Source organism: Perognathus longimembris, chromosome 5, assembly GCF_023159225.1.
Source record: "Perognathus longimembris pacificus isolate PPM17 chromosome 5, ASM2315922v1, whole genome shotgun sequence".
Classification (NCBI taxonomy): Eukaryota; Metazoa; Chordata; class Mammalia; order Rodentia; family Heteromyidae; genus Perognathus; species Perognathus longimembris.
In genome coordinates, this window is record NC_063165.1 from 45,678,227 (window position 1) to 45,806,105 (window position 127,879).

At 40.1% G+C, this 127,879-nt stretch overlaps 1 protein-coding gene and 1 long non-coding RNA gene across 3 annotated transcripts; one reads left to right on the top strand and one right to left on the bottom strand.

Moving 5' to 3' along the window:
* Positions 1–399: 399 nt before the first annotated feature.
* Igsf11 (immunoglobulin superfamily member 11) lies at positions 400–106,695 on the bottom strand. 2 transcript variants are annotated; one of them, XM_048346684.1, is made up of 7 exons: positions 106,536–106,695; positions 18,624–18,787; positions 16,370–16,577; positions 13,429–13,584; positions 4,758–4,880; positions 3,421–3,571; positions 400–1,208 (listed from the first exon to the last, which is right to left on the bottom strand). In XM_048346684.1, the coding sequence occupies exons 1-7, from the start codon at positions 106,585–106,587 to the stop codon at positions 767–769; spliced, it is 1,296 nt and encodes a 431-aa protein (XP_048202641.1). In that variant the 5' UTR covers positions 106,588–106,695; the 3' UTR covers positions 400–766. The 2 variants fall into 2 exon arrangements, with proteins under 2 accessions (XP_048202641.1, XP_048202642.1); XM_048346685.1 differs by lacking the exon at positions 106,536–106,695 and adding an exon at positions 65,768–66,194.
* Positions 86,141–95,264, top strand: LOC125351721. The gene is made up of 3 exons (XR_007211005.1): positions 86,141–86,308; positions 91,165–91,172; positions 95,253–95,264. It is a non-coding gene; the product is annotated as an uncharacterized LOC125351721 (long non-coding RNA).
* Positions 106,696–127,879: the final 21,184 nt, after the last annotated feature.

The window sequence follows — 127,879 nt, forward strand, 5'->3', positions numbered from 1 at the left end:
CTAACAGCGATTGCTGATCAGGGGGTTAAGTTTTCCCTATAAAAAAAAAGAAGAAAATACACCCAATAGTTTGCTGAAGACATTTTCCAGACGTAATAAACAGGGTTTGTTGTAGGCCTGCAACAGATCCTGGAATAACACAGACAGGCAAGGATCTGTCAATATAGCAACATTCCAAATGTGAAAGCCATGGTTTCCTCTTCCAGGAAGAGATACAAGGGGAGGGGCTGCTTAGAGATGTTTCCTTTGTTTTCTCCAATGTCTCACCAAATGCTGTGTAAAGTTTTGGTTCTATGAGGAGAGCCAGCCCTGGTGGAACAGGCAGAAACCATTTCTGCCATGAAGCCATCTGCATGAGGGACTTGAGATGCCCAGCACATCACAGCGCCACTCGCCATGAAGACACCTATGCTTTTGTTTAGATGATCTCATTATTGAAACTCCATCTGGCACTTTAGTTTCTTGAAAATTATTGTTAGGCAAGAATTAAAGATCAGGCCTGACTGGACTGCAGCGTGGGTTTTTTTGCAGTTGGTCTTCTGCTCCTTCATTTTCTCCGTGGCTTGGCACATCTTAGAGGTGCAGCTTTCAAACAGAATCGCAGGACACCTGAGGAGGGGAACCAATGCTTCAAGAAGCTTCATGGAGCATGAAGTCCCATCACACAGGACTTCAGCCAGGTAACCCCAGGCAAGGAGGGTCTTTCCAGCCCTCGCCTGCCCCGCCTAGCCTTGGCATTTTCTCTCCGGAACACAGTGTATCTGTCCTATACCAAGGACCCTGCCCGGCTCTGGGCTGGCACCATGACAGGCACTGCACCTATCCGCTCCAGTGTGGCCTGGCTGACGGTGTAGGAATGCGTGTGCTGAGGCTGGGGCTTCCTGCACACTGAGCCATTGCTCCGGGGCACCACTTGGGGTGAGGGCCCTCGGCTGGCTGTCACTACCAGAGTCTTATGTGGACCTGGGACCAGAGGGTTCCCGTTGGCATAGATGGATGGCATACGGACACTGCCTGAGTGGAGCGAGGAAGACTGGCGCAAGTCCCTGAATTGGCTGAGGGAGCCTGGGTTTCTGTGACCCTCTGGATTGTTGTTCCAGTATCGACTGTTGTAGGTGTTAGAAGAAGTCAGTGTGTTGTTCTCCGATGAGGAGATCTCTGTGTGAAAGGCTTTGGCCGAAGAGCACTTAGGTGGGAGGTCATCCTCTCTAAACACGAACAAAAATGAAGTTGCCATTAGAATCTGAGATTTAGTCTACCCTCTTTCTTTCCATGGAAATGCAACTACATCTAAAACACAAATCCCCCATCATGAACCAATAACATAACTGTGAACGGACTCATTTTTGTTATCAAATCCCCAGAGATAAACTGTTCTTCGCTTCACAGCAGTCTCACAGGACCAACTATCTAAAAAAAAAAAAAAAAAAAAAAAAAACTGCTTTTCTTAATCTAACTGAAAAAAACACGTGTAAACATATATTTATGTGTAACAAATATCCCAGACACATACACACCTTTAACTGTAAATAGCAAAATAAGTTATGAAGAAATCAAGTGAATTACTTGCCATTAAAAGGCTAGGAAATCTCGTTATGGTTATGAAAATTTTCAAGACATTTGTAGAGGCCTTGACTTCATTACCTGTGGGGGTTTGTAAAGTGACTGTAGTGTGCTGACTGAGAGGTCTCCTCCCCGATCTGATACGTAGATTGACTCTAGCCCTATGTGGCCCCAAACCCTTAGGAATTAAAAGAGGCTAACAGAAGTCAATGATTTAAAATGTTCCCTCATTTCTTTAACACTTATTGAGTACACTCTAAGAGATGCTTCATGCAGAAGTGCACATAAGAAGCTCACTATAAGTGGATACAAAGACTTGTGAGTCTGAAGGGCTGGGCAAGGGACTAACAATACCCATAGAAGGAGGTGACACCTGCTCTAGTCTTGGTTAGTGAAGGGGCTTTAGTGAAGGGACGGAAGAAAGAAGTGCAAGCCTGGTGGCAGGGAAGAAGGAAACCAGGAAAACGGTGAAGGGCCAGGTCCTGAAAGGCTGCGTGTGTCACGCTCAGGAGACTGGAGGCACTGAAACACTTCAACAAGATGTGAACCTGAGGTTGGGCTGGAGCTTTCAAATCTCCACAACGGTCATTTTTCCTTATAGATCATCCTTGCCATTGTTTTTCTGGAAGCATTCAGATTCTTGTCTAAACTATCTACTATGGCTTTTATACAGTTCACTTCTTGCCCAGCAAGATTGAAATTTAACGTGCTGAAATTTGATTGCCATTGTGAGTTAGAGAGTGAACATTTCATTGAATGTGGTAGTTAAAGGTAGGGATCTGGGGGTGATTAGAATTAGATGAAGTTATCAGAGTGTATCCTCCCTGACTGAATCTTGGCAGCTCTATAAGAGAGGGTGCCCAGATGTCACACACATGACCTCCCCATCTCTTTGCCAAGAGGCTTGAGGTTGCTGTTAGCAAGACCACCAACAGGTGCGGGCCCTTCTTATGGTTAAAATGAAACATCTTCCCACAGATTAATGTGTTGAAATATCCTGGGTTTCAGGATAGTGGTACTCTTTTGGAAGATTCTGGAAATTTTAGGCAGTGGTACCTAACTGAAGGAAGTAGGTCACCAGGAAAACCTTCCTGTATACTTCCTGTCTACCTGAAGCAAAGGGCTCTCCTCTACCACACACGCTGGCTGCCATGATGTTCTGTTCAAGTACATGGAGCCAAGCAAACACAGACCAAACCCTCTGAAACCATGAACCAAAAGAAATCCTACCTCCTGCAAGTTTTCCCTCAGATATTTTGTTCACTGCTATCCAAAAATAACATACAGATAAGACCTGACTCTTCTAGCACTATGAGTCAGAATAAACCTATTTTGGAAATAAAGTAGCTGGCATCAGGTAATTTGTTAAAGTACTGAAAAATAAACTGAAACACTTTTGCATTAAGCCATACTGCTGAGCCTACCTATATGTATAGGAACTGGTATGTTCTTAAGATGCTCCTTTGTCTTAATGCTCCCATGTATCAGAAAGGGCAATGTTAAAGGAATATTGTAAACTAATATACTGCTGAGCCTACCTATATGTATAGGAACTGGTATGTTCTTAAGATGCTCCTTTGTCTTAATGCTCCCATGTATCAGAAAGGGCAATGTTAAAGGAATATTGTAAACTAATATATCTATTGTGAATATCACTGAACATGCTGGAGATATGAAGGAGTAGGGGAACTCTTAATGAATACAGCTGGATAGTGCTGTGAGAAAAAGAGTACGGGAAAATATCAGGCAGCCACTCGAATTCCCATAGCCATCAGTTATAAGAGTAGCATAGCAATTTTCACTGCCCCAATGAAGACATACACAGTAGCTAGTCAGGACAGACTAGGACATACAAACCTTATTTCATTAGGAATTTCTTCTTCCTCCTCCTCTTTATTTTTGCTTCTCCAGTAAAAGAATGCCCCTAGTATTAGTGCAATGCAAACAATGATGACAACTGCACCAGTGCCAATGGCTCCAGCTATTAGTCCAGTGCTTCTGGGATGGGCTGTGAAATATATTTAAAGAGGAGAGAGGGAAACAGCATATATCTCTGCAACTGTGTACGCAGGCCTCTTTCAGATGTATAGATCTGTCTAAAGGGCCACATTCATATAGAGGTCAAACCTAGTGAACATTCTACTTCCCCCAATGGTAAGGAAGGCTCTCAATACCTGCAGAATGAACGGCCCATTTATCAACCCACAACACATCAGGAGAGTACAGCTGGAGCAGGCCAGGAGAAGCAGGCATCCATCCACCCTGCCTAAGGGCCCCAGTGTGCGCTGGGACCTGCTGGGATACTTCCTAGCCCCACCCCAGATGCATCACTCCCTTTTAAAATACATAATACATAACTTATATAATATATACAATATATAATATATATTATATATTATATGTAATAAATATATATAATCTCATTATTATTAAGGTATTGGACAAAGGGGTTATCATTTTCATAAGTCAGGTAATGAGTACATTTCTTTTTTTGGACAATGTCACCCCTTCCTTTGCTGTCCCGTTTTTCCCTTCCCATCCCTGACCACGAGTTACATAGGTCATTTTCCACTTAGTGTATACAGAATAGCATGGCTGCATTTGCTCACCCTTCTACCTCCCTATCTTTGCCCCCTTCTGCTCTCATTTAAAAAAAAAAAAAAGCAAAAACAAACACCACCACCAACAACAACCAAAAAACCCATGTTTCCATTTCCTGGAATTCATTTAGATAGCATCACTCCCTTTTGCAACCAGAACCAAACAGCCCAGAATTCTCAACTATTGACAAATGCTGCATTTACAACCAGATAACTCCTAATCAGGCAAGCATCAGGGATTAAGAAAACACCCAAGAAGGTCTTGCCATGGCTCTAAGACCATTACAGTATCATGTTTACAGCACTATGAAATAAGAACTAGTTTGATTCTAAATGATAAGGAGAGATACTTTGTCACAAAGGTTACAAATGTGTGGCTCCAACCATGAGCTAGAGTGTAATACCCTGAGTTCAATTCCCAGTACTAGCACAAAAAAAGTATACTTAGAATACTGACAACATGTTTAACAATGATTAACAACAGATTGGTTTCTAGGTAATGTTCCAATGACCTCACAACAAGGAGAACCCTTAGTTTTTCTAGTCTAACAAGGTTTTATACCTCAATGTGGCAACGTAACTTGCTGTACTTACGGGAAATAACCTGAAGATCCAAAAGACAGGTGCTGGTTCCGATGGCATTAGAGGCCACACACTGGTACAAACCTGAAGACAAGGCGCTAATGTTCCGGATCGTGACTGTTCCCTGTACCTGGTCTGTCACAAAAATAATAAGTAAGGATCTCGCATAGTGAATAAGAAAGAAACAAAGTAATCAAAGATGAGACTGTAACAATGGATATATGGAAGTTACCAATTTTCCTCATTTTTCAGTGGAGGTGGGAAGACATTTTTTGGTTCCTAAATGCTGAAGACTAAAACCACTGCAGCATGTTCAGGCCTGGAACTATTGAGGCCTGCCCCAAATAAGGACACTCTCAAAACTCAACCTGCAATAACCCAAATGCGAGTGGCTAAGGTTTGTCCTAGAACATGTATGATCAGGACACCACATTTTAATTATGAGTCATTGTGATAACATGAAGATCAAGTGAGCATCTACAACAATCCAATCCTCACTTTGTGGAGAACCCATCAGCTTTGTGCTCTGTAACTATAACAATTGTGATCATTCCAGTTCTACAAAGAGCTAACTATGAGGTTTTATTGAGGGAAACAGCAATAAAAGAAATGAGAAAGAAACTGGAGAAGGCCGGGAGAGCCTCTGACTTCTATGAAAGCCTGACATCTGTGAAGGTGGAGGGGAAGGAGTCGTCTGTGTAGGAAGGGTCTCAGACAGTTTCACATGGGCAGTCTTTGAGCCAGTCTTTCAGTAAGGGCTTCCCATGTCCTGCAGGAGTGGGACTGCATTAGTAGCTCCATCATGGGCCAGGAGCATCCCTGGGGAAGGCTGGCCTTGATCTGACACAGTGCTAGAGGCAAGGGAAAAGCAGCCAGGGCCCAGTGTTTCTCCCTACATCAAGAGGTCTGAGAATTACCTCGCCAGTTTGCATCTGAGTAACCCATCAATACATCATAGTTTATTTACTCCTGTAATAATAAAGATCAAACCGTTAATGAAGATGTGCCAGGCACTGAGTAGATGTTTATGTGTATTATCTTATATGTATTATCTGAGCCTTTATCTAAATGACTCCCTTTAGGTATTTTTATTATTAACCCCATTGGACAGCAAAGACACTGAAGCTGTAGTTAAAAAATAAGATTACAGAGTCAGTCATTAGAAATTAGAATTGGGTAGATATCTGTCTTAGCTTCTAAGTTCTAGGCTTTATTTCCCTGACTTTTGAAGCAGGAAACATTATACATTCTTTCCTCTCAGCCATTCAAAATTGCCACAAACTACTGAGTGGAAAAACTTCCTGACAGCACAAGGAATTCTAGCATAAAGCCCAAGTGTGCCTGGGGCCACACAGGGAGCTCCTCTGCCCTGGGATATTTACATGGAGCTAAGATTTAGCTACATGGCATTTCCTGACTACTTGCATTCTTATCTCAATCATAGACAGAAGCAAATGACCACAGCATACCTGCTTTTAACAGTTTCTTCATTTACCTAAATACTTGGGCTGGGGAATACTGAGAACTGATGAATAGGACAGATCTTCACAAGATAAGAAGGCAAGCATTTCCAATAAATGGGTTCCATGCTAGCCAAGGCTACATTATGACAGGTACTAGGGGATGTCTCATGGGAGCCTGCAAAATCAACAGAACATGGAACAGGAAAGGACTACTGCCCCACACTGGCCCATGTGTCAGAAGGAATTCACTGAATGACCCCCACACCAGTGCTGTCAAGTTGTCCTTAAACCTCTAACATAGTACACCAGACAGTAGCAAGGAATGACTCCACATCATCACATATATACTTGAATTCTCTCTGACATACTGGCCAGGGAAACAAGGCACTCCAGGTTTGCCTTTTTTTTCTGAAAAGTTAAATCCATACTGTACAGGTATTTTACAAATGGATGACAGGACACAATGCATGATAATCCTGGGTATTTGGATTATATGATGCATACAAGGTCAATAATACTTAATGTTTTCTTGGTTTGTCCTTATGTATTATTTCCTTTTCTTTAAAACCAAAAGCCAGCTTCCCCCTCCCAACAAAAGAAACCCCACAAAATCCTGAGAGCTATCTATGTTAGGAAGGCTAGAAGGCGGGGTTCAGTGAACTCTCTGGGTCCTGTGGCAGACTTCAGGCAGGGATCTCCTCTTCCCTGCATTTTGACTTCTCACACCTCATTTGTAGCTGTCCCCATATGTCTCCCTAGCATTTTGTCTTCTCTAGCTCTGGCAGGCACCATGTAATTTATTGTAACTGCTTATCTTCTTATCATGTTAAGATAACAACTGGATTTATTATCTCAGTTTATTCACAACCTCAGAAACCAGTCTGCAAACTGAAAGGCACTCAATAAATGATCAACAAATTGATAAAAGTGCTACCTTCTTTCTAGTACCACATACACTGTACTAAGTCTTTAATGTACCTTATTTCATGGTTACCACATGCTTATGTGCTATTTCCCTATGAGTAGCCATGTGATTGGCTTAAGATCACAGAGACACACGGGTAGCAGCACTCTATAAAGTCAGCTCTCTACAAGAGTCAGCTCATACTCATATACCTGGCTTTCCAGAAAGGCATTTAAAACTCTATCATTCTGCAATATGCATGCTCACCATGCCATCTTCCAGAGCAGTTAGAATTAGGAACAGACCCATGTGCCTAACTCCTTCTTCAACAGACATCATGCAATAAAAGCATGAACTCTGGGCAACCAAGCCACAATTCCACATGCCCCTTTCTCCTTAAACTTTGAAACTCTAGAAAATTTGATCAGTTCATAGCAAGCCAATAATTTTGTGAACATTTGCAGAAAGATTAGTTAGGAAATTTTACAACAGTTACTCTAAGCAACATTTGGACATAATGTTCAAAAAAGTAAACTAACGATGATTGCTATAAAAACTTATTTTTATAAGATGAAGTCATTGTCTTCCCCTAATTTCCTGATTCAGACACAATGAACTACAAGAATATGTGATAAAGTGATGCTGACATACCATGGTACAGAGATGGCTCAGAGCTAATCAGGGAAGGAGAAAGACACACTGATAAGACAGGATTAACCAGAAACAAAACAGACTGTTTGTGGAGATGGACACCAGGCTGCTTACAGACCCTTCTCAAACTCAGGGGGCAATTCCTCATTCTGCCACTTTACTGCTCCCACAGAAGACATTTGGTGAAATGACTTCTGAAAACAAATGGTAGAGGATAAAGGATCTTTTTGATCTTCTTTCAAATGGGGGAGGCACATCTGCATGGAACTCCACTGTTTGGAAAGTTCAAGGGACATCAAATCCACTGTTTCAATCCACAGTAGCATTGTACAGTTACCTGGACTACAAGTCTCTTCAGAGTTAGAAACAAGCCTGAGTGTATAGTTCCAGTTCCAGTCTTTTTCCTGGGGTCCAGAACTCTGCTTCTGGCTGCCTAGTCCACAGTGCCAGTGAAAGTAATGTGGCCAAGAACTGCACAGCCTCTGACCAGCCAGCCAGTACTCAGGATGAGCTGTTTTCCATGTCTGCCTTAGCTTCCTCATTTGTAGCATGGAGCTACAAAAAAAAAAAAAAAAGTGCCTCTCCACCAGAGGACACTGAGGATTAAGTGAGATGATGTATGCTAATGAGATCAGTATGGTATCTAGTTATGTTTCCATGGAGGAATTTCCCCTTGAGAGTTCTTGAGAAATTTATGTGTTTTCCGGAGCCATATGAAAATATCTGTCCAAGAATTTGTAAATTTTCTTCTAGCCCCAAATTTCCCATAAATAGTAATCTTGTTGATTTGCAAATGAGAGACAATAATTCCAAAATCATGAATTATACTGTATTTTAATTATTTATGTTTTAAATAATAAATAACATGTTTTAAATAATAAATTTGTATATTCTGAGTAATAAATAATAAACAGTGAATCATTTCTATTTAGTGTCAAAAATACTCTGTTAAAAAGAGAAAACAACAAAAATGAATGGATTAGTATTATTTGGGCTAGCATTATAACAAAATTGCAATTTTAATAATACATAAAAGTGAACTTAACCTGAAAGATACCTGATAATTTTTTAAAACTTGTAAAAAAAGAAAAGAAAATGCAATAAAAACCTATTTAAAATTGTGTGGGGGTTAGGAAGGCTCAATCTCACAGCCTCACACTCCCCTTTGATTCCTTGCCCAAGGCTAGTGCTCTGCCACTTGAGCATGCCCCCGTACTCTGCCTGTTAGTTGGGGATAGGATCTTAGGAGCTTTCTGCCTTGGCTGGTTTTGAACTTCAATCTTCCAGGTTTTAGCCTCTTTAACAACCATCAGTGCCCAGCTGAAACTTAACCATGATACTTTACCTTCCGGATACATGCTGTTTCTATTAGCTCCATTTCTTTATTCAACTTTGTCTTATTGCTCTGATTTTGGTTTTGTCATTGAAATAGCTATTGCTTTTGCCAACTTGGATTTTTTAATGTTTCTAATTTCATGTCCATATAATACACAGCATTATTATTCACTTTTTAAAAAATATTTACCATTAAAGTGTTTGCAATGAACTGAAGCAAATTTTTATGATATGTGAAATAATCCCTAATACAGACTTACATTGAAAGAATCGGGTTATTGGTGTCTTAATTACCATTTCCTGAATGGGAAATAGGAAATGTTTTTCTTTTCCTCTACTTATCCATACGTTAACCTTTTTATACTAAAAAGGAACCCTTGCTAAGACTTTCTAAGAAGAGGTAGAGGAGGAAGAGGAACAAGAAGCAGAGGAGGAGTAAGAGGAGAAGGAGAGGGGAGGAGGAGGAAGAAGACGACAAGGTGGCAATGTTTGGGGCAGCGGCACCACCAGGTTACAAGATAGTTTTACATTAAAAAAAATCACTCAAGGGACTGGGAATGTGGCTTAGTGGTAGAGTGCTTACCTAGCATGCACAAAGCCCTAGGTTCAAATCCTCAGTACTATATAAACTGAAAAGTCTGGAAGTGGTGCTGTGGCTCAAGAGGTAGAGTGCTAGCCTTGTGCAAAAAGAAGCCAGGGACAGTGCTCAGGCCCTGAGTTCAAGCACTAGGACTGGCAAAAAAAAAATCATTCAAAAGAAGAAGTATGTTGCTACACAGTCAAAAGACTAGAGAATAAAACAAGTGTTCACATATCTATCTTGCAGTGAGCATTTCTCAGAAGTATGTAAAATCAGTCTTTTCCACTACCAAGAAGTAACTCATATGACATCATTTATTTAGTGCCTTAACCTACATTCTGGTTACTAGACATTTTCTACTTCTGTAATGTTTAAGTTTTAATGATCATGAATAACTTTGAATCATAAAATTCTGCTAGGTCTAACTTCAGATTGAGACAATGTGGTAGCCTACTCATGTGCAATGCTTTCTAGCTACAAAAATGAGATAAAGTATACTCAGTGACCATTTCAAATACCCTATCAAGCTTTTTTTATAGGAAAGAGTAGAGGTATCCCACAGAAGCCAGAGAAGAGGAGAAGGAAAAGAGGCCGAAGCTGGATTCAGGACCTCAGATGGAGATTTCGTCTACAGTCCATGGGACAAGGCAGAGCCCTCTTAACAGCCAGGACCTAGAACAGGCCACTCTATCAGTGATAGGGAGAGAAGAATTCCATCAGCATGCTCAGGTATCAGGAATCACTGACACATCTAGGATCTACTGAGTGAAAATCCCCGGGGGGCTATCCACAGACAGGGCAGCCATGCAAGTGGGGAGCTACAGGAGGAAAGGGATACAGTGAAAGGGAGCTAGCCACAACAAACAGGACTGGCATGCAGAAAGCATGAGATACAGAAGTTACGCGAAAGTGACTACAACACGATTACGCTAGCCACTAAACACCCTATGAAAGGTAACAACTGAGATCATAAAAGCCAAAGGGAACTTTCAGAAATAAAAATTGTCATCAAATTTTTAAAATAAAATAGGTGAGGACAGCAATCACAGCAGAGAAGAGATGGTATTCTGGTTTTTAAAAACAAGACCAGAAACTATGCCCATTTCTTGGTTTATAAATGGCATCCTCTTGTTATGCCCTTGCAAGATAGTTCTCTAGGTAGCCTTGAGCTGATTCAGGAACCCTGCCTCCTGCTTTCTCCCTAGTACAGCTACTCTTCAGAGTAACTGTAGAGTATACTGGGAATGCAGAATCTTGAGATAAGAAAGAAGAAACTGACGGGAACTCTCAAGGATCTGTTCTAGGCCGCTTTTCAACGCTTTAGCCCTGAGTGTCACACCCTGGTACAAAGCCCAGGGAAGAATGCTCTCTCAGCCTCCACCACAGATGGGCAAATGACACTCCATGTAGAGTAGGCAGGTCTCCTGAGCCTCGCAGAACTGGCTGAAAGTCCAAGATCCAGCCACCCCAGTGATTGGGCAGAACAGGTAGGTAGAAAAGAGTTCACTGCTAAACAAAAGGGGGCATACAACTACTCACTCTCAGGAGACCTCGAGGTTCCCCAAAACCTTCCTAAATCTCTTTGAAAGGCACACCTTTAAATAATCTAAGGATCTTCTACTATGCCCTACCTCTTAAAGGTCCCGCCATCAGAGTGAGTACAGAGAGGACCAGGCCTCTAACACATTGACTTCTGAAGAACACAGTCAAACTAAATACAAACCACAGCAGTCCCTTCATAACTATTTGCCTGACATTTCATTATTAGATTCTGGTTGTTTTTCACAAGAATGCAGCAGAAATATTACTGTATCCTTAGTACTCAAATTAAAAATCTGACTCTAATGTGTATTTTTAAAATAAATAATGTAACTCTGATAGTCCGAAGTTCAAATTAAAAAAGGTAAAAGGTTTTATTTTTGGCATTCAAGTTCACCTTTGTACATACATAACGTAACAAGAATATTCAAGTTACAAAGAAGATACACCAAGTTATTTGAGGGACACACATGCCAGAAACAAAGAGACAGAGGGCTCTTTCTATGAGTATTTCTCAGTTTACTACAAATAGCCATTGTCAATGTCCATTTGTAATTCTAACATGTATCCAATACTGCACCAAAGTTGCACAATGAAGGCATGGAATAATGCTGCCACAGAGGCCCTGGAAGATGACATTGTAGACCCTTTTATTTTACAAAAACTGACATCGGAACTTTATAGTTAAGAAACAGATACTGGAAAACCTGGGATTTGAACATAGTTTCAGCATTTTAAGACAGGGCCATTATACACACACACACACACACACACACACACACACACACACACACACACACACACACAAAATTAAGCCAGAGTATGGCTGAAACTTTCAGCAAGAAAAAAAATCAGCATTTCAAAATACTGTAGTACTCATTATCAGAGTAACCTAAACATTATTGTGTTGAAAGGAAGGTTTTTAAAATAATGAATTTGGGGCTATTTGAATTAAGAGAGGACAGGAAGGTCCATTCGTCTTCCTTTGGGATTCTTAAGGAAACTGACAGGGCCCTGCACCTCATCTTTACTGTCTAACATCAGCTGACCGCTTGGGTTTTTACCTTGCCATGGCAGATAGGCAGGCAAAAGCTCTCAACATGATTCAAAGTTAAGAACAAGGAAGGCTATTTGGGGCCTCCCCCTTAATTGTCACCTCTTCATGCTCTCTGTCTCTCTTTCTCTCTTTCTCTCTCTCTTTCTCGCTCTGTCTCTCTCTCTTTCTCGCTCTCTTTGTCTCTCTCTCTGTGTGTGTGTGTGTGTGTGTGTGTGTGTGTGTGTGTGTGTGTGTGTGATTTTTGGTTGATGTTTATTGCTGGTGTTGGGACTAGAACTCAGGCCTAGTGCTCAGTTGGCTTGAGCCTGGCTTTTCTCTGGTTGTATTTTGTTTTGTTCTTTGGTTGGTTATTTGGGAGATGGAGTCTTGAGGACTTTGCGGCCCAGGCTGGCTTTAAACTGTAATCCTCTGGATCTCAGTCTCCTGTGTACTTAGGATTATAGGTATGAGAGCTTTATATTTAAATTAAGATTTGTGAATCTGCTCTAAGAGTGCAATAAGGAACGTTCTCTATAATAGAGATGATATAACATTCAATACTGCTAAGTTGAAACAGATGAAATGATAGGATCCTATCATTTTCCCTCATTTTATTTCATAAAACTTTTTCAAATTTTCAAGGACGTTTCCCTTAAAATCAAATAATCCAAATACTGGTAAGAAACCATCCATCCTCAGGTCCCTCCATCTTTATCCTGTCTTGTGTGAGCAATCCTTAGGTTTCCTGGTCATGAGGCCTTTCCTGTTCTCTTTCCCATCTTCCTTCTCAAAGCAGACCTTTGAGGCTCATATAGAAGCATTAGCCCTCTCATGACTACAGATATCTCCCATACTAAAATAAATCCTATACATCTAAGCAGGAAGTGGGATCTCAGGAAGAAACCTCAAGGGCTGCCTTAGAGCTAATACAAACACAGATACTATTTAGATATCTTAAATATCCATTGTGATAGAACTCCCATAGACCATTATCCCTGTGTATGGAAAGTCAACATACAAAAGGGAAAGAAAACATTTTGTGTTAGACACACAGAAACATCTAGAAGAAAAGACAGAGGTATTTTTTTCAAAATATATTAAAGTTCATAACTATGAAAATCTCAGAACTTTGCATGAAGAAGGAATGAAATAGGTTAAGGGACACTGTTACCTACCCTGAGTGGCTGTTGGAGGTAGCTTGAGGGTATTATCCAACTTCTCCCAAAGGTAAGTCGGCCGAGGAATGCCCTCCTCTGAGCTACAGAGCAGGATGACATCGCTACCGATATCCTGGGATCCTTGGATTTGGCAGTGTGGGGCAGACGGGGGAACTAAATAGGGAGAGTAAGCAAAGGGGTACATGGTTACTGTGAGCCAAGGGACAAGGAAGCAAACACCACCATTCAGTGTTCACCTCAGGGAACACTGCTCTTTGATTACATACCAGGAAAAAACCTCCAGGCAGAGGCAAAAGATAGCCAAGCGCTAATTAACAGGAGCTTGTTGCAGGGGCAGAGCCTGCAATTCCAGCAGGCAAGGGACAAATCTGTAGCAAGAGCTGCGCCTTTTTGATGCTTCAAAGTATCTTATCATCTTGATTTGACTCTGCTTTCTCTAAATAATTCTTAAAATTCTTTATTTCAGTGGATTACCATCAAAAACACTGCTGAAAAACTCAAGTTCCTAGCAGCACCAACTCACCCTACCAGCTCTCCTCTGACTAAGACTACCTGTGCAAGGGAATTAGTTACTTTATAAACAAAAAAAGACAAAATATAACAAATTCTGCTTTGTGGTGGGGAAGTTAGAGTAGGACTCAAATTAAAAGAGAATTGGTAATAAAACAGTTGGCATTTTGCAATCATTAAGATAAAAAGAACACAAAGGGTAAGGAAAAAATTACCTAAAAAAAATAAAGAAGGAAGTAATGATTTGTACTAGCAAAAACCAAGGATTTTTTTTAAATAAAACTTACGGCTTGGGCTGGGGATATAGCCTAGTGGCAAGAGTGCCTGCCTCAGATACACGAGGCCCTAGGTTCGATTCCCCAGCACCACATATACAGAAAACGGCCAGAAGCGGCGCTGTGGCTCAAGTGGCAGAGTGCTAGCCTTGAGCGGGAAGAAGCCAGGGACAGTGCTCAGGCCCTGAGTCCAAGGCCCAGGACTGGCCAAAAAAAAAAAAAAAACTTACGGCTTGAGGACTCATGACGGGAATTGTAGATACCAAGAATGTAAGGATAAGTAATAATACATTTTCTAATCTTAATAAACTTTTCAGTAAATGTGTTCACTAGTTCAAAAATAAGTAGCCAAATGTCAAATGGATGTAGAGCATGTAGAGCAGTGAGGAGGGAGAGTGGGTGAGGGAGAGGGAATAACAAAAGAGTATATTTAGGAAAGGCAAGGAGAGTGAGAATCTCACCAAACCCTGAGAGCTATGATGGGGTGCACCCTCTTGGATTTACACCTGTGACACTGACGCTGCTGGGAAGGAAAACCCAAAATAATTTATTGGAGGTAGTACTAACTGAAAAAGATGAAGGCTTTTTCTCCTTAAAAACTGAAAAATAAATAAATCACGGGGGAAGCCAGTTACCCAATGACGGATTATAAGAATGAGATTTAAGTCTACTCTTAAAACTCATTTTTGTTTTGTTGTATATAGCAGAGTGAACAGTATTTTGACAATAGAAACCTGGTCCTTAGTTTTTTAATTCTCTTTGAAGACAGAGAAGATGGCACCAAGGATGTCCTTGCCCAGTAAGGGAAAAGGGCAAGGATCCCCAATATCATATCCTCAAATAACTGCACAATGGAAGGAGAAAAGGGGTGAGTTTACAGAGGAGGGCACAGGCCGGTTTTGAGACATGAGTAGGATAGAGTCACAATGGACTTCTCCCTACATGAAATGAACACAGCCACCTCTGTCTACTACAAGCATCCATTTGGAAAGAAGACAGGAGTGCTGGAGAATCTAGCATGTTTAGAATTTAGTGTGACAGAGTCTTAACAGCACAGCTTGATGGAAAGAGTGCTAGTCTGAGTTTGGAGATCAAAATTTTTACATGTACTATTCATTGTCTTAGGACCTAAGGCTCCAAATCTGTTTGGTCTTTGGTGTATGAAGATGATAGTCTCTATCATTCAAGCAAGGATAGCTATGAGAATAAAAGAAAGAAATTATTAAAATTACTCAGGACAGACTGAGCACCTGTGGCTCATGCCTAAAGGCATCCTCGCTACTCAAAAGGGTGAGATCTAGGGCTGGGGATATAGCCTAGTGGCAAGAGTGCCTGCCTCGGATACACGAGGCCCTAGGTTCGATTCCCCAGCACCACATATACAGAAAACGGCCAGAAGCGGCGCTGTGGCTCAAGTGGCAGAGTGCTAGCCTTGAGCGGGAAGAAGCCAGGGACAGTGCTCAGGCCCTGAGTCCAAGGCCCAGGACTGGCCAAAAAAAAAAAAAAAAAAAAAAGGGTGAGATCTAAGGATCATGGTTCTAAACCAGCCCAGGCAGTAAATTCTGTAAGTCTTATCTCCCACTAACCAGCAGAAAAGTGCTGTGTCCCAAGTGGTAGAATGTTCACCTTCTGTAATTTAAAAAATAAAGCTCAGAGACAGGGCTAAGGCCCTGAATTCAAGCCCAGGACTGACACATGTGTGCACACACATATGCACAAACACACACACACACACACACACACACACACTCAGGACAATAGGTCCAAACTGAGTTGGTGGGACTGTACTCTGTTTCAGAGGAAGTACAGCATGCTCACACATGTTGAAAGCACTGCTCTGCACTCAAAAGTAATTAATCATGACTTAATTTGTTCTCAACAAAAGCATCTGTCCTGTAAAAGCTTAAAAAAGAGAGGCTCATTTCTGAAAGTAATTTTCACCATCAGAAAATGTGATGAAATGTGTGAGGACAGACCACCTAAAATTGAGAAATGAGTGGGGAGACTGTGTACATAATACAGAGATGTAGAGAGGGTGGGAGGGCAGGAAAGGAACATAACCAGACTAAGGCTGTGGAAGGAAGGGCAAAAGCAAGCATGCTAGAGAGCAGATTTCTAAGTGGTCCAAGAGGCAGGGAAGTTTCATTACTCACCTAGCACTGTGAGGCCAGTGACCCCAATGTTCCGACCCCCTCGGTCGGGAAGGTTGTTGACCAAACACTGGTAAGTGCCTGTATCTGAGAGCTGAGTGTTATTAATGAAGATAGAGACATTGGTGGCTGGCATCGTGCCTGTAAATCCTACCCTACCATGGAACCGGGGGGCACCGTCAAACATCTGTCCACCCTGATACAGAATGACCTGCAAAAGAGAACAAAATAAACCGGTCACTGCATCTCTGCCCCCAGATGCATAAACTAGCCAGTAGACAAGCCAAATATTCCTGCATGAAATGTTAGGAAATGTATTTCTAATGATGGTTGTCCCCAGCCTTTTGTTATTGCACCTATCCAACAGGTGTCTTTAAGAGAACATATTTTCCTTATGTAACTCATCAGAACATAGAAAATGTCTTTAATGCAACCCTGCTACCAACTTATCAAAAATAGTTTATTAGCTCAAAATATTAATTCCAAAATAAAAATAAAATGAAAAGTTAGCACTGCCATTCTCATATTTCCTAGACAACAAAATAATTAATCATGACTAAATATCAATAAATGTCAGAAAAGGAAAGAAGAGTGGCAAGTCCACGACTATGTGTGTAAAGAACTGCAGGCTAAGTTCTGTTCTTACGTCCTCTCCATCACTGAACAAAAAAAAAATGAGGTGGAACAAAATAATCTCAAAGGCATAGACTAACTACAATATTATGTGGCTTCAAGAAACAAACTAGGTTTCCACTAAATTTGACATTAGAAAATTCAGTTTTGCAAATATGTTAGGTAGTAATAAGCTCACTGAAGCAGAAAAGCTTCATGGAATTGTTGCCTCTGCAAAAAGCAGTGTGGCCTTTATCACAACTCATTAATTTTCTGAGCATTATTTTCTACAGTGGTTATCATAAATGATGACTCTTTTTCCCTTTCATTTATTCTGTTTATTGAGAACAGCTTCTATTTCCATGTCCACTCTTTGGTGTGACAAATTGTAATTTATGAGAGACTCTGCTGGCTAGTAAACCTAGTTTTTTTTAGATACTTAGGAAACTAAGTCAGCAAATCAAGTACTAATATCTAATGTCACTTGTCACGACTTTTAAAAAGTACAGTCACTCACTTTTGTCAATGCCAGACTCTTCTTTTTTTTTCTCAAGTTTTTATTATCAAACTGATGTACAGAGAGGTTACAGTTTCATATGTTAGGCAATGGATACATTTCTTGTACTGTTTGTTGCTTTGTCCCTCATACCCCCCTCCCCCCTCCCCCTTACCCTTTCCCCCCCTGAGGTGTTCAGTTCACTTACACCAAACTGTTTTGCAAGTATTGCTTTTGTAGTTGTTTCTCTTTTTTCACCCTGTGGCCAGACTCTTCTTGATAGAATAGACAATGCATAAACCAAGTGCCAATGGTTCATGCCTATAATCCCAGCTACTCAGAAAGCTGAGACCTGGAAGATCACAGCTCAACGCCAACCAAAGCAGAAAAGTCTCTGAGATGCCATGCCCCAAATAACCAGCAAAGCAGGTGAATGTAGTCATGGCTCAAATGGTAGAGTTCCAGCCATGAGCAAGAAAGTCAAGTTAGCATGAGGCCTTGAGTTCAAGCCCGACTATGGCCAAAACAAACAACAACCAAATAAAGACCTGGCCTTTTCTGTCTTGATATTTTCCTATTTTTGCCTTTAAAATTTCTTCTTAAATTTTTTTCTTTTTAATTCTAGGTCCTAGTTTCAGATCTATTATGATTCTTAATCTTAATAATAATAATAATAGGGGCTGGGATATGGCCTAGTGGCAAGAGAGCTTGCCTCGTATACATGAGGCCCTGGGTTCGATTCCCCAGCACCACATATACAGAAAACAGCCAGAAGTGGCGCTGTGGCTCAAGTGGCAGAGTGCTAGCCTTGAGCAAAAGGAAGCCAGGGACAGTGCTCAAGCCCTGAGTCCAAGGCCCAGGACTGGCCAAAAAAAAAAAAAAAGAAGAAGAAGATGATGATGATGATGATGATGATGGTGATGGTGATGATGGTGATGATGGTGATGATGATGATTACAACCTTTTGAAAAGAGGATAGCCTTTCCTGATAGTTGGTTAACAATGCATGGGGGGAGGACCTAACACAGCACAGCACACTGAAAATGCTACCTTCTTCCAGAAATCAAATTTTCACTCAAGATGCTCTCCCACCCACCTATTTGGTAAATATTTATGTTTGACAGGAAGCACAACATGGAACTGAGATACCTGCTCAGGCTGGTTAGCATTCGAGAGAGGAATGACCATCCAAATGACATTAAGGTTAATAAGGGCAGCACTGGTGGAGAACGTGCAGGGCAGGACTGCGGTCTGACCCCGGGCCACCTGGATACTCCCAGGGCTCTCCGACACTTCCAGGGACACTGCAACACCTACAGAGAAAGGGAAGCGAGGTTAGCAGGTCCCTTCCCTGACACTCAAAACCCCTCAGGAAGACCAGCTTGTTTTATCACACTTGCATTGAGAATGTGATCGGAAAATATGACAGTCTTAGTCAATGACTGCTGACCAGTCACTTGGTAAAAAATAATTAAAATAGATCATCCCTTTGCCTCTACAGGTGGAAAACATTTGAGTTTCTCTTTTCTAACATTAACCTTAGTATTTGACCAAATTCAAGTAAAATGCAGAAGAATTTCCACCGGTGGGATGTGAGCAAAAGTTGTAAATGAAAAATGAGAAATAAAGTTAATTTTTAGAAAAGCAGCATTAGCAGCATTGAGCATCACTCAACAGTAAGCTAGAAAATTTACAAATACATAAATCAAACAAAATACGTAAGAAACATATACGATAAAACCTGCATATAGCTGGGAATATGTTCTAGTGATAGACTGCTTGCCTCACATACGTGAAGCCCTGGGTTCGATTTCTCAGCACACATATACAGAAAAGGCCAGAAATGGCGCTGTGGCTCAAGTAGTAGAGTGCTGACCTTGAGCAAAAAGAAGCCAGGGACAGTACCCAGGCCCTGAGTTCAAGCCCCAGGACTGGCCAAAAAAAAAAAAAAGAACTGCATTCAGAACACTAATGAAAGAAATCTATCTGTAAGACTAAATAAGTGAAAGATACACAGAAGACTCAATCTTGTCAAGATGTCAGTTGTCCTCAATTTGATCTCAGAGAAATTTCATTCAAAATTCCTCTTGACTTTTGCAGACATGAAGAACATGAATGACCAAAAGATAATTGAAAACTACTAACAAAGATGAGTGAAACAGCACTATGTGATTACAAATTTGCTGTAAACCTACATTAATCAGGACAGTTCAGTACTAACATAAGGAGAGACTGAAGAATCAAATGGCACAGGAATGAGAATGTGGAAACAAACCCTCATACTTATGGCTAAATGCTTTTCAACCAAGGTACAAGACACTTAAATGGAGAAAAGACTAGAAATTTTGCTTTTCAACAAATGTTGCTAGGAAAATTTAATGCAGCATAGAGAACAAGACAATTTGAACCCAGAATATACAAAATCAAATTACCGTGTTCATAAACCTAAATAAAGATAAACCTATACAATTTCTACAAATAAACAGAAGGAAATCTAGTTGCTTTGGACCGGTCAAAGGTATGTCACATCATAAACCATACAAGAAAACAAGTTAGTAAATATGACCTCCTTAAAGTAAACATCTGTGTGCTTCAAAAGATGTAAGAAAATACAGTCATATTATAAATCATATACAAAGGATTTATATATCCAGAATACATAAAGAAGTCAACAACTCAATTAAAAAGACCATCTGCTTTTAAAGAGACATCCACACTAAAACCACAATAAGATACCAATACACATCCACTGGGCTGGTTACAATCAAAACAACACCAAGTCCTAATGAGGATTTAGAGAAATTAGCATTTTACACATTGCTGATGGGAAAGTAAAATAGTACGACTACTGTGGAGAATAGTTTGTTTCTTAAAAATTTATGTGTGTGTATATGTATATGTGTGTATATATACACATATATTTGTGTGTATGTACTATTACAACTCAGTGATACAACTGCTTAGGAATATACACAAGTAAAATGAAATGTATTTCTACACAAAGACTTATTCATGAGTATTTGTAGTGGAAGTATTCATATCAAATATAGTGAAATAGAAATGATGTGAAATAGAAATATCCATCTACTGGTAAATGGATGAACAAAATGAGGTACAACCATATAACAAAAAAATGCTATTCAGATATAAAGAGCATCAAAAACTACTGATATATGATGGAGCCTCTCAAAAATAGTCTGCTCTTCAGGGCGCTGATGGCTCATGCCTCTAATCCTAGATACTCAGAAGGCTGAGAATTGAGGATCACAATTTGCAGCCAGCCCAGGCAAGAAAGTCTGTGAGACTCTTATCTTCAGTCCTATCAAAAAGCCAGAAGTCACCTGTGGCTCAAGTAGTAGAGTGCTAGCCTTGAGAAAGAAAAAAAAAAAGCTCAAGGACAGCACCTAGGTCCAAAACTAGCAAGAAAAGAATACACACACACACACACACACACACACACACACACGCACGCACGCACGCACACACACACACACTATATAAATTCTGCTAAATGATAATGAACCCCATCAAAAATGTTTAAGAGAGGGCTGGGGATATGGCCTAGTGGCAAGAGCGCTTGCCTCCTATACTTGAAGCCCTGGGTTCGATTCCCCAGTACCACATATACAGAAAATGGCCAGAAGTGGCGCTGTGACTCAAGTGGCAGAGTGCTAGCCTTGAGCAAAAAGAAGCCAGGGACAGTGCTCAGGCCCTGAGTCCAAGGCCCAGGACTGGCAAAAAAAAAAAAAAAATGTTTAAGAGAGGAAAGAGAGAGGCTATATAATATATACAGGTTGAGTTTGTTCCAAATATATTATATGCGTACTGTAGATATCACAGTGCAGTCTGTGTGATTTTTTTTTTTTTGGTCAGTCCTGGGGCTTGGACTCGGCCTGAGCACTGTCCCTGGCTTCTTTTTGCTCAAGGCTAGCACTCTGCCACTTGAGCCACAGCACCACTTCTGGCCGTTTTCTATATATGTAGTGCTGGGAAATCAAACCCAGGGCTTCCTGTATACAAGGCAAGCACTCTTGCCACTAGGCCATATTCCCAGCCCTCTCTTTGTGCAATTTTTTAAAACGTAATTTACCCCTTTAGATTTGGAATTAAAAATATTTTTGCTAAATGAACAAAACCATATCTAACAACTTATGACTGAACAACATATGTGTGTGTACATCTACGGTGTAGAAAGGCAAAAGTAGAAGAGGGGAGGCAGACTACTGTTTGCCTTGGCTGCTGGGGAAGGAGTCAGCCTAATACAAACAGGCTTGATGAGACTTTTTTTTTTTTTTTTTTTTGGCCAGTCCTGGGCATGGACTCAGAGCCTGAGCACTGTCCCTGGTTTCTTCCCGCTCAAGGCTAGCACTCTGCCACTTGAGCCACAGCGCCGCTTCTGGCCGTTTTCTGTATATGTGGTGCTGGGGAATTGAACCTAGGGCCTCGAGTATCCGAGGCAGGCACTCTTGCCACTAGGCTATATCCCCAGCCCTTGATGAGACATTTTTAAGGTGATGGAAAACTTCTAAAAGTAGATACTTATAATGTTTGTACAACTCATGAATTTAGCAGATAAATGGGTAAGCTTTGAGGAATGTAAATTAATATCTCAACGAGACTATTAAAATTCAAAGAAGGAAAACAGTGACTCATCAGGCTAACTCTTGGGAAGTCAAAATACTGCTTATCACTAGGGCAGAGATGGGCTGTGCCCCTGCAATGGTGAAAGGGCATAGAAATAAGAAATCACTAAAAGGGATCAAGGGAGAGCCTACCAAGAAGCTATTCTATTCGTGTATATCATAAAAAATACACAAAGTCCAAGGCATTAACTTGTTTTATTTCAAATGATAATATCTCAATTATCCCCAAATGTAGCATGACAACATACTGTTATGATTACAGCTAATCTTTTTCATCAACGTACATAACATCTTCCATCTATAGAACTTCATGTTCTTCACAGTCTGATCATATTCTCAGGAGTTAATTTTGCAGGGTAAAATACTTCACAAAGGGAGCCATCTGTGATAGAATATAAAGAACTTGATAAGGTCAGAAAAGGTCTGTTTCTAGACAAAGTCCTTTAAGTTTTAAAAAGAAAGTTGAAAGGATCTCAGGATTTAGAGAAAGAGAAGATGACTGGGTTATGCAACAGTCGATGAATGCAAGAATGAGCTATTTCATCAGAGTACAAACTGACTATGGAAGTAGACAACCTAAAATATAGCACAGCAAACTTAAGACAGAGGCTTTAGGATAAGTGTGAGGTTGAGTATGGTGGTACCTGCCTATAACTCCCAAACTCAGAAGGCTGAGACAAGATATAGCCTGGGCTACAGAGAGGGCGCCTACTTTATAAACAAACAGATAAATGAATGAATAAATAAATAAATGATAAGTTTGGAAGCCAAGATGGTAACAGTATCACTGCATTCTTCAGAGGATACACCAAACCAAATGGTATGCCTGTTACCTCTTATCCTCCCCTCCTAACCAGCCACTTCGCTGTTCACTAACTTCAAGTGGAACTCACACAACTTTCATACACATCTTAAAAAGAAAAAATAATAACCAATATAAACCAGTAAACCAATAAGTTAAAGAGAAAGGTATATAGCTGGAAATTACCAAACTAGGGTAAACAGGGGGACAAGACCCAAAGGGGAGAGGTGGGAGCTGCTGAGGCAGAGGTGTCCTTGTCCTGCTGGCGGAGAGCCAGGCTCTGGGACAGGAGAGGCCATGAAAGAACAGCTGTGTCTACTTCTCACTTTGTATACACTTAACCCTGAAATCTCAGGTTTTGCCAAAGAAATACCCTAGACAGGCTTCTTTGAGAACTTACCAAGATGGGAGTGAAACTGTGCAAAACAGGACAAGGTTGAAAGAGTCTCTTGCATCTAATTAGCTAGGTGCCTTCTCCAGAAGTCAGTTATCTGTAAGTCTGGGCCCTTATCTCTCACAGAGGTACTCCCCTGCTATCATCTTATCATCAAAGGGGTCTGCTGCTGATGAGGGCAGCGCCAGATGTGGAGAATGACCTCAACTACAACTACAATCATTCTGGCTAACATCTGGGTATGCTGACCACACACACCAAGTCACACCAAGCATTACACAAATCTGCTCTTTGCATCCCATAGGGCATCTGCTGATGGGATCCCTCTCTCAGGAAAACTGGAGGCCCAGAGAAAATCTTAAAACCAACCCCAAGGTCATGTAATCTACAACACAGAAAGAAAGCCGTTGTGCCTGCATTCGAACCCAAACAGCTTCTTTTAGTATACACAACTCAACACAAAGAAATCATTCCACAAATAGCATTACCACATTGTACAATCAACACAAAAAACTGGAAACCAGAATGAACTTTCACATAAGAACCATTACAAACTATTGTATAAGATCTTTTATTTCCTGTGTGGAAACCTAGAAATCAGGTTCGATCTGTCCCATCTCCACTCTCTCTGCCATTAGATGAGAGGTTGTCTACCCCTCATGTGAGCTTTGAATTCCATCCTTGAGCCCTTTTAGTAACCTTTTTTTCTTAATGGTCCTTCTCTTGTAGTTTTAGGCTCTCCGCACTGGAACCTCTGGAGGGCCTTTAAATATGCTTAAATTTTTCCATTGAAAACATAGTTTTTACTTCCCTCCTTTCTATAGTCCTCTCCAGGGTCTGCCCTCTTTCCCTCTCTTATTCGTCATGCTAATCTTTTGAAAGAATTGTTTGTATTCACCCTTCTGGACTCTGCTCCCAGTCTACAATCTATTCTTTGCCAACCACTTCTGAAAAAAAGCTCTCTCTTGGATTTTCCTTATATCTCCTAGTGGATGCATAACCCTTGAAATAATAGATTCTCTGGAGCATCTACCAGAGATGAGCACCCCCATGCCCCTGCTTGAAACACACTTTCTCTTCAGCTCCAGTGACAGAGTTCACCGCTGGGTTTCTTCCCATCTCCACAGATACTTCTCAGTCCCCTTCGCTGTCTCACTTCTCTCCGCCTGATTTTAAAGGTTGGTACTATCAAAGACTGCTTTTCTGAGCTTTACCTTCAGAACCTCATCTACTATCATGAATTCAACTCTCATTTGAACACCAATGGCTTTCCCAAGTTTCTCCCTCTAGCCCAAACCTCTTTTCCTATATCCAGCAGCCCCTTGGACACCTCCACAGAGCTATCTCAAAAGCACTTCAAGTCAACTCCTTGAGGATCAAAGCCTTTCCCCTCTATACACCTGGCTCCCTTCAGGTGTTGCCTATGGTAGGGAATGGTTCAAGCAGGACTAATTAGGACAAACTCAACATCTAGAAATCTTTAACTCCTTTGACTTCATCTGCTAAACTTCATCTGCTAAACCCAATACATGATCTAACCTGATTTACTGACTCAACTTACTGAATTAGGGGCTTTGCTCTATCCTAAAACTTTTCTGTCTGACTCCTGTTGCTCTTAACTCCAACTCTTTTATTTAGAAACCCACTTGTGATGGTTAATTTTGATAGTCAACCAACCTAGGTCAAGAGCTGCCTCACAGTAGTAAAGCACACAGCTCTGTGTGTGTATGTGTGAGGACATTTCCAGGGAAGACTGACATGGGAAACAGTAACTGAGCAGTTAACTCTCTGCTGACATCAACTGTGGACATCAGATTCCAGCCTCTTCAGCCATTCAGTGTGGACTCCCAGCAGTGACTAACCAAGGAGATTTCAGATCTGCAGCCTTGGACTGGGGTACATCATTGGTTGTTCTGAGGCTTTTAGCAGCTTAGACTGAGCAGCTACCAAGTTCTATGGATCTTCTACAGTGTGGACTGCCATTGACTACCCAACAACCTCCCATTATGTAAGCCAACCTAATAAATTAATAAGCCTTCTTTTATGGTTCTGCTCCCCTACAGTACCCTGACACACTACTGATCCTTCTTTATTCAAATGTTCTTCTTACAGAAAAGTTTCCCCTGATATCGGTCCAAATCAAGCTCTCACATGATGGGGTCAGAACACTACCACAAACAGAGCCATGCTTTCATCAGTGATTATTTATCAGATCATCATCCATGTACTGTTAAGTCTAAGATAGTGCACAATAAAGCCAATAAACATGTCATGAAATGATTCAGTCTAATCTCTCAATTTCCCCACAAATTCTACCACACCAAACTCTTCCAAAGATCATGTCACAGAAAGCAAATGAGGATAATACTATCGTCTATAATATTATGCATAGGGAGATATTTATGAATAGGATCATACTGAGCAATAAAAAATGTGCCGGGCTGGGAATATGGCCTAGTGGCAAGAGAGCTTGCCTCGAATACATGAAGCCCTGGGTTTGATTCCCCAGCACCACATATATAGAAAACGGCCAGAAGTGGCGCTGTGGCTCAAGTGACAGAGTGCTAGCCTTGAGCAAAAGGAAGCCAGGGACAGTGCTCAGGCCCTGAGTTCCAGGCCCAGGACTGGCAACAACAACAACAAAAAAAAATTTGCCAATATACCTGGCTCTATTCTTTTTCTAATGGATTAGAAACATTTGACCGGAACAGACTGTTTTCCCACTTATCAGAAATTCTGACAAATTCCATTTAATCAGAGTTCTCTATGGAAAAGAACTTTGAAAAATCAGCTAAGACCTTAAGATATACACAAGACACTCTCCATTATCCTGGGGAATCTGCACAATGAAGATGGCTGAAAACAGAATGTATAATAGAAGGCTATACCAGGAATAATGACTATGGGTAAAAACCTCTAATGAGGCTGCATAGACAGAATTGTTAAACTAGAGCTGAAGTACACTCCAAGACTCATTCCACTGCCACCATAATAGAGGGCTGACATTCCCAAAATGTATTATGATCATATGTAAGGACATGTCAGAGCTGGTAACAGGCTATCTCAGGTTCTGCTCAAGACATAATCAATGGGTTCAATGGAAAGAAGCTGCTGAGAGCCCTGAATTCCTAGATGGCACATCTCTAGCATTCTGAGAATTATACATGTATACATTAAATATTATATATATCAGTGTATCAATATTTTCCTGTTTTAAGTTTGCAGAAATCAGACAAGTTGTACAACTTGCTTTAGTACTCATCTAGGGAAAGGGGAATTGGCTCTTGAGTCAATTTAGAGAAAGGTGGAAGATGAATAACATTGCATTATGACTATTTTCTTCAACATATGGATTATACTAAATAATCAAAATTTTCTTACTGTAAAAATGGAGAGAAATGGGCATTTTTCACATTTTAAATATCTAACATCCTATAAACAAGCAACCAAAGACCCTATTTCCTTTAGAGTGTATTTCCATGCTTGAAATTCTAGGCAAGAATTTAAACTTTAATGTTAACTATTGGATTAAAAATTCACTTAAAACATCCTACAACTTGCAATATTTACATGTAAAATGCATAATTTAAGAGCTGAATTGGTAGCATTTTGCAGACTTGAGTCTTTTCTTAGTACTTTCATCCAAGAAAATTTAAGTCAATTCATGAATTCTGAATGACTCTTAGCAATTAAATTTAAAAAAAGACATAAAGTACAGGGCCATGTTCCCACTGAGGAGGTGAAATTATAAATTACAGTTGTCTATCCTCTTTCTTTAAACCTATTTCTCAAGATTTAAAGCAGATAGAAATTCACATTATGTCAGACCAAGAAGTACATGGCCAGATGAAAAGGAGCTGGCACCAGATCCATAAAGATCCTAAGAGGAACCTTCCACACCATAGCCAAGAGAAATGACCAAGGATGCTTTATGTAACCTGCCTAGTGCTAGACTAAAATGAGGTGATGTCACCTTGCATGCACATCAGAGATAGAAGCTTAGAAGCTCAGAATGAGCTGGTCCAGACATTCAGACTGAGGAGTCATAGAAGGGTATTTATTCTCTAATGTCTATGAGGCATGTGCTCATTAACATCTCAGGATCACCGCACTGTTGTAGCAAACATCCAAGGACCTTAAGGCTCTTAGAGAGACCTACATTACCCTTTGGCTCTAATTTTTAATATCAGCATTAGCAAAATGCTCATTTGGTTTATATTACTCACATGCAAACTCACAAATGCTATCATTACATGTATTAGATTAAATCTAATATATTCAAGTTAAGTGTTATAGATCTACCAAATGGAATTAAACTTCACAATATTAACATTCTACACTATGTTCTGTTTTCTGAAAGAAAACAAGGAGCCTAATTCTCTAATATTATGATATTTAAACAAGTAATTTTTCTTTGTATTTTTAGAAAATTTTGGTTAGATGAAATGATCTAACTTATTATTATTATCTTTTTAAAACAGCCATGGGAACTAAAAACATAATGTCTGTGGTAACTGTATTAAATCATATTTTGGTCATTACAACAATAAATGAAATTATTATAATCTGGCTAATTTTATGAATATGCAAGGTCCTATTATTATATACTGGTTTTGTATATTATGAAGATCACTTCCAAACTCTTATATTTCATGTGATCTTATCTGGTGTGTTTTATTGCTGATATACAAAGATAACCACCAGAAAATGATGTCTCTTTGGCTAGCCCTTTCTGGAATTCCCTCACTCACAGGCTTTGCAAGGTGAAAGGCTGACACTGCTCAAGACCAGTGGACTCCAATCTCCTGTGAGGCCAGAGCTCACTAAGAAGGGAGAAAAATCAACAAGAAAGGAAAAACGATCTTCTGGGAGAGGAATGGAAGTTGTTCAAGTATCTTGATGAGAGGGAATCCATATTTTTTCTTGCTCAGAAGACAAAGGATATAATAGCTTTTCAAAACTGATGGTTGTCCTTCATACCAAGGATCCATCATACTAAATTCCCCACGCTGATGGGGCATAAGACTTCAAACAACCCCAAGGCTTGAACAAGGGACTATTACTAGTTACTCCACAGAAACCAGAGGGGTCCTCCAGGGTCTGGCAGTGTTCAAAACTTTTCGGGATGCAAAGGAAAGTTCCAGTGATTGATGGTAAATTTCCCACCACACTGGTTAAGATAAGAGTTTCACATTTAAAGCTGACTTGATTAAAAGAAAATAAAGGTACAGGTTTAGGTATCACTTTCTGGCAAAGCTTTATGAGCTTAGGATTAAGTATCATTTTTAAATAAATCTTAATGGCTCAAGGATTAGATAAAGGCCATTTTTTTTGTCTGGGTCCTACCTCCCCATCTCCTAATTTCAGAAACTACAGTCTAGAGTCAAGGCAATGGATAGGGAAAAAAAAACTGACAGAATCAATGGGCCACTTTATCACTGCTTCAGGACTGTATTTCATTACAGCTGTAACCCTCCAGTCAAGATCTGAGCTTGGGAGAGACTGACCCTTTCCAGGGTGGGGAAAACAATCAAAATTCCTTACTGCTTACTTTTCTGTAGAACTTTTGAGAAATACAGTCTTTCAAGTTGGATAATGTCTAGGCTGAGTAGAAAGCATTCTTCTTTCTTGGTTCAGATTCATTTACAGCATTATTTATATGTTGGTAGGCCTATCTGGCGTCATGACACTGTAGTCAAATGGCCCTATCAGTCTCATTACCAGATTCAAGGCTTATACTGGGAAATGCTATCTAGAGTTTCCAGATGGCAAGAGGCCAGAGTAACAGCCTTTGCTGTGAAATACAGGCCTGTACTCTCAACTTCCCCACTTGGTTGAATACAGCCCACTTGGCTATAATGAGCAAGCTCCATTTGTTTAATGAAGCATTCATATGATAAAAGTGGCTAAATCAACAAGTAGAGTTATTTATGAACAAATAAAGCCATCGGAAGCCATCAGGAAGGATGTTATATTCTGAAACCAATTCTCGATAAAAATGGGTGCACTAAAGTATTTTATTCTTGTTCACCAATATCAGTGTCTTTCCAGACTGATCCCTATTTTTAATTTTTTCTTCATTTTTTTGGATATGCTTGTGTGGATGCTAAACTCCTGACTAGTTTAAAGCATTCTTCAGAGTATACAACTTTTTTTTTCAATAAAGACACTTGAAATGTGGAAATCAGAAGTTTGACTATCTGTTCATGAGAACACAGGCAGAGGCACTACGGCATCATAACTGGATCCTGACAATGTACCCAAAAACTCTCCGAAACAACCAATCTCCTGTTTATAGTATGAGGATGGTCCACCTCTCCAGCCAGTGTTACAGCATTTTCTCTCATAGTAGACTTTATTCCAATTCAGCAATATGTTCACTGGGCTCTCCCACTCAAGATTCTTATAGTGTCTCTTTCTTGTACTCTCTTTTTCTTCTCCATCCTTCTAGGTCTGATCCATCCTTGATTTCAAAATCCTCTTGATTTCCTCAACAAGTTACACTTCCTTTGCCTACCTAAAGCATCCCGCCCTTCTTTGAAACTCACAATACCTCAAATTCTGTTAGCATGGGTTTTTCTCACTTAGGTTCTAAATAGAAACTATATTTCCAGTTCCCCCAAACAATAATGCAGTAAATGCCTTATGTGTACTTGACACTGTTGATCAACAACTTATTGCCAAGTACTGTTCTAAGCACTTTCAGTCTTATTTGTTATAAGACTGGGAGGTGATCTGACTATTCACCTTATGGAGCTGGGACCCAGTCAAAATCTACAGTGGCTGCAGAACCTTTCTTACTTCCTACCCCACACAGCTTCCTGGTAATGGAAGAAGAGACTCCAAATCCAGGAGTCGCAATAGATGAGCTGTATATTCTTGACATCTTACTTAAACTTTAAGGCAAGCTATCCATTCTGGCACTTTTAAGAAAAGAGATAAAACTAGATAGTTTTACATTCAACTTCCTGACACATAGGAGGCTTTTAATAAATAGCAACCAAACCAGATCACAGGAAAGTAACCTAAAGTTACAAGCCATGAGAAACAAAAAGCAGAAGAAAGAAAGTAGTATGATTCACCTACACTCACAGAACAACTGGCCCCAGTGGCATGAAATATATCAAGAAAATCATTGTCATACTCTTATTCTTGACAAATATTTGCAGCTGTGATTTATTATCATTGCCTTTATCATTGTCATCATCCTCTAAAACCATAAAAATTATTCTTAAACACATTAATTAAAGGCTTATTTTCATATATAAGTTAATACATTGTATATCAAGTAAAAAGTCTACAGATTAAATACACTTTTCATGATAAAGTAGTGAGTTCAGGAATAAAATGCGAAGTAAAAATAGAGAAGAAATTTTGTGAAAGAAAAAATAGCAAGAAATAATAAGCGAAAGCTAACTGAAAGTAACGGTGTTGCAGGAAAAACAAGCAGGAAGAGTGAGGGAGGAACTGGGTGGAGGCATTGTGTTGTTGACAGTGTCTGACCCCCGATTAATGTTATTTCTAAGCAGATTAACCAAATCCCAACTGTTCTACATCAGGTCCTTTCTCTAAGCTTTTCCTCCCTGTGTCAGCAGATTAAAAAGTAATAATAAAGAAAAATTTAAATACAAAAACAGAAAAGAAAAACACACACACAAAGAGACCAAAATTTCCAGATTGACAATTCACCCTTATAGCCTTCCATTATGGGATTATACCAAAATGGAGATTGTGACAGTGCATAGGAGATAAAAATGTAAAAGAATAGAATTAGACACTCCATGTAATTTTCAAATGCAGCATTGAGCCACCCTTTCCTCTGCAGCAGACACTATAGGACAAAAGAGCAATCAGCCCTTGAGGATGGAGAGCATAAAGACAGGTGGTATGGAGGGGACTCCCATTTCTATACCAGATAAAGAGAAGAACTTTTAACCTCATTGTGTTCTTCCTTACCATACAACCTTCTCCATAGCAACCACAGGACTGCAGCAGTAAAAATATTCATCAGAATATTAAAAACTATACACCTTACGTACACACACACACACACACGAAATGCACTAATGCTATAGACTAATCTTTATTTCCTATGACTTCTTTATCCCAGTGTTCTTTTCTGTTTTTCCTTTGCATTTAATGTTGTAATCTACTGAAACCAGCAGGAAACGTATCCTTGTATGTGGTCAGTTGCGTGTGTGGTAGTGTATGAATCCTGCAAAGCTGTTGGATGTAGCTGACAGTTTGAAAAAGGAAAACCATGAATTTCCTCTAAATGTCCTCAGACTGTGGAAAACTAACCTCTAAAACCAGAATCAGCCAATATAATCTTAACTATTATTTTTCTGTGGTATTTCTATTTGTAACACAGATAGCTCTTCATATCAGATTTAATACTTAAGATAGATATACTTTACTATAAAAACAAAAGGTTGAGACCAAATTTTGGTCTGAAAATAAACCATTTGAGACCCAACAGATTCCCCAGTGTTCATTTCAGAAGAATGGGCTTTCATCTCCGTTACCACTCAGGAATAACTAGACTGTTCTACTTACAGGGCTGTGACTTACTGCCTGTGGTACATTGTACTGCTGACCCTCTTCTTATCCCTCTCAGATCTCCGGAATTTCAAAACAGAAAACCTGAAGGGGTCACTGCTGACAAAGACTTCATGTCAAGTAATAGCAATACAGTGAGGTCACTCTTTGACCACAACCAATCTTGAACTTGGTATATATATTTATCAAACTGAATTACAGAGAGGTTACAGTTTCATACATTAGGCATGACTGGCAGACACCATATGGCTGGAATTGGATATATTTCTTGTACTGTTTGTTACCTACTTGGTACCTTGCAAAAAAAAAAAAAAGACAACATCAGATGAATGCATGTCCTCTGAGACATGTTCTTTCGAGGGCAAACAGAAGTGCTCTCTGCTTCATTCCTAACCTAAAAGCCATCTCAAAAGGTGCCACATCTTTGTGAGGAGCCCATGGTAGAGTAGAGGCCTCCCTGATAAGGGATCTTGACACAGTCACTGCCAAGTTATTACTTATTATATATTATGGCAACGTAGGTTTCCTCACTAAATGAGGAGGTCTCATTACAGGCTTAGCCAATATGTATACAACTGGTAATTTGGATCTTATATGAATATTCACTTCTATGGCTCTTTGTAATTAAAATAATGGGACAGAACATAAAGGTCATAAACATCATAAGTTAATGGGAGGAACAGAGAAAGCATTTGGGGTGTCAGGTATATGATTAACTGCTTAACAGGAAATAAAAGGCTTAATTTTTTTCAGGAATGGTTAGGGAACCTGGATAGCTTTTGTGCATTATAGTTTGAGGGAGAGGAGAGAAAGAAGGGGGAAATGCCTGGATTGGGCCTTGGGGCACTATGGGTCAGACTCTATGATTCTGTGGGGCCTGTCCACAGGCTCCCATGGGCCAGGCCACTGTGGTTTGACTGGCAGACACCATATGACTGGAATCTGTAACAGACCACAAACTTAAGAGAAGCAGTTCTGCCTTCATGAACCTTACAGACTGTTGCAAATATTGCTACTAATAGAGTGAACACTTTAACACTAAATGAATGTTATGCAGAGGTATACTTCTACTTGTGTTTTCTTCAGAGGGAGCACTTTTCATTCTAGGCTAGTTACACTTTGAGGGGCATTTTTCTCTAAGTATGGGCTGTCCACACTACCGAGTCTTCCAGACACAGGAAACATAATGTGGAACCACAGCCAGTAGCAAACATTCCATGAGCTACCCACATGGCTGGACTGTGCCAAGTGATCCTCAGAGAGGGTAGTAGAGAAATGGATGTATGCTTTGGCACAAGAAGAAATGACAGTGAACTGGAGACGTCCTTCTCCTGGCAATGGTCTGGGTGATGGTTTAAGCATAAATGTTACCTAATTCTGCCCCTTACAATGAAAAATGCAATGTTCCAGGAAGAGTGTGATTCTCTTACCTTCTGACTTAAAGGGCTAGGAAAACTATACAGCTCTTTTATACAGCTCTTTGCGTGTTTAATATTAGAATGTTCCTTCCACATAGTTAATGCTACCCCGTTATGTGCTCCCCTCCCCAAAACAACTTGCCAGCTGGAGACCAAAACCAAGACAGTCCTGAAACTAAGGCCAATCACCAATACCCTATGGACTAGTATATTAGAACACTCCAGTGTAATTCTTCCACAGTGCCATGGCTCTTCAGTGTTAACTGAAGTTTTCATTCTCAGTTGAAGAGACTACACAGTATGATATGACTTGCAGCTAATTAACCATCAAAAATAATCTGAGGATTTAAAGCTCTAATCAGTTACCCAGAGTAGAAACCAATCAAACAATGATAGTTACGAAGTTCCATAAAGAGAGTGAACAGGGAAAGGAGAGGTGACATTGATCAAGATATATTGTACTCATAAACTGCTTTGCTTAATGTCAATGCCTTTGTACAACTAACTTAGGGATAATAAAAATAAATAGTTTTTAAAAGAAGGTAGCTATTAATGAGGAAAGTATAATACAGCTGACCAAACAATATCCTCATATGTCACAGAATTTTCCTTTTCAACACAATTCCCTGATGAGAATTTCCTCAAAATAACTCCATCCTTGAAGCCAGATTGCATTGAGGTCTCCACCTCATGTGTGGAAGAGGCCATCAGTGAACAAGAAAATGAAAGCACCTAAGCAATCTACAAACTGAGCACTCCACATCTTAGTATGAGGTATCTCCTAGAATTAGTACTTATAGCCATTCTGTACCTCAAAATGTATGCTTCTTGTGTGTATGGGGAGTGTGGGGGGGGGTGTATGTAGCACATACATATGCCATATTTATAGGGTATAGATGGTGTCCCATATGTACACCTTAACATTTATTATGTCTACCTATAGATTTCTAACAATGGAAATGGCAGCAAAGTCTGAGCTAAATCAGATAAGCAATTCAGATTGAAACAATCATTTCCAAATGTTTAATTAGGCACTGATAAAAATAGCCTTCTCTAGATGCTCACATATCAACATCTAGTGAAGTGCCATTTAACTGCGTATCTGTGCTGGATCTGTAATTGAGATGAGAATCTACTTGAAAAACAAAATCCAGGAGAAAAAAAAAAGGGTCGGCAATATCCATAAGTTTGACAGCAAGTGGCCCTCTCCAGGTGAGGTGGTTTTTGTGGTGAGTAGCTTCTAAAAAAGAAAAGAAAAAGTGTGCCCTACTGCTCAATTTTATGAATTGGGCTGTTATAAAGAGCATTCAAACTGTACAGATGATAACAATCTTATACTATGGACTAGTTTTCATTTCCAAGTTATATTTGGTTTGGAGTATCTTGGGATTAGTGCTTCTCCTTCCAGTGAGTTTTCTATTCATAAGAGTATCAGTTACCAAACTCTGTTCAGAAACCAAGTCAGCAGCCAGGAGGCGTTTGATGTTGGGGCCCTCCTGGCCTACTTTCACTAACTTTAAAATCTTGAAAGAGTCTTTCAAAGCATTTATTTGGGGTAGCTTTATACACTATGCATAATATTTCTTAGAGAACTGACTAGTGTCTTCCCATTTTTATATAAAAATAAGGACTTAAAGCAACATCTAGCAGCTATATATCATCTTAACATATATACTTCCTTTTAGAATGTCTGAAATTTGAAAACTAACCTTAAATGTGTCATCCATTGCCATTTTCTGTTTCATATATAAAAAGGCTTGGGCAGGGTGCCAAAGACTCATACCGCAAATACCCGGAAACAAAACTCAAGTCTTTATGAATAGAAAGCATGCCATCTCTTGTTTCTTTGTGTCTGTCCCACTATTATTTATTGCATTACCCATCTGGCCATTCACCAAATAGCAGATAACAAAGGTAAAGAAAATAACTGAAATCAATCTATTCTAACACCATAGTTATTTTAAAGTTGAAAATATAAGGAAGAAATTATAAGAAGAGATTTTTACAAATTTCAGTTATCTTTATCTCCTGTCTCTACACTTTCCACCAATATACCTAGCCAAAATTTCCATGAACATTTTCATCAAGAAACTCCCGATGGGCATATATTATATGTCCTACATTTTCATCCTTGTCCCGGTCCTGCATTGCACTGGGGAAAAAATTGCTACCTGTTTTTATATTTAGTATTTAGTTCAAAATGCCAAATGTGTTTAGCTTCTGACTGGAAGGGCAGAAGAGTTAGGATAAAATGCATTCAGAGGGTGGCAAAGTAGAGAAGCTAGGGATACCCAGGGGAAGGGGCAATTGCCGTGTCCACAACTGTCTCATCTCTTCACAGAAAACTGGTTTTAGGCTTCACTTCCTTTTTTTTTTTTTTTTTTTTAACATTTTTGCAGTCTACCTCACTTAACATGTTTTTTCTCAATCATTTTAAAAAATAAAGAAGGTCTTATTCTTGTTCCTCATACATTGGGGCTACTTTTTTTATTGTGAAAATACTTGATGGCCTTCTGATGAATGTCTTCCATAGTGAACCAAGAAAACTTAGTGGCTTAATTTAGGATACATGTGAACAAGACAATGTTCCTGAAATTGTAACAGAATCCACAGAAGTGATTTACAGGTACAAAGAATAAAAATAAAGGTAACTTTGCCTTTCTTAAATTTAAAAAAAAACCTCCTGGATCCGATAAATTCTTTCAGCAATGAAGTAGTGAATAAAATCAACATATCAAAGTCAGTATCTCCTCTATGCACAATGAACATGCTGACAGAGAAATCAGGAAAATAATCCCATTTGCAATAGCTTCAAAAACAATAAAATACCTAGGTAAAATCTTAACCAAAGAAGGAAAAGAGCTCTACGATTAAAAATATAGCTCCATGCAGAAAGAAACTGAAAGATACAACAGAAAATACAAAGATTTCCATATACATGTGTTAGAAGAACTATTATTATGGAAATAGCCATAGTACTAAAAGTAACCTACAGATTCAATGCAATCCTCATCAAATTATCAATGTCATTCTTAGTAGAAATAGTAAATTTATCTTAGAACTCATATGGAAGCATAAAAGAAACTGGCTAGCAAAAGTAATTCTAAGAAAAAAAAGCAGTCACAATACTGGACTTCAAATTAACCTACAGGACTATAACAACAAAAATAGCATAATACTGACACGAAAAGAGACCCAAAGACCAATGGAACAGGAAACAAGAAATAAAACCACAAAACCACCACCATCTAATTTTTTACAAAGAAACTAAAAATATCTATTAGAAAAGATATTTCTCAACAAATGCTTCTGGGAGAACTATCTTTGTGTAAGAGACTGAAATCAACTCTAAATAGATTAATGATTTATTAAAAGGTCTGGAGCCAGACTTGGGTGGCTCACAGTGTAATTCTATCTACACAGGGAGGCTTAGATCTGAGGATCATGGTTCAAAGCCAGGAAAGTCTGAGACCACCAGAGGTGGAGCTGAAGCACAAAGTGGTAGAGCTCTAAGCCTTCAGAACAAGCTCAGGGGTAGCACCCAGCTCTGAGTTCAAGCCCCATGACTGACCAAAAAATAAAAAAGACTGGAAACTGCTACAGGAAAAGAAAATAGATCAGAGGGTTTCAACTCTCCCTAAGAGTTTTTGCCTAGTGGTGAGGTAAACACAGTTAAAATAGTATTAAGGAAGTCAATGTGAAGGTACAATAATCGAAGAGGTGACTGAGCAAGAAGCACTAGGTACATAAATGGACTCATTTGTATGACTTTGAAGATTAAAATTTTTTTTAAAATAGCCAGGTGCTAGTGTCTCACATCTATATTCCTAGCTATTTAGGAGGCTGAGGTCTGAGGATTACAGTTTAAAGCAAGCATGGGCAGGAAAGTCCGTGTGACTCTTTATCACCAATGGACTGCAAAAACAAAAAAAACAAAAACAAAACAAAACAAAAACCCCAAGTAGAGTTGTGGCTTAAGTGTGAGCCCTAAGCAAAAACAGCTTAGGGATGGCGCCGAGGCCCTGAGTTCAAGCATTAGGACTGGCACAAAAAGAAATCAATAAACAAATAAATAGGAATGTTAATGTAAATTAATATTTTTTCTAAGCATTCTTTCTCATATTTACTTTTTCTTCGAGTAAAATAAGTTCCTGAGAGTCAAGCTACATTGACCCTTCCCTGTGACCATGCAGTCTTCGGGGAGGAGCTGTCAACCCCGCATAGGCCACCAGTTGGACTGTCATCATGGCGTCCAAGCTCCTTTGAGCGCTTCACAGATGCCTCGAGGAAGTCATGCTCAGCTGCAAGGAACACTGCAGCCACGCTACAGAAGCTGCAGATACCTGCTTCTTAGGCCTTGTTCCAGCCAGAACTTCTCTGGCATCCACCAACCAGCACTCCCAAGACCTCCTGATAACCTTCTTGCAACTGTTCCAAAGGACTAGTTTGAAGTCCTGGCCAGCCCCCAACCCCCACCCCTTCTATTGAGGACCTCAGTAAGGTCTGGGAAGGGGAAGAGCATTCCCCGGGGACGCAGCAAAAAGCTTATGATTGACACCAAGTATGTTATACCTATGTGAGGCTTGTGACTGATGGAACCCGGGGTTCACCCTGGATGCCACTTTCCTATGCACACCCCCCCCCCCGCCTTCTCTAACATCATAGCATTATACCCACTGGCAGTTTTATGGTCTTTACCACAGGCAGTGCAGGGCTGGTGGCCCAGAGAACAGACAGAGATGCAGGGCTTCTATAGCCCCAGCAGTGGCAGTGCAGAGAGAAGCAGATCAGAGTTCCAGATAGCCAAAGGTCAGAGGAAGCTGAAGAGTTAGAGAAGGGAATAAGGGCCGAACTGTAAAGATGGGGACAAGAGGCAATGAAGAGCCAAGGTGGGAGCCAAGAGAACAAGGAAGAGGAACACTGATCCCTGCCACTAGACAAGTTCAAGAGAGCCAACGAGAACTCAGGTGCTGGGGATCCTGACATCCGAGCTCAGAGCTGTAACTCCAGCTGCTCCAGGTTGGCACTCTAAGCCCAGAGCACTAAACCTCTGCTCTGAGCAACTACATTAATAAGCCTCCCACTTGGAAATCTTAGAGGAATGAACTCTGGATTTAGGAGCCCAGTTTTGAGTCTCAGGACATAGGGCCGTCCACAGTAAGGGCCATAATCACTAAATCTGTGATTTCTATCCAGATAGTGCAAAGAAGATGCTACAGCCAGCCCTTTGTGAGGATATCATGCATATATGAACCATGAAGATAAAACAATTCCTTATGCACATAATGAGGATTTCAAGTGAAAGCAGATCCAAAACTGGCTTGAGAAAGTAGGGGAAAGACTGGCACTACCTTTGTTGTGGCTAGACAATGGGGTTAGAATAAGGATTCCCACGCCCATATCTGTAATTCAGCATTTTTGTAGCTAATTAGAGATGCAGTCTAGCTAACTTTTCTACAAAGGCTGACCTCAAATCATGAAGCTACAGGTCTCAACCTTCTAAACTGCTAGCGAGGACCACAGGCATGAACCACCAGTGTCTCGCTGTTGTTTTATGATAGCCATCCCAACTGAGATGATATGGAATCTCAGGGTCAGTTTTGATTTGCATTTCCTTTATGGATAAATTCTTGACAATTACTTTTTTTTCTTTTTATTATCTTTAAGTAGTTGTACAAAGGAGCTGCCTTAACAAAGCAGTTTATGAAGACAATGTATCTTGATCAGTGTCACCCCTTTCAACATTCTTACCCATCATTCCCTTGCCCACTCCCTTCCTCTCTCTTGAATTCTGTAGGATATACACTGGACTCTTTTCATTCATTCATTCATTTATTTATTTTGGCTAGTCCTGGGCCTTGGCTTCTTTTTGCTCAAGGCTAGCTAGCACTTTGCCACTTGAGTCACAGCGCCACTTCTGGCCATTTTCTATATATGTGGTGCTGGGGAATTGAACCTAGGGCTTCATGTATATGAGGCCAGCAATTTTACCACTAGGCCATATTCCAAGCCCCTACACTGGACTCTTGTCTGCACTCTCCCCCATCTTTTCCCCTTCATTCGTCTATCTTTACCCGTTTAGCCCTACCCCCACCCCTTTCGCGTACCCACTTTTTGGTGTTTTGTTTTTGCTGAATGTTGATATCGCCTTTCTAAGGAGTTATACTATTAGAGATCTCCCTTCTATCTGCTAGACATCAGTTAGTACGTTTGATTGTACTTGCTTACCATCCAACATATTATAACTTTATAAGCTAAATCTAGCTTCACATATAAGGGAAAACTTTGTCTCTCTATGCCTGACTTAATTCACTTAACATAAATTTTCCAGGTCTTTGCATTTCTTTACAAATTGTACAATATTCTTTCTAATGGATGAGTAAAATTCCATTGTGTATATATACCACATTTTCTTGATCCGTTTATCCACTGAGGGACGTCTAGGCTGATTCCATACCTGGGCTATGGTGAATAGTGGTACAGTAAACATGATAGGGCAGGTGGTTTTCTTCACGTATTTATTGAGCATGCATGCTATTACTTTTGAAAACTATCTGTTTGATTCATTTGCCTATTTGTTAATTGGGTTATTTGAAATACGTATATATTCTGGATATTAATCCTTTATCTGGTGAAGAGATTTTTCTCCCATTCACAGAAGCCTTTTAATTTAAGTCCCATTTGTCAATTCTTGCCTTATATTTCCTGGGCAATTGAAATCCTATTCAGAAAGTTCTTGCCTATGCCTTTATCTTCAAGTCTTTTCCCTGTAGTATCAAAACTCATCTGTTCTTTCCAACTTTGTGAATAGGCAAAATAGCACTGTTTCTCTAAATGGGCTTATGTAATAAGGGTTTCTGATTTTTAAGGACTCTGTTTCATACTGAACAATATTAACTTGTTTAATCGGGAATGGGAAGGAGGTCAAGGGACTCTCGTTTTGTTAGGTCAATTGTAAATGTCAAAGATACAATTTAACTTTAATTTATTACTCATTGGGTCAGGGTACCCTGCTGACTTTGGGGTTTCTTAAGGAAATGAATATTCTGACCATGGAGGACAGAAGCAAAGTAGTAGTCTTAATGGCTTGAATGATACATACTTCATTTGTTCAGTAGTTAATACTTGGTTATTTCCCTAAATATTTTAACTAGTATATACTTTATTAAAATTCAATAGGACTTTTGTGTATGGCAACCTTTTTAAACTGAGCAGGATACAGAATTTAATACAATTTTTTAATTGAGTAGGATATGGAATTGAACACAATTTTGTAAAATTGACTAGGATGGGCTGTAAATATGGCCTAGTGGTAGAGTGCTTGCTTTTCATACATGAAGCCCTGAATTTGATTCCTCAGCACCACATATATAGAAAAAGCCAGAAGTGGCACTGTGGCTCAAGTGGTAGAGTACTAGCCTTGAGCAAAAAGAAGCCAGGAACAGTGCTCAGGCCCTGAATCCAAAACCTAGAATTGGCAAAAAAAAAAAAAAATTGAGTAGGATATGGAATTTAATACTATAAAGGGATATCACCTGGCAATCCAAGATGACTTTCATGAGGACTACAGACAGGACTCTTGTAGTCATGTATTTCATTAGTCTCCAACTTTCTCTCTAGGACGAGGATATGAACCACAAGACATAGAAACTAACACAAAGGGATGAGTACACATCCACTATAACTTCAATAAGGATAAACCTTTGAGTTGTGATGTCTCTGTAACTGGAATGAATTCAGAACTAAAGAATATTAGACTAAATTGCAGTGAGTAGAAAGCTGATTGACAAGGTCAGGCTATGACATGAAAGATTAAGAGGGATATTTTCTAGTGGATGCTCCCCAACATTTCATTATCACCCAAAGCACTATTATTATAATAAAATGAAGCACAAGGATAGATGAGCAGAAGACAGCTATTTATTTGTGACAAAGTCTGTCCTCAGCATCGAGTTAAGCATTATGGGGAACACAAAACACAAGTGCAACTCTATATTAATGTCAGTTATCTCGTTCCATACCTTCCACATGCTAGCTCTTCCTCTTCTCCTGACAGAAATTTAACTTCTGCTAAATTTTATGGACTTACAAACAATACACAATATTTACAAAAGAGAAATGGTGGGATACACAATCATTTTCACTGGTGTTTAGGACTGTACTTTGGAGGTAACACCCAGATAAGACAAAAAATACAAATAAGCCGCCGCCACCACCACCTCCATTGTGTGGAAGGTATTCCTTTAAATGGGCACTAAAGTTACAATGATTATGGGAAACGTCTACATGGGGAAAACACAAGACCACAGGCAAGATGCTTGATTCAGATTACAGATAATGCTGGCTTGGCTCCAAAGGGAAGGCTGTGGATGGATAATGATGGAACAGCAAGGGATTTCTGTCCTTCTAACTGAGATGTATGTCAGGCAGGAACTGAAAGTGATTTCTTCACAGAAAAAATATCAAGGATGCCTCATAAATGAAACAATAGGTGAGTGATGTTAATCCAGGGACAAGGTGACCCCACCAAAGGTATAACTACCAAAGGCATGATTAACCAGTTAGCATTACTGGATTTATAGAAGGACAGAAACAACTACTACTATTAAGTTTCTCTTAGAGGGGACAAAAAGACAACTGGAGTTGTACACTGTTAGGGAAGTATGCCCTGAAGAAGCCTTGGTGTGAACCAACAGCTGTGTACATCTGTGCACATGAGCATGAATGCATGAACACTAATGAATGCACATGTACATGCATGTATGGCTAAAACATTGCTGCTGCTGTTTTGAACAGCTTGAGTTATTTCGATTCTGCCCTTCTAACTGAAAACCATTATTTCAACACAACAGAGCTCACTCTTATGGAAGTTTATTTTCACCCAATCCTAGTTCATATAATTCTTTTCTTTTTTTTCAAAGACAGGGGCTTGCATCAATGAAGATGCATTGTATCATAAACTAACATGCTGAAATGAAACTCCTCTGTACCACTGCTTGAAAATAATAAAATAAGTCAGGTGCTAGTTGCTTATGCTATAATCCTAACTGCTCAGGAGGCTGAGATCTGAGAAGTGAGGTTCAAAGTCAGCCCAGGCAAAAAAGTCCCCATGAGATGCTTATCTCTAATTAATCAAATGGTCAAACCCTAGCCTTGTGTGAGGGACAGGCTCAGGGACAGCACCCAGGCCCTGAGTTCAAGCCCTACAACTGACAAAAATTAATAATAATAATAATAATAATAAATGTTTTTAAAGAGGGGGAAAAGGGCCAGGTTCTTATTATGTAACTGACCTCAAATTCCTTTTTGTATAACAATATTTAGTTATTTAGTTATTTATTTTGTTACCGGCATGATTATGTTTCAGTGACATTCTTTCCTGAGACTATTATTTATTCATATTTCAGGAATTATTGGAAATAATTTTGTCATATAGAAAAGAAGAATAAGGCTAGGCACTGGTGGCTCATCCCTGTAATCCTAACTACACTCAGGAGGCTGAGATCTTAGCATCCTAGTTTGAAGCTAGCCTAGGCAGGAAATTTTATGAGGCTCTTGTCTCCAATTAACCACCAAAAAACCTGTAAGGAGCTGTGGCTCTAGTAAGAGAGTACTAGCCTTAAGCATTAAAGCTCAGGAACCATGCCTGGGCCCTGAGTTCAAGCCCCAGCACTAGCATAGAAGAAAAAGGAAAGGAAATGTTCAAATAACTTACTCTAGTTGTCAAGTACTCTGTGTGGGTCACTGGTGGGACCATTTATGAAAAAAGGGTCACATGTGGAAGAGGTATTTGGGGAAAGATGACTATAATTCTAGACACTAAATTTAAAGCTTCTGCAGACAGAGGAAACTGCTCAAAAGGCAGATAGAAACATAGGTAATATGGCAAGATCTAGAAGTCACAAGCAAGCAATGGGCCACTAGGAGAAAAAATTCAAGTTAAAGACAAACAAGTCATAAAACTTGAGCCTATATACACTAGGCAGAAGAGGATGAGAGTGTCCCTGGAGACAGGAGAAAGGAGAAAAGAAAAAGGGGAATCACAGACATAAAACATAGAAAGTGAATTTGTATGCTTAGGTCAATCTAACATGCATCCTAGAAGAGGACCTTGTTTGGGTTGCTGATGGTCTTTCCACAAACAAGCCACTGGACAGCAGGAGCCTAGGGCATGCTGGACCCCAGCCTAGGACCCCACCCTGGAAACCACACCATCCCTGCAGGCAAATCAAGGTGAGAACCCCAGCCTTAGTGATCCTAACCATATGCCTTAAGGTTAGCTGTGGTGCTTGCTTAAAAGACTGTCTAAAGGATCCTAGTGGACACTGGTATCCAAATCTAAGGAAGTAAACATCAAGATGACTTATCTTTAACAGGGTCATTTTACACATGCTAATATTTGAAGACTAATGTAGTGTACGCTCTTCAAAGTCCATTCCAACTCTCACCTTCTGTCTGTCAATAGATTGTCTCTCTGAAAACAGGATGCTATTATTATTAAATCCACCCAAGAGTCAGAAGGTACTTTTAAAAAAAATACAATAATGTGAAAGACTGGAGGGGGGGGGGAGTTTTTTTTTTTTCACTTACATCATTTCAGTCTGACCCTGAAGCGGCTTGTTCCTGCTAAGGACAGTACTGAGAAGAATGACACTGATGGGTGACATGGACACTCAGGGACATGGGGTGGTAGGCCAGGTAAAATTACCTAAACCAAGAATGAAAAGGGAAAAGAGCTATGTTTGGTAGTAGTGAAGTACTAGAAAGACATCATGGAACCTAAAGGTGCTAGGTTACTATCAGTAATTACATTAGAAAAAACATCCAGGATAAGTGCAGTGGTATACACGTATAATCCTCGTCATCAGGAGATGGGAGGCAGAAACATCCAAAGTTGAAGCCCAGAATTGGTTTGAACAGATCCTGTCACAAATACAAAACAAAATATTCAGCTTATTACCTTTCTTTTCGCTTGAAAACTACCTCATGTTTCTATGTACAGAAACAAGGAATCAATATTTTTATCTATAAAGAGAAATAGAGAATCAATGTTTTCCCCCCTTAGGGAGGCTATAATTTTAATTAATATCCTCTAATTGACATTGACCTTAATTGATGACAGTCTTATGACAGGCCACTCCTGCAAAGCTTCCCAGTGAGGCACCCAGTGAGCTCAACCATTTGTTTTTAGTGGGCTCCATCTCAGTAATGATTATATATCTCAGACTATGACAGCATCTGCTCATTTCCCTTGGGTTCTTCCCATTATTCCTTCTGCCTTACCCCTATCACTCTATTCTGGGATTGCCTTGAGAAAGAGTTTTGAAGTATCATGACACTCCACATCTGCACATTTTTGCAGATTTTAAAATAAAAGTGCACTTAGCTCAGAAAGAAAACAAGAAAGTTGGAGGGTCTTATCCATATATATGTATGCTGTAATAATAATCATGGTATATGTGGCTACAGTGAGTACAACAAAGGAGGATGGGCTGAAATGAGCCGAGATGAAGGAGACAAGCTTAATGTAAATACTAACTTAATGTAAATACACACTTTATGGCCAACAGAAATTACATGTAGGAAGAAAAGCAGAGAGATGTATGAGTTACAATGAAAAGAAGGGAAGACATTTTACAATTTTTACTAAGAATTAAATTTTTTCTTAGACTAAGAGCAAATGGCTTGTTTCATAGGTAACCACCTATTTTAATGTTCTATATGAAGATGGGTACAAGTGTAATCCTAGCTACTCAGGATGCCGAGATTTGAAGAAAAAGGGCTCAAAGTCAGCGAAGGCAGAAAATATTGCTTGACTCAATCTAAAAAAAAAAAAAAGAAGCCGAGTACGCAGCACGGCTCAAATGGTAAAACAAGCAGAAGACTCCCGTAGCACCCCCAAAAGAATCACTTTTTTTTTTTTTTTTTTTTTATTGGCCAGTCCTGGGGCTTGGACTCAGGGCCTGAGCACTGTCCCTGGCTTCTTTTTGCTCAAGGCTAGCATTCTGCCACTTGAGCCACAGCGCCACTTCTGGCCGTTTTCTGTATATGTGGTGCTGGGGAATTGAACCCAGGGCCTTATGTATATGAGGCAAGCACTCTTGCCACTAGGCCATATCCCCAGCCCAAAAGAATCACTTTTGAACTATTCCATTCAAAAGAAAAATCTTACCTACTTTATAAGAAATTGCAAAGATTACTCAAACGTCTGCAACTCTGGTTAAAAAATATTTCCTACAAGTCTATTTCACTCTCAAAATCCCATAGCTCAAAGCTAGCCTCAGAATACAATAGCAATAGTTCATATGGTTGAAACTGGCAATAGAATGTCCTTGGCATGCTCAACCATAATATTACTTGGAGGTTAGGACCACTTGTGCCTATACATTCTTCTGTATGCACTGAACCCTCACAATTGACATTAATGAGGTCAGTATAATAATTTCTATTTCCAATTTCCACAGATGAGGAAGTAGCTCTAAAAGTTAAGTGCTGTGGATCTAAAGCCACATGGCTATCTGTAGCAGAAGAGGATATTAGAAAGCATACTCCACCTATTTTTCCCTGTACACCACAAGCTCCTTCATGAGCATGGATGAGTTATTTGGCTTATCTTAATTAATTGTATTGTGCACAGCTAAAAATCAGAATGGTATGATATATTGCAAAAGACATCTAACTTTTCAGATTTTTTTCCCATGATCAAGATTTTACGTTATGCAGGGCTGGGAATATGGCCTAGTGGTAAAGTGCTCGCCTCCTCTACATGAAGCCCTGGGTTTGATTCCTCAGTACCACATACATAGAAAAAGCCAGAAATGGTACTGTGGCTCAAGTGGTAGAGTGCTAGCCTTGAGCAAAAAGAAGCCAGGGACAGTGCTCAGGCCCTGAGTTCCAAGCTCCAGGATTGGCAAAAAAAAAAAAACAACAACAACAACAAGATTTTACATTATGCTTATTAGGCAACAGAACTAAAAACAAAAATTTCACCTCCATATTACGTATCTTCAGGGTCAGATACAAGGATTTACAGGTTCCATTAGTGCAAAGGTAACATGACGAAGCATATCAAACATACCAAGCATCATATATTTGTCCACACAAAAAAAGCAGCCAAATCACATTAATAGCACTCAGATATAGACTAATTTAAGAAAGTCAAGTGGAAAAAATACCTGCCATTTCCCATTATTTATATCCACTTTCCTCTTTTATAGGCTGAGTGTCTATGCAAGCTCACCACACAAACAAAATCTCCCTCTCCTCTTTCTATCCCCAGGACATCTTGGAACACAGCAGGCTCTGCCTGCACAGGAGGTGGTAACAGCACCACTCTCCTACTAACTTCTGTAATTCTACCTACAAGATAAGCAAACAAAGGGAAATGAAAGGAAGAGAAAGGTACACTTTCAAAAGTTAGCTCAAGATTTTGAGGGAGGGGTCTAGCTTAACCATATTCTCACTGAGATAAATTCTAAAAGCTTCCTAAACATAAATAAATACCAAGAAGACAAAAAATTATTAAAGTGAAAAGAAAATTAATATATGAAGTCCTTCATGTAAATGTTGAGATATTTCTTTCAACATTTCCAACAGAAAAGTTTTATAGAAGTCACTGAGAATAGGATTTGTGTTAAATCTCTTGACTAGTTTTTCTGCACATTTTCTATGAACATTTTTGGTGGGCTGATTCTCCAAAACAATCTTACTTTGAATAGCTACTTGCCCATCACAAACCCCAAATCATCTTTAAAGAAAATTTAATAAAAGCATTTCTAAAAGAAACTGCCATCTACTCATCTCTATGCCACAATGGAACTTCCGGTAAGAATCTCTTCAGCTCTGGCTCTTTAATCCCTATTTGTTTACCAGGTCTCAGTTAGATGTTACTTCTTTTTATATTATAATTTTATTATCTTTAAGTAGTTGTACAAAGGGGTTAGCATTCCACAAATCAGCTTCTAAGTACAATGCATCTTGATCATTGTCACCCATTTCTTGACTTATTAATCCTCAAAAACCTCACTGTCCCGCCATTCTTTATCAAAGCACTCTGTGCCTTTTCTTCTCAGAAGCATTTCAAATAATAAGTCATAAGATGGCACATGAAAAAAGTGAATTTCACTGTTTTCTTTTGTAGAAATTTGTCTGCTTTATTTTATTATGCACTGGAAGCAGTGCCACTGAATAAGGTAGTGACTCCTCCCAAAGTCATTGTGAATTGTTCCTTATTCCCACTAAGCACATTGCAATAAGCTCAGTGTGAAATGGGCTAGTTTCAGGGTCATAACCAGTAGGGAAGTGTATGTGTTTTGTTTTGCTTTGTTTTAAATAGCTTCTCAACCAACCATGCCTCAGATATATTTGCCTTACATGTAGATTACTAAACTCATTATTTTTAAGGATCACTTGAGTTTTCAAAGTATTAGGTGCATTACGTATTTTTACATGCATAAAAAGATGCAACTTAATATGTTATTTGTAAAGAGGGGCAGTGGCCTGCTTCTGCAAAACAGATTTTGTGTTCAGTGATTGTGGGGAAACCCAGTGGCTGACTGGAAGAGGTGGTAAGGGAGAACAGAATTGGATTCCTGTGTGCTGAAGCCTCTTGGGTTTCAGTTCCTTCCTTCCCCAGACCTCTAGCCTGCTCTGAACCCCCAAGGGATTAGCCTAGCCAGAGAGGTCACATGGGGAAAGGAGATACAGCCTCTTCCAACTCTAAGGAGAAAGTCCCTTTGTGTGGAAACACCCCTACCACTGAATAAAAAATTAAAAGAACAAGGCAAAAATCCAGTGTTGTTTCAAACATTTACATCAAACACACAACTAGAATCTACAAAAAAGTGATTTTATTTGAAGCTGCAAATGTCCAAAAGATACCTTAATGTTAGAGGGTTTTTATTCAGAATTACAAAATATTACCAAACACACAACAGTCCCTTCATCCCTTAAATAACTGAACAAGTGTTGAACCATAACGCCCAGAATCCAAAGGCCTCCTTGCCAACATATATCAGTGCATTATAAGTACTCAGAGTACTTATTTAGCCACCTCTTTTTAAGTGACACTTGAAAAATTAACACAATCAAGCTTTCTAAAAATAGAGCAAATCAGCTTTGTTTTACTTGTCAGACACACAGAGTACATCCACCCACTGCCTGCTTCTTTAAGTACAAGAGTGCTAGAGATAGAGAATTACATAAAGAATAAAACAAAGATCAAATTCATCTGCTTACACAATGTAAACAGCAATGGCTTCTACCCAATTAATTAACAAACAACCTTTCAGTCTCTAGGCCCCCATATGCTAGCATTCAATAGAGCACAAGAAAAATGTGGGGGGCTGAGGATATGGCCTAGTGGCAAGAGTGCTTGCCTTGTATACATGAGGCCCTGGGTTCGATTCCCCAGCACCACATATACAGAAAATGGCCAGAAGTGGCGCTGTGGCTCAAGTGGCAGAGTGCTAGCCTTGAGCAAGAAGAAGCCAGGGACAGTGCTCCGGCCCTGAGTCCAAGCCCCAGGACTGGCCAAAAAAAAAAAAAAAAAAGAAAGAAAAATGTGGGATATGCCCTTGTTCCTAAGAGGCTTACCAACAAATTGAGAAAAATAACTAAAGGCTACGGAACAAAATAATAATAATAACAATCAAGGTACAAATAAGCACAATGTAACTAGGGGCTGAGTGGTATTACAATTTTTTTGAAACCCAGACCACTATGAATTTGATAGCTAAGGTATAAAACGTAGCCAAATCTGAACTGAACTTTACAAACAGGCAGGGCCTAGATAGGTAAAGAGAGGAAGACAACAACTGAGGTCTGAATATAAGGTGGAAAAATATAGCATACAAAGAACAGCTGGGATGGGGAGGTGTGAACCTGTGTTAGTCAGTTTCTCTCCCTATAACAAATGCATCGGATAATCCACTTAGAAATGTTTATTCTGGTTCACAGCCAAGAGGTTTCAGTAAGAATTGGTGGCCCAGTGGCTTTAGGTGTGTAGAGGCCTACCAAGGCAAAAGCATGAAAAGGAACAAAATCATTCACTCAGGAAAGTAAGGGGGAAAAGGAAGAGGATGAAGTTAAGGTTCCCTAGGAGCATCTCCAGTGATGTGAAGACCTCACCCACTACTTTCCAACAATGCTGCTGGGGAAATGTGTGTGTGTGTGTGTGTGTGTGTGTGCGTGTGCGTGCTCATACAGCTTGAACTCAAGGCCCAGGCCCTATCCCTGAGCAAATATTTTGCTTGAGGTGAGTGCTCTACTACTTGAGCCACAGCCCCACTTCCAGCTTTTTGGGTAGTTAACTAGAGCTAAGAGTCCCATAGACTTTCCCGCACCGGCTGGTTTCAAACTGTGATCCTCAGATCTCAGCCTCCGAAGTAGCTAGGATTACAGCATAAGCCACTAAGGGAACAAGTCTTTAAACAAATTGGCATTTGGGAACATTTTAGACCCAAACTATAGTCGAAGTTACTTGGCAGATGCAAGGCTAACAACAGGCAACATGGGGGTCAGGGCAGACCCTAACTCTGCAGAACTCCATCCAGGCCACACCCTCCTGAAAGCCTCTGGGCTGCAAGCTGCAGATGCAGATGCTTGACGAAGGGCAAGCAGGGCTGCAACATCCACGGCAGCAAAGCACAAGTTCAGCAGTGTGAGAAACCAGGTTATTTTTATAGAAGTGCCCTGCATTTTTTTCTTGAGGTCCCCATTCTGCAGATGGGTAGAAACTAAATTTCAGTCATCTCAAGGTAATCTCAGTGCCTGGATTCTCCTTGCTCAGGGGTATATCTAAATTCTATAGGACCACAAAATGCTAGGTTCTGGAGTTGAGAAGAAAGGTATGTGAAGCCCTTAGGCTTTATATTTTTTTTTAAGAAAAGAAAAAAAGAAAAGCAACCTCTAGCAGCTGGACTACCTAGACACCATGAAAGAGATACTGGGGTCCCACTGCTCCCCAGGGCCATAGGAGGGAGTTTTAACAGAGTTAGGGCACTGGTAAAAACTGTTAAAACATTCTTACAAACTTTTTATTGCAAGCACTGCTTGTGCCATTCTTCCTTTAAATGCCCTTAGATGTTGGGGATTGGAAAGGCACTTAATTCCCCCCAATCAATAGCTGGCAGACTCTCCTCTGAGGCCACAGTGCCTGAAAAATTGATATCAGGGCTGCAGCTTCTGTACCCAACGCATGACTCTAGCTCCAGAAGCTACTGCTCTAGCAAGCAACTTACACCAGACTTCTGCCACCACCCACCACTGCTGCCACTTCCACCCAGGCTAGGGAGCACCCAGCTGGCCCAGCAGAAGACCTGTGGGTGATAATAGAGACTGGGCCATGATTGGTACAACTCCTCTGGCTTTTGAAGCTCAACACACTTTGTGAGCACCTGGGAGATACTCTCCTTGTGCTGTCTCTGTCCTTCTGGTGCCGTGACATTATTAGGTTCCAATAAAGACTTTTTTTGAGTGCCCTGTCCTACATCTGATTCCATCATTAGTACTTCATCTGAGCTGGTCACAGGAAGAAGCAGCGGCCAGTACCCTCCCCAGTGCTTCCAGGCTACAGAGCATCAGTGTAGGTGGCCCTTTCAGCACGATCCCTCCCACTGAAAGTGACAGCATGGAGGAGTTAGAGGATAGGGAGAGCAACCACCTGTAGCAGGAACAGAACTAACATCAGGACAACAGACATTCCATGGACGTAGTGGCAGAGAAGCCACCACAGTGGCAGTGACAGTGACTGGGGGAGATGGGAGGACTTGAAAAGGTGAAGGAGACAATGAGAGACAGAAAAAATAGAGCAAGTTAAAGAGAGTGGAGACTGTGAAGCCTGGTAGAGACTGTCAAATGCTCCTGACCGAATCCAAAGCAAGAGCTGGGCCAACCCTCAAGTCTTCACAGCCCATACTGCCATCCTAGCTGTCAGAGGCCCAGTGCTAACTGCCACAAGCCCCTCACTCACTGCTGCTGCTTGTAAATACCTGCCGGGGCCTAAAATAACTGGAGGCGCTTCTCCTGGCCTACCCATAATTCCTATCTAAAAATCGTTAGAGTAGATGGATCTCTGACAAACCAGACCCTTCTTTAACCACCCCCCCACTGCCCCACCATATACTTTCTGCAATCCCAGTTCTCCTTTGGCTGTCCACACCCTACTGGGCACTCAAGTATCTCCTCATGAACACTAAAGTGAAGGGATCCCTGCTATGAGAATTGGGGAAACTGTCCCTCGTTCCTCTACTGTCCCCCAGCTGTGCAGAGGGCATGGACCTCTACATCACTGCCTTAAGTTCTACTTTTCTGAGTACATGATGAACTAATTGGATTCTTGTGGGTCAATGCCCCTCATGCCTGAACTCCACATAAAACTCTATAAATTCAAGAAATTGGCTATTGTGGTGTAGGATGTGCTGTGTTCATGTTTTACTGGAAAGAAAATGTCTAATTTCCAAAAGAAAAAGTGGGCATAAAAGGAGATGGGACACTGGCCACACCTCCAACCCTTATCACATCAAGCTAAGTAGGGTGCAAAGAGGTTGTGAATACAGAATAAACAGGAAAATGTGAAGATAGTGGAAGGAAAGTCTAGCGGTAAGAGGACATAAAATCAATCTCTGGTCTCCCACCTTTAAGATGAGCACAACACAAGCACCATCAAAACAGAAGCCAGTCTGCACTGCAAAGATTTTGCATTAGCTTTGAATTGTGTTCACACAGATTTTTGTAGTTTAAGATGGTGTAAAATAGCAGCAAAGGGAGCCAGGTACAATGAGGTACTTCTGTAGTTCTAGCACCAAGAGACTGAGGCAGAAATATCCTAAAATCAAGGCCAGCCAGAGCTACATCTGAGAACCTGTCTCAGAAAAAAAATAAGAAGATAGTAATAATAATAATATAGCAAAAATAATAAAATAGCAGCAAAGGGAATCAAATCTTATTTTAGGAGTTGGTACTATTGAGCTGTTTTTTAGTAAATATTCATTGTTATGGTCTCCAAAGACTGTTAAAAAATGTTTAACAGTTTTAGTAAAGATAAATACAGCTAATCTTATTTAAGAGGTTTTTTTAATAGTAAAATACTAAATAGTCTCTTGTTTCATAGGAATGGGAACCTAGGTTATTTATTCTCTAAAAAATAAAATATGCATATTTGGGTGAATCAAAGACCAAAATCAGTGCTGTGGTATGTGTACAGTTGGGCAGCTGGGCCAACTGGGCAGCAGTATGGCTGACAATGAGGAGGTGCCGGTCCCAGCAACATGCTCTGGCAAAAAAGCCTAGGGCAAATCATGGGCTCCCTGGACCACAGAGGTACTAATGCTGCCTTACCAGATCTCTGCCCATCATGTTCTCTGTACATCACAGGACCATGAGAAAAATCTAACATTCAGATCTTCTCATCTAGAATTCACAAAAATAACTGGTGACTTAATAACGCCCATTTGATATTAAAGAGAAAAGGCCAGGAATAAACCCTCAAATCTCAAGCCTAGATTCAAGATTTAGTAAGAAGAAGCCCCAAAGCAAAACATACCAGAGATCTTCCTTCCTTGTTGATGGTCTTGCGAGATTTTCCTGTTTACTATTTGTTTTCAGTATGTAGCAACAAAATTCGAATTTTAATTAAGCATCTTATTAAATATATATGTATGTGAGATAGAAAGAGAGAGAAAGAGAGAGATACAGGCAGTATGTTAACTTAAGCATATCATTCTTCATTCTTAATATATAAATTAAAATGTTCAGGTACAAGGGCTTAAAAAGATAGGGAATGGGGGTAGATACTTCTTTTGTCCAGCAACTGTAGTTTCATATGTTATTTTCTACTTTTCTTCCAGTCACTTCTACTTAAATTAGGAAATATATTTTAGAATGAAGAGCAAGCACAACTAGGCACTGGTGGCTCAAGCCTGTAATCTTAAGCTACTTAGTCAGCAGAGATCCAGAGCATTGTGGTTCAAAGCTAGCTGGGGCAGAAAAGTCTGTGAAATCATTTCCTTGATAACAAGGAAAATTCTGGGCTGGAGCATGGCTCAAGAGGAACACTGTTCAATTTATTCAAATTAAAAATATTCAACTACATTTCGCCTCATTTCTGCCTTTCCAACTTAGTTCTTTTTCTGTTTTCCAACAAATGTATAACCTCCTAACATAATACTTTCTAGGAACACTAACTTCTTACTCTGGAAGTGTGTATGGCCTTCCCTCTTCACTTAAGTGCAGATCCCATAGGGCAAGAATCTTTTTCTTTTTACATTAGAAAACAATAGTCAAATGCTAGTTTTTTGAGCCATTTAGCTAATTGTTATTAAATGTATACAGACTCCAGCTTAATGACATTAAAAGACAATTCAAGGATGAAGAAGACATTTTCAGAAGAGGCAGGCTTAGAAAGAATCTCACAGTCATAAAGCAAAATTAAGTTCCCAGTGTCCCATGAAGGACCAAAGAAGTGGAAACTGTTAATAAAGAAACAAAATTTCTTGAAAGTCAAGGTTAGTAATGTGTATACCATACCATAAAGTAAAAATTTGAAGTCTGAGACTTAGGTACGTTTCAGATAAGGATGCAAGGCTCTAGGAAAGACAATGCGACTCTACCCAACTGTCTCACTAGCAATATGGACTTCAATGTTTCATGTCCCCTTCCTCCTTTCATCCTTCTCTCCTTCTCCCTTTTCTCTGCCAGTACTAAAGTTTGAACTCAGGGCCACAGGCAGGCAGTCTCTTTGAGCCCTCCATTTCTGGCATGTCTTTTTTATTTATGTTCTTATTGCTCACTCTTGGTCTTTCATTTCTAGTGTATTGCTCTTTCTGCTGCTCTCTTACAGGATCTCTCGTGGGGCACATGCTGCTCCCAGCAGAGAGCAGACAGAGCTTGTCATATGCAGAGACAGAAGCCAGGCCTCTTCTGCCCACTAGCATATGCCAAGCCCAGCAGTGGCCTGGCACACATAAATGAGTCCTGATCTGAATAGAGCAAGGCATAAACAACCCTAGAATTAACCGTTCTGTATCAGTCCCTGGACACACACCCAGAAGTGGAATGCATTCAGTGCATCCAGGATAATGCCCCTCAAAATGAAAGAAATTGGTTTCTCTGTCAAGTGCCTGAGTCAGGAATTTTGTGACAGCAGGGCTCTGACCGAAGATTAAACAGAGGGGTGGAATAAAGATCCCAGTCATTTCTTTGAGCTGACTTTCTGAGTTCCTAGAGACCCAGTACCACAGCAATTTGAAATTCAAAGCAAGTGAGCCATCTTGACTTTTCAAATTTCTTCTACTTCCAAACACCTGTGCTTCAGTCACTACTAACAGCACATTGGCACCCACCTACCATGCACAACTATGCTAAGCACTGCAGGAGACAAGTAGTAGGAAACAGTTAGGATAGTAAGACTAGGTTCTCTTGGGAGAACCAAGGAGAGATGTAGACTAGACAAGAGCAAGGGCATGCCCTGTGCAGAGAAGCAGAGACGAATATGAGCTTTAAAGACTTTAAATGTGAATTTTAAAGACATGGAAGACACTAGATTGGCTGCAAACAGGACTCAGTCAGAAAAGCTACAGGAGATAAAATAGGTTACTGTCCTTCCAGTTCATCTAATATATCTGAATAAGAAGTTGGAACTTGGGGGCTAGGAATGTGGCTTAGTGGTAGAGTTCTCTCGACTAGTATGCACGAAGCCCTGGGTTCAATTCCGTGATACCACATACACAGAAAAAGCCAGAAGTCAGCGCTGTGGCTCAAAACATAGAATGCTAGCCTTGAGCAGAAAGAAGCCAGGGACAGTGCTCAGGAACTGAGTCCAAGCCCCAGGACTGGCAAAATAAATAAATAAACAAACAAACAAAATGTCTGTTTAAAAAAAAAGAAGTTGGAACTTGGGATGAATGCTTGAATGAAAAAGATACAAGGACAGAATTGTAGATGGTAAAAGTGCAACTAGTGGCCTGCCGCAATTAGGATGACTTGTAATAGATAATGACGTGAGAAGATCAGCTGGAAGAATAACACAGTAGCTCAGATTCAGTATTCTCACTGAGACTCACCACTGGTGTACCATCAACTGCAATGAAGAAAAGTAGGTCAAGAAAAAAATCAAAGCTGTCAGCTCTTATAAGAAGCCCTTCCAGGTTGTAGAATGGCACAACGATCCTAGGAGAGCATGGAGCACACTCACATCTGCCCAGGAACTCCTACAGTGGCCCAACACATTTGTGGTTACAGTATCTAATCTCCAAGCACTTCTCCAGTAAAAAAAACCATAGTCACATGACTAGCTTCCCAAAAGAGAACTTTGCACATCTGTAACTTTGCCTTCTTCCTCCTTGTCTCCAACCTGCACAGGTTCAAAACTCCATTACTGTGGAGTCAAGTTTCCATCATTACAACACCAAACAGCCCATCTTCTTCTCCATTCTACTATCTTTCTTCCTTACCACCTCTGAGTTAATCTCACCTAAAAAATGTACTTGTCAGGAAACCTAGTTACCATGATAAGAATAAGCAGCATTACAGATAACAGAAATGGCTTGCCTTTTTCCTTTTCAATGTTTCTCAGTTTCCACCAGTTTACCTAAAAGATTAGGCCATTAATCTCCAGCCTCTCAAAACAAGCCTAGAAATAGCTCATCCCACTTTCCAAGACCAACATGTGGCACAAGCCTCATCCTAATTGCTCTAATTACACGAAGAACATAATGAGATGCTGCAGCAGATGGCTGCAGATTAAGTCCCGCAGAAAAGACATTCTCTCCACTGCCTCTTATTGTAGAATCTTTGCCTTGAAAAGAAAAATTTTAATGTGATCATTTTTTCACAAAGTCTAATATAGCTTTATGTTTTCCCACTTGTCTATGTCCTTCAGTAGTACCTTTTCTTAAAACCAAAAAGAATTCACTCATTTTATGTGACAAATAAATTTGTAATCCTGTTTAATGAAAAACCCTCAAATGGTAACACTGATAATTTAGACAGTGGATCATTTATTTCTACATGGTTGTCTCAAAGATATGCTCCATCAAAAATGCAACATGAGGAACCTGTCATCCTAAATTCTCTATGTGAATCATTGTTAACCACAGCTCTGCATGTCTGTAAATGCGATGGGTACTGCATCCAGATGGAATGTCAAATTTCCAACTACCATTTGAATTATCATCCCTTCAAACTCAATTTCCAAAACTACAGTCAATATTTTCTCCTTAAAATCAAGTTTGTTGCCCAGGCAAGATAGTGCAGGCTTGAAATCCCAGCATTCAGGAGGCCAAGGCAGGAGGATCACAAGTTCAAGACCAATCTGGCCTATATACAGAAATTCTACCTCATCAAAGAAGTTGTTTGCTAATCTTCTATTTTGTGTTAATGGCAACAAGCTCAAACCTTGAAACTATCTTTTCTGACTCTGCTGGTATTGTTGGGTCTATAGAAACAAAGTCTCTAAGGCATGACCTCAAAACTACCATCATCCTTGAGGTGCTTAGGGGCTCCTTCGCCCACTCTTGATACTGCAAAGGAGATTATCTACCACTGCTGTTACACCATGATCTGCAACTCCCAAGAAGTTCCCACTGTGAAAGTAAGAGCAAAACTCCTCGTACCAGGGAAGCTAGAGACAGAAACAAAGTTGTCACCCCAGTGTGAGGACCAAGGACATTCCGAAAACTAGACAGGGGTCACTTCGTCCCTAAAGCTGTAAGCCTCTTACTTTATTTCTAAAATAATCTATACTCTGGTTGTTCATGTGGATCAAAGATTCTACTTCCCTGATATCTACAAGATAACAGGAAAGAGTCAAAATCACAGAGTACCTCTTCTCTTCCAATCCCCTAGGTCTCTGCCCACTCTAACCTCAGATTCAGAAATTGTTTTCCACAATCCTACCTTTCAAAACTAGTGATAACTTCTCTATGAATTGAACTTCCTGCCACCTTCCTCTGTAGAAAAAAAGAGAAGAATTTTATTACCTGCTCTGATACTGAATAGTAGCAGCAGTCATTTCAAGAAAATTTAAGAAGCATTCATTTTAACGTGTTTTTCTCAAAAGAGAGCACAAAGAACACAATAAATAATGCCATAAATTCTTTTTCACATATCAACTGAAATCAATAACAAATGAGGTTGACTTCTTTGACATCTAAATAAGAACATTTAATACCCCTAGTATTTTTCTTTTTTTCTCTTTTTTTTGCCAGTCCTGGGGCTTAGACTAACAGCCTGAGCACTGTCCTGGCTTCTTTTTGCTCAAGGCTAGCACTCTACCACTTGAGCCACAGCGCCACTTCCAGCTTTTTCTGTTTGTGTGGTTCTGAGGAATCAAACCCAGGGCTATGTGCATGCTAGGCAAGCACTCTACCAGTAAGGCACATGCCCAACCCCTTATTTGTATTTTTCTTACTCCTTATTCGGGTATTTCTTTGCTCATCTTTGTAATGAATTAACCTAAAAAATGCATGAAGAACATAAAAGAAAAGAATGATCCAGAAAACATTTTGAGACGTCCTGTCATATGTTTCGGTCAGGTGTTCAAAGATACTTGAAAACTCGCTTCCTAAGAATGGAAGTCATTTTGCATTTTGTGTGGCACACAGGGGAAGTCGAGCAACTTTGGGACAATGGTTTTCATTTTGTCACTCACCAGGTTTTGCCGACACATCATTTGTGTTTCTGGGTGACCCAAGCCATACTCACTTCCTGGACTATCGTGAATTCTTATTTCGTAGTGCCTTGGTATCTATTTTAAATACATTTCAGATTGTCTCATATCAAAAGCAAGGTGTAGTACCTTGACAGAGGCTCTTGTCCTCTACATCCTCCCAGTTCCTAGTGTCATCAACCCAGATGTCTGCCTATGCTACTTCCTCTTGGTTACCTCCTTAGTCTAAGGAATGCAAGATACAACAACGTGGCTTGCTCCACCAACCTCTATGCCTTACACAGCTTCTTTCTTGTTTGTACAAAGTCCTCTACCGACCCTGAAGCTATCTTACACATGGAATCCAGTTCAACATAGCCTTAGGAATCCATCATCTCAACATGCATTCTCCACAGTCCCCACTATGAAAGCTCTGGCTCATAAATGACACAAATCATTTCTACTTCTTCTCTGCTGGTTAAAATAAGCACATGGCATTGACATAACTGCAAGGAAGGTGGGGAAAATCTAGTCTCAGTATAACTCTAATAAGTGAGATTCAATCCAAATGATGTGTTAGAAAATACACTGTGCCATACTCCTTCTCCAATATGTAAGACACACACCTAGGCCCTGCTAAGGACACTGACCTTCAGGTATCTGTAGAACTGGTATACGAAAGAACTCAGATAATGCTATTAGTCTTGAGAATATTCTAGAAGTGGCACTGAGAAGATAAGTGATTTAAAGTATTTTTGAGTGCTCATTATGAGACAGGTACCATTATAGATACATATGTCTCATCCAAGCATGAAAGCACTTCAATAAGGTAGATATTATTATCACAGTTACATAAATGAGAAAGCATAGTCACAAGAATTAAATAACTCCACTAAGATGTAGAATTTAAATCAAACTGATTTGACACAAAAGCCCACATAATTTTCTACTGCACCTTACTATTCCTTAGAGAAATATATCCAAGTCCAAAAAATCACCTGGCCAAAAGCTTAACTACATTCATCTTATTTATTTGTAACTACATTTTATTTTAGCTGGGAGAATTAACAACTTAAGCTGCTGAAAATGAAATGAGCCTACAAGATGTGTTTAAGAAAAGGAGGTTCATTGTGTAGCTGAAACTATGAGTACTGAACAAATATACTTGGATTATGGTGGCAACAATGATTAAATCCAGAATAGTTTTACTTAATAGGTAGAAGAAATTTTTAAAAAGAGAGAGAGAGAGAGAGAGGCATCCTCCATGTGACTCTAAAAATGAGAAGAGTCAGGGTAAATAAGTGAGAAACTATGTTCCACAAAGAAAAGAGGAATATTGGGAATCATGAAAGAGATGACCCAACAGCTGAAGAACATGGAGACAGAGAAAAATAGGAAACAGGCAGCAACGTCAACCATGGTTCTCTGGGGGAGGAAGGAGCCAGAGTCACAGCCACAGACTGGCAGACAACAGACTGGCAGCCCTAATCAAAGGATAAGAACCTGCAGGTTCCTGTAAGATTTAAATCCAGTAGAGAGGGAAAAGGGTGGTGAGTCACAGTCTGCTCCTGCACAACAGTATAGCATTGCAGAACAAGTTTACTTTCTCACTCCCCATATCCCTGAGAGCTATAGCTACGTGTTATCTTGACAGGACCAACTGTTTCAGACTGAGCTACTTTGGGTACCAAAATAAGTACCCAGTACTTGTTTCCAAGGGTGGGAGAGGACCATGAGAGGTGATCATGGAGAAGAGGACAGTCTTGCATAGACCTGCTGAGAAATCTAAGCAACAGAGTACTTAGTGAAGGGCATGAAGGGTGAAGATCTTGCCTCCTGTGGCAACAAGCAAGCCTCATCACCTGAGGATCACTGTGGAAACACAACTCCAAACCCACAGCTGACAGACTACACATCCCCTGGAGCTGCCTCCAGGATGAAAATGGTTTGTGGCCAAGCAGGACTGAGAACTCTTAGCCCAAGTCCCAAGGATCACTCAGTTTCCCTAGCCTCCTCCTTCCTGCAAGGTACTTAATTGCTGGGTGGGGTATAAAAACACTGAGACTGGCAAGCAGAGTACTGGGCTGCACTGGTTCTCTCATTCCAGTGCAGAATTTATCTTCTTCCTCCATTCTTCAACACATTCAGGGTAAAACCTCAGACTTGGATTCTAGATGAGAAGACAGGAATGAGAAGTAGGGAAGAATCAACTACTACAAAAAAAAAAGAACAAATGACAAGAGTTAGTACACACCTTTCAATAATAACTATTAAGATCAGTCTCAATTTTTAATGAAAAGACACAGACTGGTAATTAAATGCAATTCACAACCACTTGTCGCCTACAAAAATCCTCTTCCCTGGCAAAGACAAACACAAGCTTAAAGCAAAAGGATAGGAAAAAATTTCCAAGTAAATGGGGTCCAAAAGTAAGCAAGAGTAGTTATACTCATGTATGACAAAACAGATTTAAAACCAAAATTATTCAAGGGAAACTAAGAAGGTCACCTCACATTGATGAAGGAAACAATCCATCAAGAGAATGTAACAACTGGGGCTGGGGATATAGCCTAGTGGCAAGAGTGCCTGCCTCGGATACACGGGGCCCTAGGTTCGATTCCCCAGCACCACATATAAAAAAAGAAAACGGCCAGAAGCGGCGCTGTGGCTCAAGTGGCCGAGTGCTAGCCTTGAGCGGGAAGAAGCCAGGGACAGTGCTTAGGCCCTGAGTCCAAGGCCCAGGACTGGCCAAAAAAAAAAAAAAAAGAGAATGTAACAACTGTAATCATATACTCACCAGATATCACTGTACCCAAGTTTGTGCAGTGAACATCACCATTCATAAAAACGCAAAGATACCACAATAAACTGCAATACTGATGAGACAGTCATTTTTATTTTAAATTAATGGACAGACCATAAAGAAATACCAGCCACTTAGGAGAATGGAATTTGGAAGATTAAGGTTCAAGGCTTGCCCAAGCAAAAAGTTCATGGGATCCCACCCAATCGATAAGGTGGGAATGGTGGTACTCACTTGTCATCCCCACTAGATAGAAGCATAAATAGGAGGAGTGTGTTCCAGGCCAGCCTGGGCATAAACACTAGAGCATAGGGGAAAAATACATTTAAAAAGGCTCTGGTGGTAGAGTGCCTGTCTAGCATAAGGGACTGAGTTCAAATCCTAGTGCTGGAAAGAGACAGACAGACAGACAGACAAGAGATTTTTCTAAGGTCGCACAAAGTAAGATGAAGTCTCTACTTGTTGCTAGAAAAATAAGGTAAAGGGGTAGAAATCATCCAAAAACTTCTTTTTTTTCAAATTTTTATTATCAAACTGATGTACAGAGAGGTTACAGTTTCATACGTTAGGCAATGGATACATTTCTTGTACTGTTTGTTACCTTGTCCCTCATACCCCCCTCCCTCCTCCCCCTTTCCCTTCCCCTCGCCCCCCCCCCCGAGATGTTCAGTTCACTTACACCAAACAGTTTTGCAAGTATTGCTTTTGTAGTTGTTTGTCTTTTTTTACCCTGTGTCTCTCAAATTTGGTATTCCCTTTCAATTTACTACTTCCAATACCAGTATACACGGTTTCCAATATACTCAGATAAGATTACAGAGATAGTGTAGGTACAACCACAGGAAGGTGATACAAGAACATCATCAATAATAGAAGCTACAGATACACATGGGATGTTGAAAGTAGTTACAACTGTGTTATAACAATTGTTTCCATAACATGGAGTTCATTTCACTTATCATCATCTTATGTGTTCATAAGGGTATAGCTATTGGGCCTTGTGATGCTCTGCTATGACTTGCCTAAACCTGTGCTAATTATTCCCAATAAGGGAGACCATAGAGTCCATGTTTCTTTGGGTCTGGCTCACTTCACTTAGTATAATTTTTTCCAAGTCCTTCCATTTCCTTACAAATGGGACAATGTCATTCTTTCTGATAGAGACATAAAATTCCATTGTGTATATGTACCACATTTTCCTGATCCATTCGTCTACTGAGGGGCATCTGGGTTGGTTCCAGATTCTCGCTATGACAGAGCTTCTGCATGGCAAAGGACATAGCTTGCAAGATAAACAGAAAGCCCACAGACTGGGAGAAGATCTTTACCGGACATTCAACAGACAAAGGCCTCATCTCTAAAATATATGCAGAACTAAAAAAATTACCTTCTTCCAAAACAAAACCGCAAAGAACCAATAGCCCCCTCATCAAGTGGGCTAAAGACTTACAAAGAGACTTCTCTGATGAGGAAATGAGAATGGCCAAGAGTCATATGAAAAAGTGCTCTACATCACTGGCCATAAAAGAAATGCAAATCAAAACAACATTGAGATTCCATCTCACCCCAGTAAGAATGTCATATATCAAGAAAACTAACAATAACAATTGTTGGAGGGGATGTGGCCAAAAGGGAACCCTACTAGCACAGGTTTAGGCAAGCCATAGCAGAGCATCACAAGGCCCAATAGCTATACCCTTATGAACACATAAGATGATTCTAAGTGAAATGAACTTCATGTTATGGAAACAATTGATATATCACAGTTGTAACTACTTTCAACGTCCTATGTGTATGTGTAGTTTCTATTATTGATGTTCTTGTATCACCTTCCTGTGGTTGTACCTACACTATCTCTGTAATCTTATCTGAGTATATTGGAAACCGTGTTTACTGGTACTGGAAGTAGGAAATTCAAAGGGAATACCAAATTTGAGAGACACAGGGTAAAAAAAGAGAAACAACTACAAAAGCAATACTTGCAAAACTGTTTGGTGTAAGTGAACTGAACACCTGGGGGGGGAGGATAAAGGGGGGGAGGGCGGGGGGCATGAGGGACAAGGTAACAAACAGTACAAGAAATGTATCCAATGCCCAACGTATGAAACTGTAACCTCTCTGTACATCAGTTTGATAATAAAAATTTGAGGGGAAAAAAAAAAAGGAACCCTACTTCATTGTTGGTGGGAATGTAAACTGGTTCAGCCACTCTGGCAAGCAGTATGGAGACTCCTCAGAAGGCTAAATATAGAACTCCCCTATGACCCAGCAACCCCACTTTTGGGTATCTATCCAAAAGACCACAAACAATATCACAGTAATGCCACCAGCACAACAATGTTCATCGCAGCACATCCCAAAACTTCTGAGCAGTAGTCGTCATTCAGTCACACTTTCATTCTAAGACCACAGAGGCCCAAGGAGAGAGAAGCAGACTGAATCAGGTGAGAAGACTAAAGCTTCTGCAGCTGAGGCACTAGTTCTTATCCCATTTATAGACTAGGGAATATATTGGGGGAGGGGACTGGGGCAGGTAAAGAGTTCCTAATCATTTTCTTTAAACTTCTCTCTGGAACTAATGATAAAATAACAGTAAAAATGATAACGATAGTAAATTACTCTGAGACACTCCTAGAGTCATGAGAAGATATGCCGAGCCTTTAAAATGCAGCTTAGAGTGATGTAAAGGATCCTATTAAAATTTAACACCCTTCAAAATTCAATCTTATTTAATTTCAAGGCTGTAATTCAAACTAAAAGGCACTATTCTGTCTCTATTAAGGGAGAACTTAGGTGGGAGGAAAGAGGAATCTACTGGACAATTTTAGTGGCAGTTTCATTTGTGGTATATTATAAATATGTCTCTGTCACAATGTTAGGACAAAGGTGCTATTTTACTTGTTTCCAACATCATTATCAGCAATTAAGGTAAAGAGCTGCATTTCTGGCCCTGATCTCTGACAAGCCCCAAAGCAGAACAAATTCAATTTGTCTAAAGCTGAATTTATCTTTCTCCCACGGCTTATCTTTTATTTACCATTCCAATTAGAAGCATCTAAAAGAGGAGGCTAAGAAAATCATTCTTGGCTCCTCCATCCTTGCAGCGCAGTGATCATAGATCTATCTTACCTTCTAAATTACTCTGGAGGGCTCCCTCTCTTCATCCCTTCCTCCTCACCTCTCCTCTAACCCTCTGCACCAGTCTCCTATCATCCTCCCCTTCCTCTTAGCTTGTCTCTCTTCAACATACTCTGTGCCCCCAGCATGTGAGTGATGCAGATTTGATCCTGTCACAGCCCAGTACCGAGTCTTGGGATGAATGGTCCCCATTCTCTCCAGCATCTCCAGCATGACAAAATGGCTTCCTCAGCTGGTCATTGTCAGCTTCCTCTTCCCTTCTTGCCATCTTGCACTCCACAGTGTGGCGAGCACGGACAATTTGCTGTACTTTCACTACACTCATACTCACTACCACACACTTACTACTTCACACTTACCTTCCTTCACACACTTCCTCCATTGGAATATACTCTCCCTCACAGTGCCTCAAGAAGCCCTTTCTTTCTATTTGCTCCCAGACTTTCTGCCACCCCTCACTCACCTCCTCTCCCTCTTGGATGGAACCCGTGCCCTCTCACAGCACTGCATGGCACAGGCCAAGGCTCCTCAGCACCCACCAGACCTCATGGGAAGGTCTGCTTACTTATCTGAATGACTCTTCAGACTGCTAACCAGCCACACAAGTTGTCTTTTTGACCCATGGTGCCTGATGTACAATAAATACTTTTGGAACTAGAATGAATGTCATTAAATATGTGCCTCAACTTCCATTCTATTGCTATCCATAACATTTTCTCTTCCTTTTTCAATAAAAGCATATGCAAGGGACTTACAGTAAACAGTGTTTTGAAGGCTGAATGTGACAAGAAAATGGACCAGAACACTCACTGAGGTCCTCCTAGGTTAGCAGCACACTGTACCAAGTACACACTCCCACCACGTTATTTAATATTTAAAGAAGTCACTGCATTACACCGCATTATGGTTGTTTCCTAAGGAAGAAACTACAGCTCCCAGAAAAGGAAACTTTCTCAAGGTGAAATAGCTAGACAGGGAGTGGGGCAATACTGAGACATATTGAGACATAAATTTTACACGACCTCAATGTGTTTCTCACTTAAAAGAAAAATGCAAAAATTAAACAGGAAAAAGGACAATACAGCAAAGTAAAAAAGAGAAATGTTTCCAAGTCTTTTTCCAGTACCAGCTTTTCCTTTATTCCACATTACTTAACAGAAGAGGTAAGTCTACGTAACAGGGTTATCCAAGAACACAGCTATTACTTAAAACATAGTGTGAAGGAAAGTTTAGTGGGACAATAGACTTAAGCATTAACCAGTTTCATTCTGTTAGACATTCACCCACAAAACTTGCAAACTATCTCACAAACACATGGACCAGAAAACAGTCCAGCTCAGTTTAAATCCTTAACCACCATTGCAAATATAACTCAAAGCACTAACCTTATCATACTTAAGCATCGCATCTGAGAGAGATGACAAAGAAGTGCATGGCGCAGTATATGTAAAAGGATGCCTAAGTAGAAAACTGAGGCCAGCTAAACCATGAGATATTTCCTGTGGTCATCCAGAGAATAAGCACACCTCTCCTCAAGGAATCAGTGCAGACTGCATGCCTCATGAACTGTACTCACACACCCTGGGTTTGGGGAAGTTCTGGGGGGAAACTGTAGGTACTAAAGACTAGAAGCTGGTGTCAGCTAGGGCTTCAGGAGCAAGTCAAATACCTGGGAGTCTTGCCCGGTAGTTTAGAGCCATTAAAAAACATGTCTGGCCTACTTAGTGGAGGCGACCCAGACCCCACAAAGATTGCTTCAGTTGCTAAACAATGCTTGGAGTTCATCACTCAGAGAACTGAAAGGGCTACAATTCAGGGACAGCAGACAGAGTGTCCAACAACAGTAGCCTTGAAAACTACAGGGGAAGAAAGAATGTAGCAGTAACTCACCAGACATGTGACTGGACAATTTTGGCAGTCTGCCTCTCATGGGGGCAATCTGTGGGCAGAGAATTCAGGTCTTTTTCCTCTGCTTCCAGAGGCCAAGAAGGCACAGAGAAATACCAATCCCTACCTTCCACCAAGCTAATAATCGATGAACTCTTTCTAAGAGCAATGAATGAATAACCACAGCTCCCTTCTGTCTTCCATTTGTGTATATATCAGCATTACTTTTAACTGGGATTTGTGACTTTTACAACCTTAACAGTTCTGCATGCATTAATTGGGGATCAGATATGCAACCAATGCAAGCTTTCTCATCTGACAGGCGAATTGCTCAACAAACTCTGATGCAAGTCCAAGGACATCAAGCTTAGCAATTCAAACATCAATAACAGGGCATGATCTATCAGAAAGAATGACACTGCCCCATTTGTAAGGAAATGGAAGGGCTTGGAAAAAATCATACTAAGTGAAGTGAGCCAGACCCAAAGAAACATGGACTCTATGGTTTCCCTCATGAGGAATAATTAGTACATGTCTAGGATAGTCATAGAAGAAGATCACAACAGCCCAATAGCTATGCCCGTATGAACACATAAGATGATGCTAAGAGAAATGAATTCCAAGTTATGGAAACAAGTGGCATATCATCTTGTAATTATTTTCAACATGCCATGTGAAACCGTGCCCTTTTTTTTGTCCTCTCGTATTCCCTTCCCGTGGCTTTACCCCTGCTATCACTGTATCTGATCCCAGTACCCTAGATACTGTATATATGTGTATTGGAACTTGAGAGACAAAGGATAAAAAGACAAACCTTTGCAAAAGTAGTACTTACAAAACCATTTGGTGTAAACCAACTGTACAACTCATGGGGGGAGAGGGAAATGGGGAGGGGAGAGGCAGGGGAAAAATGAGGGAGGAGGTCACAAGTTACATAAGAAATGTACTGGGGCTGGGGATATGGCCTAGTGGCAAGAACACTTACCTCGTATACATGAAGCCCTGGGTTCAATTCCCCAGCACCACATATATAGAAAATGGCCACAAGTGGCGCTGTGGCTCAAGTGGCAGAGTGCTAGCCTTGAGCAAAAAGAAGCCAGGGACAGTGCTCAGGCCCTGAGTCCAAGGCCCAGGACTGGCAAAAAAAAAAAAAAAAGAAATGTACTTACATATGAAACTGTAACCCCCCTGTACTTCACTTTGACAATAAAGAAAAACAATCAAAAAACAATATGGCATGAATTGAAGCACTGAGTGAAGAAGAGCTGCCATAAAGATGAATGAGTCTTTGAGGAATTTACAGTATACTGGTAGCGCAAATAAAGCAAAGAGAAGAGCAATGTAACAGGCTAACTGCTGGCACAGTACATATATGTCAGTAATGAAGATCATTTGCCAGAGTAAATAACTGAAAGAAAGGCAAGTGAACATGGGCCCCTATAGGGACCAATGGGAAAGTTAAAAAGCAGCTCTAGAAAAAATTCAGTCTGGATTTCAAATGAGAGCAAGTTACAAAAAGAGGATGGCCAGCACAGATGATAAGGCAGGCAGTGGGTAGCAAAGCCTGGGCTAGAACTCCTTGGCAGTGCTTCCCACCACAAAAAGCAAGACAAAAGCTAAGGCTTATGAAGCCAAGAATGCAACCTTCAAAAATGTAGCTTCTAATGACATATAGACTAAGGAACAGTGAGTGGAAGTGGAGAAGGGGCTGGCTGACCTCAGGGTGGGAATCCTGGAGGATGGAAGGACATTTGCCTGTCATTTCAGGAAGCAAAGAAACAAGAAGCAAACCAAGGCAAAAAAACTGAAGCAACCATCTCCTCCAGCAATTATTTGCTAACAGGTTGCTTCAGTTAATACTACCAATCCTAACCTACTCCCTACATACAGCAAAGTGCTATTTTATCATTTGTGCCACAACTGGTGATGTCACCTTCTGCACTTGAGATTTCTCACAGATTCTAAAACTAAGGAACATTACAACACCAGTGCCTCACCTCTGAACTCCATTAGGCCCTTTCTCTAGCAATGGCATCCGAGGTTCTAACTCACATCAGCTGAAATAAAGCTTGTCCTGGGTGGCTCTGTAAACCAACACATAAGCCAATTGTGATTATAAGGCAGTGTTGCATTTAGTTCATTCAACAAATATGCATTGATGGACTGTGTTATGCACTACTCTAAGCCCCATTTTTTCCAGGGCAATGAACAGAGATATGCAGCCAGACAAAACAAAAGATCATTGCTAAATGGCCCCATCTTTGAAAAAAAAATCAAATGACAAGTTTGATAAGAGTGATGTACTAGATCTACTCACAAAAATTAGTAATTTTAAAATCAGTTGAATCTAATAATGTTTAAATTAGACTTGTATATGCTTTTTAACTTCATTTTTCTATTATTTCATTTTTATCACATTCTACAACATTGGCAGCCCACAGAGTTTAAGCAGCTATACAGTCACAGAAGTACTGTTTCTAAGCTTCCTACACTACACCAGCACAGGTGAAGACAAATGAAGATGGGACCCTGAGCTGCAGCGAAAGAGATAGTGCCCAGGAGGAGCTTGGTGGGAAGAAGATAAAGACCTGCCAGGCTTCAGGGGGGTTCTTCAGTGAGTGAGATGTTACAGAATGTATCTGGGAGTTACAAGCAGTCTGCCATAGTTTCCCAGTGTAGGCTTTGGCTTTCTAAAAAACACAGCAGGGAACCACTCAAGATTTTTATAAGTAGGAGGAAATGTCATTCTTTCATAAAATTCTTCCTCAGTAGATCTGAAGAGGAAAGACAATAGAAAGATGGACACAGACTTGTGCTGAACATACTAGAATAGGCTAGACAGGAAGAGAATCTGTGTTATGTCATAAAAACATCAGTAAGAGAAAAATGGGTTAGAGAAATGTTTTGTATATTATGCAGTCCTACTTCTTCACTTAGTAATACCAACCAGAATCTGCAATCAGATAAGTGTGCTCTTAATTCAGTAAGTAGCCTGATAACATTCTGTGATGGGGGAGATCAGGAAGTACAATAAAGATGACAAGAATGTTACCCAGAAACAGGAGATACACTGTCAGATGAAATAAGAATTCTAGAATTTAAAAGTCAAGGGCTGGGCACTATTGGCTCATGCCTATAATTCTAGCTACTCAGAAGGCCTCTGAGATCTGAGGATCACAGTTCAAAACCAGCTCAGGCAAGAAAGTCCATGAGACTCTTATCTCCAATAACCACCAGAAAATTGGAAGTAGCCCGCACTGTGGCTCAAGTGGTAGAGTGCTGGCCTTGAGCTGAAGAGCTCAGGGACAGCATCTAGGCCCAGAGTTCAAGCCCCACAACTGACCAAAAAAAGCCAAAACTCATGAATGGAAGTATTATATTGGTATTACTAAGAGATCTGAGAGTTATGAAAGACGAAATGTGAAATACTACAATGATCTTTGGCCTAATAATCTTAAGTAGGCTCACATATATAAATGGAGAACAATGGATAAATGATTATAGTCAACACATATTTTGCATATTCTATGTAATACCTCACTATTTAGACATTGTGGGAGATTTGACAGGGAACTAAGATGACACTGCTTCTGCCCCAGGACAACTCTAGGATCTTTTAGGTCCCTCGAGAACTTTGTCTGGACCTAAGCAGACCTGAGGTACTTAACTTTAGTAGGTATCACATCAAAACTCATTTTCCACCCAGAGAAATCCCATAGGTTCAAGGATTCTCTAAAGCAGAGGGAGGAATTCTTGTTAGAAAGAAACTGGTACTTCCTGAAGTGTCCCCATAAATGAAAACAATCAGCTCCTCTGGACTCAATCTCATCTCCAGGGAATGAGTACCCATCTCACACCCAAAACAAACTCTACAAAGTTCCAGAGAATCGTACCTTCTTAGAAATGCAAGGTGCAGGTTTTGTGAGTACTTGAAACTAGGACTCTTGGTACAAAGGATTAGAAGTGGGGAGTATAGAAAAGCAAGTTACATTTTTTCATGGAATATTTTGAAGAAGAAGACAGTTGCAAGGATTCAGAAAAAAATGCAATTATTGTTCTATTATGAGTATTCTGTACCTCATTATCCACAATTCACACAGAGAGAACATCACTTATTATAATGCCATTGTGTAGGCAGAGCCATAGTCTATACTATGGTCGACTGATTTTGTTTCATAAGGTTCTTCATAATAAGTATCTGGTATGTTTAGGAACATATGATTCAAACAAAAAAATAACAGGCTTAGTCGGCAAACAACTTCTACACTATTCTAGTCATGAACTGGAAAATGCCCTTTTTTGTATGTCTACAGCTATACCTATATACAAGTGAGCTCCAACAATTAACCTGTGAATCCATCTAAATGTTTAACAGATGCATCTAGTTAAATATTTAAAAGCTTGCATCAGCTGAGGACTAATAAAGCTTTTAACCTAAAATTGGCAGCTACCACTTCATTTTATTTTTTTCACTTTATTTTGTAAAGACATAATACTGCCTGTATCTTCATAAAATGATGTTGGACATGAGATGAATGTTCACAAATAAAAGAATAAAACAAAAATGATCTTCTAAGAGCATGAATGGTGCTCCTTTGAATTTATAAAATGAACAAATTCTCAGTCATTACCCAGCATCTGCAAAACACTATTGGGGATCAACAAAAAACAACAAGATCTAATTACCCACAAGGTCTTGGAAAGATAGAGAACAGAATCATTTAACAGCAACAGTGTATGGAGGTAAGCACGGAAAAGCATTCCATTCAACATCTCCAAGATCCTCAGCCAGCCCTGGACAATGCACTAGCAAGGAAAGTGATGAATAAGCTTCATTGATAATAGTGGTGACATCATGGCTGGCTGAACATTCAGTCCACAAACAGAAGGCTTCTGTATTTGCTCACATCAACCATAGGAAAGTTTTAGCAAAAAGACTGTTATATTCAAATGGAAATCAGTACTTTCCAGCAAGAATGAACAATTAGCAATTCCTTAAGCTGGCGTGATGAAGAAGAGAAGACAAATGGGATCTTAAACATTCAATATTCCTAAATGTGAAATAAACACAAAATATTACTATGGTTAGCATTTTTAAAATTTACATGGCAGTCATATCTGGATGTTATCAACCTACACTGCTAGGTCTCAACCCAATTCTCCTCTTATACAAACTTAAACCATAGTCCAAGATTCCAGCACTGGTTAATTTATATAGTGTTACTTAAATATTTAGAAAAAAAATATATATATATACACATCAATTGAACCTGAAAAAGTCTTTACTCACTCGATAAAAGCTACTACATCCTTATTAACAGATTATAGCAAATAACTCATCAAACGTGGCAGGAAAAACAGGTAAAATCCTCACCCTCATCTCTAAGTACACATACAGTTATGGTCTATTACATCTGTGGACCTACTTTCATGACCCTGATTCTAGGACTATACAAATCTACAGACACTGAAACGATTCCACAGCTACCTTGGAATCGGAGGGAAAAGTTCAAGGAAAGAGAGTCTCAAGTAATCTGGTCAGAGTTGAGTGAAGACTTCTTACACAGTAATGCCAAAAGCTTTTTTTAAATGGATAAATTAAACTTGATCTGAATTCAAAACGTTTTGTGCTTCAAATAATACCATCAAAATGTAGAACTAAATGTAGAACTCCCCTATGACCCAGCAACCCCACTTTTGGGTATTTATCCAAAAAACCATAAACAAAATCACAGTAAAGCCACCAGCACAACAATGTTCATTGCAGCGCAATTTGTCATAGCGAGATTCTGGAACCAACCCAGATGCCCCTCCATAGACGAATGGATCAGGAAAATGTGGCACATATACACAATGGAATTTTATGTCTCTATCAGAAAGAATGACATTGTCCCATTTGTAAGGAAATGGAAGGACTTGGAAAAAATTATACTAAGTGAAGTGAGCCAGACCCAAAGAAACATGGACTCTATGGTCTCCCTTATTGGGAATAATTAGCACAGGTTTAGGCAAGTCATAGCAGAGCATCACAAGGCCCAATAGCTATACCATTATGATCACATAAGATGATGATAAGTGAAATGAACTCCATTTTATGGAAAGGATTGTTATATCACAGTTGTAACTACCTTCAACATCCCATGTGTATCTGTAGTTTCTACTATTGATGATGTTCTTGTATCACCTTCTTGTGATTGTATCTACACTATCCCTGTAATCTTATCTGAGTAAATTGGAAACCGTGTATACTGGTATTAGAATTAGGAAATTGAAAGGGAATACCAAAATTGAGAGACAAAGGGTAAAATAAGAGAAACAACAACAAAAGCAATACTTGCAAAACTGTTTGGTGTAAGTGAACTGAACACCTCAGGGGGGAAAGGGGGAGGAGGGAGGTGGGTATGAGGGACAAGGTAACAAACAGTACAAGAAATGTATCCATTGCCTAACGTATGAAACTGTAACCTCTCTGTACATCACTTTTATAATTTAAAAAAAAGCTAAAAGGCAACCAATAAAATGAGAGGAAGTATGTAAATCATACATGTGAGAGGCTTATAGGAGGAACTCTTAAAATTTATCAATAAAAAACCCAATTAAAAAAGGGTTTAGTTAAATAAGACACATTTTTCCAAAGAAAATAGATGAGTAGTCACTAAGCACATGAAAGATGCCTACTGTCTTTGGAAATTAAGCAAAGGCACAGTCACAATGACAGACCACTTCGAACCTATTAGAATGACTGACTACTATAAAACATATTGGCAATAATAAGTGTCATGAAGGATACAAAGGAACTTACATACAAAGTCAGAGCAAATGTGAACTCATTCAGTGACTTTAGAAGATAGCTTATCAGTTCCATACAGAACTACCACAAGATCCAGCAATACCCTTCCTGGGGATGGAAATAATGAATCATTTGCAAGAATGATGGAAAACTTGTATCATACTTTTACATAAACTTAGAGCTGTATTTTAGAGCAGTATTCCATATCCCATCATAGCCAAAAATTAAAAACAACCAAAAGGACTATCCTCTGGGAAATGAAAAAGAAAGTTGTACATTCATATACACAATACTATTGAGCAATTAAGGGGAATTAAGTAAAGATAAATTTAAAGCCATGAGCAAATCGGGAAAACATCACATTAAGTCAGGAAGCCAGTCACAGAAGACCACAGTATGATTCCAGTGTAGGAATTGTTTAAAACAGATCAGTATGAGACAGACAGCAGACAATAGATGTCTCATTGCTGGAAGGAGTAGGCAGGGCAGAGGGGCTACCAATGGATACCAGTTGATTTTCTTTTCTAGAATTATGAAAATGTTTTAAAAATAGATTATAGTCATAGTAGTAAAAAATCCATAAATATATCAAATACTATCAAACTGTCTACTTTAGGTAAATGTTATCATACCAATTATATTAGATTAGATTAATTATATATCAATAAAGCAGATTTTGAGGAAATTGTATCAAACTACTCATCTTGAAATCAGCTCCTCAAGTTATGTGATACCAGATAGGGTCATGAAGATAAGTGAAGCAGTTACTCGCACATCAATCCGGGTCTATATCCAAGCACTGATCTTGAATTCGACTGGTTTTAGTGACACAAAAGAACCCAATGTGCACATTCACACATGTTCCAAACATTGTAAATTCCTAAGAATGACAAAGATGAGGGGCATTTGCTGCCAGTTTGATTCAATTCACTTCAACAAACACTGATTAAGGGGTACCATAGACGAAGGACACCATGTTTTTAACAGGAAGACAAAAAAGAGTGGGGCTCATCACTTTGACAATAAATAAGAAAAAAAATGTTTTTAAACCATAAAAAAAAATTTTTTTTAAGAGTGGGGCTAATATCTAAGAACTTCATGGCATATTAAGTCTAAGTTTTTCAGGCCCATAACTCCAATTCCATGTGTTGTATGCAAGTTATTGGAGATTAAATATGGGAACAGAGAAATATAAAGGAAGTATCTCCAATACTTCAAAATCCAATAGGAAACAAAAGAAAAGTGAACATCATATCAAATTGCCTTTTCATTTATAATAAGTAAATACTATCTGTCTCATGCTGTGTTGTGTGCAAAATGTACTTGCAAATAGTAATTTGAAATATATTATCTTTTATTAAGTTTTAAGAAGAAAGCCCTAAAATTGTTGGGTATTTTAAAATAAGCACAAAATGTAAGTCTCAGGCTTGGTGTATAGTTTAGTAGCAGAATACTTGGCTACCACACATGCACACACACACATACACACACACACACACACACACACACAGCAAACAAAACTTATACCATGCACAAATACTTAGTCAATAAGCACTTGTGCTCCTCAAACCATTCATCACTATGACAAAATAAACAACTTGAGGGAGGACGTATTTTGTCTTACAGTTTGAGGACATTCAGTCCATAATCTCTTTGCTCTGTTGCTTCTGAGCTCATAACAAGGCAGGATACTAGGTAGTAGGATTTTGTAGCAGAGAGTCCTCACAGGAAGTAAAGTAGAGCAATACAGAAAGGGGTTTGGCAAGATACAGTCCCCAAAGACAGGGCTCCAGTGACACAGTTCCTCCAACTTAGGCTTCAACTTTTCTCCACGTCTCAGTAATGCCACCATGTTATAAATCCATCACTTCCCATAAGCCCCTGCAACTGGCAACCAAGCCCCCAGTCCATTCCTAGGGAACATTTCATACTCACACCACAACAGTACTTAAGTCCATTCCTACCCTCCAAAGCACATCATTGAAAATTTCAAATGCTACTTTACTTCATGTGGCTAATTTGAAGTAAATTAAGCAATCGCTAGAGATGCCAATAATGTATACACCAAGTTATTCATTTGAACATAATAATAAAAGACTCAAAACTTTAAATATCAATTACAGCAGGGCAATAATACCAATACAATGAATATTATGTAGAAACTATAAAAATTGAGAAGGAAATGAATATAAAGGTAATTGTTACTTATATAGGAAATAGGTGGGTAAGGAATATGTCATGCTTAATATCTTTAAATTTGTTCAGAATGGGGCCATGAATGTGGCTTAGTGGTAAAGTGCTTGCCTAGCATGCAGGAAGCCTTGGGTGCGATTCCTCAGTAACACATACACAGAAAAGGCCGGAAGTGGCTCTGTGGCTCAAGTAGTAGAGTAGTAGCCTTGAGCAAAACAAGCTCAGGGAGAGTGCCCAGGCTCTGAATTCAAGCCCCATGACTAACAACGACAACAAAAAAATTCAGAATGTACTCCTTTGAGGAGCATAATCTTAGACTTGTATCCCAAATGCTTTCTAGGACCCAACAACGGCTGAAATAGAAGCTACAGTGCTTTGTTCACTTTCAGGGCAACAAGGAAAAAGCAGTATAAATATGAAGGACTTGATATTTCCCAATTTAAAAAAAAAGAGTAAGCAAAAAGGTATAAAAATATTGTTTTGCCAATCACACTATGTACCACTTGCTAAATTAAAAAGGTTATTTAAAAAGTAAAATGTCTCACTCATAAGACTATATGACATCATATATTAAAAATGAATTTAGGCCAGGTTCCAGTGACTCATGTCTATAATCCTAGCTACTTAGGAGGCTGAGACCTAAGGATCACATTAGAAACCCAGCCTGAGCAGGAAAGTCTATGAGACTCTTATCACCAATTAACCACATAAAACACCAGAAGTGGGGTTGTGGCTCAAGTGATAGAGTACCAACCTTAATCAAAAAACGTTGAGGGACAGCACCCAGGCCCTTAGTTCAAGCCCCAGTATCAGCACAGAAATTAATTTAATTAATAAAATAAACTTAAATACACAAATATATGATAAATGTAGGCATTAAAAACTATCTACTGGGCTGGGGATATAGCCTAGTGGCAAGAGTGCCTGCCTCAGATACACGAGGCCCTAGGTTCGATTCCCCAGCACCACATATACAGAAAATGGCCAGAAGCGGCGCTGTGGCTCAAGTGGCGGAGTGCTAGCCTTGAGCGGGAAGAAGCCAGGGACAGTGCTCAGGCCCTGAGTCCAAGGCCCAGGACTGGCCAAAAAAAAAAAAAAAAAAAAAACTATCTACTAAAAATAAGGCTAGGTACCAGTGACTCACACCTGTAATCCTAGCTATTTGGGAGGATGAAGTTGTTGGGACCAAAGTTCAAGGCCAGCCCAGGCAGAATAAAACCTAAGTTCCCATTGAAGAAAAGGATACAGAAGTGCTGCTCCTGATATCCTAGCTATCAGAAGCCTAAAACATGTCAGTTAATCACATCCAGGTGTAGGCCCAGGCAGGAAGTGAGGCCCCACCTGAGAAATAACCAGGAGGGCCAGAGGCATGGCTCTGTGGTAACAGAACTCACCTCCTGTGAAGCATGGGCCCAAAGTCCAAAGCCCCATACTCTTGAAAAATAAGAATAAAGAAATAAACCTTATGACACAATACTGAATAATACATTCACTTCACTTTATAATTTATAAACCCAAAGTCACAGAATGCTTTCCAAAAATTAATTTAGAGAGTAGCTTTGAGAAATGAGGTGCTAGGTCAAAAAGAGTTGAGAAGAAAGAAGATGCCTACAGGACCAGTAATCAACAGACCCCCAGAGTTTCTGGGGAACAAAATTCAGAAACTAAAAACAAAAAATTAAATGAGCAGAAACCATTTGGTTTCTCAATTCACTAGCTTCAAACGGGTACTTCTATTATTCATGCTACAGTATGTTCTTAACAGACTGTCTCTAATGGTTCTACCAAAGATTCACTGTTCCTATCTCCTACTCCCATTGCAGCCTTCCAACCCATGGCAAGAACCGCACATTTTCAGTCTTACTAAAAGAAATGAAAGGGTTGAAGGCATAGATCAGTGGTAAAGTGCCTGCCTAGCAAGCACAAGGCCCTGAGTTCAAACCCTAGTACCTTCAAAAAAAAATACTAAAAAAATGAAAACAATTCCTCTCCCAAAACCAGGGGTGTCCTTAACTTAATCCATCTCCAAACCTGCACCAAGATCTCATGTGCTCAATCCTCCCACTACTTCTCATTTCAAGTTTTCTCTTTTCTCCAGTCCCTTCTTTTGTGCCTTCAAAAATTAAAGACCTTCTATTGTTTTAAAAATATCTTTTGACCATGCTACCTTCTTTTCTATTGTTCTGTTAAGTCTTTTTTCTTTTCAACTTGCCTAAATATATCATTCAACCATTGCCTCCCCTTTTTCTTTCAGTGAACATAGGTTTCCCTTTCAAATGCTCTACTAAAAGAACATTAACCAAGTTCCATAATGTCCTCCTAATCATTAAATCAAAAGAGACAGTCACCTTCAGCTCATCTGCCCTACTTACATTATTTTACATCAGGAAGCTGAAAACCATAGAGATGAAACTAACCTAAGCAAGTATAGGCTGGAATCTTGACAACCCTCCCTCCCATCCAGAAGTGTAAATACAAACAACCTCAAGATAATTTCAAGTATCTCCAGGTGGCAAAAAGGAAAGCCATGTTCAGAATCTAAAATATAGACCAAGATAAATACAACAAGAGATAATCTTACTATATTCAGTTGGCTTTGGAATGTGGCCTTGGACTGGGAGTTTCAAAACTTCTAAATCAAATAACAAAGTTCTACTGTGAAAGCTTTTCAGAAAAGTCCATTTTGCTCTTACTTTTCTCAATTCCTCCCTCTGCCATACGTTCAGCCCAACGTGAGTGTTAAGTGATCCTGCAAAAAGCCAAAATTCTCTGAGTGGCAGAAGGAGAATCTGGAAAACAAGAGGGATGGGGAGTCTAGGGGGAAAAAACAGTCAGCAATGCCAAATACTAACCTTCAGTGACGGTGTTCTACCATCCTGCTAAGTCCCTAAGGTGTTCCTGAATTAGGATTTGAATTCTTTTTACAAATAAACATGTCAACTTGACTAAACTACAGTGGTACTCAAATATTTAGTCAACTATTACTCTGGCAGCTCCTGTGAAAATGTTTGGGGATTAGATTAGTGTACGTGTATGTGTGTGTGTATGTGTGTGTGTGCGTGCGCGCGCTCACATGCACACACACTAGCACTGAGGTTCAAACTCAGAGTCTGGGAGCTTTTTTTGCTCAAGGTTAGCACTGTACCATTTGAACCACAGCTCTCCTTCTGGATTTTTGGTTAATCGGTGATAAGACTCGCGGACCTTCCTGCCTAGGCAGCCTTCTAAATGTGATGATCAGATATCAGTCTCCTGAGTAGCCACTGGGTGAATGAGTAAAAAATGATTTTATTATACATATGGGTGAGTCTTATCCAATCAGTTGCAAGCCTGACACTCCCAAGAGCAAGTGAGAATCCAGCCTGATGGCCTAAATGAAATATCAGCTCTTTCTAATGTTACACCAGCTTCTGCTCTGGATCTGAACTGAAACATCAGTTTTGTAAATATTGGACTTGCCAGCCCCCATGGTCATAGCAGTCAACCCTTTCTTAAACCACTTCACATACACACCCACATACACACAAACATGGACACAAAGAAGGAAACAACAATCACAGACTTGTATGTGCCTAATAACAGATCCTCAAGGCACATAAAACAAAAATTGACAAAACTAAAGGTAAACATCATTTAATACAGCAGAAGATTTCAACAACCTTCTCTCAGGGATTGATAGAAACAATGAACTAAAATATCAGTAAAGAAAAAGAGGATCAAAGTAACAGTATCAAGTCTTAAATAATCAACAACCTTACAGCACACATTCTTTTTACGCATACATGGTACCTTCATCAAAAGAAAGCATATGTTTTACCATAAAATAAGTTCTAATAAATTTACAGAAATGCACTCATACATAGACTGTTCTTACCAAGAAGGACTTAAGCTTGGAAATCAATAGCAATAATTTATCTAGGGAACCTTCAAGTGCTCGAGTAGGATATGTTGATTCAGTTACTGTAGGACAGACAATGGAAAATAGGAAATATTTTGAGCTGAATTCAAGTGAAAAATTATAGCATGGAGAAAATTGTAGAATGCACTAAAACAGTGCTCTCAGGACCAGTGACAGCAGTGCATGCTGCTCGTGAAAAATCGGGGGCTTTAAGTTCACCACAAGAAACTAGAAAAAGAAGAGCAAAGTAAAATCAGTAAATGGAAGGAAATGACAAGCATCAGGGGAAAAAATCAGCAAAACAGAAAACAAAAGCAATACGGAAAAAGAACAAAGCCCAAAGCTGGCTGAATAAGAGTACTGACAAAACTGGTAAGCCCCTCACTAGACTAATCAAAAAATTTATAAAGGGAAAACAAAGTGACAAAATCAACTATTTTTTAATTCACCATAGATCTTATATAATAGTATGAGTAACAAGAGAATACTATAAACAAATTTCGCCAACAGAAAAATTTAGTTAAAATGAAAAAAAAATCACTGAATAGTACAACTGATTAAAACTGACACATGAAGAATGGAAATTTTGAATAACACTATTTATTACATGCATGGAATTTGTTATCAAAAACCTTCCAATGAAGGAGACTGAAGAGCAAACAGTTCGTGTGTAACACTAATTTCACACTAACTCTAAAAAGAGAAGTTGAAATGCTCCACCACTCATTACCTGGAAGAACTACCAGGATACCAACACGACTCAGTAAATATTGTTTGATTTCACTTACACAAAATTCTGTCGAATGCACAGTAATACATAAGTGGCAGAACATTTTCTGGAGCTGTGGCAGAGGGGAGGATGGATATGAAAGCACACAGCTAATCTTAATGGTAACAAACTGTTCTCTACCTTTACTGTAATGTAAATTATTGAGTACCATCATATTCTTTGAATGGATGTTAGGCTTTTTTACTCAAACTATACCTCATCTAAGTTCTTTTTTTTTTTATTAAATTACCAGCACCTATTTGAGAGTCTTTCTTATGAGGCATAAATAGTGGAGTTATACCAGATCTACCTGCGTTCTCATCCTTGTTTCATCACTCACTGACAACCAAGAGCAGCTTGCTTCACACCCCTCAGCTCCCTTGTCTTTATTACTAAAACTAGGATGATGTCTGCCTTTCCTTATAGCTGAAAAGAAAACATTCTCCCCCGAGAGCCTCTGTGTACACTTGGCAAACAATAGCAGTACATGTGCAAGGAGAACAGCACGGCAATGGATTTTCACCAAATTGTTTAAAATTGAAACAGGCATTTAGGAAATAGGAGGTGGTAGGAAATTTGAGAAGGAGACACATGTTGCACTTGCTGGATTGGTAATAAAGGCCGCCAGAGGAGATCCTGAAGTCAAACACCCAAAAACGCCAGGCACTGTTCACCTGGCTAATGACATAAAATTAAGTGTGGTATGCCAGGCACATAAATTGGCTTTCTTTCACCTCTTACCAATCCTACAAGATAAGTCCTTTCATAATTGTATTTTTAAGGAAAAGAAAACTGAGGTTAGTTTGTGTCCACTGACAATGGCAAGACTGGGAGTAGAAGAACACAAAGAATATATGCTAGATAATGAAATTCAAGGAAGACAAAGGCAATTCCTTGTCTAACCACTCTCCACAAAATCATGGCATCCCATGGAAGTTGCAATTACGTCAACCAAATTAAAAAGTTGCCCAAAGCTGGGCAATTTAGATGGGTGGGAGGGCACCATAGGTGTGAGAATGGCTGCTAACAGCTTCACACACGTATGCTGGAGAGGGGAGAGTAAGGGAACAGTAAGCAAAGGCCATTCCCAGGAATGTAGGAAAAGCAACACATAGGAAAATCAGGATGTCTGAAAAAAGTCTTGAAGGCAAGACAGCCAGAGACTCTTGGAGACTTCTGAGAAACCTAGAACAACTCCCACTATCAATGACTGGTCCCTCAAGACAAATTCCGAATGAGAAGAAGCCCACAGGCCTATTATTTTCAGAATTACTCCTTATACTGCTTCCTAAGCTTCAGTAAGTTCTCAACTCTGGTTATATAGGTTTTGTTCAATGTATCTCTAACTGATATCCCTTTCACTCAAATACCAAAAAAAGATGCCTTTAATTTTGTTTGTGCTCCACTGAAATTAAATTGAATTTTCTCTTAGATCAGGCAACCTACTGAAATCTTCCCTAGTCACTACACTAAAACTAGAAAATGCACACTCAGGACTAGATTGTGGTTCTCCATGCAGCAATGATAACTCTTAACTTCTCACAGCACTCATCTGTTAAATGAAACTGGCAAAAAAAATTCTATTTTCCTCCTTCTTGCTTTTTCCTCAGTTCTAAAAAGATGTCCTTTTTACAAGCCTTTCACAAGCATCCTTTATTATTTCAAGGGGCTTTGAAAGAGCAATTATGCCAAGTTTTTAACATTGAGAATAGATCTCTCAGACTTAATTTGTCAACATCTATGAAGACTCTCACATGATCTTAAACTACCATGCAGATTCTTCACTGGTCTTTCCATCTCTCTGGCCCATTTCCAATCCAGTCTCCTCACTGCTGCTGAAGCCAGACTGCTGAAAGAGCAAATTTGAGTAAGCTATTCCTGTGTGTAAACTCTTAGAAGGCTTGCCAGATAAAGCCCGAATACCTGGTCCTGGCCTGTTATTCTGGCCCTATCTTCCACTGCTGCTCCTCTAAGCCCTGCCTCCAGTGATGGGAAAAGACTTATAGCTCCAAGGCTATTTTATGCCTCTGTAATTCTGCCTACCTACTCTTTGCACAGAAAGGTTAGCTCTGCCATGCCCTGTAACTTTCCAGTTACCCCCTGCTTCCTGAACTTCTGGAGGTGATCACTGAGGATGAATCTTCTCAACACTTCTTCCCTCATTTTGCAAATTTCATGAGTTCCCTTCCTTTGATGCTAGACTCAGACTGTTTTCTTCAATCTCCTCTTCAAACTTTGGAATACAAACAAGTGCTTCTATCAATATAATCATTTCTATAAAATGTGATTCCCCAAATGATTCACATGGTAATAGAAGGTGAGCTGTCAACCCTCCTTGCTTGCTTGGCTGGGCTTCCTCATGTCCTAGGATTACTGTGTGTTCCCTTTTCCACTTCTGTGTGTTCCCTTTTCCACTTAACTACGAGATATAGAAGAGTGTATTCTAAAAGGAACACGTGGTTAATAAAACACTGAGTTCCTAAGCAATTTTTTCAATCACTTTTGCTAATTTAAAATGTTAAGGCATGGCGAATATGATCAAGGTACTTTTGGATACATATACGAAAAGAGAATAATAAAACATGTTAAAATTATTTTTAAAAGAAAGTGAGGAGGGATAAGAAAGAGGAACTGGGGAGATGAAATTGATCAAAGTTCTTATATGCATGTACAAAGGTATCACAATGATACTCTTTTGTATAACTAATACACTTAAGTTTTAAACAAAAAAATAAAGAAAAGCCAGGCACAGTGGCTGACACCCATAATCCTAGTTTCTCAAAAGGCAAAATAGGACTGTGGTTTAAAACCAGACTAGCAAAAAGTTCATGAGACTTGATTTAAACTACCAGGACTGATACAGATCTGTCATTCCAGCTACGTGGGAAAAGGAGGATCACAGTCTGGTCAGGCTAGATACAAATCCAAGACCCTATTCAAAATATAATTAAAGAATAAAACAAGCACAGAGTATGATCAAGTAGTAGGACACCTGAGTTCAAACCTTACTGTTTTTAAACACAAAAGAAGAAAACAATGTTTAAACATCTCGTATGCACCTGACCCTGTGCTAGGTTCTAAGGAGATGATACTGTTTAAAATAATTTAGAGATATGCGCAATTTGAAAAAAAGCATCTTGTAATTAAAGGTACCTTAGAGACCACTAAATCCAACCCACCCATCCAACATGGAGGAAGTGTCCTGCCTAAATTCACCCCATTAGTTGGTAGCAAAGGTGAGTCAGAACAGGCTTCTCATCAATGGCTCTCTCCTCTCTGCTTCACCGATTATGAATATCAAGACAGGTGAAACACTATTTTGACTTAAGACACTGCATATGCCTCAACAGCTTAAAGTAATGTTTGATCCGTAGGGGAACAGAAGCTTGGCAACTACATTTTTCAGAAAAGTAAGCAGTGACGTGAACAAACCTGAAGGAAGAAAATAGCCGAGCGCCAGCAGCGGGAGCTGAGCTCCATCTAAGTCAGCAGATGACATCGATTTGCACTCGTTAGCACTGCCCGGCATGTGCTACACCACCCCCTTGGGTAATTTACATTTTTTTAAGCATGTATTTCTAAATTTAGGAAGTTAGGATAATCAGGGTGGAAAAGCCCATCTGTTTGACGTTCACTCCAGCTGCTGCAGACTCTGAAGCAAAATCTGAGTGTTTTCTTTGCCGTTTCATCTCAGCTAGTCTGGAATATGAGGCCATGACAGAAGCATCAAAGTAACTGAGGGCAGGGTCTCTGATATGTGTTCTAGCTGCTAGATGTAGCACTCCACTGTGCTTAAGAAAGCCCACCACAGCTGCACGCACAGCTGTACCGTGTCACTCACGGTACGTTGATATTTTGTCTTGCATAAAATTCTGACTGAGGTAAGGTGATATAGACAGAAATGCCTTAGTGAGATGTGATGTTTGTCCCTACAGAGGTGAACCTTAGTTAAATAAGGCAGAAAAGGTAAGTCACTGAATATTACTTACTTGTATTATTTCACCTGTTTGTTTCATTGTTATATTGTTTGAAAGAGGGTTAACCTGAATTCTGGCCCAGACTTTACCATTTACACCTGTGAAGTTTTGAAAAAGGTCATTTTAGTTTGTCTGTCTTTATAAATAACTTGACACAGAGGAATGAAAAAGGCAGGGAGGAAAAACGAGAAGAGTGAAGGTGTCTTCAGTATCTACAATTCTGAAACTCTAACAGCTGCATACACTTTCACAAGGACACATTTGTATGTAGAAATCTTGTCCTTTCAGTATGAAATCACTAACATTCAAACCAGAGGTAATCAATAAATACCTGTATACATACCATCTTTATTCCTTTGAGATTGTGTGAGTCCCATGTAAACTACATATATATTTATTCAGCAAATACTAAAACAACTTAAAAGTATTTCTAAAATAAACACAACTCAAATGGAACAATTGTGGGTTTTGGTGCCAATACTGAGACTTTAATTCAGGTCCTCATGCTGTCATTCTTTTCATTCATGCTGGTGCTCTACCACTTGAGACACGCCTCCAGTTCCTGATTTTATATTTCTGGTGTACAAAAATAAGCTGAACAAAAATGAAAACAGATGTTACCTAAGGTGATTTTTATTACTTCTGATAAACTTAAAATGTTATTACTGATGTTGATAGCCCCTTCAACAAATTTATAAAAGCTCAGTCATTGAAATAAACATTTTTTTCTGGATCCCTAAGCCATCCCAACACCTTCCCCATTTAAGACTAGGTGGTAAAAAAGCAATATCAAGCGATAACTGACTCAAACAAAATGAGACAGTTCATAACAGTACTCAAGCCACGGGACAATTGCCTGCATTAGATTTGGCCTGTTCAACACAACTAGCTGCACAACCCTGTCACCAACACAAGCCTGGCCATTCCCCCAGAGGTCCATGTGCCTGAAAGTCACAAACAAAAATCTGAGGGATGAAAAGCTCTGAAGCATGTTTACCGTTACTTACATGCCTAACAGAGTTGTTTTCTGTAGCACTCCCATTATTCTGCAAGGCCATCTGTTATAGTGGATAAACGTTTTTAAGAAGGAGGAACTGGAAAAAGGAATTTTAGTGCTATCTCATATTTTTTTCTGCCTTAGATGTTGTTAGCTGTTTTCTAGTAGGTTTGAGGTTTTTGTTTTTGTTGTTAAGAGGTTTTTGTTTTTGTTGGTTGTGGTTTTTGTTTGGTTAGTTTCTGTGTGTTTATGCCAGTACTGGGGCTTGAATTCAGGACCCTCCAGCTCTTAACTTTTTTTTACTCAATGATGGCGCTCTATCATTTGAACCATACTTCCACATCCTGTTGTTTTCATCCCTGATGTAAATCCTCAGTATTTATCAAAGCCTAGCATAATACAGGCACTGAGTCAATATTCTATAAACAAATATTAAAAAAGAAAGAAAGGTAGCTTTATAAGAAAGAACCACAAGAAAGGAAGCATCACAAGGTGCCTGGGTTGCTATGCACCAGTTTCCATTCATCCCATCAGCCCGTCCAGACATGCAGCAGGGAGGAATACCTACCCCACTCTCCAGAGAAGATTCAGAGCTGGGAGTGTGGCTTAGTGGTAGAGTACTTGCCTAGCATGCAGTAAGCCCTGGGTTTGATTCCTCAGTACCACATAAACAGAAAAAGCCAGAAGTGGCGCTATGGCTCAAGTGATAGAGTGCTAACCTTGAGCAAAAACATGTCAGGGACAGCGCCCAGGCCCTGAGTTCAAGCTCCAGGACTGGCAAAAAAAAAAAAAAAAAGGAGGCAAGATTCAGAGATTAACGACACCTTACTGACAGAAAAAGGAAAAGACTGATCATCTCATCCACCTAGGTAAGCTGTGGTGCAGGTTTAAAACTCTTCTAACAGACCGGGCAGAAAGGCTGGGCCGCTGAGCTTGGTGATGGGTAGACAGTGGCACAGAAGAAGAGAGGCAAATACGAGTGAGACAGGCCGGACCAGAGCCGGGCAAGAGGCACATGGTAGTCCCATGGGCAGAGGTTCCAGAGAAGGAGGAGGAGGAGAGCAAAAAGAGGAGGTGTAGGGCCACAAGAGTGAGGGTACACTGGCCCTGAGAGTGAGGAAGCTACAGAAACAGGGTGGGCTGTGCCAGGGATGAAAGAGTCTCAAAGTAACCAGTGCTGAAAAGTAGGTCAATACAAGCAAAGAATGGCAGAAACTGATTGACAAAGACATGACTCGTTTGATTCGTTTTCTTTCTATCAGTCACCTTCAGAAATCTGAAGTGACCAATTTTCACCAGAAAGAAGAAAATGGTATTAAATACAGAATTACTGACTATGTGAGAAAAATGTTTATAATGCTGAGGCAAACTCTTCATCGTGAACAGATAACAGCTAACAGAGCTACAAATGAGTTGCCATGGCTACCAAAACATAATTAATTTTAAGGAAACAAAAGGAAAGAAACACCATGAGGGGGGGTAGTTTTTAAAGAGCTGAAGTAATAATCGCAGCATTCAAATTTATCTCACAAAGGGGCTGGGAATATGGCCTAGTGGCAAGAGTGCCTGCCTCATATACATGAGGCCCTGGGTTCGATTCCCCAGCACCACATATACAGAAAATGGCCAGAAGTGGCGCTGTGGCTCAAGTGGCAGAGTGCTAGCCTTGAGCAAAAAGAAGCCAGGGACAGTGCTCAGGCCCAGAGTCTAAGCCCCAGGACTGGCCAAAAAAAAAAAAAAAAAAAATCAAATTTATCTCACATGACTTCCCAGTAAGAACTACCAACGCTCCTTTCCAAGTGTCCACTCTGCCCTGTCCCCACTGCCTTCAGCCCAGCCCAGTGCACACGGCTCCGCTGAGGGGGGGGTCTAAATCGCACTCAGCCCCTGCAAGGCTCTGGGAGTGCCCACTTGTCCCAGGTACTACATAAATCATAGAAAATTGGTAAGGACTAATGTAGGAAAATTTACATGGGAAGGGGCTGGGCTAACTATGGAGAAGACTTTGCATTGAAAATGGTATCAAAGCTTGGACATTTAATATACACAGTTTATCCAAGTCCAGATGAAAAAATAATAGTAAAGAAAATTTCAAGGTGAAGTAATATTTGTTCTGTTTCTTCAAACAAGAAACTGGGTTTGGTGAATTATAAGAAATTAATTGTGTAGCGGAGTGTCAGTAGCTCACATCTGTAATCCTAGCTACTCTAAAAGGCTGAGATCTGAGGATCGTGGTTCAAAGACAGGAGAGTCCATGAGACTCTTACCTCCAATTATACACCAAAAAGCTAGAAGTGGAGCTGTGGCTCAAGTGATAAGAGTGCTAGCTTTGAGCACCAAAACTCAGGGGCAGTGCTCAGGCCCTGAGTTCAAGCCCAAAGAGCATCACAAAGAAAGAGAAGAAGAGATGGGATGAAGAGAGAGGCGGGGAACAAGGAAGCAGAGAGGGAAGAAGGGAAGGAGGGAGGGAGGGAGGGATTATGTGAACTGTTTAACCTTTCTTAACACCATCCTTGCCTATAAGATAGAACTAGGCCAGTATACTCTAAAAATTAATTGCATAATGCATGCTTCAAGACTATAACCTAGTAGACATTCAAAATGTTGCTCCCTCCTTTAAAAATTTACTAGAAGCAAGAAGAGTATCTAGACTCTTCCCTGTCACCTTCATTGTCTTATACAACTAGCCCAACTGCCAAACACAGAACTTTCTTACTGTGCTAGTAATCTCCAGAGCATATGAATATAGTAATTTTAACATCCTTTCAATTTGACATAAATCTTCTAGCCCTTCTATGTATTTGATATAAATGAATAAAATCTTAAACCTACTTGCAGCCAATGCTGTTACTCCCCAATAGGCATAGCACGCAGACATGTAATGGTCAGCCAGGTGGGAACAGCTGGAGGAGAAAGATGTCCTTTTTTTTTTCCAAATTTTTATTATCAAACTGATGTACAGAGAGGTTACAGTTTCATACGTTAGGAAAGATGTCCTTTGAGGGAAAAAAAAAAACAAAACTGCTCTGTACTTTCTGTAACTGGGAAGTTTAGTGTTCCATGTTTCACAGAGCCTAAGGTAGCATGCTTTTTAATGTTTAAGGTTCAAAAGGTCTTGACACGGCCAGTCACAGCTCCCACAAGTATTTCTCCTGTTCTTTTCAAGTTAGTCCCTAGAATGGAGCACCACACAATCAAACTGAGTTGACCACTGTGTAAGCCAGATACAATTCCAGTACTTCACTGATAATTGTACTTACTCTTAATTCCAGGTGCTGAAATGCATTCTACTCGCTTAAACACGCCACAATTTCCTCACTTGGAAATAGGACCAATGTTCTCATATCTCACAGGCTTATTTTAAGGACTTATGAATAAACACACAGAAAATGCCTAGGCAATTCATGGCACGTGGTGGGGACCCAACAACTTGATATCCAGACTGGAAGCCTGCAACACGATGAGCAGAAGCCGTGAGTGTGACTTAGGGGGGTGTGGAGGTGGCGGCAGCAGGACTGAGGCTCTTCAGAGCTGGCACTGGATGCAGGCTGACTTGGCAAGCCACCTCCTGGCACATGTGCCTAGAGCCTATTCAGCTCCAGTGTTCCAAGCTGTTTAACCACATTCAGCTCACTGCGGGCACCGCAGCATCAGAAAAACCCTGCCAAATCCCAGTATTTTTTTTAAAAAGCACTCCAAGTAATCAAGCAAATAAAGAAAAGATCACTTATTGAGATTCAATAAAGCTCTCTAGTAAGGTCCACACAGTTGCTTCGCACACTTGCTAAGTTGGTATATCAGTTTAAGAACTAGGATAGACAAGAGTTCCAAATTTGACATATCTAGCCAGATAAGGACTGGAGATTACATGGGATAGGCCACCCATCTAAATCTAGTCCTATCCAGAGAAAAATAGCATGTAGAAATTTACATTCCTTCCTTAATAGATTAGCATAGGCAAAGATGCACTATTTTCCCTCCAACTGATGCTGCGTTCTTCCTACCACTAATCACTCCATCCTCCCACAAGCCATGCTGGATGGTGGCGGTTAGTCATGAGGTTTACTAAATCCAGTCTAATCTGGTCATCTCAGGATAATCCAACCATTTAAACAGCCTCTTTAAATAACCTTGGCCATGACTTTCTGAGATGGACCAGATAAATATTCAGACTTTCAGGTTCCTTGCCTCTCCCACAGTCATTCAAGTATCCTAAACCAGAAGAGAAGAGGCTCAGCCCTCATACCCACACAAAGTTCTCTTTTTTGTCCCAACTCCTGCTGGAGAATGTATTGACAGAAGTTCCAAGTCACAGGAAGTGCATACAATGTGTTTCTTAGATAACTTCTGAGAGAAATGCAGACTCAACCTGATGTGCAGAGGGTGCTGAGGAAATGTGGTAAGGCTTGAGGAGGAAGAGGGCCACAGGGAGTTGAAAGAATGAGCTCCGAGAAAGGACAGGCAGTGCCAACCTTGAGGAGGACCCACGTAACCAGGGCAACCCCACACAAGCTGCCAGAGGCTACTGGCCACTTGACAGTTTTGAAAACTTCTGCCACGAAGCTGACATTCCATAGCAATGCAGTGTCAAAATCTCAGGGTTTGTGCTGAGCACTAACGTGCACCAGGGCAATGCAGTTGCCTGCCACCAAATGGGAGATCATTTTTGTATCTGGATAAGACTCTCTGAAGGAAATTGTACCTGAAGACTGCCAATCTCAGTAATCTGGTAGAATGAGTTCGGTCTATCTTTAAATCCAGATTCTACGAAGAACAAAAGAACGAAATCTCCCTGCCCCCCCCCAAAAAGCCATTAAAACATGACTATCTTTTGTCTTACTATCATACACATACAGAAGCATCAATGATCATGTTAGTTGGTGTGTTGTTGCTGTAACTAATACCTATGAGACTAACTTAAAAGGAGGAAAGATTTACTCTGGCTCATGGCTTCAGACCTTGTCAACCTGCTCCACTGCTGTGTATGTACAGTAAGGCAGAACATAGGGACAACAGGTATATGTGGCAGAGGGGAGCTACTCACCTCAAGGCAGCCAGAAATCAATGAGGATGAAGAGACATCTGCATGCACACTCAGACAGTGAGGGACCATAAAAACAGCTAAGAGGAACATAGTACATGGGTGGTACCTAGCATTGACAATACAACCTCATGGAAGGTGGGCTGTACCATCTAATGATAGTACAGTCTATACCTAGGCCAGATTTTCTCCCCTTAGTTACTCCTCTCTAGACACCTCCCAGACACATCCAGAGATGGGCTTTCCCAATCTCCTACTCATCTCACAATCTAATCCATCACAACAGTATCATACTTTTCCCATTACCATATTCTTGTATATCAATCAACTACCAGTGAGCCTGCTGGCAAACCCACAGAGTTCAGGGCTGGAAAGTAGAGGAGGCTCCAGGGAGACCTGGAGCACACAAAAACTTTCTCTCTGTAAAATGATGTAACAGAATTATCTATTACCTAATCTAAGACCAACAGCTGCTAAAAAGTGAAGCTCTAAAAGCTATCCATTTACTCCATAAATTAAGGACCACCAAGGGAGCAGAGCGCTCATCCTGAGGGGTGACAAGGCTCAGGGTTTGGAAATGGGTGCCAAAGGAAGTCAGTCTATAGACTTATGTGCTTAGGGAGCTACAAGAGTGAAATGCCCTTCCAGTGCAGTGGGCTGGGCCTGGAGGAGGAGGTGGAGATTAGAGTATGGGGTATTGTGAGAAGGACAGCAACAAAGCTAAACAAAGTCTCCATAGAGAAACAGGGGTATCTCAGTGAGGATCATGGGTAGCCATAAAGGACCTAATGGTACCCTACAACTTGGGATCCCACCCTTTACGACATTTGGCATTTGTTGCTGATAGAGAGAAAGGTAATGAAAGTAGTGTCAGGCAGAAAACAAAGATGGCAAGGGGCAAGGGGCAGATCAAAGTAAAGGGCAAAGTCCACCTATGAAGCTGTGGACTAGAGGAAACTGGAAATGCTAAGGACATAAATTAAGAAGCTGATATGGAAAGAACATTAAGACGATCACTGGGAAGAAAGGTTTTAGCTAGACACCAGTGTCTCATGCCCATAAACCTAGCTATTCAAGTCAGCCTGAGCAGGAAAGTCCTTAAGACTCTCATCTCCAATTAATCACCAAAAGAAAAAAAAAAAGCTGTTGTTCAAGTGGTAGGGTATTAGTCTTTAGCACAAAAGCTCAGGGACAGCACCTGGACTCTCAGTTGGAGCTCTAAGAACAAGAAAGGAAAAGGAAGGAGGGAAGGAGGGAGGGAGGGAGGGAGGGAGGGAAGGGGGAAGGAGGGAGGAAGGAAGGAAATTAGTTGTTTTGTTTTTTGTTTTTTGGGTTTTTTTTGGCCAGTCCTGGGCCTTGGACTCAGGGCCTGAGCACTGTCCCTGGCTTGTTTTTGCTCAAGGCTAGCACTCTGCCACTTGAGCCACAGCGCCACTTCTGGCCATTTTTCTGTATATGTGGTGCTGGGGAATTGAACCTAGGACCTCCTGTATACAAGGCGAGCACTCTTGCCACTAGGCCATATCCCCAGCCCAGGAAGTTAGTTTTAAAGAGCCAACAGTTTTCAATTTTTGCCCACAAATGAGTCATGGGCCCAAACACACACAGCATGATGCAGTCACAACCAACATGGTCCTCATCTGGACAATATCAGAAATTAGGCCATATACAAAATCCACCCAGAGATGTAAATTCACAGCAGCACATAAGTGAGGGGTTGTATATAAAATCAGAGGAGTGTGTGTGCTTTACTTTATTCACATCCACGAAGGAGGGACAGGCAACAGTTTTACAGAGTTTAATCTGAACCTGTGAATGCTGCCCTCACTCACTTGCCTTGGCTGGGACACACAAGGCACAGGATGGGGAGGCTCCACCACCCTCTGCACCCAGCAGAGGAGGATGGTGTGTATCTTCCACTGCATCTAGTGTCTGGGCGGAGAACTGCGGAGGAAGTGCTGAAGACAGCAAATTATTTTTGTGTTGTATGGACCTCATCATCATCAGTTTATAGAATGTTTGTGAAGCACTGAAGGAGTAAGCAGATTTGATTTATTTTAATGCAGGCAGATGGCTTGGTCATGGAAATTGTGAAGAGATTTACTGAGCGGCTTCATCAGATCAAGGACATTATGGAATTACAGGGCTCTAAGAGGCCTCACCAGTCCAGCTCCCTGCAGCTCACAACATCACACTTTCTCACTAATGACACTAGAGTGTCCACCCTGTGCACCCATGGGGAACAGGGAAGAGGCACAACTAATTTATCCAAAGTAGTGCAAATGTTAAGACTGCAATTAGCCAGATAGGTTGACCAATGGGTGACCACAAGCCCTGAGGAGAATGAAGTCACAAATTAAGATGAACTGAATGAGGATGTTTTTTCTTCCAACCTGTGTTTTTGGATCTCTTATCAAATATTAGGTGGTTATATGTTTGTGGGATCATTTCTGGGTCTTCTATTCTGTCCCATTAGTCCTCAGGTTTATTCTTGTGCCAGTACCAAGCTGTTTTAATCACTATGGCTTTATAATAGAGTTTGAAGTTTGGTATTGATATTCTTCCGGCACTGTTCTCCCTGCTAAGGACCATTTTTGCTATTCTGGGTCTTTTATTATTCCATATGAATTTTAAGACTTCTTTCTCTATTTCTTTGAAGAAAGTTGTTGAGATTATAATGAATACTACCATTTGTACAATGTTAATTATTCCCATCCAGAAGTATTTTCCATTTCCTTAAATCTGCTTCAATTTCTTTTTTTCAGATCGTTAAAGTTTTCACAATAGGGATCCTTCACATCTTTGGTTAAGTTAATTCCTAGGTTTTTGTTTGCTTTTGCTATTACAAATGGAATTGCTTTCCTGGTTTCAATCTCACACTTCTCATTGTTGGCATATAGAAAAGCTACCCTTTTTTGTGGGTTGATTTTTATTTTATACTGTGCTACTGTGCCAACATTTCAGATCAACTCAATTAGCTTGGGCGAGGAATCTATGGGGTTCTTTAAATACAGGATCATGTCACCTCCAAGGAGAAATAGCCTTACTTCTTCTTTCCCTATTTGGAACACCTTTATGTTTTTCTCTTGCTTTGTTGCTCTGGCTAGGAATTCTGGTACTATGTTGAAGTGGAGTGGAGAGACTGGACATCCTTGCCTGGTTCCTGATTTTAGAGGGAATGGTTTCAACTTTTTGCCATTGAGTATAATGCTGGTTGTAGGTTTGTCACATACAACCTTTATTATTTTGATGAATGTTCTATGGATTCCAAGCTTCTCCAGGGCTTTCATCTTAAAGGGGTACTGAATCTTGTTAAATGCTTTCTTTGCATCTGCTGAGAAGACCACATGGTTCTTGTCCTTGCTTCTGTTGATGTCTCGAATTATATTAATTGACTTGTGTATATTGAACCAGCTTTGCACCCCTGGAATGAATCCCCTTTGATCATAGTGTATGTTTTGTTTTGTTTTTTTGGTTAGCTTTTTAATTAGGTTGGCCAGAATTTTATTGCTAAGTTTTGCATCAATGTTTATCAAAGAGATGGGTCTATAGTTCTTCAATGTGTCCCCATCTGGTTTTGCAATGAATGTTATGCTGGCTTCATAGAATGAGTTTGATAGTGATCTTTCCCTTTCAATTTCATTGAAGAGCTTGAGGAGTATGGTATTGAGTTCTCCATTGAAGGCTTTATAGAATTCAGCTGTAAATCCATCTGGTCCTGGTCTATTCTTGGATGAGAGGTCCTTTATTGCCATTTCAATTTCATTAATTGTTATGGGTCTATTTAGTTCAGTTGGACTTATTAATGTTGCATAGGAATGCTTTCATTTCTCATAGATTCTCCAATTTGTAGGCATAAAGGTTTGCAAAGTATTCCCTAATAATATTCTAAATCTTGCACACTTCTGCTGTGATGTTCCCATTTTTGTCTATAATTTTATTAATCTGGATATGTACTCATTTTTTGACCAAATTTGTTAAAGGTCTGTCAATTTTCCTGACTTTTTTTTCAAATAACCAACTCTATTTTGTTACTTATTTCTATGGTTTTTTCATTATCTGATTTATTTCTGATTTGTTTCTGTCTGCTACCTTGGGGTTTGTTTTTTTCCCTATTTCTCAAGGAGCTTGAGGTGCATCATTAAAGTATTGATTTGAGTTTTCTCCAATTTCTTGATGTAGACACTCAGAGCTATTAATTTTCCTCTGAGTACTGCCTTTGCTGTGTCCCAGAGAAGCTGGTATCTTGTGTGTTCATTTTTATTAAGTCCCAAAAAACATTTGAATTTCCCTTCTAATCTCCTCAATGACACACTCATCATTCAGAAATGTGTTGTTCAGTTTCCCTGAGTTAGAGAATTTTCTGTGATGGTTTTTGCTCTAATTATTCTGTTCTAGTCTGACAGGATGCAAGAAATAATTTCGGTTTCTTTGAATTGGCACAGATTTTCTTTGTGATCTAACATAAGACCTATTTTGTTTGTCTTTGGGAGGGTAAAGAGGGCACAGAAAAGGTGGAGCAAAGGGTGAACAAATATATCAGTGGTACTCACTAGACAGTATACGGAAAATGAACTGCACGTCTTATGGGTAAGGATAGGAGGAAAAAACTAGGAGAGAGAAATGTGACAGGGTTCAAAAAGAATTGTCTCACTACCTGACTCATGTAACTGTAACCCCTCTCTAACAGTGTGGCTTGTTTTCAGGACAAATTTTATGATGTAAGATTCTGCTTAACAAGACTAACATTGTAGGCAGTGTGTTTCTGGCTTAGAATTATTTTTCTCCTGCCAACATGACCCACTCTGTCCACCTCAGACACTGCCTGGCTTTGTACATCACATGCTCTTTCAGGAAAATGCAGACAGATCATCTGGGGAAGACCACTGATAACACAAACCTATCAATGCCATAAAATCAGATGTGCCCTAACTGCTCTCAAAGAACGGCTACTTCCTGAAGTACAATCTGCAGCTTTTCCACTATTCACCATAGCCAAGTAATGGAAACAGTCCAGATGCCCCTCAATGGATGAGTAGATCAAGAAAATACGGTACGTATAGACAATAGGATTTTACTTGCCCATTAGGAAGAATAGTATTACAAACATTTGCAAAGAAATTGATGGACCTAGAAAGATTATGTTATGTGTAGTAAATCAGGCCCAGAGAGACAAAGGAGGAGTGTACAAGTACACATACACAGGGTTGTATGCAAGCATACACAAATATATTAACAAAATCATGGTATGTGCAGAGGAGTATTCAAATTATGTAATTCTTTAGAAAAACTAACAGTCCAAAAAAGTGAATACCAGTTTTCTGGTACTTGAAAGGTGTGGGAGGAGGTCAGAGAGAATGGAGTAGACAATTGAAGAGAGGAAGCAAGTGAGAAGTCAGTCATAATATTCAATGCATATCCTATGAAATTAAGAACATTGAGGGAAGGGGTTGAGTTGAGAGGGCTGGATGACAATGATGAAATCAATCACATTTATAAACTTATCTGTTGAATGGTAACTCCTTTATACAATGACTTAAAAATAATAAAAACATTTTTTAAACTGCAGCTTTCATAAAGCTCATTGGCTTCTCATTAACCAATGACAGCTTTAGTAAAAGATTCATATTCATCATGTAACCCAGGAGAGATAAAATTTAGATATTTGTGCCTGTCTTAACACAACAAAAAATCATTATTAGAAACAAGGGGAGAAAGGCTATAGGAAGCAAGTAAAAGGCCAGACACCAGTGGTCATGTCTGTAATCCCCTCAGGTGTAGGGGATGGCTATGCCTTTAAGACCTGGGACAGCTGGCTGCTAGCCAGCCCCATCTCCTTCCTGGTCCGAAACAAGAAGAGAGAGCTAAACCAGCCCCACCCTCTCATCTTCGAGCACATGTCTCCTAATGGCCCAGGAAGCCCGGTCCTTGGGGGGCTGTGGTCTCCGCCCATAGAGAAGTTCCGTGACATCACCGTGATGGACAGTTCATTGGCCAATCGTTGATACCCAGTTAGTCCCTCCTCTTCCTGCCACCATTGCTGTTATATAAACCCCTCCCCTGATTAAAAAACTTTGGAAGAGGGGCTGGGGATATGGCCTAGTGGCAAGAGTGCCTGCCTCATATACATGAGGCCCTGGGTTCCATTCCCCAGCACCACATATACAGAAAATGGCCAGGAGTGGCGCTGTGGCTCAAGTGGCAGAGTGCTAGCCTTGAGCAAAAAGAAGCCAGGGACAGTGCTCAGGCCCTGAGTCCAAGCCCCAGGACTGGCAAAAAAAAAAAAAAAAACTTTGGAAGAAGCTCTTGAAGCATCCCCAAAGGAGCCCACGTGTCTCGCACCTTTGTTCTTAGTGAGTCAAAGGGGAGGAAGGGCATCTTCGCATTCACACATGGGTTCGAGGCTTTCACGTGACCCTCATTCCGGCCTTGCTGCCTGCTAGTCAGGCGGCTCGTTCGTGAGAATGAAAGGGGTCACACGGGAGGCAGACAGACAGACCGCCACACTCAGGAGGATGAGAACTGGAGGATCCTGGTTCAAAACCACGCAGGCAGAAAAGTTCACTGAACCCCATCTCTTAACCATCAAAAAAGCTGAGCTGGGGCTATGGCTCAAATGGTAGAGCACCTGCTATGAGCAAACAAGAGTGAGCACATGGTCCTGAGCTCTTACTTTAATACTGCAAGAAAGAGAAGGAGGAAGAAGAAAAAGAGGAGGAGGAAAGAGAAATAGTAATCAAGTTAAAGGATCAGATAGAGGGATAGTGGCAAAAGGAAGCCTCTTTGATTGACATTCTCCTGACATGTAGTATATGCCCACAATATAAAAGATTTAAAAGAAAAAGGTACAAGCTATAAATACAGCTTACACTAAAATGAACAGAACGTAATTTGAAAATAAGATTATTTATATCTTAGCCAACATATTATAATCCACAGTAGGTGAAGATGGTTTTTATTCATAAGACAAAAATTAACATCTTACTATATTAATGGAGAGATGGGACAAAGCCAGGTGGATATCTTAGGATAAGTCACATATGTTAACACCAGATATGCAGTATCTCTACCTTATTTTGCTGCTAATATCTATATTACTAGAAACTATGGATTCTAAAACCATGGGGCTGAAATCAAAAACAGGTTACCTCATATGACTGTTGTGAATGCAGGCCTCACGAATAATATACACCCCAGGTCACAGCTCCAGTGCTGCACCTAGACAGAACTCTGACATCCTGACTTAAATAAGGGCTGTCTAATCCTTGTGACAGTAACTACCACCAAGATTTGCAATGTGCCACACATTTATGTCATATTTCATGTAACTTACTTGTTTTCAACGCACAAAAAAGCCCATCTCCACTTTACAAGATAAACTCAAGCCTAGGGAATAAACAACATTACTGAAGTCAAACAGCAAAAACATAAATGAGGAATTCAAACCCTTGTCTGACTGGAAAATGCCCATCAGCCTTTATACAATGCTACCATGTACCTCAAAATGTTAATTGCATACATTCAAATAACTGCACTTTGGGTAAGCTATACATTCCTACTCAAATGTTATCTCTACAAAGATGTCCATACAATATCATAAATATCAAAAAATCAGCTGAGAGAATGGCTCAAATGGTAGAGTGCTTGCCTAGCAAGCATAAGGCCCTGAGTTCAAAACCCAGTTCCACATTGTGTGTATGTGTGTGTGTGTTTTTCAATATTCAGTTCTACATTGTATACATGAATGTATGTACGTATATGTGCATATGTACATGTCACAATGAAACCTCCATGGTGCAACTAACATACACTAATAATAAAAAAAAACTTTAAACTCAGCAACAATATTGCAAACAATGGGAAAAGTGTCAGACACTCATTATGAAATACTGGACTGCTATTAAAAAGAATGAAATTTATCCATGTAAAGGGTGTGGTACAATTCCTACATTAAACTGTTAAGTTTTACAAATAGATTGTAGGGAAAGAGTGACATTGATCAAGATGTACTGCACTTATGAACTGATTTGTCGGATTTAAACTCCTTTGTACAACTACTTAAATGTGATTTAAAAAAATAAGATTATAGAACAACACTGATGTCATGGGTAAATTTTTTAAAGTAATGCATCTTTGCAGGGAAATGGTCAGAGCTTGAACAAATAATGTTGAGTGAGACAAGCCTAGAACACAGAAAACAAATGGTCTCCTTGATCTATGACTGTTGGCGGGGCGGTGGGTAGTGGGGGAGAACAGTAGAGACCAGGTCTGCAAAATAACAAACTTCTTTTCAAATGGTATTTCCACATGTTTGGGGAAGCAACTTTACATTATGTATCTAAAACCAAACAACTACTAAACAAACATAAAAACGTCTAGGATAGACCTATCAGACAATCGCAATAGCTAAACAGCTATGTACACAGGATCATATAAGATGAGGATAAGCAAAAACAACTCCAAGAGAAGGACTCTTATCATTACGTTTAATGTTCTAGGCAATTTCCTTTGGCGTACCCTACGTGGTTATTGTATATGATTTTGGTACACTGGATATTGTATATATGCTTACCTGAACTAGGGAAGGGAAAGAAAAATGTGGGTGTAACAAATATGACAAGAAATGTACTCACTATGTTATTATGTAACTGTACCCCTCTGCACATCATCTTCTCAATAAAATTTAATTTAAAAAAAAGTAATGCATCTACACACAGGCTTGGTTTCTGATTATAAAAAGGTCTAGAACGTTGCATAGCAAAACCAGAGTATTGGTTGGTGGAAACAGGGAACGAGTCATGTCTTAAACACTTCCACATTATTTCAGTTTTTATACCAAGTATGTTTCTTTTGAGATTAAAAATTATAAAGTTTTAAGTGAGTTTATTAATTTTTGAAATAAAATATTAATATTTTACCTAATTCTACCCCATGTAGTACAGACTAACTATATGGCTTAACTGTATAAAAGAAACCATTTTAAACAAAATAATCTAACATTCTACTATCTTACGTTGGCATTTCAAGTAGTCAGTGGGCCTGTGAGGGTCCCAAGAGTCTCTGAGAAAGCATGATCTCTAGTGCTGGTGAAGCATTTGCAGCCTTTCTCCCTGGGCTGAGAGTTGCCCTACCTAGTGAGTTCAGAAGTAGTGGAGGATGAAACTGTGGGTCTTCTCACAGTTCAGGCGCTGGCACTGGACTGTTTCAGTAGTCCCTGTATCCAGCATCATCACACAGTCACAGTTGAAGAACAAATCTAGTTTTACTAAAGAATGTCCTTAATAAAGTAATAATGATAACTTTATTAAATCCTGGCCTTTTATCACATTCTGAACAAACAACGTGTCATATAAAAAATACAATCAGATAGGCTACCACCAAAGCAAAGGGCTGCCCCCAAAAGAAGCAAATAATTTTGCTATGAGCTCCAAACTGAATCACAGATCGCTATGCTGACTTGAAAAAGCAACTGTGACAGATGCCAGTTGTTCAGACTTAGGGACCAGCAGACACTCCCTCCAAACTGGACAAACTGAACTACCATTGCAAGTTGTTTGCTACCAATGAATGAAACTGGAGCAAATACTAAAATTTCAGAAAATACATATCTAACAAGGTGAGTTCAATAAGACTTCTGATAAGATTGGTGCTCTTATTCATAAATGTAACTTTTACATTGTGTAATGTAATATACCAACATTTGAAAGGTCTACATAATATTTACAGTAGTCAATGTATACTACAGAAAATCATGCATGAGTTAAAAAGCCACTCGGAGGGCAAGATAAAATAATGGATTTTAATATAACAAGTTAGACATATAATGGCTAGGAATCTCAATTGGGAGCCAATCCAAAGAAACTTATTTGTCACATTTTGGTCTCACATATCAAACAAGAGAACCCAAAATTATTTGAAAATGTCACCCAATGTTACTTATCTGTATGACATCATGTGTGCTTCATATATTTTTATAAAACCAAGACAATGAATCATAGTATATGGAATACAGAAACAGAGAGGAAAACACAGCTATATTCTATGACCCAGACATCAGAGTTTCAAAAAAGGGTAAGAGAACTACTAATATCATTTGGTTTCAGACGTGAAACCTCATAATTTTAATCCATTTTTCTGAGTGTTAGTATGTTTTGAGGATTTTCCCACCTTCAAAAGCTAAGCCCAAGAGCTAAAATACACCAGAACGTAATAACTTATACAGGTCTCTAGGCATTCACACACAGTGAGACCAAAGGAAAAGAACAGAAAGGCACAATGCCTTTGTGTATCTCATCACACAAAATAATATTTGTTGAAATAAGCTCTGGGAATTGGAAATGAATTTTTTTTCTTTTCTCTTTTCTGTTTGTTCATTTATATGTCTCTGGAACTGTAAGGGGAGGCACAGAAATAGTGGGACAAATAGTAAACAAATGCAGCAATGTTGAAAATGAACTATATAACTTGTAGGTGGGGATAGGAGGGAAAAAGTGGAAGGAAGAGAGACAGAGACAGAGACAGAGACAGAGAGAGAGAGAGAGAGAGAGAGAGAGAGAGAAAAGGGTGACACTGTCCAAAAAGAAATGTACTCTTTTCATGACTTGTGTAACTGTTACACCTCTGTTCATCACCTCTATAAAATTCAAAAATCATTAAAAAGCCAAGACCAGTAAGAGAAGATTAATACATACTTTAATTGTTTCACTTTTAATTTCTAGTACAGCAAAAAAATAGACATAATCCACATAAACTATGGTCTGTAATACTCTTTAATGACAGAAGTATGAGAATCTCTGCAATACACTACTATCATGTTTTCCACAAGCTCTGAAGGCTGTCCTGGCCAACAAAAGCTAGCACAGCCATCTGTATTTACACATGGGCAATTCGCATAAATGGACTAAACTTCAAGCTTTCTTAAACAACAAAAGCCAAAAACGCTAGCCTAGTGTAAATATGTTAACATCACAAGAAATGATGCTTAGCCACTGCTGGCTCTGCTTCTACCAGTGCTCTGTGTTCTGGCAAACAGGTCTTGACCCATGAGAGCTGACAGAAGATGTATAACTGACAGCAATGAACCTGGCCCAAAGAAAAAATAAGCACCCTGATCCATGTTTGATGTTTGCTGTTACTTAAGCAGCTCCAGCACATGGCTGAGGAATCTGTTACAAGTAGTAATTGACTTCTGACATTTTGTGGCAGCATAAACAACATTTCAGACTAACAAGATGGTAAGTTAGAGTATGAATCACACTGGCGTAAACTATGAATGGGCATATGCAATATGCAGGCTTCAGGAGAAGGGAAGAGAAGGAGAGGGAAAATCAGTGGTCTGTCCCTATCAGGAAAAGGATATGATAACCCCCACATGATTTGGTTAACACTCATCGTTCTAAAAGAGCATCCCCCACAATGATGTGTATGGAGGGAGAAAGAATGTTACATTACCAGGATGGAAGGGGCCCTTAAACACTACTCATATGCTTCTTATTGGCTGCCCATAGCTATCAGTTTATATTGGTAATTGTGTATGGCCTGTGAATATTTTAAATATCTAAATAGCCCTGTGGAGAACCTTTAAACAATGCTCTGTTCTTGGAAGAATGGCTCTGAGACCAAGAACATCCCAGACATGGAAATTGGAAACTTCAAGGTTTACAACAAACTACTCAAAGTGTGAGACTGTTCTTTACTATGAAGAGCAAACCACTCAGAATTCCTTAGGGAAAATACTTTTGTTGTCAAAATGGACAGCTTCGAAGTTTTTAAAAACAGGTAAGCCAAGAATCAATTCTCAAGGGTCTGTGTTATAATTTCAAATAGAATTCCAAATGAGATGCTGAATTTAAAAAAAAAAACTGTGAGATTGGATCTCTACTTCCTCTTTCACAAAAAAAATAATATTCCAAAGTTTAGTGCAGTTGTAGCCGACACAGTTTCCCCAATCCCTACAGGAAATTCCAACAAAAAAAATATACCTTTCTTTCAAAATGAAAAGCAATGTTCTTTTAAGGTATATGCATTAATATGCCAACCACATCACTAAAACACCTGTTCACAAGCGAGGAATGTATATACACACACACAGGAGAGAGGGACTGATAATGTGACTTCATGGAATGAAGTGTAGGCATCGCTATGCCCATACCCCACATCCCTCAGAATGCCAGCTTACACGATGTCTGGTCTGCCTGCCTGGCTCCAGGTTGTTGGCAGCTGTCACTCTTGTTTCTTAATCTCAACTTGAAGTAAACAGGGCATCTGGGAATGGCTACATCTCTCGGCTTAGACGAATCTGCTACTGCCAGCAAGAGAACATGACATCCTCCAAACAGGACAAGAGGAAGGTCAAGATCAATGAGAGTGCAGGAGATAAAGAACCTTCAGGAACAATGGTGTTGGGTGAAGAGGGAGGAAGGTTCCCAACATGAGGACTTTGTTATGTGTCCACTACTGTGGTCATCAGCAGACTTGGGTCAAAGATAAATTTCTTCTCAATGTCTTAAAATACTAGACTAATGGGGCTGAGAATGTGGCTTAGCGGTAGAGTGCTTGCCTAGCATACCTGAAGCCCTGGATTCAATTCTTCAGCACCAAATAAACAGAAAAAACAAAGTAGGGGCTGGGAATATGGCCTAGTGGCAAGAGCGCTTGGCTCATATACATGAAGCCCTAGGTTCGATTCCTCAGCACCACATATATAGAAAATGGCCAGAAGTGGAGCTGTGGCTCAAGTGGCAGAGTGCTAGCCTTGAGCAAAAAAAAGCCAGGGACAGTGCTCAGACCCTGAGTTCAAGCCCCAGAACTGGCAAAAAAAATAATAATATATGTAATATATATACATATATATGAGACTAATGAGTCTTCTAAGGCTGGCTTAGAAGTGGCCCCATGATGTCACAAGTGTCACACTGTGTTATTGCCTACTGATGACATTCAGTGAACAGAGCAGCACTGACATTCTCACAGGCCTACCATACTTTAACCAGCTATGCTAATCTTCACCTGCTATGAGTCACGATTGCTGTTAACCCTAATTCTCTGAATTCTCCCAAAGAATCCATGCAGTACAGGGTTTTCCTGAACTCAGTGCTTGTAAGATGGAAACTCGTTTACCAACACTTTTCTTAGTAAGTCTTGAATAATGTCACTGAAGAGCTTTCACTGAAGAGCCAAAAAGTTAACTGGTAAATGTAGACAAACTAGTAAGTAAACTTCTTCAGAAGACTTTATGGAACAGTCTTTGCTATATTTCAGTGTAATCCTGTTCTACAAATGTGAAATTTTTAGTGACACCTGTTAAACATGATTCTTCCTATAGTATGTGAATGGGGCAAAGCTATACCACTTAGAAGCGATGTGGTATCTAATAAGGACCTGGATAAACTAAGTCTATCATTTGCAAGTTAGGAAACACGTTTTCTCTCTCCAACCTCATATGTCTACAACATAAAGCAGATCACAAATACAAACCATCACTAGAACCTCCTTAGACGTAGGAAGTCACGTACAAAGAGAATCAACCACTAAAACTTTCACAGGAGGTCTAGTAACACAGTAAGAACAGACTCATCTCAAGTCAGATGGCTTTTGAACGCCACTCAGAAACTAACAACCATTCTAATGAAACCAGTGGCTTGCAAAAGTAAGATCCAGAGAAGATTCCCCCATCATCCAGGCGATGAGGTAAAGGACAAGGGAGAGAGCAAGTGCCAGCCGGCCTCCCCAAAGAGCAAAGTGAGGTGAAGCGCTACCACAAGTGAGAAACCAGCAATTCAGCAATCCTACTCCCAAAGGCCAAAGAATACTGCTAAGCATAAATACACTGTTGTTCTCAGTCCAAGTGACACCTATAAGACCCTTATTCTCTAGAAACTCATCACCTGTGAGACTTTCTGTGGGAGGTAATACATCTCCCAACTTTGTCCAGCTTGGCCAGTGTAGCAGCACCCCACACCACCTTGCTCGACACCAAATCACATGGTGTAAGTATGAAGATTCAAATGAGAATTTCATTATAATGTTTTCCACTATCGAAGTGTGAGAACACATTGGAAAATGTGCCACTTGGGGGGGGGGGGCAGGCAAAACAAGTTTTCCTCTTCGTCACATCTTTACTCTGGGTCTGAAAACAGTTCTAAGCTTAATATTCTTAAAGCACTGGGTGGTTTAGTATTTAAATTGTTTCCTGAATAGATGCTGAATAAATTTAACTTCTCTAAAATTCTCATACAGTCTTTGTCACCTTTCTTGTGAGTCAAAGCAGACTTTTTGCTAGTTAACTCTTCCAAAATGGTCACCTAATTAAATTTAGAGCGGAGAAACTGAAATTGACAATACTTTTTTTTTTTTTTTACATGATGTCACGGTTTAAGAGATTCAGGGAGCTGAAGGCATGACTTAGGTCTCAGGGCACCTGCCCGATAAGCATGAGACCCTGCGTTTTATTCTCAGTAGGACTAAAAGGAAAAAAAATTAGGATTAGAGGTATGGCTCAAGTAGAGTGCCATTCATAAGCAAGAAAGCCTGGTCGAGGGGTGGGGGGGAGGGGACAGAGTTGAGTTCAAGTCCCAGTATCAGCACAACAAGAAATTTTCTGTAGAATTAGTGTTTAAAAAAATCAGAATTAAAAGAAACATTTTAGAGATTTCTTACTCATTGTAGAACTACACAGAAGTGAATTCTTTGGTTCAAATTCCCTTTAAAGTTACTCCACAGAGTTTTAAATTCTTGCCATCCATTTTATTTTATTTTTAATTTCATGGACCTCTGATTCGCCCTTGCTGCCTTATTCCTGTCCCTGCCACCCATTCCCCATCCCCACCTTTGCAGTGGCATCGGGGTGGAGCTGAGGCCTGCAGGGCAGTTCAGTCAAACCAGTTTTAACAGTGCCTGGCTCAAGAACTCAAGGCAGTCAGAGCCAGAATCTTCCTGGAGACATAGAGTCACAAGCAGCCACCCTGGCTGTTCATCCTTTTTCCCACCCATCATGAGGAAGCCAAACACCGAAATCTTTTCCCAGGACATTCTAAATAAAATTTGAACTCAGCATTCAAAACTGTGTAGTAGCTTGCCCAGAGCTCCTTGTCCTGCTTTTACGCCTGCACCAGGAATATGCCTGTAGCCAGGCGCAGGTGGCTCACATCTTTATTCCTAGCTACTCAGGCTGCTGAGTACTGAAGATCATGGTACAAAGACACACTAGGAAGAAAGAGCCCATGAAACTCTTATCTCCTATTAGCCACAGAATGGCCAGCAGTGGAGCTGTGGCTTAGGCGGTATACTGCCATCCTTGAGCCAAAAATAAAGCTAAGAAACCTTGAGTTTAAGCCCCAGTACCCACAAAAAAAAAAAAAGAAAAGAAAAAGGAAAAAAAATATGTCACGGCACTTTCTCCTTCATATCCTTCCTTCCTTCATGCTGTTTCCTGGGATCCTGAAGCCCAGCCACCTTTTCCAAGAACTCTTAACTATTATAACAGCACCTTATATAGATTATACATAGGCTTGTGTGTGTGTGTATCTTGCACTATAACTTATATATGCATGATTATAGCCTGTTTTTTTCACGTATTTTTGTAACTCACCAACATTCTCCCCACTCAGTACCCAATGCACAGGATGGTGGCTTGAAAATATTTGCTGGCCTCTACAAAATAAGTTATCACACCACTGTAATGTCCTTGGAAATCTTTTTTTAAGCACTTTAGCGTTGCTTAAGAATAGTTCTACTTAAAGCAGAAAGAAATCAGATGACCTTGTAAGGCTGATTCTGCAAATTATCTCAACTCTGTAAAAGTGTGGCCTAATATTGCAAAGATGAACTATACACCAAAAGAGAGCAGCGTGTGTTATAATACATAAAAACAGATTTAACAGACTTTTTTTTTTTTACCAAAACTTGAGCTGTTTTACAGCAACACTTTCAATTACATTTATTGTCTTATTTCACACAGGAAAGACGTGGCAGAAGGAAACACTGGCCTGCTCAGAGTAGTCTCCTGGACAAAACTGCTTAGGAACCACAAGTTGGTTAAATGCACTGAATTATCATCTGCATGCAATCACGTGTCACCAGGAACTTAGATACCCGCACATAGCTGTCCTTCACTAGCTCCAACAAAGGAGATTGACAGAAAGTTCTAATGTTCTTTTCTCTTCACACTCAACGAAAAATCTATGCAATTTAAGCCGGCTGACTTTAGGTTGGGGTTCAAGATCTTACACTAAGCACCTGTATCGGGTTCAACTGAGGCCATAAGATAAATGGAGACATTACTGGTGACTCCAGACCACTCCTTAAAGTCGTCGAGCTTGCGCATGAAATAACCCCCAACCCTTCTGGATCAATGTCAGCAATCGAGTCACACGGGACAGCACACTTGATCCCAGGCGACCACGGGTCCACCCAAGAGCAAAGACAGGGCACAAAAGGAAAGCCACTGGCACAACACCAAACGTGAGGACCGTTAACCGGGGATGAGGAGGTGACATTTAAATCAATAAATGTGTTTCAAGCCGGTCAACAAGGTATTATTTTTAAACCCAACATGGTTACAGTCTATGTATTACACAACTTAAATCCTGGGGGGAGGGGGTGGAAACGACTGAAACTAAGAGTTAAAATTAACTGTTCCAGTGTCAAACAACATCCCCCCCCGCACAATAATTCAGAGTAAAGATAACTTCCCAAACGCGCCCGCACTTCCTGAAGGTAGGTGGTGAAGCTACCATGTAAAGCTTTCCAGACGATATTATTATTATTATTTTCAATCACAACCTCTATAAAGGCGAGGGTGAAAAGATGTCATTTAAAGTTTTCCCGGCGCCCGGTAATCACAGAAAGCAACTCTCTACGCAGGGTTTTCCCACAGGGCTGGTACGTGCGGGAGTTCGTTATTGGGGGACCCCCGCGCAGCCGGTTGCCTGCCCCGGACGCAGCCGGCAGATGGTCGGTTACCTGCGCGGCGCGGGCGGCGGGCGGCGGGCGGCGGGGGGACCGGGGCCGCAGGTGGGCGCGGGAGCGCAGGTCCCGGCTGGGAGAGGTTGGGGTCCCCCGGCCGCCGGGCGCCAGGACGAGCGCAGCGCGGCGGCGGCTACTCACCGTGCAGAGAGAGGAGCAGCAGGGGGCCCAGAGGGCAGCCCCGAGAAGTCATCCCGGGGCCGCGGGGAGCGCGCCCGCCGCCCGCCGGGCTCCGGGTCACGCAGCGGGGGCGCTGCCGGGACGGGGGGGCGGGGGGGGAGATAGAGGGGACGGGCCGGACCCGCCGGCCACCCGGCCGGAGACCTCGGGACAGCGGGGGGAAGCGCCACGGGCTGCACTGCCGCACCGCCGCCACCCGCAGGCGTCCTGGGCTCGCCGGCCGCCCCAGCCGCGCCTCGGCCACCCAGCGCCTCCGAGGAGCCACTCCCCCCACCCCCCAACTCCGGGGCCGCTCAGCTCAGGCCGCGACCCGGCTCCGCGCCGCCCGGCACCGCGCCGCACCGCCCCGCTCCGCGCCGCACCGCCCACTCGCGCGCCCGGTCTCCAGGGCAACCGCGGCGGCTCCCGAGCACCTCCTGGCGGCCACCTGCGGAGCGCAGCGCAGCACAGCGCGCGGCTGGGAAGGCCACCTGGGCGATGCAGCCAGCTGGAAGTGGGGTACCACCCTCCCCCCAACCAACCTCTCCACCAATACGCGGGGGGAGTAGGGGGGAGAGATGTGTCTGTGGTACTGGAATTTGAACTCAGGGACCCTCACTCTCACCTGGCTTTTTCTGCACAGGGTTGGCCCCCTACCACCTTTCTTTACAAAACCTCATCTGCATTCCTTTGCCTCCCAGGCCTCTGTTCTGTTTCACTGCTCCAAGTCGTTTTCCTCTTCCACATCCAAACTGCGCCTTCTAAATTTGAGGGCATACCTGTCGAGAGGTTTCCCCCATCATTTTGGTCCATAGATTAGGATTCTGGTAGACATGTGGGAATTTCGTGGCCCTCCTCTGACAGACAATCCTCCCAGGACAACTCAAAAACAAACGGTAGTATCCTCAGAAGAAAGGCAAATACGTAAAATGGTTCTTGAAAAACATACATTTAGAAGGCATGTGGAAAATAAAAATGGTAAAACTTTTTTGTATGTGTGTGCCCGTCCTGGGGTTGAACTCCAGGCCTGAGTGCTGTCCCTGAGCTTCTCTGGTTCAAAGCTAGAACTCTACCGCTTGAGCCACAGCTCCACTTCCAGCTTTTTGGGGAGTAGCTTATGGGAGATAAGAGTCTCAGGGACTTTCCTGCCCAGGCTGGCTTCAAATCATGATCCTCAGATCTCAGCTAGGATTACAGATGTGAGCCACTAGGAAGCATGGCAATAACTTTTAACAAGAATACCCTGAGGAGATCTACTTGAATTATGAACTACGGATGCCTCAACTTTGCTCACTACTTCCCAATTGTCTTTCATATTAAAAACTGAAGTGTAAATTTTCAGTATCAATTTTATCGCTAGACATAGTTTCTTTTCTTTATCCAGTTCCTTACCCTGTCCTGCACTTATTTCTTGAGTTTAACCTAGTCCCAATTAGAGAAAAACAAGGAAGCTGTACAGTAAACTGAATATGTACTACTTAGAACATCCAGTTTACTTCTTTATAATTCCATATTTATATGTAGAGAGAGACTGTTTTTCAGTTAAATACATAACCTAGTAATCCAGGCTTAAAAGCTCATGAAAAGCAAGTTATTCAAATATACGTATTACATAAATTCAGTAAATATTTACTAAGTACTTACCTTGTGTTAAGGCACCCACTGGGTTGATGATTAAACAAAAAGTGTGAGATTGAATATCTACCCAAGTTCCGGTTGTACCCAGGATGCATCTGTGCTCTGGTGAATCAAAAGAGAAAGATCATTTTCTGCTTTGTCCCCATAATGTCCTTCTGCCTTGCCCTATCAGAGCTAGTGATTTGTTTGTTATGAAGACAAGGTGCCCTCAGCTTAGTGAAGGAGCCTTTTTAATAATATATATATATATATTAATATGAGATGTGTGCCTTCTGAAGGAAGAGGAGAGATGATCAGATTTCAGAAGGTGGTCTGACTGCCCAGCCGCACAGGGCAGATGGTACATGACGACCCTAAGGAAGCAGCTGTGAGTATTGAAAGCTCCAAAGGTTGGATTTGGAGCTCTGCAAACACTCTCTCACAGGGAACAGTGGCAAAGTGTCATCATGGAGACTGAGCTGTGCCAACTGTTACTCTGAATAAATTGTTTATCAGTAATAAGGAATTTCACCCTAATCTGCCTTATGACCACAGTAGGATTTCTTTAAATCCCTTAGCATTCTGAGTACAAAGACAACACACAAAGCTGTGGACTGAATCCTGGGTACTCAGGAGGCTGAGATATGAGGATCACAGTTCCAAGCCAGCTGGGTCAAGAAGGTCCCTGAGCCTCTTATCTCCAATTAACCACCAGAAAAACTGGAAGCAGAACTGTGGGTCAAAGTGGTAGAACAAGTGAAAAACTTCAGGGATAGCGCCCAGGCCTTAAGTTCAAGCCCCACAACCAACCAAAAACAAAACACACATAGAACATCATATATTCACATAATGCTTTATGAATTTCAAACTGCTTTCACATACATTATTTGATTTGATCTTCACAGCAATTCCAGAGGACAGCTGTTATAAACCCCCTTCCCATAGAAGGATAAAAGGCAATTAACAATGGCTACACCTACAACCAAAGTCTTCTAATACTCGCTCTACAGCTAGCTATTCCTACCAAGCAATCTTTTCTTGTATTTGTCTCAAGTCCAAAATTTGAAAACATCACAGAATCCTGAAGATATCTCTGGGAACAATGAAGTCATCTCTTCAACGTTTTCTCCCACCTTGCCCCAACTGCGATCCTCACTTCCATCCATCCTCCACATTAATAGCAGTAAAATCTGGGTGATATTTACCCCACCTTCACCTCTATAGTAGCTGAAGATGGCCTTACTTAACAAGGAAAACATGGAAAAGAAAAAAACTAGGAGCAAGGAACACTGGTTAAAAAAAAAAAAAAGTCTACCAATTTAGAATAGTCATCTTGGCTCAAAAACGTTGATGAAATGAGTATAGAGTGAACTTCTAAATATTTAAATATGGATTGTCCAAATTGAAGTTTTAATCCTAGACAAGCTGCTTTTCTCAATCAAAATGTGAACCATCTCTTTCCATGATCAGTTAATTTGTATTCAAGAAGAGAAAGTTAGTTTTATTGGTAGCTTAGGAAAAACATCATTAAGAAAAAATGATGGAATTAGAAGGCTTTCTGAAGCTAAATGTGAATTATGTGGGAATTAGCTATTTTTAATTATTAATGAGGCAGGATAGATTATGGGAAATGAGGCAGGAAAATCTTGAGCTAAGAACTAAACACAAATACCGCATTGATAAATGTCTTGACTAGGAACACCCACCCATGCTGTCCCCTTTACTTGCACTCTCCCACTGAATTGTAGCATATAGTAGAAAATAACACCAGTGGCATTGCCCAAATGACTAATACGAACCATACATGTCTAAAGAAAACACCGCGGTGGGGGGGGGGGGGGAAACATCTGATTCAACCACTCTTATGATCAGGAAAATTCTTTATTACTGTATTTAATTTCACAAAAAGGTAAATTGTGCCTTTTCCTTGCATGCATATAATGTACTCAAGTTAAATTTACCCCATCTATAACTTATCCTTCTCTCCCATATTTTTAACCATTTGGATCTCATTATTCTATTTTCACATATGTATATAACTTACCTCTAGCATATTCACTTCCCAAATCTCTCACCTTTTCCCTGATGAGAACGAATTCTTCTAAAAAGAAACAAAAAGTAGACATTTGTGTTGCAGCAACCCAGCTGAGAAAGACTTTAATGTCCCAAGATCAAAAATGACAATGTCAGATATGGATTCTAACAAAAATGTTTGAAATGTACCCAGAATCTCAGAAAGAAACACCTGTCTAATGGAATGCTTAAGTAAAACACTCTGCCCTACTTTATTTAGCACATATACCCCAAATGTTAAAAACAATTCGTTGGATCTCTTTAATACGCCCACACTGTTGCCTAGGAAGTGTGTCTCTTTCTCTGTTTGCTTACTGATTAAAGCTCTGTTATTTTCTTGCCTTAACTTATCTGTCAGCCTGAAATGCTTTTCCATATCATAGAGGAGGGCCTACACAGGCCAGGCAGAAAGCTTCTTCATGGACTGCCATAGACCTCCCCAACTCCCCAACATCTAATGACATTAAGGGCTCAGATCCCACTCTACTCGTGTGGACCAAAGGTTGATCATGTTTAAATGGGGGGGGGGGTTACATCTATAGAGAGTTTTATTTAAAGCAACAATTTTAAAGGTAGAAAAGACCTATTTGAAAGCAAATTAGGAACTGATCGTGATTGCAGAGGCACGGCTGAGGATAATGATAACGTCTTAGCATTAGGTTGAGGACGAGGAGAGGGTTGCTTGGCTCTGTAACTTTACTAAAAGTCATTTGGGTCATATGATTAAAATGGGAGAATTGAAGGACATGTAAATTAACCATCAAATGAGACACTTTAAAAACTGAAAAGTGAGAAGATATTTTCAGTAACTCTTCACTGTCCAACATGGCAGTCAACCAGTCACATGTGGCTAGGCTAATCTAAGTTGAGATGTGCTTTGAGGGTAAATTAGATTTTGGAGATTTTCCTGTGCAGAAGGGAGATTATAAAGCAACTAATAGATAACTTTACAGGCTGGATGCCTGTGGCTCATGCCTGTAATCTTAGCTTGCTTAGGAAGCTGAGATCTGAGGATTATAGTGTAATGTCAACCCAGACTGGAAAGTCTGTGAGACTCTTAGCTCCAATTAATCAGCACCAAAAATAAAAAAATCCAGAAGTGAAGCTGTGGCTCAAGTGGTAGACAACTAGCCTTGAGCAAAAATGCTCAGGCCCAGGCCCTGGGTTCAAGCCCCAGCACCATACACACAAATTAAATAACTTCACATTTTGCGTGTAGATCAAAAGATAATATTTTTCATAGATGAATACATTAGATAACATGTTACCAGTTGTAAAAAAAAAATAGGTAAAAAGTAAATAAGAAAATAATAAATACCTGTTTGAGCCAGGCACTCATTTTGTAACTATTTTAGCCCACCTACTAAGAGCCAGATACTGTCTAAGGTATGAGAGGAAATCCCTCTCCCACTTGTGAAAAGGCAAGAGCCACTATACAATAGCCATAGAGCAATGGAGAAGAAAATGGTGGAATCCTCAGAGTAAGGCCACCGTCAAAGCAACAAATGTTTATTATATGCTGACATACCACATCATTTAATATTTAAAACATCCTTTTCAATTTTTAGAATATTTTATGGCCTTATTACATGAGTGGTTCTGGCTCCCTTATATCTGTTTTTACCCACTCCTTTGGCAAGTCTTGCTAACTTGGCCTTACACAAAGACAAACAGCCATCTCCACTTCTCTCTTACATCCCAATTTCTAACACTAATATGACCGCTAGTGAAGGAAAAGTTTCACAACATTTTTATCCATTTGGGGAAAAGTTATTAGCACTTTTCCTTGAAACCCTTTCCTCATGAACACATTTGTTTTTAGGTAAAGCCACTACCCCAGCAGGGTATACTGTAACAAAATGCCTCATTCTAATGGAAATTTTGCAATGCATCACTATGTTTTGGAGGACTTGCCAAGAGTAATATATAAGCAGTATTTTATATGTCACTTAAATTTTTGGTAGTCCCTTTTTAAGGAAAATAGTTCTTAATATTGTATAAAGTCTCTTTACCAGTTTACCCTAAATCAATCTGCTCCAAACCCTTATCAGTTGATTTTATAAGCTGAAGTGTAGGTAAACAAGTATTTCCATGTTTTCAAATTCTGGTGAGTATTTCATAGAAATGTAAATCTTGGTTCAGATTTTCAATTTCAACAACAAGAAAACTTGGCTTGCAAAAACATACATGAAGCTGTATTTTTTTAACCATAAGGAACTTGGTGAGTTCTTAATAAAATACAGGGGGGAAAATCAAGCCAAAAATAAAAAATATGAAAAAATACATACTCTGTAGTATATTCTCAACACAGAATCAAGAATGACCTTCTCACATTCCATCAGCTCACTGCTCTACCCAGAACCTTTGCATCATTTCCTTCTCACTCCCAGAGAAGGCAGAGCTCCATGCTGTGTTATTTTTCTACTACTGCTGTAAAAATTTACTTGCAACATTTGCAAGAAACAAATGTATTATTTTACAGATTTTTGAGGTCACAAATCCAAAGTAAATCTCAATGGGCTAGTTTCCTTTCTGGGGACTCTGAGGTGAGAATCCATGTCCTTAGAACCTACCTAGAACCCACCTTCTTTCTTTAGCCCATGGTCCATCCTATTGCCTCCATCTTTAAAGCCGGCAAACATCAAACCAAGCCTTATTCCCTGCATGCCCTCTCTTGCTCACTCGCACACTCTCTCCTTATTCTCCTCTCTCTCTCTCTCTCTCTCTCTCTCTCTCTCTCTCTCTCTCTTCCTTCTTCTACAAATAAATATCCTTTTGATTACATTGGCCCTACTTAAAAAAACCCAGGATAATCTCCTTATTTCCAGGTCAATTGAATAGTGTCTATGTACAACCTTAATTCCTGTTTGCCACATGAGATAACATATTTGCTGGTTCTTGGGATTAGGAAGTGGGCATCTTTGAGAGGTCATTATTCTTATCACAAGGCCCATACCTGATACCTCTCCAACTACCTTTTCTATTTGTCCCTCACTCACTCTGCTCTCACTATATTAACTTCTTCAATTTTTTCTGAACAAACATGGGCATATATGTGTCCTTTGAAGCTCTTCTTGCTCTAAATTTCTGTATAGCTACCTTCTGCATAGCTCTTCTACCCCTGGGGTCTTTTCTCTTACAATACCTAAATGGCTTAATTTACCATTCTATCTAAAATAAAATTATTATAAGACATTTTAAATCTCTTTTATTGTTATAATTTTTTTCTTAGCACACAATCACTAACATACTGATTTGAATCTTAATTAACTTAATATTATTATTGTACCTGTAATTTTATTTAATAATCTTTTTGTTACCTTTTTAACCCAATCTAATCCACAAGAATGAAGATGAGTGAACGAATAAATGAATGAGTGAGTGTTCAAGATACTACATAGAAATAAATTTTTCAGCACATCTCTTCCCCATATAGATATCAGTTACAAATACATCTGGGTATTAGGAAAAGCTTTTTTTTTTTCAGTCACAGGGCTTGCACTCAGGACCTAGGCACTGTCCCTGAGCTTTTTTGCCCAAGGCTAGCAGTCTACCACTTTGAGCAAGCCACAGCTCCAGTTTTAGTTTTCTGGTGGTGGATTAATGGTAAGGGTCTCACAGACTCTCCTTCCCTGGACTGGTTTTGAACCATAATCAACAGATCTTTGCCTCCTAAGTAGCTGAAATTACAAGGTGTGAGCCACCAGCACTGGCAGCATTTATCTCTTCATCTTTGTTTGTTTGTTTGTTGATACTGAGGTTTAAATTTAGGATTTTGTGCTTGCTAGTCTGGCATTCTATCACTTAACACAACTCTAGCCCTATTTTTCATTGGTTGTTCTTAAGATAGGGTCTCAAAAACCTTTCTGCTTCAAACTTCAATCTTCCTGCTCTTAGCCTTCTGAAGAACTAGTATCACACACATGAACTGCTGGCACCCAGCTTAGGAAAAGTACTTTGAAACAATTCAAAATCATGAAATCATAAAGAAAACCAGGTGTGATTGGCTCAAGCCTATAATCCTAGCTACTCAGGAGATTGAGATTTGAAGACTACAGTTTGAAGCCAGCCTGGGCAGGAAAGTCTTGAGACACTGTCTCCAATAAACGACCAAAAATCTAGAAGTAGAGCTGCTGCTTAAGTGATAGAGCACTATCCTTGAGCAAAATCTCTCAGAAACAGCACCCAGACCCTGAGTTCTAGTCCTAGGACCAGCATGAAAAAAGGAAAGAGAGATAAAGAAAGAGAGGGAAGGAAGGAAGGAAGGAAGGAGAGAGAAAGGTAGGGAGGCAGGGAGGGAAAAGAAAAAAGAATTATAAGTCTGGATAGAGATCATAAAAATTCAAAGCCGAAGAAAGGATACGAGAAATGGAATGAGACATAAAATTAAGGAAGAAGTCTTCCCACTGCCCACTGAGCAGAGGCAGGTGAGGTGACAGGGGCCCGCAGTGGTGACGGTGCCAAGAGCACAAGTTAGGCCTAATTGCAATGATTCTGTGGTGTTGTATTGGCTCCCTAGTCTTCTTTTCTTGCTCCTTATGTTTCTTTGCTTCTTGCATTTCTTGCTTCTTATGTTTCTTTGCTTCTTGCTCTTTTCTGATTCTTAAGATTTCTTTCATATTTTCTGTGAGTTATCGAACAGTCTAGATCATTTCTGCTTTAATCAACCATCATCAGTTTCAATTGTTTGCAACCAATCACATTGGATGCTTTGAGATTAAGGTGTCCTTAAGTTCTTGTCTTTCCAAAAGGCTAGAAATATTAACTAACTTACACTTCAGAAAACATGAGGAAGATTGCATCTGACTACAGCCATAAGAGAAAAAAAATATTTCTGGTGGAGAAATGGACAGTTGAGAACCCAAAAGATAAAAGAAAGGTACATGAAAAGAACTAGAACATTTTGAAAAGTTGGCCTCTGTTCTGATACTATATATGATGAATGCATACAGTAGTGCCAATACACGTGTATGTTTCATATTTACATTCAATCTGTATTTGTGGCATACTTACTATGCTCCAAGTATTGAAATAATTCATTGGCATTCATATATACAATCTCATTCAAATCCTTACAACAATCCTATGCAATAGTAAGGTTACCCATCTTTCTAGATGAAGAAAATTGAGCTTCAAAGACGCTTTAAACTGCTTGTCATGATCATACTACTCAAGCTGTGTACTGGTGACTCACTCCTCTAATCCTAGCTACTCAGGAGGCTGAGATCTGAGGATCTTGGTTTCCTAGCCAGCCCTGGACAATAAAAGTCCATGAGATTCTTATCTCCAATAAACTACTCAGAAAAAGCCAAAGTGGTGCTGTGGTTCAAGTGATAGAGCACTAGCCTTGAGCAAAAGGGACGCTCAGGGACAGCCCCCAGTCCCTGAGTTCAAGCCCCAAGACTGACAAAAAAAAAAAATCCTATCACTCCTACATAATACGCTCAAAGCATAAAAACCAAGTTTTCTGGTTCTAAGCCAGACTTCTTCGCTCTGTACTGTGAAACCTCTATTTGAATTAGCAACTTGATTGACACTTTCACTTTAGAACTGACTGCGTTTGAGCTACTTTTTATTACTAAAATATTTGAGGGGAAAGGTGTTTTCATTTCTAGCTTATCTTCTGTATTATTAGTTAATGGACACTCTTCTACAATCATACACATACTACCTGCTGAAAAAATAATCTAATTTTTATTTAATGATCATTAAAGACTAAATAAATAATGGGTGAGTTTTATATGTTCTTAATAATAAAATCCAGCATGTCCCATTCAAAAATTGGAATTTAAATTAAAAGCAGTGAGCCTCTTCTGTGTTTCTATGGCAACATAATACAGAATAAATTAGATTTTAATATCATTTTTAGTAAAAGTCCACATATACCTAATCACTATTATTACCAATATCTACATGTACTACTAAGCCTCCCCGGAAGGATTAGAACCCTTGTGTGACCACATAGATCTCTATTTCAATGTGCGCTCGGATCAGATTGTCACCAGGCAACCTAGCAGTGTCTTGGTCTGCACAAAGAGCCTCTCTCTTTCTGTGCAAGAACCACCCCTGGCACTACTGCCTGAGGCACTGGTGGGAACAGGTGGTCTTGAAGTGTGCAACCCGCAAGCACAGGAATGTCCCTATTTCCAGTGCTATTCTTGACTGAAGTACAGTGTGTGTCAATGGAAATTCCTTCAAGTGCTAATTCTTACCCAGTCTTTCCTCAGACTTCTCAGAAGGTTCTGGCATGATCAATACTAACCAACCCAAAACAAGTGAACCTTTCATTGGCTTTTCCTCTTACTCCCTTTCACTTCTTACATAAATTACTCCTGCTCCTTGACATTACTTCATAATTTGTGCACAAGCCATTGCTTCAGGGTAGATTCTTAGGGAACCCAAGCGAACCTGCTTTATGTGGATTTTGTATGTGGTTTGTACTAAGATTCAACTATAGTTTCTGGTTTGTTTGTTTTTGTTTTGTTTTTGCACCAAGCTATTTTATATTGCACACCAGAATTTGAAGAATAGTATATTGTTTTAGTCCTAGAGATTTTGGTAGGTCTGTATAATCAAGATTTCTATAATCATGACTAGAATTAAATAAAGCAAATACAAAACAGAGCTGTTGTTTGAACTTCTCAATGATAAAAGGTTTGCTCGATTTCAATCCTGATATATATGTATATGTATATATATGTATATGTATATGTATGTATATGTATATGTATGTATATGTGTATATATATATATACTCTTGGGAAAACTATTTTACATCTCTATGCCTCAACTACAACATTCATAAAACTGGATTAAAATTCCTACTTCACAGGTTTCAGTGAGGTAATATGTGTGAAAATGTTCAGTATGATAGCAGGCAGATAATCAGCATGCCAAATACTGTTAGCTGCTATTATTACTATTCTTAGTAGAATCAATTTTGCTTCAAAATCTGTCACCCAGAGGACAAAATATCCAGTTTGTAGATATAGTGTTTTCATCTAAAAACCTTTCCTTGCATTGTATTTTACAGTCATATGCAAATATTTGGATTCAATTGATGCCTGGAATCGGGATACTTCTGTAGAATAAAACTTGTGAATAGATCTTAAAATGAGAGACTTCAGTACACTATTACTTTCACAATGTCCTTATCTCACAACCAAGATTTCCTTCCCCCCTTCCACCACTCTCATGCAAACCTTCATCAACTCAACAAGTAAAGTTCCTGTGATGATGTCATAAGTGGAAGCTAAAACACACAAAAAAGATTACATAAGAAAAATATCTGCAGTCACATTATTGTGAGGTTATAAAATGAACGGGGAGGGCTGGGGATGTGGCCTAGTGGCAAGAGCGCTTGCCTCGAATACATGAAGCCCTGGGTTCAATTCCCCAGTACCACATATATAGAAAATGGCCAGAAGTGGCGCTGTGGCTCAAGTGGCAGAGTGCTAGCCTTGAGCAAAAAAGGATGCCAGGGACAGTGCTCAGGCCTTGAGTTCAAGCCCCAGGAATGGCCAAAAAAATAAAAATTAAAAAAATATAAAATGAACAGGGAGATACACAGACTAGTTAAATGGCCTAGGAATTAATTCCAGGAGTCCTGTTGTTGGATCTATTCCTGGCCTAGCTGTAGTTTAGCACCACCTGAAGTACCACCTAAGCTGGGGCTTAGCTGACTGGTGGGAATGTTTCTAGGTGCTGGGATGATTGGTCCTTCCGGGGCAGCATCAGTGATGCTGAGATAGTGAGTGGGCACTTGTTCCATCAGCTTCCTGGTTCAGTACCAACTGAGCCATGATACACAGGACCCTGCTCTCTGCTCTCCAAGACAGATGGCCTGCCATTTCAACTTGTAGCTTCAAACACTCCATGACATCCTCCTTTAAGAAAGCAAACACTTCAGCCTGCTCACTCCTCCAGGAATGAGGAATGATGGGAGAAAAGCATCTTGTCTATGAAAGTCATTTGCTTCCTTTATGTTAATCCTTTTTGTAATTTAAATTTTATTGTCAAGGTGATGTACAGAGGTGTTAGTTACTGTCAGGTAATGAGTACATTTTTTTTACAGTGTTATCCCCCCTCCCTCATTTTCTCCCACTTTTTCCCCTCCCAACCCCCTCCCAAATTGTGAAGTTAATTTCCAACATAGTGTGTAGTGAGAATCACTGTTGAATTGATTTACCTTTTGTCCTACAGTTTCTGTAGAGAATTTTCTGAAAGGTTCCTGCTTTGGCCAAGTGGCTTAGCCCTAGCCCTTGTTAATTACAATTTAGCTATATGTATTCTTTTTCCTGTTGCACTTTAAGACATCATGTTAGAAGATCCTTGAATTTTAATTTCAGCCTGTTAATTTAGCCACATCCTCTTGCAGATTGTGAACCTGAGTTCAGCCAATCTGAGCAGTGGGGCAGGGCCTGCTGGATTACAGATAAACAGGGAGCAGCCTGCCAGCTCTATGTGCTTGCTTGCCAGATTTGGGGCTAATGGCACACCCTTCTGCAGAAGTGAACTTTGCCTTGCCAGAGTTCATTTGAAGTTGGTGTCCTTATTCCTATTCAATACCCCAACACCCTGAGCTATTTCTAACAATGATTTTTTTTATTTTTATTTATTTTTTTTTTTGGCCAGTCCTGGGCCTTGAACTCAGGGCCTGAGCACTGTCCCTGGCTTCTTCCCGCTCAAGGCTAGCACTCTGCCACTTGAGCCACAGCGCCGCTTCTGGCTGTTTTCTGTATATGTGGTGCTGGGGAATCGAACCTAGGGCCTCGTGTATCCGAGGCAGGCACTCTTGCCACTAGGCTATATCCCCAGCCCAACAATGATTTTTTAAAAAGGGGTTGGGGGTGGAGGATGAACATAGGGGAGGGATTATCAGGCACTGTCCTTGAGCTTTGTTACTCAAGGCTAGTGCTCAACCACTTCTGGCTTTTTAGTGGTTAATTGAAGGTAAAAGTCTCAGGGACTTTCCTACCCAGGCTGCCTTCAAAACTTCATCCTCAGTTATCAGCCTCCTTGAGTAGCTAGGATTATAGATGTTATCTGTAATTACACTGAGGCCTACCCTACTAAAAGTTTATGATATTCTTGTTGCCTGAACATTTAAATTCTCCAGATTCATTATCCTGAAAATTGGTGATTCTCAGTCCTTTGTATTTCCATGTGAACTTTAGAGCTAGACTTTCTTTTTTTTTAATTTAATTTATTTATTAATTGAACACAAATTTTTTGACAAGGTGTTGTGCAAAAAGGGTACAGTTACATAGTAGGGCAGTGTGTACATTTCTTGTGATATCTTACACCCTGTTTTTCTATCCCTTCTCTAGGTCAGGTAGACATATATACAATATACAATGTATCAAGAACATATACAGTAGCCACGTGGCCTACGCCCAAGAAAATTCGACTAGGGCTTTAAATGTAATGTCGATATTAGACCATATGTGGACAGTAGTCTTATATGAACGTACATACATAGCTTTTGAGCTATTGTATTCCCCTGAGAGGTCAATTTTTGACCTTTATATGTTGAGTAATTGTTTGGTTTTAGTTACATACTGTTGGGTCACTGCCCCAATCCTGTGGGGAATACTATTTGACAAGCAGTTTTTGGTTTCACAGACTTGGTCTCTACTGTCTCTCCGTCTCCCTTTGTTAACAGTCATATATCAGGGAGATCATGCCCCTTTGTTTTCTGTGTTCTAGGCTTGTCTCGCTCAACATTATTTGTTTGAGTTCTGACCATTTCCCTGTGAATAACAATATTTCACCATTCCTAATCACTATGTAGTATTCCATTGTGTATATGTACCATATTTTTTTGATCCATTCGTCTGTGGAGGGGCATCTGGGCTGTTTCCATTTTTTGGCTATTGTGAATTGTGCCGCGATAAACATGGAAGTACAAATGTCTTTTTGATATCTTGGGTTTTGCTGTTTAGGATAGATGCCTAGGAGTGGTATGGCTGGGTCATAGGGTAGGTCTATATTGAGCTTTTTGAGAAACCTCCATACTGTTCTCCAAAGTGGTTGTACTAATTTGCACTCCCACCAACAATGGAGAAGGGTTCCTCTTTCCCCACACCCCCTCCAGCATTTGTTGTTGCCTGAGTTCAGAGTATAGGCCATTCTAACTGGGGTGAGGTGGTATCTCAGGGTTGTTTTTATTTGCATTTCCTTTACTAGCAGGGATGTTGAGCATTTCCTCATGTGTTTCTTTGCCATTTTTATATCTTCTCTTGTGAAGTCTCTCTTTAGCTCCTTTGCCCATTTCCTAATAGGTTTATTGGGCTTGGAGGGGCTTAGTTTTTTGAGTTCTCTGTAGATGACAGATATCAGGCCTTTGTCTGTTGCTGTGCTGGTAAAGATCCTTTCCCATATGGTTGGCTGTCTTTCTATTTTGGTGGCTATGTCCTTAGCTGTGCAGAAACTTTTTAATTTGAGTAGTCCCATTTGTCGAGTCTTTCCCCTACTTGTTGTGCCCCTGGGACTATATTCAGGAAGTTTCTTCCTGTGCCTATAAGTTCTAGCATCTTTCCTACTCTGTCCTTCAGTAGTTTCAAGAATTCAGGTCTGATATTGAGGTCCTTGATCCATCTTGAGTCGATCTTGGTGCATGGTGATAGGCTTGGGTCTACTTTGAATTTTCTGCATATGGCTGCCCAGTTCTCCCAGCACCAATAGTTGAAGAGGCTATGTTTATTCCATTGTATGTCTTTTTTTTTTTTTTTTTTTTTTTTTTTTTTTGCCAGTCCTGGGCCTTGGACTCAGGGCCTGAGCACTGTCCCTGGCTTCTTCCCACTCAAGGCTAGCACTCTGCCACTTGAGCCACAGCGCCGCTTCTGGCCGTTTTCTGTATATGTGGTGCTGGGGAATCGAACCTAGGGCCTCGTGTATCCGAGGCAGGCACTCTTGCCACTAGGCTATCTCCCCAGCCCTCCATTGTATGTCTTTAGCTCCTTTGTCGAATATCAGCTGGCTCTAAGAATGCGGTTTTATTTCTGGATCTTCAATTCTAATCCATTGGTCTTCCGGTCTGTTTTTGTACCAATACCATGCTGTTTTTGTTATGATGGCCCTGTAGTAGAGCTTGAAGTCAGGTATTGTGATACCTCCTGCACTGCTTTTTTTTTTGCCTAGAATTGCTTTGGCAATTCTAGGTCTTTTGCTGTTCCATATGAATTTATGGATTGGTTTCTCTATTTCAGTGAAGAATGTGACTGGGATTTTGATAGGTATTGCATTGAATTTGTATAACAATTTGGGCAATATGGCCATTTTCACTATATTGATTCTGCCTACCCATGAGCATGGGAGGTCTTTCCATCTCCTTGTGTCTTCTTTGATTTCCCTTATTAGATTTTTATAGTTTTCATTAAATAGGTCCATCGCGTCCTTGGTTAAGTTGATCCCTAGGTACTTTATTTGTTTTTTGGCTACTGTAAATGGAATTGTTTCCATAATTTCCTTTTCTGTTTGTATATTGCTGCTGTACAGAAAAGCTGCTAACTTTTGTGGATTTTGTATCCTGCTACTTTGCCAAATTGGTTTATTAGGTGTAGGAGTTTGGGGACTGAGTTTTTTGGGTCCTTCAGATATAAGATCATATCATCTGCGAATAGGGATAACTTGATTTCTTCCTTGCCGATGTGGTTCCCTATTATGTCCTCCTCTTGCCTTATTGCTATGGCTAGGGACTCCAGCACTATGATGAAAAGAAGTGGGGAGAGTGGGCATCCTTGTCTTGTTCCTGAGTTTAGGGGGAATGATTTAAGTTTCTCTCCATTTAATATGATGTTAGCAGTTGGTCTGTTGTATATGGCTTTTATTGTTTTGAGGAATGTTCCATCTATTCCTGTTCTCGCAAAAGCTTTTAATAGGTATGGATGTTGTATTCTGTCAAAGACTTTTTGCGCATCGACTGATATAACAATGTGATTCTTAATTTTAGATCTGTTTATGTGGTGAATTACGTTGATTGATTTACGGATGTTGAACCATCCTTGTGACTGTGGGATGAAGCCTACTTGGTCATGATGTATGATTTTCTTGATCAGTTTCTGGATCCTGTTAGCTAATATTTTATTGAGGAGCTTTGCATCTGTGTTCATTAGTGATATTGGTCTGTAGTTCTCTTTTTTTGTTGGGTCTTTGCCTGGTTTGGGAATGAGTATAATATTAGCTTCGTAGAATGAGTTTGGGATTTCTCCCTCTGCTTCTATTTCGCAGAAAAGTTTGAAGAGTATTGGTATTAGCTCATCACTAAAGGTTTTGTAAAATTCGTTGGTGAATCCATCTGGGCCTGGGCTTTTCTTTGTTGGGAGGTTCTTGATTACTTCCTGTATCTCACTGTAAGTTATTGGTTTATTTAGTTGATTTCTTTTGTCTTGGTTCAGTTTGGGCAGTTTGTACTTCTCTAAGAATTGATCCATTTCTGTAAAATTATTGTTTTTTGCTGAGTAGAGGTTTTGGAAATAGCTCCTTATGATTGTTTGAATATCATGTGTACTTGTTGTAATTTTTCCGGTGGAGTCCTTGATTTTACGTATATGAGTCTCTTCTCTTCTTTTTTTTTGTAAGTCTTGAGAGGGGTCTGTCAATTTTGTTTATTTTCTCAAAGAACCAGCTTTTAGTCTTATTTATTTGTTGAATGGTCTTTCTATTTTCAATCAGATTTATCTCTTCTTTAATCTTTGTGATCTCTCCCCTCCTAGTCATTTTAGATTCTGTCATTTCTTGTTTCTCCAGTTGTTTTAGTTTCATCGTGAGGTTATTCACCTGCTCTGCTTCCATTCTTTTAATGTGAGTGCTGAGGGCAATGATCTTGCCCCTCAGTACTGCCTTAGCTGTGTCCCATAGGTTTCTTTGTGATGTGTTTTCATTGTCATTGTGGCTTATAAATTCGTTGATTTCATCTTTAATTTGGTCTGTGGCCCAAGTGTTGGATAGCAGTGTGGGGTTTAGCCTCCAAGAGTGTGTATAGCCTCTGTGGTATCCTTTGTTGTTGAGGGTTACCTTTAATCCACTGTGATCAGATATAATACATGGGATGACATCAGTACTTTTGTATTTGCTGAGGTTCTTTGTGTGTAGAGCCAGACTTTCAATTTCCTCAATAAAAGGTCCTAAGATTTTGGATGGGGGGGTTCTGTTGAAACTATAAATTTCTTTCAGGAGAAATATTCCTGTAACATTTGATCTCCCAAAACAGGGCATGTTGATCAAAGTACTTAAGACCCTTTCATTTCTCACAATAAGATCTTGTAGTTTCTTCTCCATTTTCTCTTAAATATATTCCTGAGTATTTGATATTTTAGATACTACTGTAAATGGCAAGTGCCCTGTCACTAGAGTCACTCTTCTGATGGCTAATGTTTTCAAGATACGGTGTTAATTTATGCCCAGGCCAGCCTGGACTGTGATCTTCCTATTTATACCATATATTACTACAGTACTGACATGATGAGTCCAGCTATTGGTTAAGATGGAGTCTTGTGGATTTTTTTGAGGGGTGGGTAGATGTCTGTGCTGGCCTTGAACTATGATCCTCACCTCCTAAGTGGTTTAGGCCACTTTGCCTGATAACCTTTCTAAAGTAAAGCACCACTGAAGTTGTTTCTTTTTTAATTTTTCCCCATCAGCTTCAGTTAGCTCTATTTTCTAAACATAATTTATTTTATTCAAATTTATTCACACTGACTGGTGAAAACATTTTTATAATGGTGTCTTAGTATATTTTCTTGTCTATAAGACCCTCTTCTCACAACTAACGCAAGTAATTTGTATCTCTCTTTTTACAATGATGAAATGAATGTGAAAAACAGTTATGGCTCACCTGCGTTGAGTAATTTGATTACCTCCTCATGTCAAAAAAATCAAGAATTTTTACATTTGTAAAGACTCTTTTTCCGAATAATATGACATTCATGAGTTCTAGACATTAGTCCTAGATTTCTAGGACTATAAGTTAACAGCTCAAAAGAGTTACACCAGTGAAATCTTGGCCTGCATGTGCTGTACTTTAATGTTTGTGCATATATGCATATGGCCCTAAATATGCTTATATATTTATAATTCCAATCTAACTTCCATATCTGAGGGAAAACACATGACTGCAGCCCAGCCTTATGCTGATTACTTTGGGAATGGAGTCTCACAGGCTTTTGTGTCTAGTCTGGCCTCAAACCATGATTCTCTGCATCTCAGCCTCCTGAGTAACTAGAACTATAGGCATGATCCATTGGTACCTGACTCCAGTGCTTATTTCCAAAATTCTTATGGGAAATAACCCTATTTTAATGGAGAACGGAAGACTAGATGGCCTTTACAACTCATTGAGATACAGTATTACAGATACAATATTGAAAAGAGCTAATTTCAGGTAATAATAATAAAACTCGGGTTCTTCTCATGATCTGTCAGCAGCAAAGCAGAAAACGTAAAGTTGCTAGAGACCACTGTTCACATCTTCACAGGAAGTAGACATCAATAATCAACTTCTTTTATCCCTTTCAGAATAAGAAAATAGGATTAGAGAAACTAACCAAGGGGAGAAAAAAGAAGGAAAGAAATCACATACTTGCCACCAATTAAAAAGGTGCTACTTTGTTAACAGTTGTTCACTGTTTCAGGAAGAAATTTTTCACTTCTCTGATTCTGTCGTCATGGCAATAAAAATGAGACCTATTTCTTCCCGGCTCTAAAATTCCATACAGCAATGATTCACTGAAGTCTGAGATAATTCCATGGGGGTAAAGGCAGTGGGTAGGAGGAAGGAACATCTGTGGGAGCTGCTCCTCCATACAAGGTACTTTGCATCATCGCATGTAACCCTGCAAGGAACACTGGGAAATAGATTTTGCCTACAAAGGAGAAAGCTGACACTTACTAGGCCCCTCCATCAAGAACACAGGAACATGGCAATGCTTCTGACTCCAGGGTACATTCTCTCTATACTCCATAGCATGGTTCTTCCAGACCAAAGAAAAAAGCACATAGTTTAATTTAACCCCAGGCCCTCGGCATTAGATGTGTTTTTCTTACGCCTTCGAAACTTCATAACAAAAATCACTGATCTTCAAAAGAAAAGGGCTTATCTATTTTCTGGAGATTTGTGTAGAAGAATTTCTACTTAGGCCTAAAATAATATAATACAATATTGCTTTAATAAATATCCAGAATCGTTGAGCCAAAAATTATGAAATGATAGGAGTTGAGCTGATTAAGCAGACATACCCAAATCAAAACCGACCAATGATATTTTATGCAGACTCAAAATTTAACTAATGTAGATAGGCTGTTTCATAAAATTGTATCAAGCACTATGTGGAAAATAAACTGTGCAACTTGTGGGCAGGGACAAGAGGGAGAGACTAGAGAAAAGCGAAGGAAGGGGTAACATTGTCTAAAAAGAAATGTACTAATTTTCTGACTTATGAAATGGTAGCCCCTCTGTACAACCTTTTTATAATCAAAAGACAATTATATTTTTAAGTGTACCAGGATTCCCTACCTGAACAATTAAAAACCATTATTTCTGGCAAATGAGTGGTACTCAAATATCTGTGGCCAGTGTTTGGGGCTTTTATTTTCAAATTTTGTTCTTCTTTTTATTGGCTGATGGTTGATCTGGGTTTTGGAGTAGCTTAAAGGGAGGTAGAGTAGTATACAGACCCATAAAGAATAAAGAAGAGGGGCTGGGGATATAGCCTAGTGGCAAGAGTGCCTGCCTCGGATACACGAGGCCCTAGGTTCGATTCCCCAGCACCACATATACAGAAAATGGCCAGAAGTGGCGCTGTGGCTCAAGTGGCAGAGTGCTAGCCTTGAGCGGGAAGAAGCCAGGGACAGTGCTCAGGCCCTGAGTCCAAAGCCCAGGACTGGCCAAAAAAAAAAAAAAAAAAAAAGAATAAAGAAGAGAGAAAGCCTGAATAATAGTCTGAATGCTTGGGCATTTGTCTGTGTATCTGCTCTGGTGGATGGGTTCAGGAGGCTCTCAAAGCAATATTAGAACAAATCATTTGACATAAGAAATACATTGAGAAGAGGAATGTCTAAAACCACACAGATACTTTGTGTCCAGGTGATCAAGGGCAATACAGAATGTGAGAGACTTGTCTCCATTTTCCAGCTCCACCATGAACAGGGCTTTCATGCCAGCAAGCTCATCAAAAGAAGATTCTCAAAAGCTCTTTGCCAGGAGACACATAGTGGTGTGCAGCCAGGAGACTTACACAGGAAGGGATGGCACAGAATCATTCATGAGCACATATGCAGGAAACTCCACAGTCAATCAGGTTTCTTGAAACAATGGGGAGATGTGTTTTTTGTTCTGGGGGGTTTGGGGTTTGTTTTTTGTTTGTTTGTTTGTTTGTTGTTGCCAGTCTTGGGCCTTGGACTGAGGGCCTGAGCACTGTCCCTAGCTTCTTTTAGCTTAAGGCTACCACTTGAGCCACCATGCCACTTCTGGCCGTTTTCTATATATGTGGTGCTGGGGAATAGAACCCAGGGCTTCACGAATACAAGGCAACCACTCTTGCCACTAGGCCATATTCCTAGCCCCAAGACGTTTTTGAGAAGAAATGGAAGTCCGGTGAGAGCAGGAGTGCTAAGGGCTACTCTGGGTCTAAAACTCTTCCATAGTAACCATCCTAGAGTACAGTGGAATCCAGGTTTGCAGCTGGGAAAACTCATTGAAGAAAACAGTGAGCAATGTTTCTGAGTGAATGAAGCAGTTGCAATCTTCAAATTGTTGACCATTTCCTCTCAGCCCCTCCAGCAATCTCTCTGGCTTCCAGCAACCATGATTCTGCTCTCAACGGCAATATCAACTATACTAATTTCCACAGATCTGTGAGGAAGTGAAGCCCGTTTCTTCCTATGTCTCATCTTCTGTCACTTAACATAATCTCCTCTACAGGAATTCATTCTTTTTGTAGCTGAATAAGAGTCCTTTGGGAATATTCCTTTTTTTTTTCAGTTCATTCATCCATAGGTAGTCACAGCGGATTCTATATCTTACTAATTGTGAATGGTGCTTTAATAGGTGTGTAAAGGACAGATAACTCTTTAACATACTGACTTCTTACATTTTTTTGACTGTGAAAAGAATGAAACAAAAAAATCTCCTCCCTATGGAGACAAGAAGCAAAAAGTAAAAGAAGGGTACAAAACAAAGGCTACAGAGAAGGAAACTGACAAAAGGCTGAGGAAATTGAGGTACAGATGAATGTTTTGAGACAAAGTCAAGTTACAGTTTAAGAAGAGAAATGAAAATAATAGAAGTTAACCAAAAGCATAATTAATAGGTCCAATTATGAAGACCTAGGTTTGTGTATACTTTCTCATCTCTCGAGTGAGGCTATGCCAACAATTCATAACCCCTATTAGTGACAGCAATATTCATGTTATCTCCTGAGCTTTGCAAATCTTTTTTATCAAATATTTTTATTGTTATTATAAAAATGGTGTACACAGAGGTTACAGTTTCATAAGTTAGACAATGAGGACATTTCTTTTTGTATGATGTCACCCCTTCCTTCACTCTCTGTTTTTCCCTCCCGCCCCAACCCACAAGTTGTATAGTTCATCTTCAACGTAATGTCTAACGAGTACCACTATTGCATTTGTTCACC

Excerpts from the sequence above, each read along its gene's own strand:
- Igsf11 (XM_048346684.1), bottom strand. The coding sequence starts at position 106,587 with ATGACTTCTCGGGGCTGCCCTCTGGGCCCCCTGCTGCTCCTCTCTCTG. Across the intron at positions 13,585-16,369 it reads CACTGGCCTCACAGTGCTAG|TTCCCCCGTCTGCCCCACAC; the intron begins GTGAGTAATGAA and ends CTCCCTATTTAG. Across the intron at positions 1,209-3,420 it reads GAAATTCCTAATGAAATAAG|AGAGGATGACCTCCCACCTA; the intron begins GTTTGTATGTCC and ends GTTCGTGTTTAG.